This window comes from Trifolium pratense, linkage group LG4, assembly GCF_020283565.1.
Source record: "Trifolium pratense cultivar HEN17-A07 linkage group LG4, ARS_RC_1.1, whole genome shotgun sequence".
In the NCBI taxonomy this organism is placed as follows: Eukaryota; Viridiplantae; Streptophyta; class Magnoliopsida; order Fabales; family Fabaceae; genus Trifolium; species Trifolium pratense.
This window is the reverse complement of record NC_060062.1, coordinates 49190782-49332520: the sequence shown is the minus strand read 5'-3', so window position 1 is coordinate 49332520 and position 141739 is coordinate 49190782. Positions and strand designations below refer to the sequence as shown.

Genomic DNA, 141739 nt, shown 5'->3' with positions numbered 1-141739 from the left:
CTCTTGAGCAGCTCTTTGACGCTCTAGACCTTCTTGCTGTTCCCTCAGGGCTTCTTGAAATATTTGCAACTGATCCGCCATAACAGGAGCTTGATCTTCAATCACAGGTTCTGGTTCTTCAATCAAAGGTGCCTTGCCTTTATCAGAGGGTTCACCTTCCTCTGGATAGTCTATCATCAGCACATCCTCTTGATCCTGAGAAGCAAGCACATTCAGTACATCCTCTTCTGTGGTATCTTCATTATGTAGCTCATTTGCTAACTCAGCAACTCTAGCAGCAGCTTCTTCCAGACGTGCAGTCTCAATCCTTTGATCCTCAAGACGTTGCAGAAGAGTAGAATCAACCCAGCAATCTTTGAATTCAGATATACGCCTCACAGCAGCAGCTATAGCAACAAGCTTAGCACGCTCATGCTCTTCATGATTGAATGGCGTTAACCTTTTCAACTCAGCCCTAGCCAGACTGTCCCTCATGAAGCTTATACCTTCCAGATCCCGCTTACCAATAACAGCCTTAACCTTTGCAGCAGCAACATCCAAAGCATTGCAAATCCTTGCCTTAATGCTTGATACTTCGAGATCCACATCAGAAGGACAAACTAAGAACCTGTCCTTTATTGTAGATAATCTAAGCAAGTCTTCATGAAATTGAGTGGATAGATTTCTAAAAGTGTTGGATGATGATGGTGAAGTATTGGGAATGGTAGAGAGAGTAGGTATTTCAGGAGTAGGGTTGTCAATAGTCACAACTTCTACCTCTGAAGGCTTGGGAGCACAAGTGTGAATACGCTCAGGAGAAGCATGTTCAGCACTTGGGTTAGGATGGGGTTCAGGGGTTGGTTCAGATGATGAGATGTCAGAAGTGGATTCAGGGTGAACATGTTCAGGAGATGGTTCAGGAGATTTATGTTCAGGAGTTGGTTTAGGAGCAATTTGTTCAGTGGTTGGTTCAGGAGCAATTTGTTCAGGGGTTGGTTCAGGAGGTGGAGAGGATTGTTTTGTGGGAGAGGTTGGTTTAGTGACAGGAATATCTGGTTGAGGTTCAGATGGTGGAATGTCAGGTTGAGGTTCAGGTTGAGGTGATGTAGGTTTTGGTGGAGATGAAGGTTTCTGGGTGAAAGTTTGGTTATTTAGAGGGTCAGGGCTAAGATGTTTTTCTAGTTCAGATAGGGGGTTATCAGAGGTTGAAATATCAGAGGTTGGTAAGATGGTTCTGAGAGGTTTGGTGTAACCTAATCCAATCTCATTTTCATTAAAGACATACGTAGAAGATTTACCTTTATCTTTAGGAGTAGGACCAGGTCTTTTCCTCAAACTAGTAGCAATAGTCTCCTTATCAGAGTCAGTCTCATCTTCTGATGTAGATTCTTCAGATGAACTTTCAACTTCAACAACCATAGGCTTTTTGGAAGCTCCTTCAGTAGCCTTGTTTGTAGTTTCTTCATGCTTCCTCTTAGTTCTCTGTTCAGCCATAGATTGCTCAACTTTAACTTTCTTCTGAGCCAGAAGATCTGGCTTTGGAAGATCAACTTGAGCTTCAGCCTTTCTTTTTGGTTTCCTCTTAGGATTATACTGACTTACAGGAGCAGGAGGAACCATACTTCTATCAACAACAAATCCTTCTTGTCTGAGCACCTCCAAATAGTCCTGAATAATGTGCTCAGCATCAGCTTCAGATATAAGTGGATAGCCTGCGACATACAGACGATCCTCAAGCCTAACAGTGAACTCTTGTGGGGGAGCAACAGGCTTAGATGCAATCAAACGCATCTTGGACAGAAAGTTAGCGTTCAGAATTTCTGGATAGAACCTCTTCTCAACCAATTCAGGGTGGAATTTCCTCAAATTCTGAACAACATGACCTTGATGCAGAAGGTCAGACAACAGCCTAGGATAAACTATAGTAGTTTTCCTCTGAGATTTACTTGCAAAAATAGCTTCACAAATCCGTTCAAAGAAGTAATCTCCAAGATTAACCTTCTTTCCAGTCAGAAGGAAATACAGCAGATGACGATGCGTCCAGGAGATTGTATCAGTCCCACCAACCCTTGGACTGATAGCTGCTAGGATGATCTTGAAAAGAACTCTACATTCATCAGTCAGACCCTTTACTTTTCCTTTTAAAGAGAAATCTGTGCAAATGAGATGCAGAAGATCATCCCTGTATCTTGTATCCTTTTCAAACACATCTAACTCTATCCCAGAGTTAGGTAGACCAAGAAGAGCATTGAAATGAATAGGCGAGATTGCCATGTTCATCCCACAGATATTTGACCTAATCTGTACACCTGTATAATCCAGCAAACCCATTTCCTTCCTAGTTTTACCTTTCAGACTAGGATCTCTTTCTATTGCAGCAAGCTCTTCCTTCTTAGCTTCATGCTTATCAAACACTTTTGCTTTCATCCAGAATTTCTTCAACAAATCTGGGTAGATAGGACCGTTAAGCATGTCGAAATACTTATCCCAACCTTGAGTGGTAAAGTACTTTTTAACATCAAACCCATTAGCTTGTAGACCATCGAAATCAACCATCTTCTCTGAAAGAAAAGTAAGTTCAGATTCTGGAAACTCCATCTCGTTCCCAACGATCTGAAGATTTTTGAAAATAAACGGTGGAATCCTTTTTGACGACGAAGACGAAGCACCAGCCATTGATGGAGATTAGGGTAAGGTTTGGAAAACTAACGAGAGAGAAAGAAAGTTTGTTGGAGGTTTAGAGAGAATATGAAAGTGTAGGTTGTGAAAGTGAATAGTGTGCAAGTGTATTGTGTAAGTTTTATTTAAATGCACACAGTTAACACGAAAATAGCAAATTTGGGAAGTTACGCTAATTGACAAAAAGTTGAATACCAAAAATCATCATTAACCACCCACTACCTGACACACGTAGACCACGTGCAGAAATTTACTCGGTAACTGCTATTTTAATGGACAACTGTTCAGCAGTGAATACTAAACGTTTCCCACTAAAATAATTCAGAGCCTCTGAGTTATTTAAAATTCTCTATCAGAGTCAAGTACTTCAGAGCTTGTGTTTCAGATGTTCTGAATCATAAGTTCTGATATACATAACCTCTTACACTTTAATTGCCAAAAACAATTTTTCATTCAGAGATTGAAAACATGTTCAGATGTTTCTTTATAAAATCAAATCTTTCAACAGATAAGGCTTTAGTAAATATGTCAGCCCATTGATTTTCAGTATCAACAAACTTAATATCTATAATGCCTCTCTGAACATAATCTCTGATAAAATGGTGTTTAATTTCAATATGTTTGGCTCTAGAGTGTAGAATAGGATTTTTAGATAAATGAATGGCTGCAGTATTATCACAATATAAAGGAATATTGTTACTGCTTACCTGGTAATCTTCTAACTGATATTTTAACCAGAGTAGTTGTGTGCAACACTTAGCTGCTGAAATGTATTCTGCTTCTGCTGTAGACAAAGCTATAGTAGTTTGTCTCTTACTAGCCCAGGAGATAAGGTTTTCACCAACAAATTGACAATTGCCACTTGTGGATTTTCTTTCAATTTTATCTCCAGCATAGTCAGCATCACAGAATCCATTTAGCACATAATCATTGGATTTCTTATAGAGAAGTCCAAGATTAGTTGTTCCTTTCAGATACCTAAAGATTCTCTTTACAGCTGTAAGATGAGATTCTCTAGGATCTGACTGGAATCTTGCACATAAGCAAACACTGAATAAAATATCTGGTCTAGAGGCTGTCAGATAGAGTAAAGAACCAATCATACCTCTGTAGATCTTTTGATCTACCTTTCCTTCATCATCTGACTTGCCCATGTTGGTAGTTGGATGCATAGGAGTATTCATAATCTTGCAGTCATCTAGATTGAATTTCTTCAGAAGTTCTTTAGTGTATTTTGATTGATGAACATAAGTTCCTTCCTTCTTCTGATTGATTTGAATTCCAAGAAAGAACTTCAACTCTCCCATCATGCTCATTTCAAATTCATCCTGCATTATCTTAGAAAAATTCTTGCACAAAGCAGCATTAGTAGAACCAAAAATAATATCATCAACATAAATTTGAATAATTAAAATGTCTTCTTTGGTTGTTTTTCTAAAGAGTGTGCAGTCAACCTTTCCTTTTTCAAAACCCTTTTCAAGAAGGAAATTACTGAGTCTATCATACCAAGCTCTTGGAGCTTGTTTCAGACCATACAGTGATTTCTTCAGTTTAAAAACATGTTCAGGGTTTGAGATATCTTCAAAACCAGGAGGTTGCTTAACATACACTTCTTCAGAAATAAAACCATTTAAGAAGGCACTTTTAACATCCATCTGATATAAGGTTATTCCATGATTAACAGCATAAGATAGAAGTAACCTGATTGCTTCAAGTCTAGCAACTGGTGCAAAGGTTTCCGTATAGTCAATCCCCTCTTGTTGACTATAACCTTGTGCAACCAATCTAGCCTTGTTTCTTACCACTTCACCTTGTTCATTCAGCTTGTTTCTGAATACCCATTTTGTTCCAATAATGTTCTTGTGTGAAGGCTTAGGCACTAGAGTCCACACATCATTCCTTTGAAATTGATTCAGCTCTTCTTGCATTGCTACAATCCAAGCATCATCTTTCAGAGCTTCATCAATCTTTGATGGTTCCATCATTGAGATAAGACCAACTAATGATTCCTCATTTCTCAGTTGAGATCTTGTCTTCCTTGGACTATCCTTGTTGCCTAAGATCAGTTCCTCTGGATGTGATGATTTGTATTTGAAAGTATTTCTTGGGGGCTCATCATCTTCAGACTCATCAACATCAGGTTCAGCAGATGCTTCAGTACTTGGTTGTTCAGAGTCTGTAGGAACTATTGTGTTCAGAGGTTCTTCAGAGAATGGATGTTCTGAGTAGTTTGGAATATCTGAATATTGATCCTCTGATACCTGAAATCTAGACAAACCTTCCACAAGCTCTGACACTTGGTCAGGCTCTTTGTCATCAAATTTGACATGCATACTTTCTTCCACAGTATGTGTTTCAGAAATATACAGTCTGTATGCTTTTGAGCGTTCAGAGTATCCTATAAAGATACCCTTATAACCTCTAGCATCAAATTTCTTTAGATGGACTTTGTTATTTAAGATGTAACACGTACATCCAAACTGATGGAAATAAGAAATATCAGGTTTTCTTCCTTTGAACAATTCATAAGCAGTTTTGTTCAACTTAGATCTGATATAGATTCTATTTTGAACATAACATGCTGTGTTTACAGCTTCTGCCCATAAAAACTTTGCTACTTTAGTTTCATGCATCATGGTTCTGGCCATTTCTTGCAGAGTTCTATTCTTCCTTTCTACAACCCCATTTTGTTGAGGAGTTCTAGGAGAAGAGAATTCATGCAGAATGCCATATTTTTCACAAAAGTTTTCAAAAGGTTCATTTTCAAATTCACCACCATGATCACTTCTAACTTTTAAAATAGTGTAGCCTTTTTCATTTTGAATTTGTTTGCAGAAGATGCTAAACTCATCATAAGCTTCATCTTTTGTTCTTAGGAATTTTACCCAAGTCCATCTACTGTAATCATCAACAATCACTAATCCATACTTCTTTCCATTGATTGAAGCAGTGTTAACTGGTCCAAAAAGATCAATGTGAAGAAGTTCCAATGGTCTTGAGGTAGAGACAATGTTCTTAGGTTTAAAAGAAGATTTTGTAATCTTTCCTTTTTGACATGAGCCACAAAGTGTGTTTGAGTGATATTTAATTTTAGGTAAACCTCTGACAAGGTCAAGCTTACTAAGCTTAGAGATTAACCTCCAGTTAGCATGGCCTAACCTCTTATGCCAGATCCATTTTTCTTCACTCAAGGTCAAAAGACACATCACTTTTTGTTCATTCAAATCAGAAAGATTAATTTTATAAACATTGTTCTTTCTCAGACCTTTGAATATCATGGTGTTATCAGATTGTTTAGACACAGTACATGATTCCTTATTGAAGACAACTACATAACCATTGTCGCAAAATTGACTTATGCTCAATAGATTATGCTTAAGTCCATCAACTAACCAAACATCATTAATAGATAGGGAGGAATTACCTACTGTACCTGTACCTATTATCTTTCCTTTCTGATTTCCTCCAAAACCAACAGAACCTCCTTCTTTCATAGTCAGCTTAGAAAATAGTTGTTTATCACCAGTCATGTGCCTTGAACACCCACTATCCAGATACCATGAATGATTCATGATACTTCTTTGAGTGACAGGCTGTATGAGAAACAACTTTAATCACTACGGTGGAACTCTTTATCACAGTTAATGATAAGGTCATCCCAATATTCTTCCTCTTCATTTATCAAGTTCTGATTGTTATCTTGAGAACTTGTCAGCCATTGGTCAAGGACATAAGCCCTTCTTCCTTTGCATAGGACTTGTTTCCATACTTTAGGTAGGATATATCCTTTCCTAGTTGGTAAATCTGAATGATACATGATTTCAGCTTTTGGTACCCATCTTCTGGGTCCACGCTTGTTAGTCCACAAATGCTTATTATGTTGTCTAGTGTTGAGGAAAGACCTTGGTTTGGAATAATAACCTTTTTGAAATCTTTTCTTTGTTTGAAATCTGTTATTGTTCCAAGATTTGGATTGTTTATGATTCCAGGGTTTGTATCTATTATCAATCCCATTTTCTGATTGATTATATCTACTGACTCTAGAATCATAAATAATCTGAGTCTTGTACTTCATCTGAGATTTAGAATTTTTCTTTTTAAAAACTTCTGATGTTTTAGGTTGACTAGCTTCAGGTACTGAAGTTCCTTTGAATCCAGAATTTGAAGTCTCAGATGTTGAAGCTTTCAGAACTTCTGAACTAATGTTCTCAGGTTCTGAACAACTTCTATCTTCTGAACTTTTCTTTCCAGATCCTGAGGCACTTGGTTCCTCTGAGCTGTCAGCTTCTAAATCATTCAGATCATCATTGTCATTTTCAACACTACCAGGATTCTTTCCCTCTTCACTTGGAGGAACAACATAATAAACCCAAGATTTTCCAACCTTTTTGGCAAAGGTCTTCAGCTTTGAATATGTTCTACCATATTCATAGCCAAGTCCTTCTCCTCTATGTCTCAAGACATTATAAATTCTATTAGCAGCTTTGCTCTTCCCAAGGTTGAGATGCACAAACTGTTGAAGAGCTATTTCCTGCTCATCAATAGGTTTGTGACAAACAGCACAACCCTTTTCAAAGTCATCTACTCTATTCAGAGTTTCTTGATATAGACCTTGAAAATGTTCTGCTTGCTCAGTCAGAGTGTTAAGCTTTTCTTGAAAAACTTTTTGTTTACTTAACACTCTGAGATGTTTCTCAATGACCTTGTTAAGTGCAGTTATAAGTTGAGATTTAGAGCAGTCAGAAAATACCTCATCAGTTACTTCTGAATCTGATTCTGATTCATCGTCTGAGTCTACATCTGAGTCAGCTGAAGCCATCAGGGCTAGATTTGCCTCTTCTTCTTCCTCAACTTCTTCCTCAGATGATAGCTCTTCAAAAGTAGCCATCAGACTCTTTTTCAATTTGCTCTTGAATTGTTGCTTCTTTGAGCTGTATCTTTTGCTTTTGTCTTTAGCAGACATTTCTGGACAATCAGCAATAAAGTGTCCTGGCTTCTTACAGTTGAAGCAGTTCTTCTGATCATCCTTTTTGCTGACAAAATTTCTGGAGCTGTTACCTCCTCTTAAATTTCTTTTGTTAAATCTGTTCCATTGCTGAAACTTGGTGAATAAAGCAAACTCATCCTCATTCATTTCATCCTCTTGACCATCAGCAGAAGATTCTTCTTCAATATCAAGAAGCTGAGTCTTAAGAGCCTTAGAAGTAGTCTTAGTTGACTGTAAAGCCACTGACTTAGACTTCTTCTTAGTTTCTGAGTCAGCATCCAGAACCATCTCATGGCTTCTGAGATTGCTTATCAGAGCTTCAAGACTCAGAGTCTTGAGATTTTGAGCTTCCTCTATTGCAGTGACCTTAGGTCTCCAAGCAATAGGAAGACTTCTCAGAATCTTCTGAACATGGTCATAGGTTGAATAACTTCTCTTAAGAGCTTTCAGCCCAGATACAAGGATTTGAAACCTTGTAAACATAGTCTCAATGTTTTCATCTTGTTGCATAGTGAAAAGTTCATATTGTCTTATCAAAAGACTAGCTTTAGCCTCTTGAACCTTTTCATTACCATCATAGGTAGCACACATGGAATCAAAGATAGATTTAGCAGTGGACTTGTTCTCTATTCTGACATAGTCCTCATGTCTAATAGCACCAACAACAATGTCCTTTACTCTATGATGTTTTGTGTAGGTTTTTAGGTTAGCTGGTGTGAGTAGCTTTCTATTCTCCATGGACAACCTACCATGTTCATTCAAGTTTTCAAAAGTTACTCCCAACTCAACCAAATCCCACAACTCATGATCAATAGCAGTAATATTGCTATACAGTCTCTCTTTCCACCACTCAAATAATGAAGCATCACCATTGAATATAGGGGCTTTTCTATTGCCACTATGTTCATGTGATTCATTACTTAAGTAGTCATAACCAAAAGCATTTCTAGGACCACCACCAGCACCACTGGCCTCACCTTCACCAGTAGTTCTAGTACTACTATCATCTCCTCCAGACATAGTGTTCTCACAAGATCTTTACTGTCTCACTGTTAAGTGAAAGTAACAGACCAGGTGCTCTGATGCCAATTGAAGGTGTGAAAACACAAGAAGGGGGGGGTTGAATTGTGTTTTAGCTAAGTTAAAACTTTTTCAAGTTCTTAACTCAACTACGTTAGCAGCGGAAAAGTAACACAATAAATAACAAGTTAAGGAGATAGAGAGAGAGATCACACAAGCAATTTATACTGGTTCCTCTCACAAAACGAGAGTAGTCCAGTCCCCTTGCACTTCCAAGGGAGTTCACTATAATCACACAAGATTACACCTGCTCAAGCACACAAGCAAGAGACTTCACAACTATGCTCAAGCACACAAGCTTAAGACTTCACACTTAAACACACAAGTTTAAGTTACACACTTAAGCACACAAGCTTAAGTTCCTCAAGTAATGGTAAAGTATATAAAAATATACAAATGCTCTTAGATGAACCTAAAGAGAGCAAATACAAATAGTACAGAGTATTTGGCTAAAGTGCAAAAACACTTGACAGAGGTTCAGAGCTTGTATATCACAGAGTTCAGAGTTTGTTCAGCGCACGTTCAAATCTTGATTAATTGTATATATGTTGTAGCTGAATCTTCTAGTATATATACCACTAGAAAAGAGTCGTTGCAAAAAGAACCGTTGGAGTTGATAATCTTTTGTCTTCAAGCAGTCTGTCTTGATGCAGTTTGGTTGTATCCAAAACTAAGAAAGAGTTTCAGTTACTTTGACTACTGCAGAGTGGACTTTCCTTATTCAGCTAACAAAACTGAAGACCCACGTTCTCAAGATAGGACAGACAAAACAGAGGTAGCTGAGCTGATCAGACTTGAAAGGTCCTTTTCTCCATTGGTAGAAGAGTTGACTAGCAAAGGGAATCTTCACAGCTTTCAAAGAGATCTTCAGAGTTTGATGAAGCTTGTAGACAGACAGGAAGTACTGAAGTCTTCATCCTCTGAACGTAGTAACCTCTGAAGTCCAACATCTTCTGAGCGCTTGTGAACTTCTGAGTTCACATCCTCTGAACTTCACTCAGAGCTTATATGATGCTTATATCTGCGCACTTAAAATAAATTTTTAGTCCTTCCAATTGTTTATTAATACTTTGTTATCATCAAAACCTTTATAGATTTAGGGGCAAACATTTTTAAATCAATTTTGTTCCAACAACGGGCAGTCCACTACCAGGAATTTCACCTTGATTGTTTTTGCAGTTTCTTCGGAGCCAACGGTGACTAGCAAGTCTACGTAGCCCCATGGCTTGGTTGTTGCCCCATTGAATCCAGAAAGATCGGATCCAAAATAGGGAGTGAGGTAGGTTTCATCCAATTGCAGAGTTTTAAAAAGTTGGGAATACATGATATCACAGGAGCTTCCTTGGTCGACCAGTACCCTGCGGACGTCCATATTTGCCATGTCCACTCTGATGAGCAGGGGTATCTGGGAGTTTGCAGTTCCACCGGGCAGCTCTTCCATATAGAAGGCTAAGGGCTTTGATTGCCCTCTCGGTTTATCCAAAGTTGCACTTAGGTTGGATGAGCCATCTATCAAGTCTTCAAACTTTCTCTTGATGGATCCCACAGTCTGTTTGTCAAAACCTCCACAAGAGATAACCATAGCTTGGGCAAGTGCGTCCCATTTGTTCAGAGTAGGAGCAACATAGGTGTCGTCCAAGTAGTCAGGGACAAAGAAGTCTTCAGCTCTGGAGATGGCGAGGGCAACTGGCTTGTGCCCGGATTTTTCTGGTGCAGCTTCTTCAGTGTTGCTGGGCTCAGCAGCTTCTGCCCGGGGAGCATTGCCCCTCTTCACATATTGTTTGATTTGCCCATTTCTAATCAGAATTTCAATGGCGTCTTTAAGTTGTATGCAATCGTCAGTCAGATGGCCGTAACCTTTGTGATACTTGCAGTACCTGCTCTTGTCTTGGCCAGGCTTTGTGGGTTGTTGTCTTGGAAATTTGATTCCTGCTTTAGTGAACTCAGCTGAGTTGCACTCTTTCCAAATTTCTTCCTGGGATTTGCTAAGGGGAGTATAATTGCTGAACGTGCTAGGAGGTCCACGGGATTCTCTAGGCCTTTCGCCTCTTCGTCTTCCTCCTCCTCGGCTGAACTGTTCAGCATTTGATCGAGGAGGAGGTTGACTGTTTCCTGCTCGCCCATAACGGGCAGCATCTGCAGCTTGTTGCTCTTCATATTGGATGTAGGGTTGAGATTTGAGGAGGAGGTCGCTAAAGGTGCGCGGCTTTTCGATTCCAACGGCTTTTGCAAAGTCAGAGTTTGGTCTAAGGCCCCTTTGGAGCAGGTATTTCTTCATGTCATCAGTTGTTTCTACCTGGACGGCTTCTTTGTTGAACCTCTCTATGAAGCTGCGGAGAGATTCGTTATCAGCTTGGAAGATGGCGTCCAGGACTGCTTCGGTCTTTGGTTGCTTGCGGGAAGCAGTGAAGTGCCTGCGGAATTGGTCGGACAGATCCATCCATGAGGTTATGGAGCGAGGAGCTAGGCTGTGGTACCAAGCCATAGCTCCCTTTCTCAGAGTAGTTGGAAATATTCTGCATCTAATTGCTCCACTGACCCTCAAGAAGTTCAGGGTAGCATTAACTGATGCGATGTGTTCGTCTGGGTCAGAAAGTCCATCATAAGCTGGGAGAGGAGGTGGTCGCTCACATCCCTTTGGAACGGGTGCTTGAAGTATGTCGTGAGATAAAGGGCAGCGGGGATCATCCTCGTCACTCTCATGTGAGTTTAGGGGAGGTGAGCCCTCACGATCAGGAGTTGGGCTCCTGGAGAATTGGTCAGTGTGATGGCTGCGGCTTGCTGGCTGCCCTTGTTTGGTCATTAAGCTGAGTCCCTGGGGGGAATGACGACGAGGAGGTGTTCGGTCCACAATTTTTCCTTTCTTCACATTCGGAGAGGATATACCCTCGCGGGGAGGGGAGACATGGTCTCTTTTTCTGCCAGGTTGCTCGATCCTCTCAAGGGCAGGTCGTCGTTGTCTGACAGTTTCCTGACGAGGAGGGGATGGAGAAGTAGGAGCTCTCCTCGGGGGAGAGTTGTTCCTTGAGAATCGCTGGTTCCTTTCCAAGCGATCAAGTCTCATATTCTGCTCGTCCATTCGGCGATTCTGGCCCTGGAGAGCTTCGGTGGTTTGCTTTAGGGCAGCTATGAGTGCTGCTAGTTCAGCATTGGTAACTGAAGCAGTGGACAAGTCGGTTTCTGCTGATCTGCCCTGCTCGGACTGAGGGCGCTTCCCTGCCTGCTTCTCAGTCAAGACGACCAGGTCGCCGTCCTCAGAAGTCCAGGAAGTTTCCTGCCCGTCTCTAGGGTCAGACTCGGGGAGGGCCTGGAGGTCAGTGATGAGAACAGGAGGCAGACGGGGAGAAGAAGGAGGAGCAGCGTCCTCAACGTCATTATTGAAATGAGATGCACTGGCCATGATGAAAAAGTGATTGATTGGTTTTGTTCTTTGGTTTACTTGCTCGAAACAAAGAAGGGGAGAACTCAGATCCCCACAGTCGGCGCCACTGATCTTAACTGTTGATCAGAACAGGTAGGAGGCCAGCTGGAAGTCCGTTGAGCAGGTGGTAGGAAGCAATCCGAGCAGATGATCCACGGAGGGGGGGGTTGTACCTGCAGGTGCTCCGATGCCAAAGTCAGACAAGGAATATAGAGAGCAAAGAGGTACTTAGAGAGAGGTTAGAGAGAGAGAGTAATTGCAATAATGAATAGTGTCTACCTTGCTCTCCCAAGAGGGAGAGTATTTATAGCCCCCAGCTCTGGGCCAAAGGTCCTCTTAATGGGCTGGACTAGCCAAGGCCCATTAAGAGGGACTGCCAAGATATCACCCTTAGATAGTGGGTAGAGTAGTAATTTTACCCTATCTTGGTGGAGAGGTTGTGCCATGCTGACATGGAGGTGGTTGGGCAAGCCATGTGGACTTTGTGAGGGTCTAGGTGGACTAGCATTAGTCTAGTCCAGAACAGTAGCCAAATAGTATACAAAAGCAAAATTGAAATTAGAGTTTGGAAGAGAAAAAACAAAAAGAAATCAAGAATGTAAAGTAAGTATACCATACTTCTTTCACAAAGAAATCGAGAAAAGTACTACAATATATAGCAACGCAGAAAGTATAAAAATTAACCCTCTTTAAAACATGTCAAATTAAATAAAAGAATATCTTTTTATTAATAAACAAAATGTAAAGGAATTTGAAAACTCAACGTAAAATTAGATATTTCAATACTCATTCATGTTCAAGTAAGTACCTTCCTAATGTATATTATAAACCAAATTGTAATGGCTTCAGATAGGATTATGTCCTAGTTAACCAACAAAGACTAATAAGTAAATCTTTTTTTAGGTTTGAAATTGTGCCAAATATGACAAACATGCAAATGCAAATAATAATAAGACAAATTATAACATCAATATTAAACTTCTAATTATCTATGTTTTAGAAATATAATTCATTAATGAGAGAACACCACACATAATAGATTTCAATTCAAATCAACTTGAAGGTTCCATTCCTTCTTTTTTATTGCAAGCAGTAGTACTGAATCTTTCCAATAATAATAAATATGCAGCTAAAGAAAGCCTAACAATTTGGTAGTTTTGTTTTGTGTATATATCAAATTAACAATGAATTAAAGGGAGAGTTTCCTGATTGTTGGACTAATTTAAACTCCTTAGTCATTACGATATATTGACCTAAGTTATCGGGAAATATTCCATTCTCAATGGATGCCCTTGTTAACAAGCTGGCTTTTTTGGACCTCGGAGAAAATAAGTTTCAAGGTCCAATATATAATACCTTCATGGATTGGTGAGATCGAGTACACCAACTAACAATCTTAAGCCTACGGTTCGATAACTTCAATGGAAGTCTACCTTGAAATCTCTGTTCTATCACTAAATAGCTTATCAGAAGGAATTCCAACTTTTGTGTAAAGAATTTTACTTCCATGGCTCACAATTTCATGAACTCAATTACATCAATGGAGCACCAATAGAGATCCATTCTCGGAACACCGCTGCAGCAGATCACTGTTAGTTAATGTGCTGATTTTATGTTAGTGGAATATGATAAAGTAGTGGAAATTATCTAGTGTAAGTGAATTAGTTACATGAGTGAATTGTCATTGTTATTAGTGGAAGCATTTAATGCTTAGTGGAGTGTTTAATTATGGATTAAGCACCTAGTAGTGGTGACTCATTGATAGTTGTAACCATCACTACTCATGCTATATATATTCATTCATGTGTATGAGATGCATTTGATATAAGAGAAATACATGAATATTACACAGACAGAATTGAAGCATTTTCCTTCTTCCCTTATTGACACAATACATGAACAATTCCAAAGCCTTAAATAAAATTGTTCGCAATACACTACTCATCATGATTCTTTGCATCATCAACCCAATTCTTTCAAAAAGAATCTAGACAATACAAATTTAAAAATAAAGTCATCATTTCAAAATTTACAAGGACATTGTAGATCACGCGTGGCGCGTTAACTAATTACGTCGTTGATTTTTGCAATTTAGTATTAAATGAGTCCACAAAAGACCAATGAAACCCAACTATTCCAAAGTGCTGTCTCAATATGACAGGATGCATGCTTTCTCTATTTGAATATAAAAGGACCACTTCACAATATGACTTCAAATATGATGGAAATTATTCAAGCTATTACGACCTTTACGTATGCAATGATGCACCTTATTAGGAAAAAAATTGAATAGCAGGAAACAACTTGGAAACATCGCGCAAATGGTGTTGTACACATCGACCAAGTACTATATATTTGTGTATGTGTTTGTTCTTGAGAGTATACTTTTCATTGTTGAAACTCAATTTTATTGTGAGACAAATTACGATGAGAAACTTTAATATTTTTATATTTCATGCATTGTTGATGTTGTTCTCCATTGTTGGGTTCAACTCAGCCACGGAGAATGAAGAAATGAAGTGCAAAGATAGGGAGAGACGTGCGCTCCTCAAATTCAAACAAAGTCTTCAAGATAGGGAGAGACAGTTTACACCAGTTAGTAATCTTAAGTCTTCAGTTCAATAACTTCAATGGAAGTTTGCCTTCGAACCTTTGTTATTTGAGAAAACTTCATGTCTTGGATCTGTCACTAAACAACTTATCAGGAGGAATTAATTCCATCATGTGTTAAGAATTTTACTTCAATGGCTCAGAACATATATCAGTAGCTCAACTTCATTGGTGGGCCATTGGTATGAATTCAGCGTCACTATTAGTGGGATGGTTTCCATACCATATGATTTCGACATATCCTAGATGTGGAAAGGTGTGTACCACCTCTACAAAGATGCTGATGTGATTTTAAAAATCATTGATCTTTCAGGAAATCATCTTACGGGGGAAATACCAACTGAAATGGAATGTTTATTTGGATTGATTTCTTTAAATTTGTCGAGGAACAATCTCACTAAAGTTACTAGATGTTCTTGATCTGTCAAGAAATCAGTTGTCGGGCACAATTCCTTCCAGTATAACTCATATTGATCGTCTCACTATGTTGGATTTGTCAAATAATCAGCTCTATAGAAAAATTCCAATTGGAACGCAGCTGCAGACATTTAACGCTTCATGTTTTGAACCACTTGATATAAAATGTCCAGGAGTAGAGCCAGCAAAACATCAAGTTCCAGTAACTGAAGCAGGAGATGAGAATTCAATATTTTTGGAAGCATTATACATGAGCATGGGGCTAGGATTCTTCACTGGTTTTATTGGCATTATAGGCTCAATATTGTTACTACCGTCTTGGAGAGAAACCTACTCCAAATTCTTGAATGCTTTAATATTGAGAATCATCATGTGGTGGAAGCAGTGATCAATGTACCTAGCTAGTTGCTCTAAAGTGGATGAATGATGGGAAGGTACTTCTATTCTTTCTTACTCTGCTATTTTAAGTTTTACGCTTTATTAACTACTGAAATTCATTAACCATATGAAAATTTTAATACTACCACTGTTGATATGTGTGTAACTAATTAAAATGAGTGTAGTTTGTATGATAGTGTTCAATGTATTTTGTTATGCTTTCAAGTTTGGTAATTTTCAAAAGGAAATGTGGAACTTTTGCGGTCAAACATAACAGATTGTAGTTTAACCAAAAACATATATTGAATAAATGATGATGAAATGAGAGTTTGCATATTTGTAAGCTTATCTTAGACGGATTGAGAAAGACAAACAACATGAAAAAGAAGCGGTTGAGTTTGTTAAAGGATCAAGGAAACGAGCAAGTGTGAGGTGAAAAATGAAGTATAAAGGCTTATTTGAGATATCACATAGTACTCACTCTAGCTTAGACTGCAAACACACTAGCTTAGCCTTAGCACTAAGAAAGTTGTTCAACATGCCACTTGCCCGTCACTTGTCACGTCATAGTGTGCCGTGTGGACCTCTATTTGCCACATAAGCATTTTTTTTTGTAAACCAAAGATATCCCCCGCACGCAATTGCGGAGACTAATGCGCCTTCGGGGTAACTGAGATCACTTAAAGGGGTTAAGCTTACATGAACGAAGAACATATTTAAGGCAACAAATTATATGAAAAGAGTTGAGAGAAAACCTTGAAACCTAGTTTGGACAAGGTCGAGAGGATGCTTGTTGGTTACGGTAGCAAATCTGGAGGCTAAGCTGGCGGGCGACGCTGTACTCCCATGAAAGCAAGTTTGCTCAAATGAATGTACCATGCATATATATATATTCTGAGCACCATGTTAGTGAGGACTATGCTAATGATGAAGATTCCATCTACAACCTGACAGTGACGTTGATGATAGGGATTGTCATAGTGAAGAAGTGCATGCTAGGATTTTAAAAGACACATCAAAAAAGAATATGTTGATTCAATCATGTAGTGGAGATAGTGTCCAAACATCCTTTGAGGATAATGGGTATGCATCATATCATATAACAATTGAGGACTCCCGAACCTACCAGTGTTCAAAGCCTAAATTTCCTGAGCTTAACCCATTTGTTGCTTGGGAATGAGTTTGGTAATTTGGAGCTTTTCAAAAATGTTGTTAAAGACTTTAGTATTTTTCTTGAAACCGCCCTACAATTTCAAAGACCCGCTTGTATATTTCCGCAATCAAGGTTAAAATGGCATACAATATGTTTGCCATATATGATAAGGTAACTTCAATTCCTAAAACAAACGTGACGAAAAGAGGATATGGTTATCATGCTGTTGCACCTGATTTAAGAGGATATGGTGACTCTGATTCTCCTCTAAATCCTAATTCCTAAACTCTTCATCACATCGTTGGTGATCTTATTGGTCTTCTTGATCATTTTGGCAACAACAGGTATGTATTTCAAAACCAATTATTTTGTATGGATCTCTATGTTTCAAATTTTTAATTTCATAGTTTTTTTTTTTAGTTTAATAATTGTACACTTACAAATTTAAAAAAGGAAACTATATAGTTATAGAATAACAAATCCGTGTCTAAAGAAAATCGATAGGCAAACGCACACAAGAACACAAACCATTGAGTATGGCTCATAGTCACAGAAGAGGGGCGAGGGAAACATCCTTTTCACCGGAACTTGTATTTGGCCCAAACACGAGTTAGGCCCAACTTTTTGTTGTAGGGTGGTGACTAGGGTGGGGGCGATAGCCCCCTTAAAGTATGGGTCAAGGTATTCTTTCAAGTAATAATACAGAACTATATTTGTTTTGTAGTCGCAGACGTATGGACACTTTCCCAAATTATGTGAACAAACGATGCTTGCGATTTGCATTTCTTTATTTTATTTTTTTGTTACTGGTTGTTGTTTGTTATAACACAAATGAATGAATGATTGATCACGGAGTTTGACCAATTGTGTTTACATCTCTGATAGTAGAGTATAATGCAGTGTTTAGATACTATGGTCCAAATTACAATTTCACTCCTCTGCTGCTACATTTGTTGCGCTTTCAACTCCACTCGTTATTATCGAGTTTCACCTACTAATTTATTCTCTCTTTTGAGTAAGTTGGATATGATAGGGGAGCAAACATTGGATGGCACCTAAGTCTATTTAGGCCTGATAGAGTGAAGGGATTTGTTGCTCTAGGTGTTCCTTACTTTCCTAGGTCTCCAACAGATAAAACTGTTGAAACTATAAGAAAAATATATGGAGATGGAAATCATGTTTACCAATTCCAGGTAGAGTACCCTTTATGGCTTAACAAAGTTAAAGATCAAAGAACTATATTTTACACTAATTCTCATTGAAATTGTGTGCTTTGTGGTTGGCAGGAACCAGGTCGCGCAGAGAGAGCTTTTGCTAGATATGATTTCTCGACAGTAATGAAGAAGTTTTTACTCATTACTAGGACACATTTTATAGCAGCTCCTTCTGGCATGGAGATTATCGATTTCTTGCCAACTCCTTCGGTTTTGCCGTCATGGATAACTGAGGAAGAACTCGTGGTCTTTGCAGACAAATTCCAAGAATCTGGTTTCACAGGCGCATTCAATTACTACCGCGCAATGGACTTGTAAGTATCGTTTTTTTTTTTTTTTTTATATATGTTTTCTGTTTAATATTTTACAACAAATCATATTTTAGGTGATAATTTTAAAAGCAGAAAATGTTACAATCTACTAAAGTAATAGGCTTCTGGATGAGTCTATTTTGATTACTTATAATTGTTAAATGCATGACAATTATTGAATCCTTTGCTACACTCAATGGTTACAGAAACTGGGAGCTTCTGGCACCATGGCAAGGATCAAAGATAACAGTTCCAACTAAGTTTATTGCTGGAGACAAAGATGTTGGTTTTCAAAGTGGTACAAAAGATTTTGTGGAAGGTGATAGAGTCTTGTTCCTAACCTCGAAGTGGTTATACTAGATGGCCATCACTATATACATCAAGAGAAAGCTCAACAAGTTTCAGAGGAAATCCTTTCCTTCATCAGTAAATTATCTTTGGATTAGGCAATCTTCAACAGTTTGAGACATTCAATTTATAAGTATTGTTAATCCCTTTGTTTTAGTTTGTGGTACAGAAGCAGAACTATTTCTTATTAAGACAAGTTATATGCAATGTTTTATGTGTTGTTTTTACATATGTTAGACTGAAATTTCGCCCATCGTCAAAAAGTGACGTGAAAAGTCGGTAATTATTCAATGCTATAAATAAATACAGTATCAAATTAGGACACTGGATAAAAGTGAAAGAAAGAATAAATCATCATCATCATCATAAAGTAAAAGGAAAATAATCAGTCATTCCTTTTAGCCAGTTTAAGTAATTTTAGAACATTTTCATAAACAATAAATGTCATTGAAGCAACAGGAATGTTTATCAAAAGGTTCGGAGTGATTCCCTTGTAAAATCCTCGGACACCTTCAAATCTGCAAGAACCGAACGTAATCAACAATGCAAAAATGACTGGCACAATTTAAAATTATCAAGAGCATATCAATATGGATTATGGTCTATGGATGCACACAAAAGTAACAACAGTCTTTATAATTCATTGTCGACAGTGTTACATGAGAGTCAACATGTTGTGTTGCCACGGTCTAAAAAACGCGATTATCAATAACATTTATCTCATTCCTAACCCAGTTTCACATTTCCTTGTTTGTTAATGAAATGTTGCAAAATAGATGTTGGTGGGTTTAAATATGTACCGTGCAGTTTCTTTGACAACATGCCAACTGTTTCTATATCTTGGTATCCCATCACCATCAGGTCGTTGCTGCAGAGAGAAAGAAGTTTCAGTCTAGCTCTGAGATTCATAAAGATACACACAATTAAAAGATAAGCTAAATGAGTCCGCACTCTGGTACCTGCAAACGAGTCCGTATAACCTGAAAAAACAGCATGCCACATGAGTAAGCAACTTGTTCTTTGATTGATATATTATGTTTAAGGACACAAGAGTCCAAATTTTTCTCCTTCAAAAGACAAGGGGGAAAGAGAGTTGTACACGTACATTAAATGGATAGGTTGGGAGTTTTGCAGCAACTTTTGTTGTTGCTCCAAGAACAGCAAAATCAACAGAATTCTGGGGAATGGAATAAAATATCAAAACATGGCATATGTAAATCACGGAAAATACCTTGAGTACTTTAATATAACATTCAAATGAAAATATTTATTCGGTTAAATGCAATTTTGGCCCCCCAGGTTTACCAATTGCTCTATTTTGGCCCCCTTACTTTCAAATGCTCGGATTTAGCCCCCGAAGTTTACCCCCTTTTGCATTTTGTATTTTGCGTATGTGGAATATCTTTTACACGTGTCATAATGTTATTGGACAACCTAAACATTTATACACGACTCAAAATATGTCTTAAAAAGCCATGAGCTTGTCACAAATGATTTATATGATATGCATTTGTCTCATTTAAAATGTCCCAGAATTCCAAGGTCCAATAACTTACCAAGATTTGATCAGGGTTTTGATGTTGTATTTTACTTCCTTTGGTCTTCAAATCGACAATAGTTTTACGAAGCTTCTCGTATGCTGTCAAGTAAATAGCAGAATAAGAGACCTGCCAAACCCCACAAAGTCAAGCAACCTCTCTATGAACAACAAGTAGACAATAAAAATCATGATTTTGTCAATCCTTTAATATAGTCAGTGGCTATCAAGATTTAAAAACTAAAATGGTGTCATCAGATATAAATAATCCATAAAAAGCTTGACAAATAACAAAACCAAAACACTTCAACAACAAATTATCATATGGTATTGTTGTAAATAAATAGTAAATATTCTATTATTAGGAGTAATCTTCTATTAGTAATTTGTATTTGGCCCATGAGCCCATTAGGTTAGAATAGCCTATATAAACACATTAGTGATTGTAAATTATTCATAACTTGAAATATAATAATATATTCAGTTTTCACATGGCATCAGAGCTCTCGTTCTTTGAGGACCTTGCTTCCGCATAAACCCTAGCCGCCTTCATTGCGGTCATAAACCCTAACTGCCTTCATTGCAGGATTAGGATTTGTTACTACTGCCTTTATTGCAGTTTCCGCAAACAGTTGCGAAATCACTGTTCACGCGGTACTGTTCATCCACGACACTGTTCACGCGCGTACTGTTCATAGCAGTACTGTGCGTCACTGTTCATTCAAAAAAAACTTGGATTTTTTGCTATTTTGTTCTCCTTATTAAGACAATCACATGACATCGGTCAATATGTCAAAAAAAGGATTTGTTCCACTCAACCAAGATGAAATAAAGAGATTGAAATCTTTTCTTAGTGAATTGGAGACACCAACAACGGTTACAACTTCTCTGGCATATTCAGGTATGTTTCCGTTTCCACTTTCTCTTGGTAAGTCTCAATTTTCTGTTGGATTTAATGCTTCGGATAAACCCTATAACCAATATTGGATACTGGATTCTGGAGCCACTGACCACATGACACCCTTACCCACACAATTTTCCACTTATTCACCTTGTCCCAGTAACAAGAAAATATCCACAGCAGATCGTACCCTTTTAACTGTAGCAGGTCAAGGAGATATCCAAATAAGTCCATCTATAATCCTACGAAATGTCCTTCACATTCCCAAATTGTCTACTTAGCCTAATTTCCATACAAAAACTCACCAAAAACCTATCATGTAATGCTATTTTTTATGACAATGCTTGTGTTTTTCAAGATAAGCATTCGGGGAGGATAATTGGAAATGCGAAAGAATTGAATGGTCTTTATTACTTGGATAACCAAAATCTCCCCCCAAATCCACTCAACAACAACAACTCACTTTTTTCGGAATCAATTAAGACCAACAGGGAGAAAGTCTTTCTATACCACCGTCGCCTTGGTCATCCTTCATTTAGAGTCATGAAACAAATATTTCCTTCCTTTTTAAAAATTTAGATGTTGAGAGTCTTTGTTGTGAGGTATGTGAACTTGCTAAACACAAACGTGCCTCTTTCCCGGTCAGTAACAAAGTGAGTACTTCTCCATTTTATTTAATTCATACTGATGTGTGGGGTCCTTCTAATGTTCCAAATATATCAGGTGCTCGATGGTTTGTAACCTTCATCGATGATTGCACTCGGGTTACATGGGTCTACTTACTAAGACAAAAGTCTGAGGTTACCTCTGTGTTTCTACATTTTTTCTCATTGGTAAAAAACCAGTTTGGAGTGAGTATTAAGAGGGTCAGGTCTGATAATGCCAAAGATTACTTCAATCAAGGACTTAATTCCTTTTGTCAAAAAGAGGGTATTATTCATGAGTCCTCTTATGTCAAAACACCCCAACAAAATGGGATTGCTGAGAGAAAAAACAGGCATTTGTTAGATCAAACACGTGCTATATTATTCCAAAATAAGGTTCCCAAGAAGTATTGGGGAGAGGCGGTTTTAACCGCATCGTATCTCATAAATCGTTTACCTTCTAGTGTCCTTGCCTCTAAAACTCCTATGGAGGTTCTATCCTCATTTTATCCTGATGTGTCCACCTCTTGTAATCTCATTCCTAGAATATTTGGGTGTAAGTCGTTCGTCCATATCCATAGTGATGGTAGAGGGAAACTTGATCCTAGAGCCTTAAAGTGTGTCTTTATAGGGTATTCTTCCACCCAAAAGGGTTACAAATGTTATCATCCACCGTCTCATAAATTCTTTGTCTCCCGAGATGTCACCTTCCATGAACATGAAAGTTACTTCATTCAAACTCCTCTTCATTTTCAGACAATGTTGAGGCTCATTTTCATTTTCAGAGGGAAACTCATCTTCAGGGGGAGAGCACAAGTAAGGAAGATGAGTCTCTTATACTCCCTGACCTTAATTTCGGGCCAGAAGTTGAGGCTGAAACTAGAGGTGACAATGTTGAGACTGAAATTGATCTTGAAAATATTGAAACTAAAGTTGACAATATTGAGACTGAAATTGATTCTGAGAAAGATGAAAATGTTGGTGTTGATGTGAGATATGGGAAGAATTTAGTATACACAAGAAAAAAGACCATTCCTGAATCTACTCATATCCATGAGTCCGATCCAACATTACATGAGGTAACTTTCCTTGACCCTTCAAACTCTAGTGATTCAATTTCAGAATTTTCTCATACCCAGGAACCAGAATCTAGCTCAACCATACAAAGGGAACCAGAATCCATTCTGATAAAACATAAAAACCCAAAATCCAGAGAAATAACACCAGTAGACTCTAAAGATTTACATCTCCCAATTGCCCATAGGAAAAATACTAGAACCTGCACCAACAAGCCACTTTACCCTCTATCCAATTACTTATGCTTTGAACAATTATCAACTACCCATAAAGCCTTCCTCACAAGTCTAAACACTACCACAATACCTACTTCCTTGTCTGAGGCATTGTCTGACAGGAAATGGAAACAAGCCATGGATTTGGAAATGGAGGCACTTGATAAGAACAATACTTGGGAATTGGTCTCTCTACCAAATGGAAAGAAACCTGTAGGGTGCAAATGGGTATACACTGTAAAATACAAGGCTGATGGATCTATTGAGAGGTACAAGGCAAGATTGGTAGCCAAAGGGTTCACTCAGACTTATGGAATAGATTACTCTGAGACATTTGCTCCAGTTGCAAAAATGAACACTGTTAGGGTGATATTATCTTTAGCAGCTAATTACAATTGGAACTTGCAGCAATTTGATGTAAAAAATGATTTCCTTCATGGAGAACTTGAAGAAGAGATCTACATGGATGTACCCCCTGGATATCGTGAAGATATTGCTGCCAACACCGTGTGTAAGTTAAAAAAGGCTTTATATGGACTAAAGCAATCACCACGAGCTTGGTTTGGAAGATTCACCAAAGTTATGGTTGGTTTGGGCTTCAAACAAAGTCAAGGAGACCATACTTTATTTGTTAAACACTCTAAGTCAGGGGGAGTCACAGTGTTATTGGTGTATGTGGACGACATTATCGTAACAGGCGATAATGAAGAGGAGCAACAAATGTTAAGTCAACACTTAGCCAAGGAATTTGAGATTAAGACCTTGGGAAAATTGAAGTATTTTTTGGGAATAGAAGTGGCTCACTCTAAGAAAGGAATTTTCATATCCCAACAAAAATACATTACCGACCTTTTGCAAGAGACTGGCAAGACAGCATGCAAGCCTGCATGTACACCAATTGATCCAAATATAAAGTTGGGGAATGCAGAAGAAGATGTTGCGGTTAATAAGGAAAGGTATCAAAGATTGGTCGGCAAACTAATATATTTATCACATACTAGACCTGATGTTGCTTTTGCTGTAAGCTTGGTCAGCCAATTCATGCACCAACCAAAGGAGATTCATCTACAAGCTGCACTCCGAATTGTTCAATATTTGAAAGGAACTCCAGGTAGAGGAATTTTGTTCGAACGAAATGGAAGTGTGGGACTTGAAGCATATACTGATGCTGACTATGCAGGGTCAATTGTGGATAGGAGATCAACTACAGGATATTGCACTTTTTTAGGTGGAAATCTTGTGACTTGGAAGAGTAAAAAACAAAGTGTGGTATCCAGATCTAGTGCTGAAGCAGAGTTCAGGGCAATGGCACAAGGTATATGTGAATTACTATGGCTGAAAAGCATCTTGGAAGACTTGAGGATAAAGAGTGATGAACCAATGAAACTCTATTGTGATAATAAATCTGCTATTAGCATAGCTCATAATCCAGTGCAATATGATAGGACCAAACATATTGAAGTTGACCGACACTTCATCAAAGAAAAATTAGATAGTGGTCTAATTTGCACTCCATATGTTTCTTCCCAAGGCAACCTTGCAGATCTTCTAACTAAGGGGCTGAACGGCAATAACTTTGAAAGAATTGTTTCCAAGTTGGGAATGATAAATATTCATTCACCAGCTTGAGGGGGAGTGTTGTAAATAAATAGTAAATATTCTATTATTATGAGTAATCTTCTATTAGTAATTTGTATTTGGCTCATGAGCCCATTAGGTTAGAATAGCCTATATAAACACATTAGTGATTGTAAATTATTCATAACTTGAAATATAATAATATATTCAGTTTTCACAGGTATAGTCCACCCAATGAATGATATTAAATGACCAGCAGATTCTTCATTTACTTGGTATGGTCCTAATAGTATGGGATTATATTTGTTTTTCCTCTTGTATATACAGATAAATATTAGAAAAATATTTGAAAAGAAAGACCTTTATCTATGCACAATTTCACATATTACATTTAATCTTCCATTAAAATTTCAAGTGGCACGATCGACAGGCAAAATACAAGAGCAAGTAACATATTAGAAAAAGACCCTCAGTTAAGTGCACTAAATCCTTCTTCCCTCCAATGGTCCTAAATGCATGACTTTTTAATTTGAACAGATGAAATTTCGTGAATGGTTAGCAAGCCAAATAATCGCAGACAAAGTATGCTTACATGGCTAGTGGCGATGTGAAAATTACACAATAAACTAATTCTAATTGTAGCTTGGCAGTTATTGGTTGGAAGAATCTAATGTGAGGTTTCTGATAATTTATGAGGTTAATTAGCATATTGAATTGAAGTGTTCATAATTGATCTTGTATCTTTTTTGCCTTTTAAGACCTTTATCTTTATTTAAGCTCAATTCCACACATTATAATGTGCAATTATAATTTTAAGTGCCAAGATTAACAGGAACAATAACAAGAGCCAGCAACATACCACAAATAAACCAGGAACAATCCCTCTGAAAAGTGCACTGAATCCTTCTTCTCTCTTTATGGTCATAAATGCATCTGATATTTGATTATACAGATAAAAAATATACCATGGCATGTTAGCAATTGGTATAATGATGAATGTAACCACTATAAGCAAAGGATACATACTATAATGACTATCATGTTTTAGCTTTTAGGTAGTTGAAACTTTAGAGAAATGGGATGAATGTGTTATGTGTATGCTTAATACATTACCAAGTAATAATTAATGACTGAATATAGATACTATAGTCTATAACACATATAGTGGTGTTATATAATATAAAATTTCCCGTGAATTGTTTTGGGTGAGAAGGATAAAAGTCCCCCAAATATTATGACTCCAATTGAACCAGTCAGTGAAAATGAGCTATCTTTCAATGTATATATACTAATTTCTATTGTGTTGTGTACCACAGTTTGGTTAAAATGATTGAGGTTAAGAAAGTTTGTGTAAAAGATGATAATTAAGCTGATTTATAGGTAATTAACCTGTAGAGCCGGAGTAGAAAAGAGATGAACATAATCAAAATTAACCCGAAAGTGAACAGTTCGGAATATATAGTTAATGTAAGATGGAGAGCATACCATATAGCCCAGAATATGGCCGTGCCTGATGAAGAGGCGTCTGAAGCTGCAGTCTTGTCTTCACTACCAGAATAGGATTTGTGCACAAGCAAAGCTGACAACAGGTGAAGGAAACCATTCATGAATGTGCCACCATAAGATTGGTTGGTTTTGGAGCCCTAAACATCCAACTTTGAAAGCTAAACAATATCTCAAATATATGCAGAGATAAGACAGTAGTAAAGTTTGTTAGTTCCATCCTCACATAATATTCAAGCAACAATTTTCATAAAAAAATTCATCTAATACAATTTTACCAAAAGCATTTCATTGTATTTCTCACGACTCCTTGGGCCGAACAGAAACAAAAGTTCAAAATGCAAAACCTAAGGATATTATGAGACTTTACTCCAAGTTGCAACAACAAATAAATACAAAACGCTAGAAGGATTGAACAACATATAATCCATCCATATATCTTACTATGAATTATAAATGTGGCAAAACCTAAGGATATTATGAGACTTTACTCCAAGTTTCATTATATTGTATTTTTGAACACTCACCAAAGCTCCTGCAAAAAACATCTCCTCACTGCTCATATCATGTATTTGTTTAGCTTTGACGCTACCACTGTAAAATAATAAAAAGATAGGTGATGACTTTGTTCAAACATCAAACATATCTAGTCTCTCTCAAATTCTTTCTCTAGGATAGTTTACAATATCTAACATGGTATCAGAAATATAAGGACTCCAGTGAAGTTAAAATACGGGGGGAGGGGGGACAATCCTTCGACATGATAAAAAACAAGCAATGCAATATTCCAAAAAAATCAAATGAAACTATCAGGTTCTGTACAAGGTCAAATGATACAAACACTAATGCCGAAAAGTAGTCCATAGATAATTATGAATAGTGATGCATAGCAGTGTAGTCAAAATCGCGAGCCAACTCGTGAAATCATACGATTTTGCTATCCTAATATATCAGGATGCAAAGATAAAGAGTCTGCCATCCTAATATATCATTCTTTCCAAGTGAGCATCAAATGTAAAAATGAAAGGTTAAAATTTTAACTACTTACTATAAGACTACTAAACCCGTTGAAATAGTTATCCCAAGAGCCCATGAATGGAAGCCTGTATATAGCCCTTTCAATCCCTGCAAAATAAACCACAGCACCTAAGTAGCACATTCATAGTATGACATACACCAGAAGTTTCTCTCCTATATTAATTCACAAAAGATGTCAATTTACTAACACCAAACCTGTTAATTAATTATAAGTGAAAACAAAGGACACAAAGCCTATGATCCTAGCTACAGACATATTAACAACTATGCACTGACGGTGTATTTTACACAAGCATCCAACAAGAAATCATCAATTTGTCATTGCATGTCGGTGTAAATTTATTTATCTTTCTTTCTTATAAATTATAATAGTGACTAAAACTAGTATTGTGATAGCGAAAATCCATGAACATGATCGTTGAACCGAAGAAAGGTAAGAAAAAGAGACAGAAACCTCTAAGCGAGCAATGGTGAAAATGGCGTGAGCGGTGTTGTTGTATCTAGGAATTTGAGAGAAGAGTCGACCATCGTTAACTGCAAAATCAATCAAATAAAGGGTATGAGAAGAAGAAGAAACAAATGATTTATATGAATGAAAGAAAGAAAGAAAGAAAGAAAGAAAGAAAGAAAGAAAGAAAGAAAGAAAGAAAGAAAGAAAGAAAGAAAGAAAGAAAGAAAGAAAGAAAGAAAGAAAGAAAGAAAGAAAGAAAGAAAGAAAGAAAGAAAGAAAACCTTTAAGCCTAGTTTGGACAAGGTCGAGGGGATAACTGATGGTTATGAAGGTGAATTTGGAAGCTAAGCTGGCGACGGGGTACTCCCATTGCAACTTCTCACGGCGCTTGGTTGCTTCCATTGATTTGAGAACAGAAAAATGGAGAATGTGAATAATTGAAGCATGGTTTTGTACTTCTCTAACAATCTAACCAACTGTTCCTGTGACGAGAGAAACTTGGCAATTTGGTAGCTCAGACACACTCCAGTAACTGTCTAACAAACTCCAATCCACATCATGTTTTATTTATTTATTTATTTTAAAATACTTGGAAATTCTAGCCACTAAGATACTAGACCAAAAACACATTATTGTTAGAATTAGAGTTTGAATACTACATTTTTCATTTTTTTACACTTCAAGACTGTATTTGATGCATCCAAATTGTAGTAATTTTGGCATTTGTTTAAGGCCGCTTGATTTTGAGTAGTGAATTTAGTATATCTTGTGTGAAATTCACTCTTTAATACAAATTTTGCTTTTCCAAAAAAAAAAGTATTATGTGAAGTAGCCATGAAAGAAAGTAGCTCAAATGAATGTAACATGCACATATATTTTGAGCACCAGATTAGTAAGGGCAGATAGGGATTTGCTTTGTGAAACTGTGGGGATATCCCACAGCAGTAAATCCAAATCCCTAAGTGCACATTGAGATTTTTAAAAAAGACACCTAAAAAAAGAATGTGTTGATTCAATAATGTAGCGGAGATAGTGTCCAAAACATCCTTTGAGGATAATGGGTATGCATCATATCATATTCTAAACAATTAAGGACTCCCAAATCTACATATGATTTTTGTGTTTAATTCAGAAGAGCTAAATTGATTACTTGTATGAGAAGCAACATGGTAGTTAGAATTTTTAAATTCAGTTGAAGGTAGTTAAATGAGTGTTGTAAAATGGTTGAGTTGGTTTTGAGTTAGTTGCTATGAGTTAGTGCATTGCTATGCAAGTAACACTCATACAAGTACCCTTGTAATATGTGACAATTGTCACCAAGTGATAAGTGAATAATACTCCTTCCCTTTCAACGAATCTCTCTTTTTAATCCTTTCTTGCTCATATCAAGATTTGTGTGTGAATTCCATTCTTGAGATCAAACCGAGTCTATCCTCAATGACTGGAAATTTTCTCATCTCACTCACTTTCTCGCCTAATCCCCTAGCATGCAAAAAAATTCGGAAAATACGTTCCGAACTGTTTTTCTAGTGTAAAATTTACACTATAAAAAATTCGAAAAACGTTTTCCGAATTGCTAGGGGGTAGGGGAGAAAGTGAGTGGGTGGGATGAGAAAATTTCCAATGACTGTGCACTGAGCCTAGCTATCACTGAGTTGGGCCAAGCTAACCTAGAACTTGAGAATGAGTATTTTTCTTGAAAATGCTGTTAAAGACTTGAGTATTTTTCAAAGACCAGCTTGTATATTTCCGCAATACAAGGTTAAAATGGCATACGATATGTTGGCAATATATAGCTTCAGTTCCTAAAACAAATGTGAAGGAAATATCAGATAACAAAAAGGGTACAGTAATTTTGTTGATCAAATTATATCCGCAATCTAGGACATGAAATAGATGAAACGTGGAATTCTGGCAAGAATGCTTTCAATAATTGCATCCGCATTATTGGATCACATAGTGTGCATCCCATCGTTAAAAAGTGATGGGAAAAATGAGTGATTTTTCTATGCTTTAAATAACAAATCAGAGACTAAACACCTAAAAAGAAAAAGAGAAAAAATATGAAGAGAAAAATAATCAGTCATTCCTTCTAGCCAGTTTAAGTAGTTTTAGAACATTTTCATAAACAATAAATGTTATTGAAGAAGCAGGAACATTTTTCAAGAGGTTTGGCGTGATTCCCTTGTAAAAACCTCGGACACTTTCAAATCTGCAAGAACAGAACACAATCAATAATAACAAAAGATTGGTTCAATTTGAAATTATCAAGAGCATGTCAAATATGGATTATATGGATACACAAAAGTAACGTCAGTCTTTATAATTCATTGGCAGTGTTACACGAGAGTCAACCTATTGTGTAGTCAACGACGTTTATCATAATATTGTTCTTAACCCAATTTCACCTTTCCTGGTAATAAGTCCATGAAAATATACAGAATAAACCTGGATGGGTTTTAATATGTACCGTGCCGTTTGTTTCACAACATGCCAACTGTCCATATATCTTGGTATCCCATCACCACCAGGCCGTTGCTGCAGAAAAAAAAGAAGTTTCAGTCTAGCTTTGAGAAATATACACAATTAAAAGATAAGCACTGTGTATTATCCCTATCCTTGTAACCATACTCTAGTACCTGCAAACGAGACCGTATAACCTGAAAAAAGAGGAAGGAAAAATCAGTATGCCACACGAGAAAGCGACTTCTTATGATTGATATTATGTTTAAGGACACTAGAGTTGAAATCCTTCACATTTAAAAGACAGAGAGGCAGAGTTGTACCTGAAATGGATATGTTAGAAGTATTGCGGCAACTTTTGATGTTGCTCCAAGAACCGCATAATCAACAGAATTCTGGGGAAACGAATAAAATATCAAAACATTGAGTAATTGCATTTGCATATAACATTCAAATGAAATAATTTATAAGCATCAATAGCACTATAGCAGGTTCTAAGAGTACAAGACTCAAAATATGTCTTAAAAAGCCATGAGCTTATTATCACAAAGGAAATATAAAATATGCATAAAGCTACATTTCTCTCATTTAAAATATCCCAAAATTCCATGTAGCCATGTAAACAACTTAATAAGGCCTTGAAATCTGAAGGAATTCCATGTAGCCATGTAAACAACTTAATAAAGCCTTAAAATCTGAAGGAATTCCATGTAGCCATGTAAACAACTTAACAAGAAGTTTCGTGATAGAAATATAATTGAAGATGTGGGCCTTGAAGACTTTGGGCCTAAGCCAAGAGTATGGAAGTTTTATTCTAGAAAGAAAGCAAAAGGAATAATCAATGATGACGTGGCAAAGAATTAGGTTATATATAGTACTAGTAAAAAGAGAATAAGGATTCACGTATTCTGTGAGTTTTGAGAAGGTCGCTGTCATAGTGGCTTGGGAGCACTTGTGCTCTTGGGATTGGTATCTCTTACCAATTTGTTATTTCCAGCTTTTCTGTTATTGAGTATTTCCCTGTAATTGTGGATCTTTCTGTTTGCAATTACAATTCTATATCAATAAAATTACATCTATTTCCTTTCCTTTTACTATCTGTGTGTTTTAACCCATCAATTGGTCCGACCTACCGGATCTGCTACACCCTAATTAGGGTTTGTTGATGCCACCGAGAGTTACTAAGCCTAAGATGGGTGATCGTGTCGATGCTTTGGAGACTCAGATGGTTGCCGTTAATACCACACTCGATGAACTCGTTCGTCAAATGCAGCAACAGAGCGTGATTCTTGCTGAATTGAGCAAGCAAGCAGGCAAGAGAGCACCAAGCCCAGAAGGAGAAACATCTGTTGGAGATTCGTCACAAAGTGAATCTCGATTGGCTGGTAAGAAGGTGAAACTTCCTTTGTTTGAGGGAGAAGATCCAGTTGCGTGGATCACGCGTGCTGAGATCTACTTTGATGTACAAGGAACGTTGGATGATATGCGCGTTAAGCTTGCTCGGCTGAGCATGGAGGGATCAACCATTCATTGGTTTAATCTCTTGATGGAGACAGAGGATGATTTGTCATGGGAGAAGTTGAAGAAAGCGTTAATTGCACGATACGGAGGTAGAAGATTGGAAAATCCTTTTGAGGAATTAGCAACACTGAAACAGAGTGGGACTGTTGAAGAATTCGTTGAGTCTTTTGAGCTCTTGTCTTCTCAAGTGGGTCGCTTACCAGAAGAACAATATCTGGGTTATTTCATGAGTGGGTTAAAACCCCAGATTCGGAGAAGGGTGCAAACTCTCAATCCTCGCAGTCGCATGGAGATGATGCGTATTGCTAAAGATGTGGAAGGAGAACTGAAAGAAGAAGACCATGTTGAACGTCGTTATGTAAGGAAGGGAAGTTACGGTTTGGGCCAAAGAGATTGGGCCGGGTCATTAAATAACAAAAATGGGTCTCAACTCAAAGACTCTAACCGTCTGTTTCAAGCGGGTGGGTCAAACCCGAACTCAAAAACAGGGTCAACTGGATCAAACACCAATTCGAACGCGTCGTTGCTTTCTTCTGCGCGAAAAAAAGATGGTGGACAACGTTCTGGTGAGCGGTGGAGGGGTGTTCGAAGTTTCCACAGTGAAGAGATGGAGGAAAGGAGAGTCAAGGGTTTATGTTTCAAATGTGGTGGTAAGTATCATCCAACTTTGCATAAATGTCCTGAGAAATCTTTAAGGGTTTTGATTTTGGGAGATGGGGAAGTGATGAACGAAGAAGGTGAGATTGTCAATTTGGAGGAAATTTCTCTTGAAAGTGAAGGAGAAGAAGAGGTGGAGTGCAAACTTATGGGTGTGTTGGGTAGTATGGGTGAATCCCACACCATGAAGGTTGAAGGCATAATACATAATGTGGAATTGCTGGTGCTGATAGACAGTGGTGCAAGTCATAATTTTATCTCACCTAAAGTAACATCTGCTTTAGGTCTTGCCATTACCCCTACAAAAGCTAGGAACATCAAACTCGGTGATGGACACAAAGTGTGGACGGAAGGAGTATGTGAAGGGTTGAAGATGAAGATGGGGGAGTGTGAGATAGTGGTGGATGCGTTTGTACTGGAATTAGGAGGAATGGACATGGTGTTAGGAGTATCTTGGTTGAGCACTTTGGGGAAAGTTGTGATGGATTGGAAGGCCCTAACTATGCAATTTTCTTGTGACAATAGATTGGTGAAATTGCAAGGTTTGGGTAACAAAGTTATCAAACAAGGTTATCTTAACTCTTATTTGGATAACGATCAGAGAAGAGAAGGGCTAGGGTGGTTGTGGACTCAATTGCAATCAATGGAAACAAGTAAGGCAGAAATTCCCAAAGAGCTGAGTTCGATTTTGGAAGACTTTAAAGAGGTGTTCAGCAACAGTATTCAGTTACCTCCTGAAAGGAGTCAAGTGCATCAGATTAAACTGTACCATGATCATGGAGACATTAATGTCAGGCCCTACAGATACCCACATCATCAAAAAGGGGAAATTGAAAGACAAGTGGCTGAATTGCTGAAAGCAGGGGTTGTGAGACCAAGCATGAGTTCATTCTCAAGTCCTGTCATATTGGTGAAGAAAAAGGATAATAGTTGGAGGATGTGTGTGGATTATCGTGCCTTAAATAAAGCTACAATTCCAGATAAGTATCCTATTCCTATAGTTGAGGAGCTATTAGATGAGCTATATGGTTCTACTGTGTTTTCAAAAATTGACCTCAAATCTGGATACCACCAAATAAGAATGCATGAAAATGATATTTCCAAAACGGCCTTTAGAACACACAATGGCCATTATGAATATTTAGTCATGCCTTTTGGGTTAATGAATGCACCAGCCACATTTCAAGCTACTATGAATGACATGTTTAGGCCTTACTTAAGGAAATTTGTTTTGGTGTTTTTTGATGATATTCTAGTTTACAGCAAGAATATTAGTGAACATCAAACTCATTTACGGTTGGTGATGTCGGTTTTACTCGATAATTGTTTTATGGCTAATGAGGCCAAATGTAAATTTGGAAGTACCCAGGTTGACTATCTTGGTCATATCATCTCTGGAGCAGGTGTGGCAGTAGATCCTGAGAAGATTAAATGTGTTATTGACTGGCCTAAACCAAGAAATGTTAAGGGAGTTCGTGGTTTTTTGGGATTGACTGGATATTATAGAAAGTTTATCAAGAACTATGGAAAGATAGCCAAGCCCCTCACTGAGTTAACTAAGAAAGACAATTTCAAGTGGGGTTTGGAGGCTGATCAAGCCTTTGCTGAAATGAAGGAGATCATGACTTCTTCTCCTGTTTTAATTTTGCCTAACTTTGAGATACCACTTGAGGTCGAGTGTGATGCTGCAGGCAGAGGTATAGGGGCTGTGTTGATGCAGAAGAGACAACCTGTTGCTTTCTTTAGTAAAGCATTATCTGATGGTAATCTTGCAAAGTCTGTTTATGAGAAGGAATTGATGGCCCTTGTGTTGAGTATCCAACATTGGAGACATTATTTGCTGGGCAGAGAGTTTATTGTATACACAGATCACAAAAGCTTGAAGCATTTTTTGCAGCAAAGAGTTTCATCTCCTGATCAACAATGTTGGGTAGCAAAATTGTTAGGGTATCAATTTGAAGTGAAGTACAAACCAGGATCAGAAAATCGAGCAGCTGATGCACTGTCTAGGTGTTTTGATGAGGGAGAAATGAATACAATCATTTCATTTCCCTTATGGGCTGATAGACAGAAATTATTGGATGAATTAACCAATGATTCTTACATTAAAAAATTAATGCTGGAAGTTCAAGAGTCTCCAGAAACAAAGCCTGGTTTTGAGGTGAAACAGGGAGTGCTACTTTATCATGATAGACTGGTGTTATCTCCTCACTCACCTTCTATTCCTTGGTTATTGGAAGAATACCATAGCACCCCTAGTGGAGGGCACTCAGGGTTTCTGAGGACATACAGGAGAATGGCTGATTCTTTATATTGGGTGGGGATGCAGAAAAGTGTAAGGGATTATGTCAGATCTTGTGATGTTTGCCAGAGGCAAAAGTACAGTGCTACTACTCCTGGTGGTTTGTTACAGCCGTTACCAATTCCCAATAGGGTGTGGGAAGATTTATCCTTAGACTTTATTACTGGTTTGCCAAAGTCAAAAGGATATGAGGCTGTACTGGTGGTGGTGGACAGACTGTCCAAATACAGTCATTTCATTCTATTGAAACAAAACAATTGCTGAACTCTTTATGAAGGAAGTGGTGAGACTGCATGGCATTCCTAATTCTATAATTAGTGACAGGGATCCTTTGTTTGTGAGTCATTTTTGGATGGAGTTGTTTAAATTACAAGGGACAAAATTAAAAATGAGTTCAGCATACCACCCTGAAACAGATGGGCAGACGGAAGTGATAAATAGGTGTTTGGAAAGCTATCTTAGGTGCTTTGCATCTGATCATCCTAAGACTTGGTCTTTGTGGGTAGCATGGGCAGAGTTTTGGTATAATACGACCTTCCATGTATCTATAGGAACAACTCCTTTTGAGGTAGTGTATGGGAGGAAACCTCCTCCTTTATTGAGGTTTTTATCTAATGAAACTAAGGTAGCTGCAGTTGCAGTGGAATTGACTGACAGAGATGAGGCTCTAAAACAACTCAAAGATCACTTGTTGCGTGCTCAAGATCAGATGGCAAGATATGCCAACAAGAAAAGAAGGGATTTGTGTTTTGAAGTTGGAGAATGGGTCTTTCTCAAATTAAGACCTCATAGGCAACAGTCAGTTGTCAGAAGGATGCATCAGAAATTGGCTGCAAGGTTTTTTGGACCTTTTCAGATTATAGCAAGAGTTGGTGCAGTGGCTTACAAGTTACAATTGCCTCCTGATTCTAAGATTCACCCTGTTTTTCACATTTCTTTATTGAAGTGTGCTGTGGGCAATTATCAAGTGCAAGGAGAGTTGCCTAAGGATTTGGAAATTGCTGTGGAAAGTGATGTGTATCCAGAGAAAGTGTTAGGCTCCAGAGTTATTTTGCAAGGAAATACTGAAGTTCATCAAAGTCTAATCCAGTGGAAGAACAAAGCTGCAGATGATGTGACCTGGGAAGACACTGAGTTTTTGCGTGGCCAGTTCCCTGAATTCAACCTTGAGGACAAGGTTTTACTTAAGGAGGTGGGAGTTGATAGAAATATAATTGAAGATGTGGGCCTTGAAGACTTTGGGCCTAAGCCAAGAGTATGGAAGTTTTATTCTAGAAAGAAAGCAAAAGGAATAATCAATGATGACGTGGCAAAGAATTAGGTTATATATAGTACTAGTAAAAAGAGAATAAGGATTCACGTATTCTGTGAGTTTTGAGAAGGTCGCTGTCATAGTGGCTTGGGAGCACTTGTGCTCTTGGGATTGGTATCTCTTACCAATTTGTTATTTCCAGCTTTTCTGTTATTGAGTATTTCCCTGTAATTGTGGATCTTTCTGTTTGCAATTACAATTCTATATCAATAAAATTACATCTATTCCCTTTCCTTTTACTATCTGTGTGTTTTAACCCATCATTTCGCAAAAAGGTTTGAGGCACCGATGAAAGAGCCAATATGTATCACACAAGTGATATATTTCACAACAAATTCTTTCCCACAACGTGAACCCAAGCGCACAGTTCAAGTGACAAGATTATCCTATCACAAATCATGTCTAGTGACAAACTATTTAAATCTCAATCCTTCTTAACAGTCTAGCTTATAGTTTTTATTAGTTTTCCTCTATATCTAACAAATGGACTACCCTCCATTTGCTCCACATTCCTTATTGGGAATTCAATAACTCTTCTACAAACATGCTCTAATGAACATTCACGCAACAAAATAGTTATTAAGCTAACTGACACAACTAATATCAGCTTAGATAAATCATGACCAAGATAGCTTATGATCAAGTCAAAATTCTAGGTATCCACTATCACACATACAAGCAACAAACATTGGGGGTCATGATTCTGGAAATGTGTCACTTTGCTCTACCAAATTGGAGCAATGGTGTATGGGAACAAGAACTCGGCCATACAAGTAACTCAAAAGGCCAATCACCAACCAAACAATCATTTACAAAATTTAAATAGTCCAGTACGTACGACTTATCAGATTTAAATGGACCCAAAGGTCCATTAACTTACCAACAGTTGATCAGGGTTTTGATGTTGTGTTTCACTTCTCTTGCTCTTCAAATCAATAATAGTTTTACGAAGCTCTTCGTAAGCTGTGAACTGAATAGCACCATGAGAGACCTGCTGAAGCGCACAAATTCAAGCAAGCTCTCTATAAGCAACAAGAAGACAATATCATACATGATTTTTTCGATACTTAATATAGTCATCAAGATTTAAAAACTAATAATGCTGTCAAAAGATATAAAAATAAACTATAGAAAGCTTGACAATTGTAAAATAACAACACTAAAACACTTCAATAAAAAATCACCGTGAGCATGAGGTATAGATTTTATATAATTAAATTTCCATTTCTGAAACTGCTTTATAGAATTTCTCTTTTGATATTGTTTATTACACTGCTAAGACAAAATGTTCCTAAATTATAAATACTTTGGAATAGTGTGTGTGCAAACTGTCCATGATGTGTGTGTGTGCGCGCGTGTGTGTTCATTCATCATTTTTCATTATCTGCCTAAATAATTCTCAACACATTACCATGCAAGAAACAACCAAAAATTGAACAGAGAAAAAGGATAAAGAATGCACTCCCGTAGGCAGTAGCTATACTTCTCATTCTATGTACTCCCGTAGAAGAGTGAGAGCAACGTGGCTCATCAAACACTTGACTATATATCAAAGGCTCTAATTCCATGTCACGGACACTAAAATCTAAATCGTTAGGAGGGGTGATTCATGAATGATTTTATATCTCTAACAAGATGTTTGATCATGATAGAGGCCATGAGCTTGGTCACATGATTTTAATTTTTAGCATGGAATACAAGTGATTGCTGGAAACGATATGACCAAGTCATACGATGACATGTGTTAGTGATCGACAATCACATGACAAATAAATTCTGTAACATTTAATAGAAATTGAATGAAGGATCGACTGTGATGCTTCTAATAGTCTATGGATTTAATTGGTGTATTCAAGTTCCTAATGGCTAGTTGCAACTAGCGTTATGTTCATTGAAGTTTGGAAAAGAAAGACCCACAATTCCGCACATTATTTTTAATCTTTCATTAAATTTTAAGTGCCAAGATTGACTGGAATAACAAAATCAAGCTACATACCAGAAAAAGACCTGGAACAATCCCTCTGTAAAGTGCACTAAATCCTTCTTCCCAAATAATGGACGTAAATGCATGACTGTTTAATTTTAAAAGATGCAAATTTGTGAATTGTTAGCAAATCATATAATGATGAGTGTGTGTGTAATATAATATTATATAATATAAAATATATTTTTTGTTACAGTATATATAATAACCAGTTCATCACAATAGACAAATTATGCTAACTAACATGTGTTAGTGACCATGTGAAAATCACATGATAAACTAATTCCAATTCTAACTTGACATTAATTGAATCAAAGGATCTATTGTGAGGCTTCTGATAGTTTATGGGTTTAATTGGCGGGTAGAATTTAAGAGTTCGTAGTGGTTAGTTGCAACTGGCTCAACGTTAATTATCCACTTATCTTTTATATATTTTTTTCTTTAAAGACCTTTTATCTTTATTTAAGCTCAACTCGACACATTATCATGTTCAATTATAATTTTAAGTAAGATCGACAGGAAAGATAACAAGAGCCAGCAACATACCAGAAATAAACCTGGAACAATCCCCCTGTAAAGGGCACTAAATCCTTCTTCCCTCATTATGGTCCTAAATGCATCTGATATTTGATTTTACAGATAAAAAAATGTCATGGCTGGTTAGCAATTCATATAATAGTGAATATATAACCATAATAAGCAGAATATACTGTGACTATCATGGTTTAGCTTTTAGATAGTTGAAACTTGAAAGGAATGGGATGATTGAGTACCAGGTAGTAATTAGGGACTCAATATAGATGCTTTAACACATATAGTATTGATATAAATACCAAAATTTCCCATGGCCTTTTTTGGATAAGTATAAACATCCGACCAGATACTGTGACTCCAATTGAATCAGTCAGTAAAAATGAGCTATCTTTCAGCATATAAATACTAATTCCTAGCTCAGTTTGGGTAAGGTGATTGAGATTAAGAAAGTCTACATGTAAAAGATAGTAATTAAGCTATTAAACTATAGCTACCTCTAGAGACCGAGTATGAAAGACTTCAACATCACAAAAATTAACCCGAAAGTGAACAGTTCAGAATATAAAGCTAATGTAAGATTGAGAGTAGACCATATAGCCCAGAGTATGGCCGTGTCTGGTGAAGAGGAGTCTGAAGCTGCAATCTTGTCTTCACTACCCAAACAGGATTTGTGCACAAGCAAACCTGACAATAAGTGAAGGAAATCAAAATGACTGTAAGTTCATGTTTTGATCCCATTCAGGAATTTGCCAAATATGTTCTGTTGGTGTTGGAGCCCTAAACATTCAACTATGAAAGGTAAGCAATATCTCAAATATCTGCACACAGATAAGCAAGTAGTAAAGTTAAGCATGTTATTTCCATCCTCGCATACTATTCAAGCAACGATTATCATCGGAAATACATTTAGGGTACATTTGTTTTAGCTTTAAAAAAAGTGATTTTTTCTTTGTATTTTTAAAAATGATTTTTATGATAACTTAATTAAAAATAGTAAAAGTTATTTCAAATTCATCTTTTTATAAATTAAGAGTTATTTTGACATTCAATAACTTAAATATTTATGTTAGCAATTTTAACTTAATAAAAATCACAATTTTTAAAAAAAAACCTATCTCTAACAAAATGAATTTTATGAAAAGCTATTTGAAATAGCTTACTTTTTTAGAGACTTTTTTTGAAATTTTATGATCCAAAAAAATTTGTAAGAAAATGATGAAATACTTAAAACAACATTTTAAGAGAAGTTATTTAAACCAATTTTTCATTTGAAGCTTTTATAAAAAAAAAAATATTTGTTAAAAAACTTTTAACGCAAAAACAAAATACACTATAAAAATCATTTTTAAAAAAAGCTAAAACAAACACACCCTTAATACAGTTTTACGAAAAGCACTTCCATTACCAAAGTTTTAAAATATTTTAGATATGTCATAAGTTGTTTCCGTAAACTCTACTAAGCAGTCTTACAAACAAGTGATTATATCATTAGACAAGTTCAAATAAGTCAATCTAAACAGGCTCTATATACAATTTAATTTCCTCCTGTTTGATATTAAACTGAATTACAAGTGGCAGTAGGACTTCATTGGAAATAAACAAAGATATGCTAGGATCCTCTCTGTTTTTTATTATTTCAATTTCTTCCATTACCAAAGTTTTAAAATATTTTGGAGTGTATAAACTCATTTAATGTCACACTTTTGTATTTATGTTTCCAAAACCATACAATAATGGAGAAAATGGAAAGAATACAAAATGGAGAGGTTCCCAACTCCACTCTTGAGCTCAAAGCTGCAACAACAAAATGCTAGCATAATTGAAGAACAACATATTATCTTATCAAATATCGTATTATGAATTATAAGTGCGGATGTCCATTCATAATATTGTATTTTTGAACACTCACCAAAGCTCCTGCTTCCGCAGCTGAGGCAAGATGAAGACCTGGGCTCAACTTCTCCTCTCTGCTCCTAGCATATCTTTGTTTAGCTTTGTCATAGCTACAATTGTAAGAAAAAGGAGGGGATGGTGACTTTAGTCTTCTAGGAAAGCAACCAGTGAAGTGAAAAAACGGGAAGAGAGACAATCCTTTGACTTGATAAAAAAACAAGCAATGTAATTTTCCAAAAAAAATGGTGTTAGATGAAACTACCCGGTTTAATAAAGTGTCCCATCGTACAAACACATTGATACTGAAAAGTAGTCCTTAGCTACTAATGAATAGAGAGTGTCATGCATGTTTTAGACAGAGAACAAAATATTTAGTCCATCACCATGTACTGTAGATTACAATATATTGATTTGGCCCTGACTAAGAAAAATAAGCTACGTGCGTGAGAGAAGAGAGAATCACACATTCACACTCACTGAAACAAGTTAAAATTTAATCAGAGAAGATGCATACTACATGCACAAACATAAGATGTGAAAATAAAGAATCTGACATCCTTATATAATATCATTCTCTCAAAGCGAGCATAAAAATGAGAGATTGAAATTTTACTCAATAGTATACAATTATCTTCAATAATTGAAATTGGTACTTACAAAAAGAAATATAAACCCCATGATATAGTTGACCCAAGAACCCCAGGAAGAAAGCCAGCATATAGCCCTCTTAATCCCTGCAAGACAAATCATGGCACATAAGTAGCACGTTCTTGTATGACACACTGAAAAGGATTCTTAACTATAGATATAACTTCTGCAATCCTTACAGAAGAAGAATACAACACACTGAACTGTAAATTACAAAGGAAATTATGAAAAGGATAAGAATCCTCTAGGAATTTGAGAGCCTAGTCTCTCCCAACCAACCAGTCTCCAAATATTTGAATGCCCCTATTTTCCTTTGCAACTTTGTTTATTATTCTAACTTCCTATAGCAGTTACTAATAACTAAACAAACAGACTATAATATATTAAATAAACAAGTGACTAATATTATATAGTGTAAGCCCCAAGCATAATTGTATCTTTGGGCTTCTTTCTAACATAGGTCATCATGTTATGAGGCCTATTACTAACAATCTCCTATTGAAATTCGCAAAAGATGTCAAGTTACTAACACCAAACCGGTCAATTATAAGTGGAACAAAAGACATCAAAGCCTATGATCCAAACCTGTCAAGTTGCACATCTTACCTAGCTTGATACAACAATTTGTCACCAAAAACTCGGTTTGTATTGACATCACTATGAGTGACACCCTTAACTTAAAATCTCAATTCCCGAGATTTTATTCAATTTCTCTTAATGTTAACTAATAGTACCAGAAACCATAGTGAGTTTAACAGTGAAATATTCAATGTATATATTCATGAAAAATAGGCTATATTAACAAGTCTCAATGTATACCTAACAGTGAAATATTCACGAACCAAAACAAGTGATTGATGATTGTTGAATTACAGAACACAAACCTCGGTGCGAGTAATGGTGAAAATGGCATGAGCGGTGTTCTTGTAACTGGGAAGATGAGAGACTCGACCATCGTTAACTGCGAAATCAAGCAATGCTTTCAGAAAATTGAATAGAAGGTAGGGAAAATCTGAAGAAGAAAAAAAAGAGACGAAAAAGAGGGAAAACCTTGAAACCTAGTTCGGACAACGTCGAGGGGATGCATAACAGCGACTGTGGCGAATCCTGCGGCGGCTCCGGCGGTGGCGTTTTCCCATTGCCATTGTTGGCGCTTGGGCGATCCCGTTGACATATGGGAAGATTTGAATTTGAGAGTGGAATTGGTTTAAGAAGAGAATTTAGGACGCGTCGTACAGTGGGAAAATGGAGAACGGTAGAACGCGACGGTGAAGTGTGAATCGAAGATTGTCTTTTCTGGACTCTGTCTCATCAACTAACAAGTTGTATTGTAAGCTTGCGCGTGCGAAATTTAGATGCATCAAACCAAAAAAAAATGTTCATACTAACCGAATTTTTTATTGGCTAAATTGCAGTTTTGGCCCCACGTTTCATAATTGTGTGATTTTGGCCCCCACGTTTCATAATTGTGTGATTTTGGCCCCCACGTTTCATAATTGTGCGATTTTGACCACCCACGTTTCACATGTGCTATTTTGGCCCCCCATGTTTGCCCCCTTTTGCATTTCTTGGTCCCTTTGACTATTTTAACCAAAAATTGCTGACATGGAATATTTTTGACACGTGTCTTAATTGTTTAAAGAATACAAGATTTGGTTTTGATACTAAATGAGTCTCTTCATTGATACTAAATGTAATATTTACATATACTAATAATGCACAAAGTGCATATATAAACATTCCACGTTTCCTAATTGTCTTTAACACTTGTAATTCTTTACCAACACCAAATTAGGAATAATTGGTAGATACACGATGATAATTTAATACAATTAGAAATTAGGAAGCAGTTTCCTATGAAGTAGTTTCCTAGTGAGTCTCTCAAATTCAGTAGCAGCTTGTAGATACACATTATCAATCCCAACACCAACTCTACCAACAACTTTCAACTTTCCTTTTCCTGCGTCAAACATTTGCCTCGTAAATATGCTGACAACGGAGGTCAAGAAATCAAAGTTTCAGAGGCTATTTCACACAATCCAAACCGAAATTTATGGAAAGGAAATCGGATGGTAATTCTGGGTTTGTCGGTGAACGGAATAACGCACCGCCGATGAGTGATATGAGGCAATTCACGAGCAGTCATAAGGCTTTTTCGAATTTTGTTTGGAAAGCTGTGATATAACCTGAAGAAATTGATCAAAGAGATTGTTTTACTGATGGAGAAGAAGATGAGATCTTGGTTCCATTTTTTGCACCTATTTTGTCAAAAAAATAATAATTAACCCCCCAAAAACAAAAGTCACGTGACCTTTCTTAATTTTTTTTTTTTTAAAATAATAATAATAAATTTTGGTTGGCCAATACAATTAAGGCACGTGTCAAAAATATTTCATGTGAGCAATTTTTGGTCAAAATAGTTAACGGGGACCAAAAAATGCAAAATGGGGCAAACCTGGGGGCCAAAATCGCACATTTGAAACGTGAGGGGCCAAAATCGCACAATTATGAAACGTGGGGGGCCAAAATCGCACATGTGAAACGTGGAGGGCCAAAATCGCACAATTATGAAACGTGGGGGGCCAAAACTGCAATTTAGTCTTTTTTTTTTTTTTTTTTTTAGTCTTTCGCACCTTAGATGGAAGTTGATTACAAACTCTTCCTCTCTTTTTAATGAGTTCTCAAAATTAAATATTTTTTTAGAAATGATTTTTTGGAGGTAGTAAATATTAGGCACAATCCAAGTTATAAATGGAAAAGTATATATAGCACTATTCTTTTACTTTCACTTGGCTATGGATGGAAGATTGACGACGGAAGTAATATTAATGTTTGGACCGATTCTTGGATTCGTTCCCAAACTAATATGCGCCCTATAATTGCCCCCATGGGAACTATCGTCTCTATTTGAATCTTGTGTTAATGACAGTTCCCTCCGGGTGAATGGTGAATGGTGAATGGCGCATAATATGGGATATGCGACTTCCTCCAAAATTAAAACACTTTTGTTGGATATTGCTACGATGTTGTCTTCCCACTAGATTTAATCTTCATAGCAGTTGTGTTCAATGTCAAACTGTTTGCGCTCTCTACAATGGCGCACTTCAAGATGGATTGCACCTCTTTACGGATTGTGCCTATGATATATCCCGTATTTGAATGAGGCAAATCTTTAGCAAAGTCTTGAGCATCAATTCCATCAAAGCGGTAGCTTCTCCTCGATTATTTTCTCCATTATTTCAAGTATGCAAAAGACTAAACAACCGCTCTTTGTTGTCGTACTTTGGAGTATTTGGCGAGCGCATAATGAATGAATTTGGGAGAATAAACAAGTGAACCCGACGACCTCTTGTAGGCTTGCTTCAGACTTGATTCGGGACTTTAATTAGTACCGCAATATGCTTAATACGGATCATACGCCTGCTCACGTGCTAACTTGGGAGAAACCTTCTACAAATTGGCTAAAGTGTAATGTTGATGGAGTTATTTTAATGACAGGAGGGAAATTCGGTATCGGTATATGCTTTCGTGATAGCATGGATTCCTTTGTCCAAGCATGTACTATGATATTTCCCTTTTGTAGTTACTGCGAATGTGAAGCTACTGCAATGAAGCATGCTATCGCGCTCGCTTCGTCTAATGGTATCTTCGAAAGTGACTGTCAACAGGTTGTGAATGCTTTGCGTAATGATTGTCTGTATGCGAATGAGCTTGATACTTTGCTCTCAACTTGTAGTTCCCTTTTCATTTATAATGCTAGTTACAACATAGCTTATGTTAGGAGGCAGACCAATAGAGTCGCTCAGAATCTTGCTAGAGCGTCTTTACATCAGCCTAGACTCTAGCCCAGTGTTCATCATTTTTATCCACCTAGTTGTAACTCTTCTATTACATTGAATGAGATGCAATGAGTTCATTCTGCTTCAAAAAAGAAAAAGTCTTTCGCACCTTGCAAAAGTGGTGAATATTATTATAATGAATATAAAATTCACAAAATTTATTATTAGATTGAAAGTTTATATCATATATTATCCATGACCATAATTTTTTTTAATAAATTGAAAATTAATTGATATGTTAATGAGACCTATCAAATTTATAATTTTCGTTTATCAATCCTAACTTAGTAAAAAAACTTCCATTAAATTTGTTTTTTCCTTAAAAGAATAAGAGTGCGACCTTGAATCAAATAGAAAAGAAAAAGAATGAGAGGGTAACTTATCAATTCATCGTTATATCCGGATATTTGCAATAATAATTGTGTAACATTGAAAACATGTTATAGTCTTTTATGGCAAGATCAATACGAGTTTGAGAATCTTAATAGCACAAAATTCTCGCATATCTCATTTTTTTATCAATTTTTAACTCATGATAAATCGTCATAAACTCAACAAAAAGGAGTCACACTGATGCGATAATCATTATAATTTATTTATAAGGGTGATTAAGAATACACTTTTTTCCTTGACCAAAATAAAAATAATACACTTGTTTCCTTAACTAATTTATAATTACATTACACCTTATATATAAATACACATTTTTTTTGTCCCGCGAGCGTAACTCAGTTGATAGGGACATCACACTTTATGTGCAGGAGCCTGTGTTTGAACCCGAGATACTCCACTTATTCACTTTTAAGGTGAATTTTCTAGACACTAGGCAACTTGACAAAAAAAAAAAAAATTTGACTGCATATACCATATAAGTTAATAAACATAAATAATGACTTATTCGCATTGAAACAATTTATCTTAATAATTATATATTTTTTAATTTAAAATTCCCATTTAATAATTTATGTTTTTTTTCCTTTCATATTCTGAATTTAGAAAATTTATAATAATCCACCCAACCTTTTTATTTTTTAGGGTTAAATATGTTTTTGGTCACTATGGTTTTCCAAAATTTATGTTTTAGTCCCTGAAGTTTGTTTTCACACTTTTTAGTCATTGAAGTTTCATCAGTCAATGTTTTTAGTCACTACTTTTCATTCAATGCGTGTATACTTTCACATTTTTAAATAATTTTTTTGTATTCATGTTTATAATATTATAAGAACATCTCCGATAAAAATTTAGAATTTTTTAACATAAGATGAATTATTTATGAATTTTTATGTGCAAAAAACTAAAAAATTCATATTTAATTCATCTTCTATTAAAAAAATTTAAACTTTTGTAACAAATATTCATATAATGTGCTAATCATGACCGCAGAAAAAAATTAAAATTTTAAATGGTACGCACGATTTGAATGAAAAGTAGGGACTAAAAACATTGACCGATGAAACTTCAGGGACTAAAAAGTGTGAAAACAAACTTCAGGGACTAAAACAAAAATTCTGAGAAACTCTAGGAACCAAAACATATTTAACCCTATTTTTTATAACAATTGACTACCAAGTTAGTGAACACTATAAGATATTTTATAGTTTTTGTAAATAAATAGAAAAAAGAGAATATATTTGATATTTTTCTCTTTGAACAAGATATTTTATATCAAGAAAATAGAACATATACCGATAATGGAAAATAATCAATACTAACGATATATTCTGCCAAATCACCAATTATATGACGTGGAGCAATAACATATTTTTATTGGACGGTTTGTGTAATTTATTTATCACTTAATTACTACCGTGTACCTAGTATTTAACTACACCTCCGTTCCGTCCTCGTTTCATCATCTTACCATTCTCCTTTCTTTCAGGTTTTTAGTTTTTTCATTTTTTTTTATTTTATTTTTATTATTCTCTCTCTCTCTCTCTCTCTCTCTCTCTCGCAGTTGACATTATCACTTTGCTTCCACTTCATTGCTCTTTGCATGTGCAAATTAGGGTTTGAATTTTTTGCTTCTAAATCCATGAAACCAGATCTACCTATATTGCATGCGATTATATTGCTTAGCTTCATAGTTTATTTCTTAATTTAGGTTTAATATACTGATTAATAAATCTGTATTAGATTGGTTTGATTTGATTCAGTGCATGTAGCTATACTCTATTAGGACTTGAATGTTAAATCTGTGATAATTTGCATTGACTGTTTCAGTAAACTGATAATATAGGTTGCTGAGGAATTTTACAATCGAAATTGATATTTTTCAGTTCACTTTTTGTTTCAATTGTATGAATTTTGATTTTATTTGGAGCTTGTTATTCACTACTATGTCTGATTGAACTTGAATTATGTAAATTTTGACCAAATGGAATTTCGTGATTTTATAATGAAATGATTTATTATTTAGATATTTTATGTAAAATAAAACATAACCTAATTTTCATTTTATTACAATTAGAGAAATTGCTTATTATTATAATCAGAATCTGATTTTTTTTTTCTTCTTCAAATTCTATTGTGATAAATTATAGCTTTTGGGTTTTTCCCGTTTTATTTTGATAATCTTCTTATATGTATGCATGTTGATGTATGATGCAGGTGAAATCGACATAGTTTGATAAGATGGGAGGTGGATTTAGAGTGCTGCACTTAGTAAGACCGTTTCTCTCATTCCTTCCTGAAGTTCAGACCGCTGACAGGAAAGTTCCGTTTAGAGAGAAGGTCATATATACGGTGATCTCGCTTTTCATTTTCTTGGTCTGTAGTCAACTTCCTCTATATGGGATCCACTCGACAACAGGTGCAGATCCGTTCTATTGGATGCGTGTTATCCTTGCTTCAAACCGTGGAACTGTCATGGAGCTTGGAATCACTCCTATTGTGACTTCTGGGCTGGTCATGCAGCTTCTGGCTGGATCAAAGATCATTGAAGTGGACAACAATGTACGAGAGGACCGGGCCCTTTTGTAAGTGTCTTTATTTGTACAGCTTTTATTCTTTAATGAACATGTTTATATTTTCTCACTATATGTCATTAATTTCAGCTAGTTTTACATTTGTGTGATTATCAGAGTATATCCTACTCTAGGATTGCACCTGTTTATGGTTTATTTTATTGCTATTATATTTAGTTGATTCAGATGTAATTTAGCTGTTACTGCTGTCACATGATTGCTGAGCATGCTTTAGTCTATGAGATGAAATCATTATTAGTCTTCTGGTAGCAGCGGTTGTCCATTTGACATGCATTTCTTCATTTAGAGGTGTATGAAATATAATTTATTAGGCACATTCATGTTATATCTCCTGTTGTCTTTATGAGGTTTTCACTATTTAGGGCGGCATATTGTTATATACTGTTTATTGACTTAAATTCCTTTTCTATGGCAGGAACGGAGCACAGAAGCTACTTGGTATTTTGATAGCTGTCGGAGAGGCAGTTGCCTACGTTCTTTCAGGGATGTATGGCAGTGTAGGCCAACTTGGAGTGGGAAATGCCATCCTCATCATCGTTCAGCTCTTTTTTGCGGGTATTATTGTGATATGTTTGGATGAGCTTCTTCAAAAAGGATATGGTCTAGGTTCTGGAATTTCCCTATTCATAGCTACTAATATCTGGTATGTTTTTAGTCTCTGCTAATAAAATATATCCAGCTAGTCAATGAAATTTTGCTGTCCTATAGAAACTACTAATCACCAGGGCATCCCACCTTTGTCGAAAACTTAGAAGCATTTCTCTTGTTATTTTACAGTGAAAACATTATATGGAAGGCATTTAGTCCCACCACCATTAATAGTGGACGTGGAGCTGAATTTGAGGGTGCCGTTATTGCTCTGTTCCATTTGTTGATAACTAGAACAGACAAGGTCCGTGCTCTTCGTGAAGCATTTTACCGGCAGAATCTTCCCAATGTGACAAATCTTCTTGCTACAGTTTTGATCTTCTTAATTGTGATATACTTCCAAGGTTTCCGTGTGGTCTTGCCTGTAAGGTCAAAGAATGCTCGTGGACAGCAGGGTTCATATCCAATCAAACTGTTCTATACCTCCAACATGCCCATCATTCTTCAGTCTGCCCTTGTTTCCAATCTCTACTTCATCTCTCAGGTAATAATAATAGTTTTATGATAGGCTGGGTGTAGCATTTTTGGGTATTCTGTTGTAACAATCTAATCTTACTGGAATTCTTCAGCTTCTCCACCGCAAGTACAGTGGAAACTTCATTGTAAATCTGTTGGGGAAATGGAAGGAATCTGAATATGGAGGTGGTCATTCCATTCCTGTTGGTGGTATTGCATACTATATCACTGCACCATCCAGGTAAGAGACTTATTTCCAATTATACTTACGATGTCCACATGCCTTTTATGGTATACTAATATAATATAAAACTTCCACAATTTATATAAAGTGCATTCTTCTCTATGATTTGATAAATATTTTTTTTGCATATGTTTTGCAGTTTAGCTGATATGGCAGCCAATCCTTTCCACGCTTTGTTCTATCTCGTGTTTATGCTGTCAGCCTGTGCCTTGTTCTCTAAAACTTGGATTGAGGTCTCTGGCTCATCTGCTAGGGATGTTGCCAAACAGTTGAAGGTATACTAACTAACTATTATTTCTCTCCACCATACATACCTTTATTTTTTCCCATACTTATAACATTTTTGCAATATAATGGCTAATGAGCCTGCTGTGTCAAGATTTGTGCTTTTATTAGAAAAGTTTCACCTGGTAATTGTTAGCGGCCAACACTCGGTGGGATTTAGTCCCACATCGGATAGATAGGACTCTGGAAAAGAGTTTATAAAGAGGAGGCAATCCTCACCTTACAAGCCGGTTTTGTAAGGATGAGTTAGGCCTCGATATTCGTGACATGGTATCAGAGCCTATCGGGTTTATCGTTGGGCTTCCGACATCGTTCACGCTTCAGGCCCATTGGGCCGGGCTGAAGCGTGAGGGGGTGTGTTAGCGGCCAACACTCGGTGGGATTTAGTCCCACATCGGATAGATAAGACTCTTGAGAAGAGTTTATAGAGAGGAGGCAATCCTCACCTTACAAGCCGGTTTTGTAAGGATGAGTTAGGCCTCGATATTCGTGACAGTAATAAGCAGGGTAGTTAATGATGCTTTCAACCATTTGAATTTAGTTTCCTAGTTGACATGATATAATACTTATACGGAGCAAATATTAGTTGGTTAGTTTTGAACAGGCAGTAGTTACTAACTAGTTAGTGACTTTTGCTTTTACTGATTCAAGTTCTGTATCAAATTTTACTTGGAAATTGGAATCCTTAAAATAAAAAAACCAATATGTTTGTTTTTCCATAGTGTGTATGCAACAATGTCTTCTTCCTCTCTTTGTCATGTTTCTATGTTGTTTTATTAAGTTTTCAACAGTGATTCGGGGTTAGGTCAATAGTTTGAGCAACTTCAATTTTGAAACTGAGTTTGTTGCTGTTAACTCTGTTGTATCAGATGGGAATTTCACCTTTGTATTAAAGTTCATCTGAGTGAGTCATATCTGTAATGTTAGGTCTTTAAATTTCAACTATATTTTTGAACTTGCAGGAACAACAAATGGTTATGCCTGGACACCGTGAGTCAAACTTGCAGAAAGAGCTAAACCGATACATCCCCACCGCTGCAGCATTTGGAGGCATGTGTATTGGTGCCCTGACAGTGTTAGCAGATTTTATGGGAGCAATAGGTTCAGGGACAGGGATTTTGCTTGCCGTAACAATCATCTATCAGTACTTTGAAACATTTGAGAAGGAAAGAGCCAGTGAGCTTGGCTTCTTTGGTTTCTAAGTTTTGCATAGCAATTACTTCTGTTGTGACACTTACCCTTGTATCAAGTTATCAATGTACTTTAGATCGTTTAAGATGAAGAGTAGTTTTTTTTTTTTTTTGGTTGCATGTTTTTATCAAACTGAGGGAATAAACATATCATAGTGATTTTCTTTTACTTCTTTTGTTTTTGCATACATGTGATTTTCTTTGAATCCATTAAGTCTGATCCCAAAGATTAATTATGTAAGCAGCTTAAGTGGGTGATATATATACTTATCGATGAATAGCGCCATGGTGGTAGTTTTCACTTGAACCTTTGAAAGAGTTTTGTTATCTTGTGTATTGCCGGAGCAATAAAATAGGAGTCTGATGCAGATGAACCTCAACTCACCCAGCAATACTCAAATCTATAAATTGCCTTTTGAACTTGATACCAAAAAAGTTAGTATTTGATTGTTTTAGCTTTTTATTTTCAAAACTGTATAAAATGATTTTGAAAAAGTTTGTTTGGAGGAAAAAAGTTATTTTCTCTACTTGTAGAACTTTATTTTTGTTTAGGAATTTAATTCTATAAATAAATAAATTTGTAAATATCTACCCAGCGACAACTATGTTGCTTTGCTATGTGGAACTATCCCATGCAATGATCAAGTTTCTCTAAAGTAAGCAATTTATTTTAGTGATTTTAGCTAGTAAAGTGAGCAATATTTACTAATCAATTATTGATACAATGATATTATAAGTACATGCATAAATCATGGTCGATTGGTCCCTTAACTTAGTAAGGAGAACTACTGTTTGATCCCCGTCCCCGGCAACTGTGATAGGGATGATGCTATCACTTGATGCAAGAACTGCTCCTTAAACCAGATTAGGTGGTCAAGTGGGCCGAATATTGTTAGTAAAAAAAAATCATGATCGGTTACAATATGTTAACTCTTAATTTTTCCACTTTATTAACTAATCACTTTAAAAGAATAAAATCTCACATGCAAATTGGGGAATATTGCAAATGACGTGGTAATATCAATGAAAGTGTCATTATTTCTTTTAAATTGAGATTGATTTAACTCTTCACATAGGTTAGAAGTGAAACCAATTTAACCAAATGAATTTAAAAAAAATAAGTTGAATGAAAATGGAGTGATAACTAGAAAAAGGTAGGGTTGGTAGCCAAAGGACATGTCACCTAGGGTTGGTGAAGGTAGTGTAGGTAATCCCTCAACTACCACTATCTCAAATGTTTTTTTTTTCCTAGTTCAAGGACCTAAGCATAATTCCTAACATAAATCAATTATGAGACAAAGGATATAAAATCACTTTCACAAACCTTGGTTATATGATTGAGAACAATTATAAGAAGGATTTTATGTTTAAGGGCAAAGGTAAAGCTCCTCAAAAGAGGGGAGGTAAAGGTAGAATATAGCCTATATAGGATCTGTTTGTTTGAGATTTAAAAAAAAAATGATTTTTTTTGAAAAAAATCATTTTCAAGAAAATCATTTTTTGTAGAGATTTTGAAAAAACTTTAAAACTATTTGACGTTTGTTTACAACATTAAAATCTATTTTTTTAAGATGGTGAAGAATGATGAATGATAAAAAAAATGGATTTTGATAAAAGCTATTGAAAATAGATTATCATTTTGATGAAAAAAATGATTTTTTTTACTAAAATGATTTTTGAAAAAATCCGAAACAAACACAAGTAAGATAAAAAAATAGATTTTTTTTTGGGAAAAATAGATTTTTTTGGTGATAAATCTGAAACAAATAGACTCATAGCTTAGGGAAGCGAAAGCGACTCATCTACCACCAATAACTTATGTGAGGATGAAGAAGTGGCAAATCCATGCTTTGTGGCAAAACATCATAACAAATAATATAGTAAGGTAAATTCTTCGGTGGTGGTGGGTTATGGCGTGGTGATTGTTGATGATGAAGGTTCAGTCTGTTGTGGGTTGACGGGATGGGAATTGGGAACCAATATGTAATATAAAGATTTGAAAAATGTTAACAAATATCCTTAGGTATTGTTTAAGGAATCAAATGGTAATTTTCATATAAAAAATTATGCATTTATTACTTTGACAAGTATTTTATTTGTATTTCAAAGTCAAATTCTTTTTATGGATTCCTTAAGCAATATCTTTAGAATACCATGTTAGCATGACCCTTAGGAGGAAAATAGCAAGGCTTAGTTTAATGAAATGGTTTAACAAAATGGCACAACAGGGATTGGCAACACAAGACAAATACATGGTTTGCAAAAAAAAAAAGAAGACATGCTGTGCTGATATTACAAGAGGAGAATAGTAGTGAAGATAGATAAGTGTCGAGTCGAGATGGTTCTAAAAGTAGATGCTTCCAAGGTTTTCATGACATCTTCATATTTGATTACGTTAGAATGTTTCTAGGCTACGTGACTAACCGATATATGCTTAAGAATGCGAGGATCATTTGACATCACCAACACAAGAGGCTGCTTGGAGGATGTGGTCAATGATATTAATTGATGAATGAACGGTTGAGATTAACGCAAAATGAAATACATGAGAGATGGCTAGAGAGATCCAGATCCTTAAAAATACTCATGCCATGAAAAATTAAAATGTTATTTGTAAATTGCATATGCTTTATATTATGATATGATGTTGCATGCTTTAATGTAACTTGCATTTAGGCTCTCATAGCTTGCATCAACAATCATGAAAAGGATTAGATTAAACAGATATGAGGTGTAGCAAGCATAGGGAAAAATTCTAGTAATATCAGTTCTACAAATTGAACACAGCCAAAAGTTAAAGAAGGGATTGCATTTAAGTTGTAGGTTGCAACTCCAAATCCAGGTGCTCATGAACTCATGATTGATGTTATTGTAGTTCAGTGGACATCTAATTGGGTCTAACATTCCACCATCATAAGTCAATTCTACAACATTGGTTAAAAAATGATAAATAAATTTTCGGGAAAAAAGAGCCCGATACACTGGGAAAAATGAAAATGTAAAAAGGAGAGCGGTATGAGCATAATATGAGCTCAGCAAAGTTTTCAAATACAAGAAAATATAACAGCTTTGCATTATGAAAAGTCCTTCGGTGACCTCCATAACTTGCCAATGGAAACTTGGGCGTGAGGCACTAGCTGCTACAAAAACAAAACCTCTTCGCCATCTTTTGATGTTCATCCTGACATTTTCCTAGAGAATTCCAAATATTAAAATGCCAATTAGATATTGAACTTGCAAAAAACTTTAGCATTTAAAGAAATGTATATAGTATATACTAATATACTATAGCTCGATGACATGCATATAAACATAGAGAACATGTGAGGTTACATAAAAGATAGAGAACACGAGATGCTTATGTTCCCACATGACAGACTAATGTTTATTTTAAATTTGGCCAATTGGGTGGGCTAATTTAGCTTCTTCAAAAAAAAAAAAAAAAGTTTATTTTAAATTTGTGATGCATATTTTAATTTGAAATTTTACTTTATGCTGTCACAGTTTTTAGTGTACAGAACTATTGCCAGGCAATAATCATTATCGATCTACGATCATCCAACACTTCGCTCCTTCTGTTTAATGTAAATATCACACCATTTGCAGGAGTCGGTTTAACATTGAAATAATACAAATATAAAAAAAGGTAGACATTGGTTAGGATTTGCTCACCTACAGTAATTTTGTCTAAAGGAGGGATAATTTAATCTCTCCAAACCTAAGAGCTTCAAACTTTGGTCGTTGTTAGAACAGTGCTGCAATGCACCGAAAATTTCTTTCCCTTTCTTCCCCTACAAATAGTCATCGTATAACTAACTACATCAAACTTCAAAGAGCCTCAAACCTTAGTCAAGGAAAAAGGAGCACAGCTCATTATGTTACTTTCAAATTATTTATTTCTATTTGGATGCAAATAAGAGTATTCTATACATCAGACAATGTGTATATCTTGAGTAAGGTCTTCCTTCCCACCCTATGTTTATTCAAGCCTAAATAGACCAGCCGAGGCTACTAAGTGCAGATGACAAATACCTACGAAGATATCTCACCTCACATAAGCATGTTGATTTAATTTTCAGTAACTTATATAAAATAGTTTCTTCAGATAAGCCTTAAGCAATGATTTTAGTACCTAAAATCCATCTCTGATATTACAAGCTACCTAGATACTTACATTAGTGTTTGGATATCCTTGTAAAAATGACTTATAACATGCCTAAATCTCTCCAAAGTAGCTTATTGAATACTAGTATGGCTTATTGAAATTGTTCACCAAAGATACATCTTGAACAAAATTCTCAATGCCACAAATTTTTATTTGGTGGGCAGTTATGTAGCACAAACATTTCAAATTGAAAATGTGTTTGGTGTTCAACATGTGCCAATATCTAGCACATTACATTCAATCACCATCTTTTTTCTTAAACTATTACTGTGCCTACGTGTCATTATCATGTCCGGTATCAGTATCATTGTTTCATAGGCGCGCAATATAGCAACATAGCAAACAACAAAATACACTCACTCATTCTACACAAAACAACAAAATTAGTCTCTAATAATCCACATAAACACAAATTAGTACCTTATTATTATTCCATAGAAGCTTTTGCTCCAACCTCCTTCAATTTAGCAATAATACTCTCCGCCTCTTCCTTCGTCACACCTTTCTTCAAAAGAGTAGGAGCTTTCTCCACCAAATCCTTAGCTTCCTTCAAACCCAAACTAGTAAAAGTCCTAACTTCCTTAATAATCTTAATCTTCGCCGCCGCATCAAAACCATCAAGCTTAACATCAAACGCCGTTTTCTCAACCTTCTTCTCTTCCGCTCCTTTTTCACCACCACCCCCTTTCGCTCCACCCACACCCCTCGGTATTCCTCTGATTCCCATTCCAGGAACCATCAACATCATAATCGGAAGCTCATTGATTCCTTTTTTCTCTCGCATCAAATCAACAAGGTCCATTACTTCCAAAAGCGTTAATCCGGTAAGTTCATCCACGATCGCGGATACCTTTTCGGAATCTTGCGATGCGGTGTTGAAATTGCGTATTGAGGTGAATTTGCATTGGTGTTGATTTGGTGTGGTGATGTAGGGTTTTGAAATTTGAGGAGAAGGGAAATTAGGGTTTTGAATTAGGGTTTTTCGGAGACGTGAAAATTGTAGAAAGCGTGAATATTTCATCGTTAATAACGGTGACGGTGGTGGAAAAATGTTACTAGTGGTTTGTTCTGTTTTTCATTTTCGCATGTTGAACGGTGTAACGGTTTTGGTTATTTAGTTTGAGTGATGTCGGAGGTTAGATTCGTAAATGATGTTTTCGGGAATAAACCCTATACACGAAGACGATGGTGGTTTGTTTTACGATTTTACCCCTCACATTATGCTTAAACTTTTACTAATTTTTTAGTGATGATATTTTTTGGTCCCAAAAATATGGACCCAATGTATGACGTGGAAAAAAAAACTGAATAAATAAATTTTGTTTTTGGCTACAATGCTATTTATATGAAGTTTCGACGGTTGTTATCGGTGATTAATCTCTGTCGAAAAATCTATGAGACATAAAAGGTGTGTTCTTCCCTTCCAGCTGAATTTTCTCCATGCGTATGAGTTAGAAATCGAACATGAATCAAAATTTTTATTGCATGAACTAATTCATTGTTGGTGAATAAATTATTTTTATAAAATTAATTTGAGTTAAAACGAGTTAATGGTAAATGAATTTATGTTTAGATAAATTTTTGTAATTTTTTTTTTAAACAATAAAACTTAAGTGTAGAAAAAGTTTAGAAGCTATAATTTGTCATCAAAATTAACTTTGGATTCAAAATCAATTTTACTCTGGAAAGATCAAATATGTCAAAACAATTTCTTCACATGCTACTTTAAAGTTTCTCTTCATCTAATAATTTGTTCACTTTAGTGATAACGTAATCCCTCAAGACAAGATCTACCGAAGGAAATTATGGAAAATTACACCAGAGTTATAGAGAGAGTCCAAAAGTAAATCATATCAGACTCAAACAAAACAAAAGACTAGACACTCAGCTGAGCCTAGTTGTCGTTGTTGTTTCACTTGTCGTTTTTCAATTTACAATATCTTACTAACGGTTGTTCCAATTGCAGATAATGATATTGATATCCTGCTTTGTGAAAACTTCACATTTCGAGGAGTACCTCTGTGTTAAGGTAAAAGTAAAACGATACATATCCAAGACAATTTCTAATTACTTAGATCCTGATTTTTTCCGTAGATGCTAGATAATCATTAAACTATAATAATATCAATAGAGTAACTTTTTTAACGTGTTCATATGATTCTTTTTTTCCCAATAGAGTTGAAAAATATGCATCAATTTGCACTAGTTTATATGAGCAGTGTATTGCCTCATGAGAGAAATAAATGAAAAATATAATCAAAACCACAACCACAATATTACAGATCAAAACCACCCGGTCTTCTTTCCCGCCCGCCTTCATTATTTTGAAAAGGGCCAAACTGCAAATGTCTAAACTGCTTTCATTCATTTCGTGCACAATCGATCTCCACTGCAAAAGTTTCAACCCAACATTCATCTCAGAAGGTCAGTTGAGTGCAATTGTTCCTAAAGTCCAACATCGCTCTCTGCCGTATGATCACCAACGATTTTGCTCAAAATAATCTCGGAGCCATTAAAAGAAAGCACATTGGGTGTCAAAAGCTAGAACTCAAGTTGCACAAAGTTTGTTCAAAGATGTTTCTGCTTGAGAGTATATTCTTGGTGGTGTTTTCTATAGTACTTGCATCAAGGTTGTTTGATTTTACCTTTTTTTTTTTTTGTTTTGAAAACTCGGTATCCAGCCCAAGGACCGACTAATCTGAGGGGACTAATCCCACCATCCACTTGCGGTTTGATTTTACTTTTTAAGGAATCTTTGAGTTACTATAAAGTCGACAGTTATTGCATGTTTGTGAGTCGTCAGATTAAAATCAGACGATTTGATCATTTGACATCGAAGATCATCAAATATAGAATTCTAAATTCGAAATTTATTTAGCAGAAATCAATTTCCTCAAGTTGTGGATTATGGACTATGGAAGAACAATAACTTCTTCATAAAAGATATGGAATTCAGTACAATAATTTCATAAGATACACACACGATTTTATCCAAAGCCAAAATGGCCCATGTAGGACACTCTAGCAATGGCTTCAAGATAATCAACTCAACAAGGAAAAAAAAAGAAACATAAAAATATAATTCAACTTCAAATTTTCATGTATGTATGATTTTTATCTAGCAATGATGTATTGCTTGATCAACAAGTATTAATTAACCACCCTGCAATTTGTTCTAATATGTCCCCTTGAACCTGTCAAAGGAGATATATTTCCCATCTTGATCATAGACTTAGCAAATTGCTCAAAGAAAAGATCATTTCTCTCAGCATACAGCTTCACCAACTCAGCTGATTCTTGATTCTTTGTCAACAAAACTTCATCAGAACTCAATAATCCCTTGTAAGCCAATAGATTCTTGAAGTAATTGTTATCAAATTTTGTTGGTGTGACATAGTCTAGGAAGAACAGATTTTGGTCACCGCCTGATCTTGGACAATTAGCGCGCAATTCAGCAGCATAGTATGGATCAAGAGTGAAATCTTGCTTGCCATTTCCAGTTTGGTTGTAGAGTCTTTGCCTAAAGCTTGTGCACCTTGAGTTTCCTATAGTATGACTCCCTATAACAATTGCACAATATTTGTTTTAGTATGTAGCTATGTATAGTACAATATATTTAAAGACTAATAGTGACAGTGTCACACACATTTAGAGACTAAAATGATTATTTACTCGGTCAAATGTTGAAGGAGCCTACCAGAAAGAGCAACAAGATCAACAATGTCAAGTCCTTGAAGTTTGAATTTAGTTAGGATGGTTTGGAATGTGTTATTTGGAGCTGGAATGTTATTGTTGGAACCACTTAAGCTTGCACCTAGTGAGTCCCTTCTGCCTAAAGGCACTTCCCAGTTTGGTCCACCAGCCTACAAATAAAAGGGAAGAATAATGTAAGAATACAAGTCTTGTGTTTCGATAAACAACTTAATTAAATGCTTATAGCATAAGTGCTTATTATATACTCCTTCTGGTCTCATATATAAGCAAAGATTCTTTTTTCAGCTTCATTGAATAACTGATGTATTTGTATTTGGTCCATATTGTGCACCAGATACATCAGTTATTCAATGAATCTGAAAAATGAATTTTTGCTTATATATGAAACCGGAGGGATATAAGCTATTTCTTTAACAAATATAAAATCAATCCAAAATATTTTCAAAAGCTATTTTAGAGAGTTTATGGAAATAAGCAGTTTATGGACATGTCATGAGACATATATACTTACAAGAACAGTTGAATCTCTGGCAGCTATAGCCAAAATATCAGCACAAGATACTGTATGAGGACATTGTTTCTCTAGTGCAGATTTAATTTCATCAATGACTTCAAATCCTCTTGCTGAATTACGGTTAGGATTTGACACCTTCTCACTAATAATACCTCCACTGCCATCTAATAAAATTGAAGCATCACAACCCTACAACATGATCAACTTCTTGTTATAATGCATTTGAAAAAGCTTAAACAATGTAATGATATAATACTTTTCATTCTTTAAAAATGTTCTTAGTCTCTATAAAATTGCAATTTTTAATTTTAGTCTCGACATAAGTTTTATTTAATTTTAGCCCTTATTTTGAAAACTTCTGACGAAAATGAGTGTTTTTAGTCTTCGTGTTTAGTTCCTAGAAAAGAAAAATAGGGACTAAAACGCGATTGAGGCTGCGTCAACTATATTTTGACTGCGATACTTTGCCATTTTAAGGACTTTGATGCGACTGTGACTTAAAACATCGGCAACCAATATAATTAATCGTTAATATTATATGGTTGTGATAATTATGATAATATTATACATACCTTGACAAAACAGTCATGAAAATGAAGTCTCAAAAGTGAAGCAGCTATTCGAGGTTCCTTTGCGACAGCATTGGCAAGGATGGACTTAACAATCTCATGAGCTTGTGGACATGAATAGTCATAAAATTGTGGATAAAGGTAAGACCCCAATTTCTTGTGACAGAAGCAAGAAGGAGCAAAGGCTAGTAAAGAAAGAATCATGAGGAAGCTCATAGAATTGGCCATTGTTGTTTTTTTTCTTCCTTTCAATATCACTTCAAAGAACAAGAGATATATAAAAGAGTAGTTGAAGAAGAGAAGTTCTGAAAGTTGATTGCATGAGTTATGTGATTGGAAATGGTATTTATAGAGGAAACTTGGGAGAAAGTCATTACATGATAGAAAAAGAATGAAGAAAGTTGGAGTTGGTAACTATCTATTTTTAAAATCCATGTTAAAGTGGAAGAAAAGAATGGAGTTAGTAGCTTTTTATAAAAAACATTCACATAGTCTTAATGGTTCAGATATAATCAAAATTTATTATATGATATTATAATTTTATAAATGAAAACAGAATGGTATATACATTATAAGCAGAAACATACATTTTCATTTTCTTTTTTTATTTTTCATATATATTAAAGATGGTACTAGTAGTTAAATACATTTAATTTTCTTTATTAATTTCGTGTAAAAAATAAAATACATTTATAAATTAAATAAAGCATATTTTTAAATAATATTAAGTATTGATAGATTAATTGACAATGACATTTGCTTATATTTAAATATAAAAGTTTTGTACAAAAAAAACAAAATATAATAAAGTTAGACACACTTTTAGCTTATAATTAATTAAGTGTTGAGGGAGTAATAAACATGTAATGTAAGGTGTTTGAAAACTTCTGTATGAGGAATAGGGCATTGAAGCCAAATAAGTTTAAAGCTTAATGTACCAAAAAAAAAAAAGTTTAAAGCTTAATTCGAAGCCAAGTAATAGAAATTTTTAAGTGTAGCTTAAAGCAATGCATAATGCATTAGTCCTGACTCATTCAACAGATTATGATATTCTTTTCCTTCTTGTTTCTTAATTCTTATACTCTGTTTTACTTCGTTTCTGTATTTTATAAATAAAAAATTGAGGGTGTGTTTGTATTGGTGGTATAGATTAGAATAAAGTGAAATGAAATATGACACACACCGCAAAAAGATGACATGTATCGCAAATACTCTGAGTTTACAATACAATTTGCATATGGTCCTTGTTCAAAAAAAAAAATTGCTTATGGTCTAAATACTGAGTAATTGTCAGGGCTAGATTCCCGGACTTCCAACTCCTTCAACTGGTTAATGTTAGCATAAGGTCCGATCATTTGTGTTGTGTCAACTGTTGATGGTCAAATTCGTATTTTAGTTTTTGGTTTTCATTGGACAAGAAAATATTAAACCTAATTTACATTTTCTACAACACATTCTTTCATTAGACCCCAAGTATTTTGCTTGCTAATCAATTAGTACATACAAGATACAACCTTAATTGCTTGTTGATTAATTATTAGCTGAGTCTTGAATCCAAAGTGCTTCCAGATAATCATGACAATATCAAATGCAAACTCAGTCAATCTGCAGGTTAATTGTGTTCTGTGTGTCTTATTAGAGGGGTGGCCTACAAAAGTTAATGTGAACTCACCTGCTCAGTTGACTTTGTATAATAAGTTATTGTAAAAAAAGCAATTCTTCCATAATTTTCCTTGATTGATATTCCCTTTGCTTCTTTTATTTTCACTCGGCCATATAAAGACATAATCACTTTTTGACTTCAAGGCCTTATAACTTAATGAGAATATGTATCTGATTTTGCATCTATTTTAATGTGCTGGAGTATAAGAATAATTCAAAAATAATAATAAAGGAGATTGAATAGTAGAAAATTTTGTGAAAAAATATGGTGAAGGATTAGGTATGTATTCCTCTAGGTATGTTTAGTGACCTACTTGTTTTAAGCATAATAGTAGACTCTTCAACTAAAGCTGTCTTCTTTTGGTTTAGCATTTTATATTCTTGCTAGACTTTGACTGTTGAGAGACAATAATGCCTTGATTGAATTTATAATAAAAATCTCACAGGAATTCTCAAATTGTGTCCAAGAAAACTTTTTGGATTATCGCACCTTCATTATCACATAATCTTAATCACTTTGATGGGAACTTTAGCCTTAACCGGTTGTGACCAAGAAACTACCGGTTTTGCTTGGTGAGTCGGGAATGCCCGAATTGGAGCTTATTGACAAAAAAGAATCAATAGTCCTTTTTGGCTCCGAGATGATGAACAGATCAAAATTCATTGTGTCCGATATAAATAGGACTCAACAAAACAAATCCACAAAGGACACAGCTAAAATAAGAATTTTTTTTTTTGATAGAAAAGGGCAATTCAATAATGGATCCGCTCCCACACTCTTGCTTATGGAAAGAATTGCAGAACTCTACAACCTCCAAAAGGTTCTAACTATGTTACTATACCAAATGTTAAGCTACCATTTGAATCTCCTTTTATTCATAGGTAAACCTTTATTATTGCTATAATTTACCCAATAATTAAACCATTAAAATAACTGACCCCCTCAGGTCCTCAACCAACATATGTATGTATTGGTGATGAAGTAAACCTAACAGAAATTACAGCAGCAGCAGAGGGGAAGAAAGTAAACCAACATTGCTGAATAGAGGTGTATAATGTAGAAAAAGCAACATAGTGAAATTATGCAGGACTTTAACTTTTCTTTCTCTGCCATGGTAGTTGTGAAAGTTGAATATAAGCACTGTCATAGAAAAGAAAAGAAACCTATATAGATAAGAAACCTTTCTCTTGCCTTCTAATTTCGAGTTTGTAAACTGATATCAATGTTGGATCACATCTGCTTTTGTCTCAGATTTACTAGACATTGCTTTATATAAATAAGTGAGAAAATTTCTTTCACAGGCCAAAATTCAAAATAATTGCAACTAGTATTTTAATAACCATAATAACATCATGTCTGAGAAAAAACCATAATAACGAAAAATCTTATCCGATCACAGTACATAACTTTAAAAGCAAACCAAAACTGATCAGAACTTCACCATACAGAAATCAGAATTACTTTCGGCACAGATGATAAGATCTCTATACTATGAAAGTCGACCAAATCTCATATTCCAGTAAAAGCCTTCTTTCCTGCACCACTAGATGATCCAGCTGGGATCACTTTCAACACGTTGAACCTCACCGTCTTGGAGAGTGGCCTAAAGAAAAATGGCGCAAATAAAGGCAATTTAATCGGACATGGATATCAATATCTATATAATATACTAAAATAACAGTATTGTTGGGTTAGTAGAGAAAGGAAAGAACAAAAAAAGGATTCTCCTATATAGTCTCACCTGCATTGGCCGATAATAACATGGTCTCCTTCCTTAACACGGAAGCAAGGTGATACATGAGCAGGAATGTTTGAATGTCTCTTCTCATACCTAAATAGAGCAAGTAAATAAAAGGGGAATTACAAATTGTGATTCTACAAATGTGCAAATAAAAAATGGGGACCATAAGTATGAAAGGAGAATGAATACCTCTGGTACTTCTTAATAAAGTGAAGGTAATTCCTCCTAACAACAATAGTCCTATTCATTTTAGCACTGTGACAAGTTCCAGATAAGATACGACCCCTGATGGAAACATTGCCAGTGAATGGGCACTTCTTGTCAATATAGGTTCCTGTATTAGAAAACAAAGGGACATTTCTGTATCAGAAGCAGAAATAAAATAACCATAATCATAGGCATCAAAATATTAAGAATACTCTCCCTCGGGCTAATCATAATCTGGATCTCAAAGTAACTAGACTCGAGAACATAATCATTTCTGCAATTTACAAGTATTTTGCAACTACACTTGCATGAGACAAAGTATGAGGATTACCTTACTTTAGTCCCAATACAAAGCTAGTCACCTCATGAGTATCAGAATACAAACAAATATACAATGTCAATAGTAATTAAGCATCCACTATGCAAAACAAATATAGTGTCCCAAAGTTTATATTCATCTCTAATTGTGCTTTGCATAGTACTATTTAATTTACTTTAGCTTTTTTTTTTTTAAGTAAAATGTATTGTTCATCTGTCAATTCCTTCAGAAGACTACATTATTGGGTAAACAACCATTTTGCTCACTTAATGTTTGAGGCAATGTGTAAAACACTATCACTATAGTTTCTGATTGTATCAAAATTACAAATGCATCCCCTGTCTCTTTCGATAGCAACCTTATCAACTCGACCAACAAAAAATACAACTAAAATGGCTAACCAACGACACATTGGACGACCAAAATGACTAACAAGAGTAAAAAAAAAAAATCATATTTTCGTAATTTTGATACCTACATTTTTACATTAAAAACTAAGATTTAAGATTTAACAACACAATAACATATACAAAACGAGTTTAGAACTTAATTTACAAAACACCTCAAGATAATGTTGTGATTATACCTTCAATTGCATCTCTGGGAGTCTTGAATCCAAGACCAATAGCTTTCCAAAAGCGATTTCCACCTTTTCCAGGCCTCTTACCCTTACCAGATTTCTTCGAACTGCAACAACAACCAAATCAAAATATGCATCAATAATCATCACAACATTGAACTGTAATTACGAGTATTGAATTGAATATTCACCTTAAAAACACATTACGTTGCTTGAGATAAGCTTTCTCAGTCTGTAAAATAAACAAATTGAAAGGAAAAAAAAAACAAATGAATCGAAAATCCAAACAAATGAATCGAAAACGAAGTAGTAAAATGAGATATTGTAAAAAAAAAAGAAAGAGTTACTTGTTCAGCCATGGTTGTGGAGTTAGTTGCAGAGGATGAGAGTGTAGCCGCAAGCAGTCGAAACCTACCTTCTCTAACTCGGATGGATATTCAGAACAAACAAACCCTGAGTACGAGCGAGTCTCATTCTTATTATTTATTTACTACCCGATTAGATGGGCTTTTCTATATGGGCTTATTAGCTTTGGCCCAAACTATTCATACCCCTTTCTCTTGGTTTCTCTTCCTCCTCCCATCATTCTATTATCATCTGAAATTCCATTTTTGCCCTTGGGAATAAAGTTCGGAATGTTGATTTCGATTTTTTTTTTTAGTATGTTTTAATGTTATTCACTTGTATGGACTCCGCTTGTGGGTTTGACTACTTCAAAGATTCATAATATGGCGTCTCTCAGGTCTCTAGTTGTTATATTTAAATATTTAATATGATTAATTTTGTCATCCAATAGGGACGGATCCAGAAATCAATCCACAGGGGGCCAAATAATAAATAATAGAGTTAAATATATTTTTTGTCCTTATAAAATAACGAGTTTTTATGTTTAGTTCTATTAAATTTTAACTGAAAATATCCTCTAAAATCTTGTAATTTGGTATGAATATTCTCTATTTTCAAATATTTTTACAAAAAATTGATACTTTTAGTCCTCAAAATAATTGCTATAAAATACAAATATGGACTAAAAGTAAATTTTTTGAAGGACAAAACTTAAAAACTCTTAATTTTATAAAGACAAAAAATATATTTAACAAGAGTGAGTAAATTAAGAGGTGTCATTAGCAACTCATATACATTAAAAGTTATACATATTAAACATATATGCATGGGGGAGGCGGGGGTTGGAGCCCCTGCTTGCCCCCCCCCCCCTTGGGTCCGTCCCTGCATCCAAAAAGGATTGGCGCGCAGCTTATTGTTTGTTTGCCTTCCATTCAAATTCCATTCAAATAGAAAGAGTAATTTCCATAATATAAAGAAGAAAAAAAAAGAGTAATTTCGTTATTGTTACTTAAATATTTATGTTCGAGATAAAAATCACATTTTTTTAAACAATATCTCTCAAAAATGATGTTTATTTTAATTTATTTTTTTATAATTTTATTATAAAAAAAGTGTAATAAAATGATGAAATACTCAAAATATTTTTTTTATGAGAAATAATTTAAACCAATTTTTCTCATTTGAAGCTTTTTTAAAAAGTTGTTAGTTTGCTAAAAAAAATTGTTAGTTAAAAAAAATTAACAAAAAAATTATGCAATATAAAAATCACTTTTAAAATAAAAGCTAAAACAAAAAGGATACATCTTGTGAAAATAAGAAAAAAGATTCCAGCTATAACCATCTCTTCTTTACTTTTTACCTGTGAATTTTGTTTACAAAGAAATACAACAAGACCGAGCCTTCAAAATCCCATTTGTATGAGTCAATCCAAATAACATTTGGCAGAACAAACTCCCAAAAATTGAATAAAATGATGGTACAATGCAAAAACAAATGAGTGGCAGTAAACGATCAAATGGCGCCATATTTTCTCTCCGCTGGTCTCCATGCAGCTTGAGATTGTGAAGGACCAGGAGGGCGCTCCCAAGAGGCTTCGCCACTTGCGTACGGGTCTTCTGGCTGTGAGTAACCTTGCCCGACACCACTCACCTATTTTCATGATACATTCAACAAATGTTAGTTTCGTATGCAAGATGAGGCAATAACGATGAATCCTATTACACTTTTGAAAGAAGAAAATAAAAACTAAGTACAAAAACTTTGGAACTAACCCATGATGCATCTAAGTTATATCAATACAGTTCAGACTGTTATGTCCAATGTTTATAACATATTTTCTCATACTTAGCGCATGCTTAAGATTTCTCATATCCTTCGCAAGAAGTTTAGCACTGTTATGTCCAATGTTTAGTTTAATCAAAGCTCAGACCTAATAAGACTAATTTTCTGATGATTAACATTGACAACATGCATTAAAAAGTTCAGAATTAACCCATTATTAAGTAATTTCCATGTCAAAGTTCTAATAAAACAATAAACACTAATAGGAGCTATGAACTTACTGTCTCTAAGCAGGCAGATAGGTATGTCATCCCAGGCAATGCGTCAAGTCCATGCTGCAAAAGGTTAAAAGACAGTTAAAAAGTGTTTTCAAGAAATAAAAGAACTGATAGTTAGCAACCATCTAATGACTGTAACATGGAAGGGAAAGAGACAAGCCCTGACCTGGCGTTCCACTTTTGTCTTGTAAATGAACCCTCCACAACAAAAAATTGTCGACGAGACAAAGAATCTGTTGAATAACAAGTTTCCTTATATTAAATATGTATAGAAAAAGAATATGATCAGGAGGTGTATGCAACTATGTTTGACAGGACAACAAGAAGTCATAGTTTTATGAACTACATTTAGTATTGAGCCCTTAATTCTAGATTTTAGTTCTTTTACTAGGCATAACTAAAACACAAGCAAAATATAAGAGAAAGTTCCTATACATGCAAGATAGCACTCCAAATATTGCCCATCCTCTTGTGGCACCACCTCCTTGACCTTGTTTGTAGTCTGCAATAATGAATAAACAACATGACCCATTCATTCATTCAACTAAAACATAAGAATTTTTAGATACAATTTATATCCTTGGCAAAAGCCCTATACTCTGTCCTGTTTCCTCTTTACAATTTTCAATGTACGTTAGAAGTACTCACCGCACATTTTTGTAAGCACAAATTGAATTGCCTCGTATCCTTCAACTGGGATTGTGATGTTAACTTCATATGGGGTGTTGCGGGCTATCTCACCTGGAAAAGAGTTGAAACACGAAAGTTCTACAAAGACAATTCCACAATGCATGACATTAATGCTTCTTAAATAAGTGGTACCGTACATCTCCAATCAACAATCAACATTGTAGGTGACAAAGTTGTAGGAGCCTTCCCGCTAGCAGCGGATCCAGACAAACTAACTCCCAGGCCTTTATGTGGATGAACCTAATTAGCATCAAACAGCAGTCAATGGTCATGTCTAAGCACCTAGAATATGAGAAATGTCAATAACAATTAACCCGAGGTTTATTTGGGAGGGGGTTTAAGGTGTGGAGACGAGAGAAGGGAAAGAGTTACGAATGATCAACTCTTCCCTTGTTTCAAATGGTTTTCAAACAATAGGAAGGGTTTGCGGCAAAACTCATCATTGCTTTCTTCTTTGAATTCCCCCCAAATTGGCGGGCGGTTGACATTCAAACATAACGGGAGTATTCCTCCTCCCTTTCCGCCCAAACCCCTTCCATCCCATTCCCTCCCAATCAAAGCTTTAGACTAAACTAATTACAAAAGTACCTTCAAAATAGGCTTTTGTACTAAGGATGAGAGTGAAGCAACTGCACTTGTAAACAGGACTACCTGAGTTTGTGATGTCTGAAAGCTGCAAAGCAAACACATCTCACATTTATTCGTAAAAACTGTATGCGAAGCACACATACATACTATAACCAATAGAAAAATAAAATGTCAATGATTAACAACACAATGCAGCAGCAACCCTGACCTAAACTCATGATGGGGTTTCTCAAAACCGAATTGAGTCATGCCATTGTAAACCTACAATTTCATAAAAAAAAAAAAAAAAAGTAGATTAAAATATTGTTGAATAAACATTCATTTTGGTCCTTGAAAATTTTTCTAAACATAACTTTGGGCCTCAAATGATTATATACATCAAATTGGATTATGAACATCAAAATAGTCTTAAAGTTCTTGCAAAAAAAAATAGTCTAGAAGTTATTATTTGCTGGGGGCTAAGTTGAAAATATCCACCAACCAAAAAATATCATTTCAAGACCAATTTGATGTCAATATGTCACGAGCAGGTCCCCAATTAAGTCAAGTGGGTCAGCTCCTCTCAGTTAAGCATTGTTAATTAGCATGCCTTGATTTTATGAAAATCCTACAAGAACTGAATTGGGAACTTAAATACTTAATATAAATTCTTTTATTTGGAACAGCTAAAAAATTATTAGATTAAAAACTCAGTTCCGGAACTTAATATAATTTAATTCCTGGAATTATGTATACTCCTATCAAGAAAAAAATCAATAAAAAAAGTGAGAATGGTAGAGCTGCTCACAAGTTCCCATGATCGAGGATGAAAACCAACAGTGAAGCCTTGGAACACTTGTGGGCCCGGTTTATCACATGAAATTGCAAGTTCAATTAAGGCTCTGAGAGACATCAAAATGGAAATGGTTTTTACATATTCAAAGGTCACACTTCAACTGTAAACATTGTAAATCAAGAACAGCAAAAAGCACCAGGCATATGTCAAGGAAGTAGGATAATAGGCATACAGTTCAACCAAAAATCAAGAGTAGCTAAAAAAACAGTTATATATGCTAGTTCATAACACTCGGCTACAAGTCAATTACATTACAGCTATGTGGTGACTGAAGTTGCATTTGACTAATTTTAATGTTGCTCCTCAATATGGAATACATAATGTTGCCCCTTAAAATTAACCCAAGGTCCTAAAGACTTGATAAATATATTGGCTGAATGTTTGTGGAGTTAGACAAAAACTAATTGAAAGAAGCTTTTCTCGGATAAAATGGCCATCAACATCGATATCACGGTGTTTGGTCCTTTCATGAAATATTGGAATAGAAACATGCAATATATAATGCAACTTGGTTCTAACAATATTCATTTAACCACATAGCAAGGCGTTTCATCAATATGAGTAGTTTAAGACATAGAGCAGCAGAAAAATATTAAAGCAATGCCCTTGTTGTTTTATATTTCACGATAAAGGGCAGGTTTAACAGTATTTGTGCCCCTAATTCCCAATGGTTTTTATATTTATGTGTTGGTCCCTATATGTCTCCGCGTGTGTGTACTCTTTTGTTTCCAGTCATTTGGATTTTAGTCTAACAAGGATCAATATCTTAATGGCTTTGTCTAGTATGCACAAGTGACACATGTCTTCATGCACAAACTTGTTTTCACCATTGGATCACATCTCATTTGATCCAATGGTGAGACTTATTGATCCAATGGTGAAAAGAGGTTTGTGCATGGTGAAAGACTTGTCTCACTTGTGCACCATAGACTTGGCCTATCTTAATGGATGAAAACTATATGAATCAATCCTTTATGGAAAATAGGGATCAATAGCTTAATGGATTATAAGCAATACACACCCAAACACATATATCAAGGGATCATTATCCAAAGAAAAAATGTAAGCACCAAAGGAGGGTAAAAACTGCAAGATTTTAATTCATATCTAAACCTAAAAGTTACATTCATAAGGGAGAATGGAGCCTTCAAATCTACAGTATTATAGACCCCCAAAATTTCAACTTGATGTAAAGATCACTCTTATGTTTCACTCGCAAACAAACATAGTGAGGGTTCAGACGTATGCATTTTTGGTTTAAAAAGGATGGCTGAGAATAGAGCAAAGTATAAAAGACCTGCACTTCGATTCATATTCGACATGACATATGCATCCAGGACGACCTGCAAGTCAAAAAAAGCCAAAAAGAATGTGATATGCTACTTTGAAACGGTAATTAAATAGCAAAAGCCATTTCAATGTGGCACTAAGACAAGTAATGTCTAATGAGAAAATCCATAGTGAAATTTTGCTTTGCATACATCATTCAGTGATTTATTTTATTATAAGCCTCTCAAAACTTTTTCCCTCTAATTTCAGCATTTTTTATTGAGCACATTCCAATAAACTTTGCTTCTAAACAACCCAATGTCTCAAATATAGTCATACCTTTACATTGTCCATTAGGACAACTCCCACATATGATATTTACCTGAAAGACATGAATGTTAACATGAGAAAGGTACAGGTATCACATAATGACACAATAACTATGATATAGAAAAACATTCATATATTAGACTAAATATTTAGCCTAATGGGAATTTAATGCGTCTCTGTGCTTCGAAGTTAAATAAGTCGTGTGGTTCATCATAGTTATACAGTTCCCAGTTCCAACCCAGGAACTTGTACCTTTTAATGCCTCTCTTCATCATATTTACACTATTCCCATTTCCCCCATCTATGTTCTGGAGTTTCGAGAACTGTTAATAAAATAATGGAAATTTCAGAGTAGCACCAACCTGAGATGTTCGTCCCATTTTGTCATAAGTTTGTTCACAACCCATTAGGTCACCATTATAAAACTCCTATACATTGAGAAAATGGCATGGAAAGCAGGAGAAAAAGTGTCAAGAAAGATAATGAGAATTGAAAGAAAAATGTATATTCAAGTTTGAAACATAATGTTTATTTTTTTAGTTCACGTGTTAGGAAACTTTGCGTGTGCACTTACGCAATACCTATTTACTCTCTCCAGATGCCAATGCAGTCTCACAATGACAAAGGAGATTACAACATCTTTGAAACATGGAATTTTTTTTTAAGTTACAATACTAATTATGTGACTAGTAAAATGAGTAAGCTACTTTCACAGTTGCATCCTTTCTGCATTCAATCTTTGATTACTAATTCCAAATATATAACATTTTTCTGCGTTTGAGACGGCTAGTTTTTCTCACTAGCAACAGCTCAGATAGAAAGTTTAAAAAAAGAAACAAAACAAATTATAATAATTTTCTTTCCTTCCGAAATAAATTTACACTTATGATGCAGTGTCCTTACTCATTTTTTTATTTAAAAAAAATATAGAACAGAGAACTTACTTGTACAAAATCAGATTGGCCAGAACCAGCAACAAAGTAGTTGAAGTTGTCAAATCGACCAAAATCAACATATCCCTAAATAGGTTTGGGCATCAGCTGATGAAGTGAAGAATATATTACAATAATTACATCAAATGAAAATGGAAACACCTTCTTAGTAAAAGTTCAAAATAACAAGAAACAAAATAACCCAAGCATCCAACAATAGTTATTTACCACATAAACTTGACATCTATGTCCTGATTAGATTTCAAATTTAAGTAAATCTCTACCAGATATATGATCCACAATTGCTGCAGCTTAACATGATTTAAGTTTTTGAAAGTCACTACATATTCGATTGTTCATTGGTGCAAAACAACTCCAGAAAACACTTTTGTACATTAACCTTTTATTAAATATTGAAAGACACAAACAAATAACCAATAATCTTCTTAAAACCTTCTTTTTCAATAGGGTGTGGAAGAGAAGGCACAAGAAACAAAAATAAATCAGCTCAAAAGTGTCCTTATCCTTTTGCAAATATACAAAAAAAAAATCTCCCTAAAATAACCAGAAGCAGAAACCCAAATAGAAGTAACAAAAATTAAGCTATTCAGTAGTATATATTTTCAATTTGTGAGTTATCCATTTAACATATGAACCGATATCGGTTGCAATTAGCAACCATTTAAAGATCTATACTGTTACTATTACTATCCAGATGGAGTGAAATACGGTTTGCATATATAGGCATAGTACTTAGGCCGTAGGAGCTTGAAGTAGAAAATACTAAGATGATCAACAAATGCAAAACTAAGAAAGCTCTTCGCCAGACTACACAATTAGAGCAAATAATAAACAAGTGCTTAGAAGAATGGTAACATAAACTACCGTTTGCGATCTACTTTCTACGTCCTTGCAGAATCGAACCACCAAATCAGAACCTTGCTGCATCAATACAAAGTGAAAAACTTAGCACTATTCCTAGTAACTCAGATCAAAATTGAGCACTCCAACAAAATCATTCATATATTACAACAAGCATTACCTTCTCATCATCATACTCAAAAGGGTAACCAATCCAGCTACTCTAATTAATAACAGTCAAGTAAAAACAAACTTATGAAAGAAACAAAAAAAGCATAAAAATAATTGATATTAACCATATCAATGATATCATCAACTAATTACCATTAATAAATTAAAATTAAAATCAATAAATGACCCATTTGAGATTAGTAATAATTAAATACAATGGCCAATAAAAGTTGATAACTTGAAGCGTGTGGAAATGAAGGATACAAAATCAACAATTCGACTTGAATTATTGAAAGCGTAACAATTGGAACTCGGCATCGAAATTGAAGCGACCCATGATATCTGGAAGAGAAAACCTGCAAAACAATATAGAGAATTGAAGAAATTAGATGAATCTTTTGAAGTAACTAAAACGAAAGAGAAGAAGATGTGAAAACGAGAAAGCACATACCTAGGAGTAAAATGGTTAACGTTGTGGAGTGAAACATTTTGGGAGCGAGGTTAGGTTGAGAATAATGATTACAGTGAAATTCTAGCAGGAAGAAAGAGTAGAGAGGAAACAAACATGCAAAGCGACGAACAAAACGGGATTTTGGTTTACAATTTTAAATTTTATTCAAGAAGCACCAGTGGTCTAGTGGTAGAATAGTACCCTGCCACGGTACAGACCCGGGTTCGATTCCCGGCTGGTGCATTTCTATTTTGATGAATTTTGCTTTTTTTTTTTTCCAAAAAAAGTTACAAGTTTAAATTTAAGGACGGGTTGCTTTTTTATTATAGGGAGAATATTGTATAGTGCAAAATTAATCTCATTACAAAATTACTTGCCATTTGTAAGATTGTTGTCCGGTTTATGATAATTATTATAATTATAATATTTATAAACGACAACTTGTACGATTATGAATAGTATTGAACTTGTTGGGAGTGGCTGATGAGAGAGTTAAGGAGATACATAATTTTTCAATGAGTATACTATAAACCTTATGTTAAAACTTTAAAGCAATACTCTTAAACATAAACACATATACACGCTTTCAAACTTAAACTTGACAGATTGATGATAAAAACAAAACAAAACAGATTGATTCAATTGTTTCTTAAGAAACGTGTCTTCAGTCTAAGACAGATTGATTCATAAAAACAAAACACATTTTGTTGGTTTAATATTGTTCAGTTACATATTCAACTCTAAAGAATCTCCATCCACATGACCATTGTGCATTCCTTAGGTGAGAAATATTAAGAGTGATGGTTGGAGAAAATAATTTAACACCATTCACTCTATCTCTTCAATATGACAAACATCTTTCTGGCTCCTATTCTGTCAAGTTAATTCCAGCTATCTAACTTTTTTTCTTTCAAAAAAACAGAAAAATAATCCTTCATCCTTTACTGAGCCAGATTGGTCACACTTTTGGTTACCAAATGAGTTGTTGGGTCGTAGTTACTACCGTTGCAAAGATGACAAAATTAAACCATGAAGAGAAGCACATGATGGTGGATACATATCTTTTGCTGACATCAATGCATCCACCAGGTCTTGTATTTGATAAGTTAGCATAAAAATGTCTTCAGCTGAATTCTTTGCTGCCCATTCCTCAATCATCCTGCACAAATGGATTAAATTCATAGGCAGATAAGAATAAATATGAACTTATTGATTATTCAAGGTTAAGGGGTATCAACTATCATGTCATAATCCATTAATCCCTACCCTTTCCTATTCAAAAGGAAACAAAATTGCTCATTTTTTGTCTATTATTTTAAGGTTGTAAGATTATTCTCAAGGTAGCAGACAAACTGCATTCAAGTTTCAAGAGGGTAACAAACAAAATAAAGGAGTCAGAACATTTGGTAAATTTTTTGGTCTGCCATGAAAAACATCAAGAGAAACGTGCAGAGAGAATAAGTGCTTCAAATAAAGGAAAAGTAAAGAAAACTTCAATTATTATAGCTCGATTATCCAATTAATAGAGTAGGTATAATAAAAGAGAGAACTTGTTAACTCACCTTAATTGAGATTCTGTTGTAGCTTCAGAATCAGAAAAAAGGACCTTGATGACCGGCCGTAACTGTAATTTAGGATCTGGGTCTTTGTCCTCTGTACCAGAACAATTACCAGAACAGGACCAAGTATCTGGATTTAGGAGAATGATTTGCAGGACAGGAGATTTGGTTTGCAGATCTCTAACGACAAACCGAAATGTTGACTCATCATTTGCACACTCCATCAACCGATTTGCAAACATTTTGTCTACCGTGTACTTGCTGGTGACAAATATAAAGCATTAGATTTATTCAGTGCATCTGTGAATCCGTATTTTGCAATCAGACAAAAAATGTTTTTAACAAATCACAATCATGAAATAGCCTAAAATGGACAATGTGGATGCAGCCATATACACAGGGTAAAGAAGAAACAGCATGCCCCATATAAATTACTTAATCATTATTTGCCTATATACATTTGCCAACCACAAGTATTCAAAGTTAAATCATGTCTTCAACTATTTACTCTTCTGTATAAAAATGCACGAAATTGGTTGGTAAAATCTTTGGACACACTATAATTATAGAAGAACAAAAGATATTGTTACTAGGAATAGAGACATAACTGTGGCCCATCTTTATTTGTGAAATATTTATTTCGCTTCCCTAAAAGCATTCAGACCGCACACACACACACACACACAAAGAGACCTTAAGTTGACGACTCACAATCACTGCCACTTCTTTTCCACCAAGTTTTGTAAGAAACAGAGAATAAATATATTTTGCCCATATGTTATATTTCTACAACCCAATCGTTATTCATCATAATTTTTATTATTCCCAAATTTAGCAAACAACTGAATCAAATTATCTATTGAGACATTAATTTCACTTATTCGGGTCCTACAAGCATAAATATTTTACTGCATCTACTTCTTCACAGACAGCTGCAATCGAGTTATAAGGGTATAAAACTAAGTCGCCATTTCTCTTCTTTGATAAAAATTTTTTAACAGAAAATATAAGTGAATTTAGTCATTCTTTGCTAACCTGAAAATGTCGCCTGATCCTAAAACTGGCACACAGGTTGAAATATAACATTTGAACAATCGTACTCCTCCGTCTACAGGCGCACAACCCTCACAGCATGGGTAGGCTCCAAGGAGCGCTGTGCATAGCGGGCATGTAAATTCATGCCAATAAATATCCTTCGACAGATTTGATGATCTAGCCATGAAAACATCTTCAAGAAAACCATTAAGCAAAGTCTTCTGAATCCCCACAATTTCCACAGTTTCAATCTTCCTAGCATTTGTAGATAAATGATGTTCACCATCTTCATCTACTAGAGTGCTTGTCTGAGTACAGCAACTAGGAATGTTGGTCACATCTTTAGCGTCATTCAAATCTAGACATATACGAGAATAACCACTGCAATCAGATTCATTCTTAGCAACTTCGTTAAAATTCACAGAAAGCTGTCCATTCTCAGGATGGGCAACCCTTGCATTTTCATCAAAAACACCATTCGCTTCACCAGCATCACTGCAGGTTGAAGTTCTTTCCTCATCCAGCCCAAAGTTTCCAGCGCCCTCACTAACAGCATCGCCTCCAAAATCATCTGCTACATAACTACACTCATGCAGCCGTCCACACCGTTCAGGAAAGTTACTTTCCACAAGATCATCCTTGCAAAAAGTGACAGATGTAGAGCTCAACAGGCACATCCCCTGCGCGCACGTGTGAGAATTCACATACCTCATCACCAGCTTCTCGCTTATACCTCCAAACGAACAACAACAAGTCCCAAACCAATTGTCAGCTATTTCCCTCCAATTCGCTGATGGCTTTTCAACAAAATTCCTAAATAATTGGTGTAAACCAAATAATAATAATGAGAACTTTTATCTGCTTTGCTTTCAAGCTAAACCTCATATACTGTATATGCTGTCACAGTGCAGTATTGAATAACAAAAAAAATCTCAATAATACTAAGAAACATTTCAGCATGAAAACAAGATTATTTGTTTAAAAAACTTCCAATAACTATAATTTTAAAATAACAATTCTCACAATTGAAATCAATTCCAGCATCTAAATTCTTCTTGTTAGCTCTCTCTTTAACTTCTACCTAAACTCAACATTTATAAAAAAATAACATTTTTCTTAAATGAAGCAACCTAAACTTATTTTAATTGATATAAATTAGTTAAAAAAATAGGAAATGAGACATGCACTCTTAGTGTAAACTAATTTTACACCTACATCCATCCAATGAGATATCAGTATTTTGGATTCATTTTTAAAATACAGTGACAAAATGGTCTTACGTGACAATACAAGTACAATATACCTAGTTCTCATAAGCCGTCGGTGTCGGTGCAAAACTAATTTACACTAAATACATCTACATTAAACTTAAATTATTATTAATCTATAACAATAGCCCTACCTGATAGGCTTTTTGGTCAAACCGAGTCCGCAACTTCTACAAACAAAATCAACTTTTTCAGCTGAAGACAATTTATCCACATCTGAACCAAACAAAAAAAAAAATTCAGACAAAAAAATAATCGAAAGCTAGCTTAATCGAATAAAAAACAGCATTTGGAGGTTAATTTAATTACCATATTCCATTAGGAGAGGTTGAGGTAACGGCGAGGATTGATGGAGTGCGGAAAGCGCAGGGTGATCGACGGGGAGTAAGAGAAGGAGTTTGACTTCGATGTGGTCGGAGAATGATCGGACGGTGGGAGGGAAATCGGCGTCGAGTAAGACATTGGGAATCGGAACCCTAAGGGAGAGAGGAGCGGTGGCGGAGGAGGAAGAAGTGAGAGTGAGGAATGAAGGTGGTGAATGAAGATGAACGGTGAGATTGAGTGAAGGGTTTAGGGTTTTGGAGAATGGGAAAAGGAGTAAACGGAGTGTTGGTGTGTGGGATTGTGATTCCCATGTGTATCGCCATTTTTGTTCTGAAACTTTAGCTTCAATTACCATTTTTCTACTACAACAGATTTGTTGCTGCGTAAAATGAATTATATGGATGGAGGTGTTCAAAATAAGTGATTATGGCCATTACCCGCGTTGTAGTGAAAAGAGATTAAAATAATTTGTTTTTGAAAAAACAAATTTGTGGCTGCTGGGATTCGAGCCCAGGTCTCCACGGCCACAACGTGGAATTCTTACCACTAAACTACAGCCACATTGGTGATAGATTTTCACTATTACAGATATTTATAACGTACTAATATTAAATAAAAATTTAATTTTTAGTTGTTGCATACTTTTTTTTTGGTATTATTTTATAGAAGAAATGCGTGCCGGTAATTCATAGTTTGTCTATGAGGTAAGTAAAATTAAGTCAAAAATTGTTTCTGCTAGTAATTAAAATCGGGTTCAAACAATTTTTTTTAAAGTAAGTTCATCAGCTACTTGAGTATAGACTTAATTATAAGCCATTTGTTTTTTTTTTTTTTGGATATAAGGCCTTTGTTTTTCTTGTAAAGTTTGAACTTTGAGTTCAATAAAAACATGTTTGTTGGATCTGAATAACATATTAAATAAATTTTATAGAATTTGTATTTGTTAAAACGCTATTAAACTATGCTACATTAATCAAATGTTACAATGATATAAGTTAAATCATCTCTTATACAACTTTTTGTCCACAATACAACTATAAAAAATACGAAAATACACATTTTATTTTCCAATATAAAAATATTATCGTCCTATATCTCCCTGGTACAGTTTTGTCATGTCGTATTATCTTGTTCTGTCATGTACTGTTTTGTCGAGTTCTTGCTGTTTTACGAATCAAACGCACACGGGTTTTAGTAATATTTTATTTAAATAAAATAAGTTTTTAATAAAGTTTATAAGAATATTTTATTTGACTTTGTTTCTTTTACTAGTAGGAATAAATCCTTGTTTCTTTTTGCATCTTACCGCTATTTGATTAGATTCGTGTGAGTGCTTTTCTCTCTTTTCGGTTTTAGAATTCCTTAATAAATAGGGGATTGGCCTGAGTCATTTCTCACACCATGACTCAAAGCAATTTTGAGTTTTCTCTCTTCTCTCTATTCTCTTCATCTCAAATTTTTCTTTCGGCCACTTGCCATATTTGAGTGGCCATCAATCATCATACCATAGAGGGTGTGATTCTTGACCGATTTTCTACAATGCGGTAGTAAATCATGACAGTTTGAACTAGGCTGCTTTATCTTATGGATGTCGTGGTCGATCGTCTGCCTTGCACAAATTTGGACAGTGTCGCGAAACACCTTAAAGAGAGTGACCTAGTCCGCAATTTGACCCGATAATTTCTATGGTGTTATGTTTTTCAAAACCGATTTTTAAAATAAAAAACAACAAAGTGGTATGATTCCACATTTTGCTGAATGCATAACAATGCTTTAAATCTTTCTTCATTGCTTCCTTGAATGTTGCTCTTTGTGCATCGGTTGGGTTAACACCTAGCTCATCATAAACATTATGCACCAATCCAAAGACTTCTTAAGCTCCAAACAATGCCTTCATCAACACACTCCATCGTTTCCGATTGTTTATATCAAGAACCAAAAGATTCGCTAAAAAATTACAATTAACATTCGTGATTACTCTGCAATAAACCTTATGAATTCATTTGTGTTTTCCAGAGTTTGAGCCTCACAATTCTCTTGTTTTTTGCATGCATTTCAACCCAAGACTCTCAATACCAATTATTAGCCGCAACTTTGGTTTCTTGTGATGCAAGTAACCGTGAGAAAGAATGTTTAATGGCTAGAGGAAGAAGAAAAGATTCTTGCAATTGAATCTCATTAAGCAATAAGAGTAAAATCACAACCTTTTATAGGCAGTGCCTTATTTGCTAGTTAGTTAACCAACTTGCAACTTACTTAACTAATCACACAACTACTTTTAACTAACTTTTGGATTAGTTATTACAATTCTTACATTGCAATCCTTAATCCGAATCTAATAACATGTTAAATTAATAAGCATAGCTCTTTGTCCTCTCCAAAGATCAATTTGCTATAATATTATTCATATTATTGAAACTCTAGCATCTTTCTCCTTCTCGTATTATGTAATCTATTGTTAACATGGTATCAGTGGTAAAATAATTGTGGCATGGGATCAGAATCAGTTAAACTCAACTTCCAGTCATTTTGCATTTTTGTTAATAAGAGTAAAATCAATGTTGTGTTGTCGGAGCGGAGGTCAAACAGGCGAGACTTCGGAATCATGGTTTAATTAGTTTAATCACGGTTTGAATCAGATGACTAATAAATAACCGTAATTCAATCCGATTCTAATGAACTATGAATCAGACGTGGCTGATTTATTGATTTTCTATTCAACCGATTGTACTAGTTGATATCCGGGTTCTAACGAATGTATTGAAATACTCTGTACTATTCTTTTATAGATGTTTCTTTTTTCTGCTTAAAGAATTAACAAAGCAGAATAATTTTTCACTATCCATAGAATAAAAATGCTATCTAACTTTATACAAATAACATATTCATTCGTATAGTGTACTGTAGGTCCAAAATAGGATTGGCTTTTGCATACAATGTGCATCAAGCTTTTTATATACAAGGAGAGCAAGTCCTATCCCAGACGATAGTACTTTACGATGATAGTTAATTTCTGGTACATCTATTAATAGTTTGAATTTCGAACATTATATATAGGAGCGAGGGCATTTTGGGAAGTCTTCGAAAATCCGAGAGTATAGTTGATCTCCAAATTTATTGTGTGTTCATGCTGGCCATGCAAACTGCATTGTAAAACTTAAAAAAATAAACTTTAATTCATATATCCACTATCAGATGTTTTATATTGTCAATCAATTATAATCGTAAGATCACAAGATTGCTATAAGTCAAAGTATATGTACTTACCAACGACTTCTTCTTCTTATTTTTCTTTTTCTCGATGTAAGCCGAAAGCTCGTCTTGCTTGGCAAGTGAATCCTCCAAAGCCTATCAAAGCCCAATTACTATATTATTATACCATCACTAACAAATGGGAAACTCATATTTGAACATTATTTGGTGTCACACAATTGTCAATATTAATCATCCGATCTCAAGTCAACATTTGAGGTCGTTTAAAACTGACTTTTATATTGTGTAATGAGCCGCTCAATCTCAGATTAATGGTTGAGATCATTTACGCCAGACAATCTGGATTAAAGGATTTTGAAGTCTTTGTCTAAATATTTTTTGGCAAAAACATGGATTCAGTACTAGAGCGAGCGCAACAATTTTAAACCAATTATGCATATATAGGTTATTAGTTGGTTAATTACCTTCTTGGTTGCCATAAGTTCTTGCTCAAGAGCATCAGCGCGAGTTATCGCAGCATTAAGCATTTCCTCCTTCTCAGGTGGCATGCAAGTAGTTGGTGCGTTCATGTTACCCATTTTAGCTTCCAACTCAGCCATGCGTTTCATCACAGTCATAAACTCTTGAGCAGAAATGGTAGGGCTAGTCATTTGTTCAGAAGGGACTTCGGCTTTATAGTCCTCACCAGCGTAAGCAGAATTTGAGTAGAAGTTGGCATCAGTGAGCACCTTCGGCATGTTTCTTGTCATCCTCACCATTGTTACAATTCCCATCACAAAGGCCATCACACCGGTGAAAATCTGTGAGTTCACCTTTTCGTGAATCTTACACGAATCAGGCATCGTGAAAGCTTCCACTACAGCTGTCATATGGATCACAAAAACACAATTCAGTTCACAATGTCCAACTTTTAAGTGTATATATAATGCTTAGCGACAGAGTCGAACACCAATTTTAACAATGAAAGACATTCATATCTACCATGCACGTACCTTTTGATACTGCATATGTCTCATTTGGTTCCACCTTCTTCCAAACAGTTTTATCAGCCACAGGGACAACAAATTCGTCGTAGTTGGTAGGTTTTGCAGGGACAACAAATTCCTCGTAGTTGCTAGGTTTTGCAGAAGGGACCTGTTATGTTTATCCACATAAAAGGGAAGGGTGTATCAAAATAAAACTTCCAAAACATGTTGTCTTCTTTATAATCCAATGGCCATATTAAACATAAGCTGTCAAAATAAATTCCAAACAACATCGTACTTGATGGTGACACAATGCCAAAAGAAGGAGGCTCGCATAATTATTCATCACAACAAGTACATGTATTTGGTCTAAATTTCGGCCAAATACATATATTTTTTTGTTGCTTTATATTTTGTTACGAGTGAGAATATACTAACATACCTTGGCAAGGACAGGATTCCTTTGTGCAACTGACAATTGTGCAGTGAAAACTGCCTCGATTTTGGCAGCCTCGCTTACCTAAATACACAAAAAATAAGCAAATGATTTTGAGAAGTGAAAAGTATTAAGAAAAAAGAAAAACAAATAAAAGACCAAAAATTTGAACAAAGAGCTCCAGATAAGATGTCGCACCCTAGGTGTTTCTACCACGATTGGAACCTCACATTTCGTTGAGCATTTGTGTTCGCCATTCTGAACCATCTGTAAGTTCATATAAACACAAATTGTCAGCTGAAATCATAGAAAAGCAAGGGGGTAACTTTTCCCACAAGAAACATGGATTCAGATGTACACATCCGAAAATACACTAATTTTGTGTCGTTAAGTACACTTCCGGATATTTTATGCTGTTCGAACGTAAACTTTTGAATTTTTTTAGTATCTAAGCGAGGTGAAAAGTAGCACAAAGAAAAAAAAGATGGTTTGCAAGCTCACCCTATAAATTTCTTGATCCTTCCATGGACCCTTATCAGAACGCATGCAGCCTCCTTGATCAGCGCAGGTACAAGTACCTCCTAAAAACTCTGGCAATTCACTGGCAAAGAAAAACTAACGAATATGAACATTGTGCGGAGTAGGAAAATAATTGAAAATACTCAAGACATAAAGAAAATAAGGTACTATATGATGTTATAAGTTATAATCACCTTGCATCAATTATTTCAAGCAATTTGCTTTGGTACTTGTTGCCAAGAACCTGATAAATTAAAAGTTCGATTAAATAAATAAAAGAAAGATTTATCGAATCAAACTAGTTAAGATATGGTTTATATGTATGTTCTCACATGGATTTTTGCTGTGGTCTTTGGATCAAGGAAGGATTTAACAGTGTTCCACAACATTCTGAATCCAGAACCTGCATTGATGATGAACATGCGGTTCAAGGTCTGCATTGAATCAACCAATTTTATGATATTATAACCTCAATAAAAAAAATCCTATTTAGTTTTCTCGAAAGCTTAACAAAGTAGAACAAATACATACTTCAGGATAATTGTCACCGTCAATCTTCTGAAGGCTCGTGATAAGGTCCCTTGCTTGTTTGTTGAAGTTCTTAAGACCCTGTGATATTAGAACAATATTATAAGTTTTAATTTGTGATGTTGTTTTTAATCTATTAATAATCAGTACAAACATGGTTTGGCTTCTGTGTTGTCAATGACAGATAGCAAAAGATAGCATTTTGTTCAAATTTCGCTATACGACAGTATTATAGCACCGCTATAGCCAGTATTTGATAACATTTTGTACTAAATAACATATCGCTGAACAATAAAAATATGTTTAAATTCTGCTACGCAATAATACCGCTATTTAACAACATTTGGCTTATAGAAATAAATAATATCATATGCATACCACTCCTTGGACATCCAAAATGGTGGTACTTTGATCAATGTGCTTCTTTGCAGCAATGGAACAAGCTGCAAATTTGAGATCAAAAGTCCTCTCGAACTCCTTGACATGGTATTTGATGTAACGATCCATGGTCGTGACTTGCATCAACTTGGTGGCATCAACTTGTCCCAGCCTCTCAATGTAAATTGGTCTTCCTTCCTTATCAACTCCATGATGTCCATGAGGATAATATTGCATTACTTCCTCAAGTTCCTTGAATTCAAAGTCCTATAAAAAAAAGGCACAAAAATAAGTAAAGAAAAAGAAGGAATGCAACCAGTTAGCACAAGTATGAATGGTATATGAAAACAGCTAGTCGGTGGCGGAGCCAGTATTATAACAGAGCCTGAGCAAAATTTCGCATGTGACTTAATATATAAATAGTCCAACAAAAATTCTCATTTTTGCCCTAAACTAACCCCTAAAAATACCAAATTTGTTGGCCGGAGCCCGAACAACTGCCTAGGCTTGCTGGCCTTTAGAAAATTAGAACTGCCCCTGCAGCTAGTCAATGAATCCCTTAAAAGTCTTCTGAAAAATATTGTTTATTCTTAGAATTTCGGGTTGCACATTACAAAACCACCACTTATAAACACATTTTCAGACCATATCTAATAGTTCAATAGCAGATGGCCCGACAAATCTTAGATAACTTTTGATACTATCTTATAATTTTGGACCGAGTTTAACTCAATTCTTGCAAAACCGGCTTGTAAGTGAGGACCGACCACCACTTTATAAACACATTTTTAGGCCATATCTTATCAAATGTGTGATTTATCAACATTTATTAACAGATACCTCAATAATAGTGTCAGCACCAAATTCCTTCCTCCACTTAAGCATGTCAGACCACATTTGCTTTGATTTCTCAATGTCAAATTTCCTTGCCCTAAGGAATCTGTTCAAGAAAAAAACAATGCAACCATGAGTGCAAGTTATCCTTATTACTCAAGCAAAAAATACTAACCTTTCTGAACACATTATGGATTATTGAGCAATATCTACATAAGTTTCATTAAATTATGTGATCTTGCTACTTGTTAAGAGAGTCCGAAAGATCTTATTTAGGCTCATCTCTTGAGATAAACTGATAAAAATTTATTTACATTAATGTTTGCAGACACTGGACATGACATGAAACTGACACATAAACACAAATAATAATTTTGGAAAATAGAAGTAATTACAAGTGTCATGTTGATGTCGGACGCTGAGACGCGCCTTCAACATGAAGTGTTGGTGCTACATAGATTATTTCAATATCTTATACTATAAAATTCTCAATTAAGTTGTTTAACCAAACACATCTTAAATAGTGTTCAAACTTATTTCAAGAGTGCAAGATAACAAGTGAAATTACCTGAGCAGCATATGATAGTCATCATGCTTCTCAGGGAGCAATTCCTCCAACACGAGAGCCTGACGGAATTCATCAACGGCTTTCAAATCATCAGCATTGCGGATATCTTCAATTTCACCCGACATAACCTTGCTACTGCTTCGCCTATTCCTCCTAGTGAAGGAATTTCTTAGCTTCTTCTTAAAAGATTCAACGCGGTCAATCTTTTCAAGAGCTGCAATATATTAAAACATGTAAGAGCCAATATTTTGAGATTTTTGAAATGGAATGAAAAAGGGATATGGATTGAGATGAAACCTGGCCTGGGAGATTCGGGTCCAGCCACTGACATTTATGTTTTTTTTAGTTTTTTCGATTGTTTCTTCTCCTTCGTATTCAGGAGAATCAACGTCTCATCCTACAATTGCAGAGGGAAAAAATGTACTCCCAAATGCCCTGCATGAAATGCAACCCCAACAACTCATATTCAATTAAACACAATACCATTACAGAAAGGTTTAGCGGAGCAACTTGTTGACCGTCTACCTTTCGTTCATATGTAATTATTTTAAATATATAATATTTATCTTATAAAAAAAGTCCATACAAACAAATATGAGATTTATAAACATAAACAATGTTTTAAATACAGATCTCCAACCACAATCTTGGTCGCGACATTTAGGTTTTTGATGTCTCTGCGATCACAACACGACCGCGATTGAGACTATATCACCCACATTTGACTATAATTATTATCCACAATATTAAATCTTGTGATTCAATTGCTACCGCAATTGATCACCTGCGTTTGACTGCAATTCTCTACAATATCAATGACCGCGACTCAACCAACCACAATAATGATTTAAAACAAATAAAGGATCAATTTCTTTTAAAATTTCATAGAATCAATAACATTAACATTAACATGAAAAGAGAGAAAGAAGAGAAAGGAACATTACCTCTTGAAAAGAGAAGGGGACGGTGGAAAGAGAAAAAGAAACTAGTTATAAGAAGAGAATGTGATTCTGAAAATAGGGTAATATGAGAGGCTTCCACGAGGCAACAATGACACCGTTAATTAATTCATTCATTCACAAAGTTTTTTCTAATTCTAGAACATAGATATTACAATGACAGAGATATGCATGCATGCATCAAACTTTTTGCGAAACATAAGGTTGTTCCATTCATTTATACATATTTTGTCTTCCCAATTTTCACGTTCTTTTCATAATATTTATCAATATATATTCTTTTATATAAATAAATGTAGATTATAGAGTATAGACTTACCCAACGATGCATGTATGATACAAGTTTCTTTCAGCTTAACTTTAGTTAAGAATCTAGCAGCAATGTTGAATGTTTAGGAGAGATTTTGCACCAATTCATTGTAATAATTACTATGGTTAATTAGAAAAAAAATCTGAATAATTTAATTTCATTCTCTGTTTTTTTGGTTCTGTAATTAAATTTCATTCTTAATAAATGTACAGCAGATATTTTTTCATATAAATGAGTTTGGGGGGATTATTTTATACTGTAAAAAGAAAAAATAAATTATAGACTTCTTAAAAAACAGTCTAATATAGTAACAAAATCTTCTTGTGCATCATCATAGAATAGAATTAATCAAAATTCAGTGTGCAAGAATCTTCACTTTACTTTGAATTTGCATTTGTATTTAATGTATACTGATTGCATTTTGTTTGTCATTGAAAAGTGGCTAAAATATACATACTCAATTATAAGTTTTCAATACTTAACTTAGCTCATTGCATATATTGACCCATGACACTCTGGATTTTTTTTTTTTAACAAACCCAAAAGACTAAATATTCCCCATCTTATAGATTTGATAAATTTAAAAATTTGAGTTGCTACAATTTGAACTGAAGGAGGCATACTAAAATTTACTTATAGTTGAATCGAATTATTTTTGAACAAAAAATGTCACTTTCTTTCGATACAAATTAAGTTCCAACATTTAACACCATTAGATGGGAGAAATTTTAGCAACTTTTTTGAGAGTTAGTGCTTAAATAAAATGTTCATACAGAAGTGGTGTTACACTTTACCTAGGAATGTAATACATTAAAAACCCAGCTTATAAGTTACAAGCAAACAAAAAGAAAATGTAACAATGATTATACAAGCCAGAAATCCAAAAGGATATGAACAAGATAAACTCCACTCTATCTTTTTTCATGATGCCGCAGGATGATTAATTTTAGTCAGAATCAGAATCAGCAGCCGCTGAGGATCTAACGGTTCTACGTTTACTTTCATCGTATTCTTGATCTTCCTCATCCACGTCTTTTTTCTCGGCAATAATACCTGTCAAATGACAGTTAAATAAACTTTCCAGATGCGAACAAATGAAAAGGAATAGAGAACAACATACAGAAACAGTACCTTTCTTTATCAGCAGAACCTCCAGCGCTCTTGTGGTAAAATCATCTTTGGCTCCCAGATCTTGAAACCCTACCAATCTATCTACTGCAACTCCTTGTCTGAAAAAAGAAACACTCTAGCTAATAAGATTATAAATCGATTTTATCGGTATTTAGTAAGTAGCATTTAATTTTAGCCAGGCTAATCACTACCATGAAGCAACAATCAGCTTCAGTGCACATGATAAGATGTCATTTTTATTTAAGAGGGATGATGGAATATGAAGATTAAAGATTGTCTTTAGGATTCTTAAATTCACTCTAATTTAGACCTAACAGAGAAAGCACTTAATCAACTGAGAAATTCAAAAAGTAAAAGTTTTAGTCCTCACCTGAACAGTATGACACAAGGCAAAGTCTTGATCGCCAATTTTGTAACAAAGAACGGTGCATTCTGCATTTCATTTTCAATAGTTAACATTTTTACCAAATTACCAAGACAAACATTTGCATTAATATAATATGTCAAATGTTGTTATAGTTACATTGACTCAACTATGAGCAAACACTACGTATATATAAGTATTCATGCTGACCTCTGCATCAAGCCTGATGAACTTCGTATCAATATGCTTAGTTGAAAGGGACTTTAAGTGCTTATCCATTATCCTGAAAGCATTTGTTTATGCAACAAAAAGATGCACATGAAATTGTTACTTCAGAGTTCAGATATCAAGAGATGGAATAAGATGTTAGATTCAATGAGCAATAGTAAAACGGCATACTTGCAACGGTAGAACTCCTTATGATAAAAATGACATATCACTTTTTCACTTCCAGTGACTTCACCCAAGAAATCCCCTTCAGTTACCTCCCTAAATTCCCCATGACCTTTCTTCTTCCATGCCTCCCGTTTCTCGGCTTCTTTCTATTAAAAACAAATCTAATCGTGAATAATGAGGTACTCTATAAATAACAGGTAAAAACAAAAAAGTGAATATCATAATGCATCCTAGTATGAATGGAGATCACTACTACCTTAAAAGCTGCAATCCTGTCCGCATGCAATTTTTCCAATTCAGGATCCTGACATCACAATTGTGCATAAACCTTAATTAGAATAATGGTTTAGCCATATCTACTTAACTATCTATAGTAATCTCTATATCTATGTATATATTGAATAAGGCCTTATTGAGTTAATTTTTTACAAGTAACATTTTCTGTTGGGCATGGGGGATCATACAAGGGCAATTGATTCTTGAGGGTCTATTATAGGAGAAAAAGGGATACTGCAGGGGATAAAAATAGACCCTAGTTGGTTAGTTTTCTGTTATTAGTTAGTTAGATAGTAGCAAATATATATAGCAGGGCCCTAATATCAACAAATGGAGGGAAAATTCATTGTTTTGACAAGTGAATTATCTAGTGTGAAAGGAGCATGCTCCTTTGGGATATCCTTGTGTATTGAGTTGCTTTTTGTTCATTACTATTGTTTTTCCGGTGTAAATAGCAGAAAGTTCTCTAGAAAGCTCTTCTTTTTCTCTATTCCTAACAAGCTTACATTCACTAGCTTTCACAAGTCACAACACACTTCTATAACTGCCAAACCTTTTCTAGAAAGTAACACCCACACACAAAGCCCAATGTTATCAAAGACCCATAAATAGTGGATTTTTGGCGTTCGGCTATTTTTCGCAATCTTTCCACAATGGTGAGTTCAAAACCTACATGTATGTAGAAATGCATGCTGACATATGGATCCTTCCAATTTTTAGCATGTAGCAACATCTTCATGTCATCAGGCCCGTTCTGTCCACACAAAGGCAATGCACGGGCTCTCTTGCAGAAAGGTCAAGCATGCTGCAAATTCTCATACAGGACTATAATCAATAGCCCAATCATTTCCTTTCCATTCTATTTTATTTTTGTTTGTGAGGATTTCATCACCTAAGCCTAACCTCAAACTGTTTTTTCATACATAAATGGCAACCATACTGTGAAGCCGAGGGTCATTCAGTTGTTGCAAGTTGCTTTCAATAGGCAAATCATACCCTTCACTATGGAGTTGGTGCTCAACTGTTCATGGATTATGAAGATGTTTTTTAATATTTCATTGCTCATTTGAATATTATTATTATTATAATTGAAATTGAGAAGTGTTTTGACCAGCTTACATTCCTTGCAGGGAAGTAGGGTTCCATGCAAGGAAGACAATCATTAACAAGTGTCAAACACATTTATGTGAGGATTTTGTTTATTCCTTTCAACTTTTGTCTGCTGCTGCTAATCAGGGTACCTACATGACTAGCAACAGGGGCGGAGCTAGACCTTTTGAGGGGATTCAACTGAACCCCCTGAAAATGCAAATATGCCCCTATATATTTTGCATTTTGAACCCACTGAATGGGTCCTAAATACTAGCTGATATAACAATCTTATATATAACCCATTCAAATGAAACGGGTCTTAAATACTAGCACACATACATATATTATGAGATTGAGAAGTTTACGAAACATACATCCATCAAATCATCAAGGTCAACCTCCTCATTTATAGAACTAGATTGTGCTGCCTTCTCTTCGCTAAGCAATTCCTACAGGGATCATATAACAGGTGTCACATCACAAATATACAGCATAGCATAAGAATTCTACATAACAGTAACTTCTAAAAAAATCATATTATAATGTTGTCAATCACAGATTGCAGAATTCTACATAACAGTAACTTTCATTTGAGTAAAAAGTAACAAAATTCATGAATTAGTTAAATATAGAGTGCTAATGACTTCCAATCAATGTTGTCAATCACAAATTGCAGAAAATAGTCTGCTAAAATGCTATTGTGCTGCTATATCCGCGATATGACAACACTTTGTAATAAATCACTTATCGTGGAACAATAGCATTTTGTCCAAATTCTGCTACGCTGTAGAGCTGCTATAGACACTACCTGGCAGCACTACTTCCAACAAAATATTTTTTTTATATAGGATATGAATATGATACAATACACTATAACCAACAAAGCAAGCAAAGATAATATTTTGCCACATAAAATAATAAACAAGGAAAATTTAACCTAATTATAAGTGATTATCAAAAAGTAGTTATTCTGTAATGAATATGTGAAGCGGAGAATTGAAAACTACCTTTTGATAATTACGAGCAGCTGCTGCTATTACGTTTCCAAATGCTAGATTGGTGAGAGTAGATTTTACAGCATCTGGATTCATCTTTATCTACAGAAAGGAAGAAAAAAAAAAATCAATATCATAATCAGAATCAGAATCAAGATTTGAAAATAATTAAATCGAAAAAAATTAAATTAGTTGCACCTTCGAGATCTGAATGACGGTGAAAATGTCGTTTTACTACTAGTACGTCGGTGACCGGAGCGGTGCGGCGGAGGCGATGAAGATATTGTGCAATCGGTCGTGATTTGATACTCTTACTCTGTCGGGGTTCCAACATTTTCTGTGTTTTAAGCTTCGCTTTTTTCCACCAAAAAAAAAAAAAACTTCGGTTTTTTAAATAAAAATGCCATGTGGCGCTTTTTCGAACGTCAGATTGGTTGGATGGTGTGCAAATAGTACAAGGTACTATGTGTCCGTTTGGTATGAAGAAAAGAAAGTAGGAGGAAAAAAATTACGCAAACTAATAAATGAACCTAGACTAACCTTAGTCCAAATTCATTCATTGATTTGCGTAATTTTCTTTTTTTCCACTTTCTTTTCATCAAATCAAACGCTAGAGGATCGACTTCTATTGGGCGGGTGTATATGGATAGGTTTTGGACTAAATTGAGAATCGAACCAAGTATTGAACCCGGCCTGGTTGAGTTGGATTTGACAAATGAACCGATAATTTGAACTCAAAAATTTCTCTTCCAACACCCCACGTTTCTTTTATACCCTCTAACTGATGTTTTGCCCTTGCAAGGTATTTCGATTTTTACGAACCGATTTTTTTCCATCGTTTAAAAATTTTGGTTAATAGAAACCGATTTTTTTTTTTATTTTTTTTTTTGCTTAAATGGGTCCCACTTTTTGCTACATCTATGGGTTTAGCAGTCTCTCTTTCTCTTACATGTTTCTTTCGCGTTTTCATGAGATTCACCCCATTTGGTTTTCTTTTGTTCTTCCAGTTTTTTCATAGGCAACAATTGCATGGTTAGAAATCTCAAATTTTGTCTTCTAATTTTTGTTAAAGCAGTGACTTATTTTCCATTTCCCCCAATAGGCATCACCACCAATGTTGTTCAAAGGACTACGGTGGTTCTATGTGGGTTCTCCTCTATAATGAATGAAAATTAAATAATCAAGATTTAAAGTTAATTGGAAAGGGAGAAGGGACATGATCGATACACAGAAAATGAAAGGAGGAGGATTACATCAGAATTTCCTCCATTGCAACCTTTCAATTCCATGGCAGTAGCAACAGCTAACGAGAAATTGATGCATGTCTCAACAAATAGAAAACTTAATTGGAAATTTTTAGTGAGTAAACTCTTATAAGAGATGGATTGGAAGAATGGAGAAAGGAAACTAGGGAGAGTGGTGAGAGAACAACAAATATAAGTGTAAAGATAATAATGAAGAGACTTAATGCAACAATAATGAATATAATAATTTTGGTTAGCATAAACCGAAAAATTTTATGTTCCAATTTTTTCGGTTTGTAAAAATCGAAATTTTGTGTTCTAATTTTTTCGAATTTTGAAGGGCAAAATGAGATTTTAGGGGGTATAAAAGAATCGTTAGAGGTCGGAAGAAAATTTTTCTTTGAACTCTGAGTCAGATTGGGTCAAACCGTTCAAATTAGAGCTGGAATGGATATCGTTTCGGGTTATTAGGGGTGTTGGATTGAACAAAATAATAAAATAAAATTGAGTAAGAGTTTGCGAACAAAATTGAATGGTTCAATTAGTAAATTATCGGTGCGGTTTGATTCAGTTTAGCGGTTTGGATTATATTTTGAAAAATAATAATAATATTCAATTTGGTGTAGCTTTTGTCATTTTTCTTAAGGTTCAGTTTATTTCTAATACAATTTGATTTGGATTGAGATGCAATCATTAATAAATCGATTTGATTTTTTAAGTAGGTTGACAGTTTAGTTCAATTTTTGCTATGAACTGAATTAGGTATGACAATAAAACTCATATCCTTGAATATCCGCTCAAACCCTACCCACTTTGATGGTAAAAATCCGAGTTGACTGGGTTTGAGTTACCGTACCATGAACACCCTACCCTATAGGATTAAGCACTTCTTTTTTTCAAATTTGCTTGCAAAATAAAACTCATAACAAAGAAAAAACATCAACAAATGAACGAAATGCTATTGAAGATGAACTCAAAATGAATATCAGCATCAACAAATGACCAAAAACAACTATTGAAGATGAACTCGAGAAAAAATAAATGATGGTGGCGCACGCAACTGGATGAGTTAGAGGTCGACATAAACTCAATATGGTCGTTTAGCCATGTACAACCTTAGTTGGGCATAATATGTTTATTTGCTTTTAGCTGGTATATGTCATTCTTGTTTGGAGAAATCGTTATAATTAAACATGAGAATAATAATTAACTCATTAATAGTAAGGATCTTAGACAAGCTAACAGCCTAATAATATTGGCTAAATGTGTCTGGAAGAGAGTTGGGTTGAACTTAATTGAGATGGCATTGCCGATTTTGGTGAAAATTTCTCAACGCATCTCAACATTTCTCCCCCACTCCCTAGCGCACCTAAAAAAATTCGGAAAATACGTTCCGAACTGTTTTTTAGTGTAAAATTTACACTATAAAAAATTCGGAAAACGTTTTCCGAATTTTTTGGGGAGTGGGGGAGTAAGTGGGTGGGTGCGTTGAGAAATTTTCGATTTTGGTAGTAGGTAAGCTTATGGTGGCCCAATTCATAACACAGAAGGTAACTTTTTGATAGGATTCTCTTAGACTACATACAATGGTGTTTAATCCTGGGTGTTGAATCTGCAAAACACAGTTGAAACCATTGCAAGGCAGTGTTGAATCCTAACTGGCAGAGAGAGGTGATGAAAATATTAAACACAGTTAAAACCTGCTAGGATGGCCACGTGGCGCGTTTCAATTTGGTCTCCCTGGCGCGTGTTGCGCACGCGCGGACACTGCGGCTGGTGGAGACAATCACGCGGAGAGAGAAGGTCCTTTGAATAAAAGGCAGCCACGTGGCTGCTGCTGATTGGTCCGGTGGATTTTTATGATTTTTATCCTTTGAACTCAATTATCTCATTGCAAATTAATTTTTTATTTTTTTATTTTTTTACCAAAATTCGTGATTTTTTTTTCTCTACAAATAGAGATTTGGTTCATTTCATTTGGACACAGAAAAAAAAACCAAATTTTTCACTATCTTAATCTATTATTATCTTTCTAATTAGTCTTTCTTTTGAAGTTTTAATCTTTTTGTAGTGAAATGGATCCCAACAATTTTTCTAATTATCCCAACAATTCTCAAAATCCCAACAATTATCAAAACTCCAACAATTATCAAAACCCCAACAATTATCAAAATCCCAACAATTATCAAAATTCAAATCAATTTTTCAATCAACATCCTCAAAACACACCTAATTTTGGTTTAACACCAAATTTCAACCAATCATCCTTTGTTCCAAACTTTCATCCATATTATGGAACTATGCTGAGAAATCCATCTCAAACACCCCCGTTTAATGGTTACATGCCGATGGTTAATGAAAATTTTTCGAGTGGTGGTACAACTAACTTTCCCGAATTTTCAACACAATTAACTATTGTTAATGAAGATTCAACTCCTATGAGCAAGAAAAACCATCAACCATCATGGAACACTGAACAAAATTTGGTGTTAATTAGTGGGTGGATCAAATTTGGAACAAGCAGTGTTGTCGGGAAAAACCAGAAAGGTGAAACATATTGGGGTCAAATTGCTGACTATTGTAATGAGCATTGCTCATTCGATCCTCCGCGTGATGGAGTTGCATGCCGAAACCGTTTTAATTATATGAACAAAATACTGGGTAAATGGATTGGCGCTTATGATGGCGCTAAGCGTCTCCAAGGAAGTGGTTGGTCCGAGAATGATGTTTTGGCAAAAGCGCAGGAAATATATGCATGTGGGAAGAATGTTCGGTTCACTTTAATGGAAGAATGGAATGCTCTCCGTGATCAACCACGTTATAGTAGTCAAGTAGGATCTGGAAGTAGTGGATCTAAGAGATCTCACGAGAGTGATGCATGTGGCTCAAACTCTTTAGGATCTAGTGCTCGTCCTATAGGTAGGGATGCAGCCAAAAAGAAGGGAAAAAAGAAAGCTTCCACATCCACAGAGGTGGTGGACAAAGAATGGGATACTTACATGAAAATGAGGGAGAAAGAGGTGGAACATTTGGCAATGGTAGTTTCCAATCAACAAGAGAAAAACAGACTTAAGAAAATGAAAATGTATCTGAAGTTAAGTTCTGATGAGAATCTCGATGACCGAAAGAAAGCCATGTTGGACACATTGAACCAAGAACTGTTTCCATAATTAATTTCAATCAATGTAGTGTTTGCTTTAAATATTTGTCTGTAGTGTTTGCTTCAATTATTGTGATTGAATAAGTCAGTGTAGTCTTTGCTTTAATTATTGTGATATGTCAGTGTAAGGTTTGTTTTAAGTATTTGTACTACGTGTTTGCTTTAATTATTGTATCCACCACCCAACTTGCTTTAATTATTGTGTCCACCACTCAATCCTTATCTGATAATTAACTCTATACAATAATTATTTGAAATCCGTCAGTGGACCAAATTGATGGACAATAATTATTTTACAATAATTATTAACTCTATATATAGGGACTTATCCATTTATGTATCAATATCACAAATATCACAATCTACTTCCAATATCACAAACAATGGATCCATCAAGCGATGATTTTGATGTCGCAGCCTACTTGCAAAATCGTGAAGTTGAAGAAACTTATGTACTCAACCGATTTAGAGAGCGTCGGAAAAAAATATTGGAAGATGGTGCACCTCGTAGTAGAAAATATGTCAATAGAGATCATCGAGCTGCAAACCAAAGACTAATTGACGACTACTTTGCCAATGAGCCTACATATGACGATACAATGTTTCGTCGTCGGTACCGCATGCAAAAACATCTTTTCCTTCGAATCGTTGGGGACCTTTCAAGTAGTGATAACTACTTCACCCAGCGAGCTGATGCTGCCAAGAAAGAAGGTATATCACCTTTAGCAAAATGTACCACAGCAATGCGAATGTTAGCATACGGTATGGCAGCAGATGCGGTCGATGAGTACATCAAAATAGGAGGTACTACTGCATTAGAGTGCTTACGTAGATTTTGTAAAGGAATCATACGATTGTATGAGCAAGAGTATCTCAGAGCACCAACCCAAGATGACCTGCAAAAAATACTACATGTAAGTGAACTACGGGGGTTCCCAGGGATGATTGGGAGTATTGACTGCATGCACTGGGAGTGGAAAAATTGTCCTAAAGCATGGGAAGGTCAATTTACTAGGGGGGATAAGGGAACCACCACAGTTATTCTTGAAGCAGTTGCATCTCATGATCTATGGATCTGGCATGCCTTTTTTGGATGTCCGGGAACGTTGAACGACATAAACGTTCTAGACCGTTCACCTGTTTTTGATGACGTGGAACAGGGAAAGACTCCAAGTGTGAATTTCTATGTGAATCAACGTCCCTATGATATGACATACTATCTAGCCGATGGTATCTACCCTTCTTATCCAACTTTCGTCAAATCTATTAGACTTCCTCAAAGTGAACCCGATAAGTTATTTGCAAAATATCAGGAGGGATGTCGGAAGGACATCGAACGTGCATTTGGAGTGCTTCAAGCTCGATTTAAAATCATCCGTGAACCAGCTCGCTTGTGGGACATAGCCGATCTGAGTATCATCATGAGGTCTTGCATCATATTACATAATATGATTGTTGAGGATGAGCGAGATTCATATGCTCAACGTTGGACCGATTTTGAGCAGTCTGAGGAAAGTGGATCTAGTGCACCGCGACCATATTCAACCGAGGTATTACCCGCTTTTGCAAATCATGTGCGTGCTAGATCTGAGTTCCGTGATCAAAAAACTCATCACGAATTGCAAGCAGATCTAGTGAAGCACATATGGACAAAATTTGGAATGTTTCAGGATTAAAGATGATTTGTTTCGTATTTGTGTGTTGTTTCGTATTTTAAGTTAGTTTGCATCGTATTAATTACGTAACTTGTGTGTTGTATTGCATTTTAAGTTAATTTGTATCGTACTAATTACGTTATTTGTGTGATGTATTGTATTTTAAATTAAGAAAATAAAAAAAATATTTAAATAAATTTTGTTAAGTGTCTTATTTTAATTTAATTTTAATCGATAATTATAATGTTATTTAATCATAAAAACAAAAATTAAAATTTAAATAAGAATATGAAATAGAAAGTGGTGGGGTAGAGAAAGTGGTGGGGTATGGTGTTGAATATAAAAACCATTGGAGAGGGTAAAAGTTGAATGTGTGTTGAATGATTAGGTGGAAGAAAGAGAAAATGATGTGGAATGAAAAAGTGGGTGTTGAATATTTTTTGGTGTTGAAACTATTGTAGATGGTCTTATAATAAAATCTAGGTGTATTCAGTTACCAAGATTGATATTATCATAATGGTGGTTAAATATGATTCATTGGTAGCAATATAGTTGATATTAAATAGATGTGCTACTGGTAGGAATCATCCTGACCAATAAATTATTTCTCTGAATTATGAGTTGCTCTCAAAGTTCGGTGATTATAAGATTCAACATGTCTATTGTGTGGCCAACCAAGTTGGGGGATGCATTCACAAAATTAAATTTAGATTAAGGACTGGTCTTGGGACTTTTCATGTTGTCTTCTTGTTTTGCCTCTTTAGCTTTGTTAGTTGATAAGAGTGTTGTCTATAATCTATATATTTAGTTGATAACAGTGTTGTCTATATATCTAAGAGCTTTTAGTCATTAGGGTTGCCTCTTACAAGTGCATGACCAAATTATGATACTAAATTTAGTTTTTCATAATAAAATCAAGAGTGAAGACACAATTTAATCTCCAACCAAAAAATAATACCCACATATAGTCACTGATAGTTTTATATGGAGGATAAATTAGTCCCTAGTTTATTACAAACGATGGACTAATTTGTCTTCAATATAAAAATGAGAAAAAATAATTTGAATATTATTTTTTGTCAGGAACTAGATTGAACTGAGAGAAAATTGGGAGGGACTAAATTGAATTTTCACTCTAAAATAAAAGCAACTAACTAGGCCCAAAACCTCATAACCAACATAGTTAGTTAGATTACTTGACAAGCAAGTAACCTATCGATCATTATACCTCGGCATAAACAGAAAGCAACTAACTCTAACTAATCTTTGTTTAACAATACTAACTTCAATTAAATTAGATCATTATTAACATATCTACTAGCCTATTTGAATTATACCTCAGCATAAACAGAAGGCAAATAAAATGACTCCTTCGAGGGGCTTATCGCTCCCTTTGATACCAAAAATTGACAAACATTCATTCATTTAATGAACTAATTTACTATTTTGTAAATTTGAAAGATTAAACTGCTCCACCATTATTACAATTTTGAGGAGGGAAATGTTGAATTACTTTGTCAGATCTGTTGTTGATATTTTCTTCTTCATTAACACGTTCATCTACCAACTGCTGCTCCTCTTGTTCTCTCTTTTTAGCCTCAAGTTCCTGAATTTCTTTCTTCTTTCTAAGAAAATTTGATAGATCTTTAAGAGTAGTATCGGTCTCGCTGCCCTTGAGAAGCTGCTCCGCCACTTCAGCTGGAGTTACCAGCGCTTGCTGAATTGTTTCCTCAATCTCTCCAAATAGGGTGTGTTCTTTAATTCCAAGGTAACGGAAAGCTAACTGTCTAAAACCATAGGGAGTACAATAGGACATGTAAATATGAACATCCATGCGGCCGGGGCGCAACAAAGCTGGATCAAGCTTTTCCTTGTGGTTCGTTGTGAACACTATAATCCTTTCATCTCCACAACTTGACCATAGTCCATCAATAAAATTCAGCAACCCTGATAGTGTAACCTGTGGACAAAATGGACCTTAATTATATTTAGGGTGAAAATAATGTACTGTAAATAGTAAAACAAATCTTACAAATGAACATGAGTATCAAACTGATTTATGTATCACAAAAAAAAAAAAAGGACTTGACCACAGTTCATTATAAACATGACTCTGTTTCTTTGTTTGTTGCAAACTTGCAATTCAACGTGTGTGTGTGTGTGTGTGTGTGTGTGTGTGTGTGTGTGTGTGTGTGTGTGTGTGTGTGAGATCCTGATTTAAGGTGCCTCAGTGTTGCTTTCAAGTTCCATGTGGCAGCTATATACATAGGATCTTAATCCCTCTAGGTTATCAGTTTTTCACAAGATAATAAACGACATAGCAAAATACAATATGCAATGGCCATCTACTTAAGTCTTTACCTCACTCACAAACATTCCTCTACCCTTTTCATACCAAATTGGGCTCTGCAAGGGCAGTTAAGCTAATAAGTGGACCGCATTATTCCATAATCATCCACACAAGAGTACACTTCACTTTAGAATTGAATGGAGTCTAATTCCCTTTGGTCAAGGTTAATGTGAACAAAATTATCATATCTTTTTGTGTTATCCTCCTCTTCACAACATGAGCGTCTGGTAATCCAGAGTTCAGCATAAAGTTTGACGATAAATTATTCCTATTGGACTAGGCAAGTTCCTTTATCCAGATGGGCCTGTCCCGCTCCATAGGGCGAGAGGCCCAATAAGGCTAGCAAATAATATCTAGACGGCGAAATACTCGCCTGAACGAGATATGGATGGACTAAGTCGCAACCTAAGTGATAAATCCTACAATATAGGCCACATATGGGCCGGATATGGAGGGAAGCAGGCTTAACCACTCCTCCTGTTATGGAGGAACACTCGCCACCTCCACTAGGCGAGGGGACATATATATACATGCCCATGATCATTAAGTAAGGGACATTCTGCATACCTACTATACTAAATCCTAGCTCAGCATTTCTATTGACTAGACATTCACATAAATAACCTTAGCAAGAACACCTTCTAACAATCGAATTCGGATTCTCACGAACAATTACAATTCATAGTAAGGGGAAATTCATTATGCACCTTAAGCCTTTATTTCCAAATGTGAGTGACCACCATATACCACATCTATCATATCAACTTATATAATACCTTTATCTAATATATCTTATAAAACAGGATACAAGTAACATAAATATCAAAATGGTATCAAGCATGAAAAAATACTTGGTTAGACAACCGACATTTAACCATTTCATTTCAGAGCGCGCAGGCGCACACACATTTGAGGCAAAAAATAGAAACAAACCTGTTTATCATTTCTGCAAGACCTAGATTGCGCAACTCGATCCTGAAACTCAACAGTACAATCAATATCCTCAACAACAACAATAGACCTATTAGGCATAGCAATCAACAATCTCCTCAACTCAGCATTATTACTCAACTCAGTCAATTCCAAATCATAAATATCAAAATGCAAATAATTAGCCATAGCAGCAATCAAACTACTTTTCCCAGTTCCAGGTGGACCATACAATAAATAACCTCTCTTCCAAGCTTTCCCAACTTCTCTATAATATTCTTTCCTCATAACAAACTTTTCCAAATCACCTATAACAAACTCCCGTAAATCACGGTCAAGTGCCAGCGTGTCAAAAGTTGAAGGATGATTTAGCGTCGTCCCCATCCACGCATCATTCAAATTCCCGTACAGATTCTGATAATCAACGGTGAAGATTCGTAAAGCTTTTAATTCTTGTTTCTTTGATTTTGATTCTCGGAGAATAAACGGAATGTAATCGTTGAGAATCATGGCTTTGTGTTTTCTATTGAATGTTAATTCTAACGAACGGATTTCTGATTTTAACGTGGCGGTTAGATCGCGGTTGTTGCTGAAATTCTCGACGCGGCGGCATAAGAGGATCCAGTTGATTTTAACGCCGTTGAAGAAATCTGTTACTGATTGGTTATGTTCCATTGCGAGAGTGAAGTTTTGTTGGTGATCGAATTTGCTTAAACGGAGTCGTTTTGTTGAAGGTGGAACTACGGTGCCGAGATAGGTTTCAGCGGCGGAGTAGATTTGGTTATTATCGAGACCTTCGAATTCTTCGATTACCATTGTTAGGTCGGAGGAGAAATGAGAGTAAAGGGATTGGATTCCGGTGAATACGTATTCACGGAGGTCCATTGGGAGAAATTCATTGGCGACTGTACGGATTAGTACTGCGGTGGCGGCTACGGTGGCGGCGGTTGAGAGGATTGTTTTTGCGGTGGTTAGGTTTGTCTCTGATGAGGTAGAAGAGAAGGAAGAAAAAAATGAAGACATTTTTTTGGCTTGGGGTTTAGCTGAGGTTTTTGTGTGATGTAAATATTTATAGTCGGTGATGATTTGATGTGCCTAACGTGTCCAACAAGTCAATAATCCAAGTCAATAACTCAATTTTGACTATCTTTTCAAGGAAGCTAAACAAAAGAAAAAAATTAAAATAAAATAAAAAAACCCCAACAATTCGAAGCCTTACTCAATGGGTACCCATAGAAAAAAAAAAAAAATATATATATATATATATAGAGGATGTATATTATGAGAATGATAAAGATATATGAGAATATGAGAATGAATTTCAGCCTTTGGATTGAAAATACATAGATTAGATTAAAATGATGAGTCAGATGCCATTTTCTCTCTTTTTCTATTTTTTTATTTTTCTTTCTTTCTTCTCCGTACTATCTCTTCTTCTTCCTTGTTTCAAAAAAAAAATACTCATATTCTTCCTCTCCCGCTCCCACCGTGCAATTCTCCGGTGACTAGAACTGGATCATCGTCCTTATTCCTTCGCTGCATCTTTCTACCCTTCTCTCGTCGTTCTTCGTCGTTGTTTGCCGCCGTTGTTTGGTTGCCGTTTTCGTTGCATCTCGATCTCTACCTCTCTCTCTGTGATCGAAATCAATTTTTGATTTCATGAATTGAAGTTTGTTTGTTGTGTTTTGCAATCAATCAACAAGTAAATTAATAAAAATGAATTAAATAGAGAAGCCATGGATTTTGAAATTTAAGATCTGGACCTTCATATTATTACTAGTTCTGCAGAGCGAGAGAGAGAGAGAGAGAGAGAGAGAGAGAGAGAGAGAGAGAGAGAGAGCAAGACGAATATGGTGGGCGGTGGCGAGCGGAGGTGGTTCGAAGGTGTGAACACTTTGCTTGGTCGGTGTGGGTGAAACCGTGTGAAGTGATTTTTTGTTGTATTTGCATGCCGGAAGAAGAAGTGGAAGGAGAAGAGATGTGGTACATAGGAAAAAGAGAAGCACACTTTAATCTAAGCCATTAATTTTTAATCCAAAGGCTAAAATTCATTCTCACATTCTCATATATTTTTATCATTCTCATAATATACATCCTATATATATATATATATATATATATATATATATATATATATATATATATATATATATATATATATATATATATAGGGGGCTGCTAATTTAGACCCAGTTGGGTCTAAATTAGCAAAGTGCACCTTTTCAGTTGGACCAAAATACCCATTCTTTTTAATTAATTAACCAAATTACCATCAATGGACGCGGATCCAGTGTCGCGCGCGTACCGCAGGACCATGGTTACAGACCGTTGATTTCCATCAGACAGCCAAGATCTGATCTCATCAAGACTGTCTGATCAATCAGACAGCCCAGATCATCCGAATCCATCAGATTCCAGCGCGTGCACCACACTGGATTACACCCTGGAGAGAGAAGAATCTACTTTTTAAAAGCAGGACACGTGTCGCTGTCTGATTGGCTGGGCGTGATTTTTTTCCATTTAATACTTTGAACTCAATTATTTCGTTGTAAATTAATTTTTTATTTTTTTATTTTATACCAAAATTCATAATTTTTTTTTCTCTACAAAGAGAGACTTGGTTCGTTTGATTTGGACACAGAAAAAAAAACCCAATTTTTCACTACCTTAATCTCATTTTTCACTACCTTACATCAACTCACTGAAACCATTCTACCAGCTAAATGGTTTCAGAAGCAAACACAATTAATAAATTACTCACTGAAACCATTCTACCAGTAAAATAGTTTCAGAGTACAACTATGTGCAACCATTCTACAAGCTAAATGGTTTCAGAAGCAAATAACTAATAATCAACTTACTGAAACCATTCTACCAGCAAAATGGTTTCAGATTACAACTCTCTGAAACCATTGTACCAGATAAATGGTTTCAGAAGCAAACACAATTAATAAATTACTCATTGAAACCATTCTACCAGTAAAATGGTTTCAGAATACAACTATGTGCAACCATTCTACCAGTAAAATGGTTTCAGAAGCAAACATTAGTTTTTAATTACCGTTTTATCTCATTTAATTAACTAAAAATAGTTTCAGGTCTCCAAAAATTTCATAAAATATACCAAAAGTTCCAGAATATTATCTACTATTTTCCTGGTATAATGGTTTCAGTGAGTTGGTTGAGTGGTGCGTGTTAAATTACAACACACAAGTAACGTATTTAGTAGACAAAAAATGAGATTAAGGTAGTGAAAAATTGCATTTTTTTTTCGGTGTCCAAATCAAACGAACCAAGTCTCTATTTGTAGAAAAAAAAATTATGAATTTTGGTATAAAAAAAAAAAAAAAAAATTAATTTACAACGAAATAATTGAGTTCAAAGTATTAAATGAACAAAAATCACGTCCAGCCAACCATTGTGTGACACGTGTCCTACTTTTAAAAAGCAAATTTTTCTCTCTCCAGGGTGTAATCCAGTGTGGCGCACGCGCTGGAATCTGATGAATCAGGATGATCTGGGCTGTCGGATTGATCAGACAGTCTTGATGAGATCAGATCTTGTCTGTCTGATGGAAATCAACGGTCTGTAACCATGGTCCTTCGGTACGTGCGCGACACTGGATCTGCGTCTATTAATAGGTATTTTGGTTAATTAATTAAAAAGAATGGGTATTTTGGTACAATTGAAAAGGTGCACCTTGCTAACTTAGACCTAACTAGGGTCTAAGTTAGAAAACCCCATATATATATATATATATATATATATATATATATATATATATATATAATATTAATTATTGTCATTAGACTCGCAATAATGTCTTAATTTTTGCATTTGCTTTATGATTAAACTCTTATTATTTCTTTTGGCAAAATATGTTTTTCGTCCTTGTAATATAGACAAATCTGAGTTGTTGTCTGTGAGAAAAATCCTTGCAATTTACCACTGTAATATCAAACTACTATCATTTTAGTCCCTGATTTCAACATACCACACAAAAAACTAATGTGGCAATGGATCGGCGGATTAGCCACCGGCCCGTAAGATTTTGACGCTAACTTGACATTTTTTTTTGTGAATTATTATTTTTTATGTTCTTTAATTATTTTTTTAGAGGGACCGAAACAAAAGATAAAAATATGTATTTTCTTGTGATTCATATTATTTTTTGTTCTGCAACTTTCTACTAAAAGTTGAACTGGGATAGTGAAAAATAGAGGCTTAAAGGTGTGCGTTGGAGGGAGAGGGCAGTGGTTGCATGACAAGGAGAATTGATGACAAAATTAGCAAGTGTAATAACTTATCGTTAAGTAATAAAATTTATAAAGTTCGTATTCGTAGGGATTGTTTCAATCTTGACAAAACAATTGAATCGTATTTAGGTCGTAAATATAAGGGGCATGCTTGGCATATATTTGGTTTATAAGATAATTAAAATAAAAATTGCAATAAATTGACGAAGACTTTTTAATGGAGCGAAACAATTAAGGATTGTTTCGAATCCTCTCTCTATATCCCTATTTGGTACTCTAGGTTCTAATTCTCAACAACCAAACTCTAATAGTTATGATAATTTAACAAAATAGATTAAGTCCAATTCCTTGGCTCATGATCCATTTTATCTAATAAAATACCCTAATTCCAGTGGCGATTTCACCACCAGGCATGCCAGGCACGTGCCTGGGCTGCCAATTTTTAATTTATTTTTTTTTTATAATAAAACAAAAGAACTACCAAAAAAAAAGCAATAGATTATTAAGATTATTAAGTTGGCTTTGATATTATCGGTGTCGACAACATCCGTTGAAAGAACTTTTTCCGCAATGAAGATTATTAAGACTAAATTGCGCAACAAGATCAACGATGAGTGGTTCAATGACTTGATGATATGTTACACCGAGCGGGAGATATTCAAGTCACTTGATGATGTTGATATTATCAGAACCTTCACCGCAAAGAAGTCTCGGAAAGGGAATTTGCCTCCTAGTTTTATGTAGTACACTATTGGTATGTTATATTTCATCCCCTTATTTGACTCATATTTTGCTGGTTTAAATATTATTGTATCCAGAAATTTAGTTGATAAAATTCCCTCCAAAATTTTGCCTAGGCTCTCTAACATTCCTGGAATCGCCACTGCCTAATTCCTTAGGCGAAACTAATATTATCAAAAGCGTTATTGAACGTTAAATTCTCAATCATACCAACTAATTCTTTATTCCTAAAGCAATTACGATTGGCAAACAGTTAATTTAGTTCTAGTAATAAAACCTAGGATCAGTAGTGAATTATTTCTTGAAATCAATTCGATATTGGCCAAATAAAGAAAAGCATTAAACACGAAATTAACTGAATAACTATTAGTTTTGATTACATAAATAAAAACACGTAGTTACATGATTCAAATAGTTTTACAGAGAATCATCTAAAATCCTTAATTTGATGAAATTAATTACTCATAATAATAATTGACATAACAATTAAATAATAGTATGAGATTTGAAATAATACTTCTATGGAGGAATTCGTCACAACCGTACTCCTATTCTCCAAAAATCTGAATCTTGCGTGAATAGTCCCTTTGTTTGGTTAAAACTCATATATTTATATGTAGCATTCCATAGAGTCACGTGCAACTAAAAATAAGGACTAGCTTTCCTATCCAATGTTGACAGCTCATCAAATTAAAAACAAAAAGTAGTACGCATTACTGTAGCACGCGTTTTGATCCATACGTAGTGGCAAAATCGCGCTGTGAACTTTGGTCTTCAAGCTTCTTGCTATGTCGATTTCTTTAAATATTCTTCTTTTTGACCATAAATTCTTCCTAAAAACTTATTAAACTACTATGAGATTGCAATTAAATTAACAAATAAGTGACTGTCATCACGCAAAGATCCTATGAGAGAAGATTGCATTGTGACTTGTGAGAGAGACGGAGGAAGAATAGGTATGAGAATGAAGGATGTATGCGGTGGTGGTGGTGGGGTTTGAGAAATTTCAATAATGGGAGACGAGGGAGAAATTCTTCGGTGATGGAAAATAATTTGAAGGAAAGATTGTGAAGCATAGTTGATTTTGTTTTCTTTAAAGATTTTTAGGTTGAAAGATTAATTATGCGTTGAACTTATTTGGTTTGGAATGAATGCTTATTTGTTGGGTTTGAACTTTGAATGCTTTTTTTCCTTTCTAAGATTTGTTTCTTTCTTGAAGATAATGAAAGGTTTTTGAGATTTATGTGTTTTAAAATTAGTGCCTGAATATTTATGTCTTTCCCTATCATTTTTAATTTTTTTTTACGAGTCAGACAAAAAAATGCCAAATCACCGTCCCTTACACGAGTCCAAATCCACTCCATTACTTTATCTTCCATTTCCCTCCAGTTTTCATATTTTAATGGATGAGATTAAAAGCTCAAAGTTACAGAGACAACAACAACAACGTGAACTAACAAACCACCCGTTTCTGTTTCTTCACCATCGATCTCTTTGACTTCTCGCCGCCGTCGTTCATCTCCCGCCGTCTATCCCTATTCTATTGTTCTTGGTTATGCTATTATTGATTCCAATTTTAGGTTTCAAACATGGAATATGGGTTGATTGAATTGAAGATTGTCATTGGAGATGGAAGATTGTTTGATAGAAATTGAAGATTGTTTTATGATGTCTCTCTGTTTCATCTTCTCCCTTTGTGTCTCTCTATTTCTCTTCATCATCTCACTTACAGATCCGTTAGTCATGCTTTCTCTTCATCGTCTCACTTTCATCTATGGTGAAGTTGTGTGCCGTCGGCAGCGGTGGTGATTCTTCTATCTTCTCTTTTTTTATTTTGGCTGGAAACCTTTTAAATAGATTAGATTTGAGTAAATAATGAGGTTGAGAGTGAAAATGGTGGAACAAAGGGTGATCTTTCACATAAAAGAAAATTAAAGGTTGGGTTATGGATGATGAAAATAAAATGGAAATGAAAACTCCCCAAAATTTGTTAGATTAAAAATGTTAAAACTTGGAAGATAATGGAACAATAGGATTGAAAATCAACAATAGCGGCAACGTTGGGGTTGTTTGTGACGGCGGCAGAGTTCCGACGACGGCAAGAAGGTAAAGAGAGATGGTGAAGTAAGATGGAAACTGGGTTGTTGTTGGTTCAGGAGTCAGGACTGTTTATGTGTGGCTTGCAGAAGTTGAGAGTTTTAATCTCATCCATTAAAATGTTTATTTGCCACGTGTCACTCATCCAGATGAAAACCGGAGGGAAATGGAGGATAAAGCAATGGAGTGGATTTGGACTCCCTTACACATGTGTCAATTATCTAGTTAGCAAATTCTGACCACAAAAGTATTTTTGAGTGATGAAAATAAATAAGAAAATGGTAAAGTACTTTCGCTCATTATTATATAGTTTTGAGAATATAAATGCAAAAATATGATATTAAGTGGGTCCAAATATCATTTATACACCCAAAAATATTTAAAAACTTTGATAATTAAAGAAATGAAAAGAATAGGAAATGGGGAGGATCCTAACTCATCGATCTCATCCTCGTTTTGTTGATATCCCTATGAAAAATTGCAGATAGAGAAGTCATGAAGAATGGTTCTGATAGAAGATGTCTTATTCTTTTGTGGCTCTCAACAGGTACACATAATAAGTTTTTCTTTCCCACGGCACCTGCCATTGATTTTAGTTAAGCCTTGTTGAATAGATCAATCTCATTATTGTTCTTGCACCTTCATGATTAGAAATAAATATGTGGACCTTGCCGAATAGCCTTGTCTTCAACCATCTCATCTCCCATGCCTACTTGCATCCAAAATGGAGTATTATGTCTCTATGAAAATAAAAATAAAAATTACGTCTCTGTTTTAGGGTTTAGATTTCAACCTCATAACTTATAAACGTATATGATAAATAGATTTTTTCTTCAAAAAAAAAAAGATTTGTTTAATACCATTTTTTTTCACAAATTTAAAACTTATTTCTGCTAATTTATAAATTAATTTGATAAGCTAATTTAATTACTTTATAGTTAAAGCCATTAAGTTTGGTCTAGTGGTGAGTGATTTGGGTAGTATGTTGTATGTCTTAGGTTCGATTCACAGCTCATTATAAACCTATAAAAAAAATTACTTTATATATAGTTTAAAATTTATAACTTTCATTTTCTCTCTTAATTTTATCCATGTTATTGATAAAACTAATATAGCGATATAAAAGTATATAAATTACTTTATCCATATAAACGTAATAGTTAACCCGTTCAGGATTTTCTAGTTGTTTTAAGTTTGTTCAAAGAATTTTTTTGTTTGTTTACATATAAGGATTGACGACAGTGAATATATCAGATTAAAAATAAGGCTTTTTGTTTTGGGCAAAACACATTAAGACGTCCTTTAAATTTCGCCTAAGTAATGGTTAAATCTTTTATGTTTTTTAGGTGATAATAAGGTCTTTAAGTTTTTTAGGTAACAAATAGGTCATTTATGTTTCTAACTTGTTGCACTGTGACCTTTAACATTGATTTCCATAAGGATATTTTGATGAAAAAAACACTATGTTTGAGGAGATTAATTGTAAAAGCAACAGTTCGACAAGCTTTTATAACGGATGATAACTAGAAAGGTAACCGCGCAACAAATTTTTATAATGGATGATAACTGAAATAGTAACAGTGCAACAAGTTATAAACATAAAAACTTTATATTACACTCTTAACTCTATCATTTTACACAAAAGGCCTCCCATTAAAATCAGAAATACTTGATTGGGCACAATCTAAAATATAAATTATTTAGACACATACACATAAAATCATATATCCTCTGATTATTTTAAAAATATATATTATTTAGTTTTTATTCTATTTATTCTTTTTTTATGGTTAGCGCCTAAACTTTGTACCTCAAAAAAGAAAACCGTTCAATCTTCTTGCTTAGTTTTCGCTCCGCTCGTGCGTGGCATTCCTTGCTGGCGGAGCGGCATATCGAAAAAAAAAACCTTTTTCTAAAATTTTGTTTTAGGTATTAAAGATAGAGTTTTTCTAACGAGTGTCTTGGGGGTACTCTTTAAGCATTCAATTTAAAAAAAACTATTTAATTAAAAAGTGAAACATTTCAATTCTCAATATATTGACTTTACACATTTATATAAAAATTTCACAAAAACTTATTATTTAAGGTGCTTAAAGAGTGTTCTAAGAACACTTGTTAGCATTTCTCTTGAGTTGGACTTGGTGCCAATAAAAGTGAAAGCCATGGTAACATCACAATCATCATCCTTTTTGGATAAAAAGAGGATAGGACAAGGTGTACAACGTTTGTGGAACTGATGAAAACTCTCCCATCCTAGATACTCGGAGTACACCACAAAGATACAAATAATTAAAGTGGATGATTAAAGTTCGAGGGAAAAATAAGAGGGTGTGGGGGTCATAACATAACCTTCTCCAGCTCTCCTGCTTTAATGGTGATTTTGGAGCATTGCAAGTGCATAATATTATTGGTGGTGCTATGACCCCTCTCACCATCCTAGTTGTCATTTTCACTCTATAATATTCAACCAAACATCATATATCATAATGTGAACTTGGAGTTTTTTTTACGTCCCAAACATGTCTCATGAACTTAGCTCAGTTGGTAGGACATTGCACTATTTATGCAGGGAGCCGATGTTCGAACCCCGATCATCTCACTTTTCGATTCAAGGGTGAAATTTCTAACCCATTAAGCTATATGACAAAAAAAAAAAACAAATTGAATGGACTATAAATAATCTGACAGCTCTTTTTATATGCTTAAATTAAATCTGCCAAAATAAATTACCGAAATCAGAAATTAATTTGCTATAAAATGCAATGCCGCATTTTAGACGATTTTATGAGCAATCACTTAATTCATTTGAAGAAAATTTGAAACTAGCTAAAGCGGGCCACATCGTAATATTGTTGCTTATGTTAGAATCTAAGCTAAAACACTATTGCATGTGAACAATTGGGTTCCATCTAAATATCATCGAGATATATTTGACATTTTAGGTTTAAATATGGAGTTTAATTGTTGTGGACTGTCAGTGTAAAGATTTTTTACACATGCATCCAATAATGTGTTGCCACATCATTTAATGAACGTGTCACATCATGTGTTTTTTAATACCATACATGATGTGTTGGTATATTACTGTACGCATGTGTAAAATAACTTTACACTGACAGTGCATATAAATTAAATTCTTAAATATGATGTTTAGTCTCTAAAATTATAGTGCTTTTTGGTTTAGTCTCGACAGTATACATTTTTTGTGGTAATCCCTGCAAATTAAAAAATTATTACTTTTAATCCTTAACGTTATATGTGGTCCAACATAATCGTAACATGTGGCCCAATAAGTTGATTTTAAAGACTTAAAACAACAAATTTTAAATTTACAAGGACTAAACCCAAACAAAAAATTTACATGGACTAAAATCAAAAAACACTATAATTGTAAAGCTATAATTGTAGAGACTAACATCATATTTAAACCTAATGTCAAAGCACATGAGCTAACTACACAACTCCATTTAACTATAATGGCAAGCGAACTTGTATTATTTCATGTAATGTAGCTTTCAAACAACTGTAACATGGTGGAAGGCATTTCAATCAGCATCAAAGTTTGCTAAATCACAGCCTGAGTTAGTCCACTATTTTGCTAAGAATTATCGACTCCATATATTTTCATGATAATCTTGATGTGAAGTTGTTTTGAGTAATAAAATATCTCCTTTTTTAATTACAAATATAAAATCAAGCCACTAAGTTTGGTCTAGTGATTAAGAGTTTGGGTAGTATGTTATAGGTCTCGAGTTTGATCCTCAACTCCATTGTAAAAAAAAAAATCGCTTTTTTATTTGGACTTTATTTAATGTGCACAAGCAAAATTATTTTTCACCATCAGATCAATAAATCATATCATATTTCATTTTTTTCAATTGTGTGATTTATTGATCCAACGGTAAAAATCAACTTGTACTTGTACATGATAAAATATATATGTCTCACTTATGCACCATATAATTGGCCTCTTATTTGACGCTTTTTTACATTAAGTTTGTCTTCTAGTAATAAGAATCTCCCAACTTTTTATACTAGCAATATTTCCAAAGATGCTTCTAATATTTTATAAAACAAGCATCTCAACTTCTTTTATTTATATAATGACACCGTCTTCATACCATTTTTTTTTATATATATAGCATTATTATAAGTGATATCTAGTTGAACCATAACTTAAGACCTTGCTACTTTGTTTTTCTTCATCAACATTGTTTAGAGAAAGAACAACAACAAAACAAGAGATATGTGGAATCTTTTGAGGGAAGAACTAGCATTCGTAGGGCAAAACTATTATGACATAACCATAGTCTTATTTATCTCTATAGGATTAACATATTTTGCTTCAAGAGCATGGAAAAGAGCTAAAACAAATAGAGAAGATATCCCTGGTCGACTTGGATTACCTCTTATTGGGGAGACTTTTTCTTTTCTTTCAGCCACTAATAGTACAAGAGGATGCTATGATTTTGTTAGACTTAGACGATTATGGTAAGTGAATTCCATCTTGATATATGTACATATTCAAGAATCCTCTAAAGTATATTGTGATTGATTATTGTTTTATCATTCAAGACTAAACTTTATTTTCATGTGATTCTAATCCTCAAGGCTTTAACAAGTAGGAAAAGTAAGAGTGATCATAACTGGCAAATTAGTATATTACATGTGCAAATTAGCTGTACAGTTGATTTTTTATAGTTGAATTTTTATACTAGCTTATAATGGAGTCAATTAGAAAATAATCATTCTGTCAAAAAAAAATCATTAATAGGTGTGTTATCATCTGAAAACACAAATCTAGATCATGCCTTTGTTAAGGGTCGGTGGAGTCTTCATTTAAAAGATAATCTAGTACTACTACCTCTGGTCCTTAATATAAGAGAAAACTTATATTAAGTATAAGAGGGTGTAGTATTTTGGGAATCTTATTATCTTGTATCGTCTGACCTCCCCTAGGATTTGGATCTCCTCCCTTCGCAAGACTCAACCCTCTTTTGGGTGTGTAGTTCCCATACAATATTTTTCCATGATTAGCGATCATTAGGTAAGCTACAAGGTGTCATGTTATGCAAGAGGGTTTCAGAGGGTGTTCGAGAGGAGCGACCGCACAGTGCACCAATATTTTAGGGGCACCATTTGTTTTTTACTTAGTGTGTAATGTGCGTGCGTGTGTTAAAATAATTAAAAATAATTATTATTATAACTAAATTTTAAAATAGACTTACACTCTTGTGATCTTGATAGTAAAATCCATTTGAAGAATTAAAAGTTATTAGAGAGATTCTAACAATTGAAAGTATAATCTTTATCTTTTCTTTCGCATTATATAACTTTATAGGACTTATAAAAAAATGTGACACCAAAATTATAACTTGCGCACCCAAAAAAACACCACTATAAATTCACCCCTCACCCCTTCACTTCTTACGCACAAAAGAAACACATCTTTCATTCCGTCTCTATCTCTAATCGACCATGGTTGCACAAACACATCTTGAATCTATCAAAACTCATTGGAATTTCCTTGATCTCTTTCAAACGAAGCTACTAAGAAAGTGAAGACTCAGATTTTTCCACCACCTTTGACAACGACAAGAGGATCAGAGTCTCTCATTGTTAGACCCCACCGTGAAAATGGAACGTTAGTGATTGAAGTCACAAAAGTATCTTGCTTTCAAGCTGATCGAAGCAATGGCCGTCCCCGCCTATGTTTTTTGACAAATCAAGAAGATGTTGATGATGATGATATGAAATACAAGCTGTTGAAGAAGAAACCTGCTTCAAAAAAAAAAAAAAGAAGAAAAAGAAACATAGGAGGAAGAACTAGGGTTGTTGGTGTAGTTTTTAGAGTTTTGGCTGATACGTGTGTTTTGTTTTGGCTCATAACGGAAACGGAGGAAAAACCAAACTCACATGACCCTCTCGAGTCTCGATGCAACCTATCTCTAACTACATCAACACAAGGAGTAGTAACCCAAACATAGTTATACCAACAGTAGGCTTATCAACAACTTTAAAAGAATTACTCAAACTTTGAATCCTTCCAATAACCATTCCAGCGAAAGCAGCAGCAACATTGGAAAACACCACCCTACTAACACTATTAACGCTGTCAACATCAACAATAGACGGAAACAACACCAAATCAGAAGTTCCAATGTAAGGTACTATTTGGCCACTAGCAACGGTTGACACAATGAGCTTAGGGATCCCAATCGGAAGAGACATGAACGGAGATGACAAAAGCGATGTACCTCCACTACCACTGACTCCGATAACGCCGGCACCCGGCGACACTCCCATCAGAACTAGATTTGTGCAAGAATTGTTTAAGCGGTTGGTAACCATTTGTCCCGGTCAGGATATTTTAAAATGGATTTGGTTCTGTTTTCGGATTTGGGTTTCTTAACTGGATATTTTGCACAGCCCTACTAAACACTATGAGGGTTCCGGATGGTGTTTGAGAGGAGCGACCGCATAGGACACCAATATTTTAGCGGCACCATTTTTTTTTACTTAGTGTGTGTAATGTGCGTGTGTGCACTCGCGTGTGCGTGCTTGTGTTAAAATAAATAAAATAATTATTATAACTAAATTTTAAAATAGATTTACATTCTTATGATCTTGATAGTGAAATCCATTTGAAGAATTAAAATAATCAGATGAATTCTAACAATTGAAAGTATAATCGTTAACTTTTCTTTCACATTATATAATTTTATATGACTTATACGAAAATATGACACAAAAATTATAGTAACTTGCATAATCTTAGGAACGACCCTTACGTAGCCGTTGAAAGTCATATCTACACTAACCGAATGATGTAATTAAAAAAATATTTGAAGGTGTGGGAGTTCCCTTCTCGCTCAGTCAAGCTCCGAATTTATCTCCAACTTGTATGTCAGTCAAGGTTGTCCTCCTTGTTTATGCTCACTAGATTCTTCATCTAGTAGAGCTTCTATTGATTAAGTGACTACTCTCCCATATGTTGTGGACTCAATCGTCTAGACCAACAATTTAGTACTGAACATAAGACCCTAGGCATTAAGCCAAAAAGATGAAGACATTTTATTTGACCGAGTGTCCAAACCATGGATTTGAATTCTCTCATTCACTTTCTCTCGTTCCTTTTCCTAACTCTCTACCACTCTCTTGATTTCATTCTCTCTCCTCATTAAAAAAATAATAATATAATCAAGAGAGTAGGATTAAGAAAGAGATAGAGACTTAGGAGAGAGGAGAGAAAAGATAAGGAGAGGATCCAATTTGCCTAACCATTGGGTACCAAACATAGCCCTCGAGCATTATGCCCCAAAAGACAAAGACCCTTTAGTTAACAAACACTTTAGAGGTTTACATTTCTCACCCTACCAGTTACTCGCGCGCCCTACGAATTTCTCATTTTATCCTTCCGCTACTTAAGTAGCGGACATGTAAAAAATGAGTAATTTTTGAGTTAAAAGCACCCTACCAAAATTTTTATAACGTCCGCTACTGAAGTAGCGGATGTTATAAAAATTTTGGTATGATGGTTTTAACTCAAAAAAATCTCATTTTTATAACGTCCAAGTATCGGACAAAATCCTGAAAGTCTCACATTTGAAGTACGAAATCTCACATTTGAAATACAACTTTCATATATAAACCAAAAAGTCTCAGTACAACTTTCATAAAAAGTCTCACATTTGAAGTACAACTTTCATATATAAAATAAAAATTCTCACAATACAACTTTCATAAAAAGTCTCACATTTAAAATATAACTTTCATATATATAAAGAAAAAAGTCTCACATTTGAAGTACAACCTTTATAAAAAGTCTCACAACTTTCATATTTGAAGTACAACTTTCATATAGTTAAAATATTACAAAAGTTACTAAAATGATAAATTTTTATAACATCCGCTACTTAAGTAGCGGACGTTATAAAAATCTTGGTAGGGTGTGAGATTTTAACTGTTTCAAAAACTAAAGAATTTTAACACATTCGTCACTTAAATGCCGGACAGTATTCCGAGCAAACAGGGGGAGTATGATAATTTCGTAGGGCGCGCCCCAGAATCAGCAGGATGGCAAAAGTAAAACTCAACATTTTAGCCCCCGTGCCTTATGCCCCAAAAGTATCTTAAGCTGAATAACCTTGATTATTTTCTGTAGAGTTTTAAAGCTGAACAGTCCTAAGCTGAATATTAGACCAAAGTATCTTTTAGACCACAATCATAATTAATTAATTAATTTTGGTTAAAACAATCATACTTATTATAAAGTTTTGTCAAAATTCCAATAATAAACTGGAAAAATGAGCACGGTTGATTTGATGTAAGTAGGCATGGGAGATGGTTCAAGACAAGGCTATTTGGCAAGGTCCACATATTTATTCCTAATCCTGAAGGTGCAAGGACAATATTTGCTAATGACTTTGGTCTATTCAACAAGGGTTATGTAAAATCAATGGCAGATGCCGTGGGAAAGAAAAGCTTATTATGTGTACCTGTTGAGAGCCACAAAAGAATAAGGCGTCTTCTATCTGAACCATTCTCCATGACTTCCCTATCTGCATTTATCACAAAATTTGACAAATTGTTGTGTGGAAGACTTCAAATACTAGAAGACAGCGGGAAGAGTTTCAAGGTGTTGGACTTCAGTATGAAGGTAAAAACAGTTTGCTTCAAATGCTATAAATGATGATGAAAAAGTATATTTTGAATTTTTTTCTGAAAGCACTCAAATGCAACAACATTAATTTAGATGGTAACTCAATCTATAAACATAAAACTCCAACATAATTGCTATGTAGGTTTTTATGTCGTCATGTTCGCATTGCAACCTCAATTGCAGATACATGAACCGTAATTGACTGCAATTTTTTACAACATCCAAGGATCACAATGCAGCTACAACTGTTATTTAAAACCCTAAAAAACCAATTTTAAGTTGACGTATATTGATATATGATATGACTCCTAACTCCTGTGAAATGTTTGACATATAAAGATGACATTTGATGCAATGTGTGGTATGCTGATGAGCATCACGGAGGATTCATTACTACGACAGATCGAGAAAGACTGCACTGATGTCTCTAATGCCATGTTGTCTTTCCCAGTCATGATTCCTGGAACCAGATACTATAAAGGCATCATGGTTAGTGATGTTAAACAATGTGATCTACTAGTTCTTTATTGTATGTAAATTAAAATGTACTACTAGTATTATGATTGAATTTCAGTGATTGAATCAGTTATTCACTTTCTATGAATACCGAATAATTTAAGGGAAAAAACAAACATCAGTTTTCTTTTTCTTTTATAAGTTTGAACTAAAGATGATAGCTGAAGCAGGCTCGTAAAAGGCTCATGGAAACCTTCAGAGAGATCATTGCTAGACGTAGGAGGGGAGAAGAGTCTACAGCGGACTTCCTGCAGTCCATGTTGCAGAGAGACTCATTACCAGCTGATCAAAAGCTTGATGACTCAGAGATTATGGATAATCTTTTGACATTGATAATTGCTGGACAGACTACTACAGCAGCAGCAATGATGTGGAGTGTAAAATTTCTACATGACAACAGAGATGCACAGGATATACTCAGGGTGAGGTGCTGCATAGTTATTATTATTATTATTGCAATATTATGAACCAAACAGATCTAGATTTAAAAAACATAATTTCAAATTTTCCATCCCTTTCATGTTTTCCCTTGCACGTTAGGAAGAACAATTGTCTTTAACCAAAATGAAGCCAGAAGGAGCTTCACTTAATCAGGAAGATATCAACAACATGCGTTATGGTTTGAAGGTTGGAATTTCGACTTAAAGAAACATTACATAACCTATAAATTGATTACCTGTTTTGTCTCCAAACTGATAGCACCTATGACAGAATTACTTAACTGTCAAGAATCTGTGTTCTCTACAGGTAGTTAAGGAAACGCTGAGAATGTCTAATGTCCTATTATGGTTTCCTCGCGTTGCACTTAACGACTGTACAATTGAAGGTAAACTACTCAACTCCTTTGGAAGATAATAAAATCAAGTTTACATTAAACTTAGCCTCAACCATTGGAAGGCTTTTATCATCAGTCTCTCTGGTGTTCATGGTTATGTTATTAACTATACAAATGGAAACAACAGGGCATGAAATAAAGAAAGGTTGGCATGTTAACATCGATGCAACTTGTATACATTACGACTCAGATCTTTTCATTGATCCATTGAAATTTAACCCACAAAGATTTGATGTAACTAGCTCCCTCTTCCTCTTTATTTTTCTTGATTGTTTTCTGCCATTGTTAGAAAATTATTTTACTTATTTATTATTTACATTTGCAGGAAATGCAAAAGCCCTACAGTTTCATACCTTTTGGATCAGGACCTAGGACTTGCCTTGGGATGAATATGGCAAAAGTGACAATGTTGGTCTTTTTACACAGATTAACTAGTGGTTACACGTGAGTTTTTTCTGCCATGCCAAAAATTTTATCCTTTTTTCTTGAACAAATGGAAGGGAATTAAAAGATACTGCTGTGTAGGTGGACCCTTGATGATTTAGATACTTGCTTAGAAAAGAAGGCACACATACCTAGACTAAGAAGTGGCTGTCCAATAACGTTGAAGTCCATAAGCAGGAGCATGCCAGAGGCATAAACAGGTGTCATGGAGATTTACAAGATAGCTAGTTCACCATGGGAAGACTTAAGAACGATGCAGAAGACAGCTGTGTATATGAATATCTGCAGACTTGTGAGATTTGAGGCAAACAGCATAACGTGAAATAAATCTGCTCAAGAATTATTAATGCATTCATTCATCAAATTTCTCCGCTACTTTCAAGAATTGATATTCCTAATCTACATAATTTGTATACTATAAATTAAATATACTATATATAATATTAATCGAGTATTTGATTCAAAAAATTATTAATAGAGTATAACTTAAGTTGCAAGTTAATCTGGTGGTGAAGGATCATGAGACCTGTTAAAACTTGGGGGTAAATCAACACAGAGAATAACCAGCAGCTCATTAGAATAGTACATGTGAGGAGAGAACTGCATTTTGTACTGTTTGAATAAATCAATCACATAACACATAACATAGATGGAGGATAAGGACTTCTTGTGTTTGAATATACGGAGTATGTATTAATCTGCACATTAAAACTCAAACGATGTCCACTACAATATTCCACAGAACAGAAAAGTACTCGAGTCATACCAAGCTGAATAGCGTAACTATGTGACACATTGGGATAAACTACTATAATCCAAATATTTGGACATCTAACAAACCTGAGCTTTTAAGTGACTTTTCTACTTCACAACTAATAGTCTATCAATTTGCATAGCGTGTTATATGTTTGCCGCAGGTGGACCCAACACCCAAGGAGTAAAGTGGATCAACACCCCTGCCTATTAGTTATGAGTAGGCCTTGTTAGGAAAGCTGTCAGAAATAGTTAATTAAGTAGCCTTCTATAAAAAGAGAAAGAAAATGTAAAGGAAGGCAGTTATGGTGACAATGGACCAACCAGGCTCCAAATTCCTGGAGTTTTCTTACCTAGGCATTATTGCATTTGTGCATTTTATATTGTCCTTATCCAGAGTATGAGTCTAATAAATAGAATTGTTTTTCTTTCTTCTGTTACTTCCAACTCTGTTAACACAATATATCCAGCATCGTCACTTCTGATGCAAGACGTGTCTGGTGACTGGCACAACACCGACACATGTGAAATTAATTCATTTTTTCAAATTTTTATTGGTGTCAGTGTCATTTGTTGTGCCCGGTGGTGTTTCATAGAACATGAACAATCCACGCTCCTTCATAGCTATATTCCTATATGTATTAGGGATCAAGATACTTTGAAGTTCAAGGTACACTATCAACAGCAAAAAGCATTGTTGATAACTGTGTTAGGCATAGATGACAAACTACAATCTGTTACATAACCCATCACTTGCACTTTATTCTTTAAACTGCACCCTTACATTTGCTTCATTATTTCCAAAATTTGTATCATTTAATACTAGATATCAAACAGTGACAAGCAGCCATTATTAGCAATGTAGTGTACAGAACACTGACATGATTAAAGTACATACACACATACATATTGAACCTCAATGAAGTGAAATTGACTTGTATTGTTTGACTGTACTTGTGATAGCCTGTTCCACTGGTAGTCTTTCCATGCTTGATGCCCCATAAAAACCATGGACTCCTTTGGTTCTCTTCAATATAAATTCTGCTTCTTGTGGACCAGAAATCGGGCCTGCACATTCCAGTACATTATTCTCAACTGGGACTAAATGTTGACAGACACAGACCGCTACTTTTAGACATTGAGAACAATGAGAAGTACGGTTAAATAACTATATCCTGATTCAGCCTTTCTAGTGGCCAAAAGTGATTAGGAAAAGAACTGGATGTTAAGCACACCAAGTAAGAACAAACACAATAACTTAACTTGTTCAAAAAAACAAAAACTTAACGAGGTTAGCACAATTTTGGTCACAACCATGGCAAAAAAGTAATTTGCCATTAACAATTACTACTCTCAATGGATCTCTCACCCAAAACACATTCAAGTAATAATTCTCACTGAAAAATCTTCCAAGAGAATTCCATAAAACTCCCCACTGCGTTTGGCATTTTTCACCGAAATCTTCCTGTGTACCATCCTCCTCAAACTCTGAACACACAATACAGCCTCCTATCCTATCTCCTTTCACTTTTTGGCTCAAAGCCTTCTCATTCCTTTTTACCGATACCCTTCTATTATAGCTCTATTTTAGAGCCAATATTCCCAACGATACATCATGTGTTCAGTTCTCATTTCCTCACCTTAGGCCAACTTCACATCCTATAATCAAGCCTTCTTTTTCTTTTCACCTGTTTTTCAACTTCCTCATAATATTTAATTATGTTCCATCTACAATTTAAGCCAAAACTCAATAGAAATATTGCAGCATGGATGAAATTATGATGATTCAGTACACGCACACAGCTTAAACTTCAGTTATTTGATGAAAAACATTCTAAACTGTCACTAGACCAATAATTTAACAACAGACAGGAGAACACTAAATTTACCTATCAAAATACATTAATACACAAACAAAAGGCTTCCAGGATATGTGCATACCTCCATGGCACAGCACAATAGTATTAGGATTGATCCTATGTGCTGCATCTGCAATAGCTTGTACAAGAACTACACTTTCGTCAAGTGAAACAGCTGTTTTTGCACCTATGGAGCCTGTTGTGGTTAGACCCATGTGGGCTACAATAATATCGGCGCCAACTTTAGCCATTTCAATAGCTTCGTGTTGATTGAATGCATACGGAGTTGTCAAGAGACCCATTTTATGAGCTTTTTCGATCATCTCAACTTCCAAGCTGTTGATTTAATATGAAAATGAATCATATTACAAGAGGTGTAACGGTCCAACTTAAGCGCTGTATTGAGAAATTTTCACATAACACCTACCTGTAACCCATTCCTGTTTCTTCAAGATTTTGCCTAAAATTACCATCATACAACCCAACAGTTGGAAAATTTTGTACCCCAGAGAATCCAGTAGACTCCACCTGTTTAAGGAAGTGATCCATTTGTCGGAAGGGATCAGTTGCACATACACCGGCAAGAACAGGCACCTTCTTTACCACCTGAACACGAAAGATCAGTATGTTAGACAGAGTGGGTAGCTCAACTGGTTAAACTAGTTGAGCTAACGGTTAAGGAGTTGAAGGTCCAGGGTTCAAGTCCTGACAAGGAGAAAAAACTAACATAACATTGTAAATATACATACTAACAATTTGCCATTCAAAAAAAAAAAAGTATGTTAGACAGAGTGAGAGATAAAGAGATTAATTGCTACCTTGACAAGGGAATTTATTATCACATTGGTTAATACTTTATTATAGCTAGCTGTGCCTGACCAAGAATTAGAAGACAACACTTTCTAAATTGTCACAAACCAACTCACCCAAAAGTTTAGGCTACAAGATTAGCCTTACAGCAGATTTCTAACCTTAACTTTCATGTCCCCCCTATCCATCGTCCTTCTTCAATTCCCTAAAACATCATCCGCATGTTCCAATCAAATTTGGCAACATTTAAATTTGTTTGTCTGTCCCACTTCTCACCTTTATTTAACAATGATCTTGAACATGTGTACGTTCAAAATTCAAATTACGAAGCATCTGAATCAACCACTCAAAGTGAAAAATACTTGAACAGAAGTTAGCAGTTGGACAAAATTTTATGTCTAAGAACAAAAGTATAGAAGAAAAAAAGAAGGCGTACTGGCAAAACTTCATTGGCCATGTCAAGGACAACAGCATTAGCATCAGCAAATGGTAACAACCCTGCTAATGAACCTCTCCCAGCCATCCGGAAGCGCCCTGAGTTGTACAATATTATTAAATCAACTCCTCCAGCTTCTTCAAACTTGGCAGATATCCCAGTCCCAGCACCAGCTCCTATTATAGGAATTCCTTTATCTATTTGATATTTAAATTGCTGTAATATTAGCTGTGTTTTCTCCAAAGTTTCTGCCAGTAGAAATGAAAACAGTACTTACAATGTTAGGCATAAAACTAATAATAATTTATTCTGGATTCAACAGAAGTTTAACACATAACGAAGCTATTGGCATTGAATTAGTACTTTTTCAGGCCAACATCCCAGCACTAATTAAATTTCATGGAAAAATTAACACGTATAGTGTGGAAAAAAGCAGAAAATACAATTCTTTATTGCATAATGGTAGCCATTGTTGGAAACCTGACAAGAGAATATGCATATAATTTGAAACGTGAACCACTAGAAAGTAAGAATTTAGTCACATCTAGAACTGTCATTAACAAAATATTTGTGAACAAGAAAAATATAGTGCAAATTAACCTGGTTTTGCATCTGGGAATTCACTAGGTGCATAGATAATGGTCCCGAAGCTTGATTTATTTGAAACAGAATCCTCACGGAAGTGTTCAACAGATTCAGGAATGACTACTGGTGGATGAGTAGAATCTTGACCAGTTTTCTCATTAACTTCTAAAAATGCATCAACTAGTGCATTTGCAAATTCAAGGTCATTAATATGATGGGGATACACCTTCACCTGCACAATACACAACTTTGTTCCTTAAAAATCCTCCTGCAAAAAGTAAAAAAATATCCTACCAAAATTAAAACTTTACAGTTCACAATGTGTTAAATAACACCGTTGAGAAATTATATACCTTTCGAATATCATCAGTCTTGATAAGCCTCTGTAATTCATGAAGAAGTGTACCAGTTGCCTCGGGATCATAAAAAGGCTTACCCAGTGCATCTAAAGCAGATATACCCTTTTCTGGAAGGCAAACACAAATCTTAGACGATGACCTGTTCAGTTTATTTGCTATGAAATCAGCAATTTTTCTGTTCTCATCCACTGTTGTTCGCATAAGTGAAACCTGGAAAGGGAATCAATTGATTTATTATATTAGAATGAAGACAAAACCAGCCATTTGAACACGTCAAACATCTTTAACTCCAGTGAATTATAAAATGCATTTTGAATAGTCCAATATAAGATTAATGATATGTCCTGCTTTAGTCAACATAGCAGGACAGCAGGGAAATGTGTCACCGATATCAAATATGCATAATAAAAGTGAGAGAGCAATCATGGCATGCATGAGTAGTTTTCAAGCAAAAACAAAACAGAACACCTATTCATGTAGAGTAATTGTAATTGTCACCTAAGTCACCTGCTTATTGTGTTCATATATATTCCTCTGCTGAAAATTCTGCGGTATGGTATCTTTTGCTCCAAAGTTCACCATATCTAATGCTCCCACACTAAGGACCAGGGGGATTTTCTTCTCTATTATGACATCAAAGCGAGAACTGTCGCAAGCCATTACGCCTCCAACTATATAGTCTGCTACCTCTGTTGTTGTAATGTCCAAAACTCCCTAAGCAAAATAAAAGAAAGGAATACCCATAAAAAAAATACAAATAGAGGAAGAATTGCATAAAGAAGACTCTGAAACAAAACAAACAGAATACAAGTGACTCCACAAAGCTCATTACAGTTTATTTTGTGTCCCATACAATTATGTCAATGAAAGTTAAGTGTCTGCTTATTCAAAACAGCCTATTTATACACACAAATTTAAAATAACCTGAATAAGTGTTTGGTAACCATGAGGGGAAAAATGAAATTTGCAATCTCTATCCCTATAAATCTATGATATCATAATAAGCAAGCTGTTCAAGCAATCGTATCGATGTATGTATAATATAATAGGTTTTGACCATGCTACTCAAATTTGTGATAAGTTTCAAAACAAAACACATTACTAAGAAGTGAGTTTCTAAATTCAGAAAAGACAAACCAACTTATTACCCTAATCATCCAAAGCAGCTACAAAGTTCCAATACTTTAAAACAAAACAAAAAAACATATCACTATCATCAACTAACTAAAATTACATTATTGAATGAATGCATATAAACTTAGCTATACTCTAAAGTCTAAACTACCTGTATAAATCCCTCTCTAATCAAATTCTCCATAGCTCTACCACCAACCCCAGTTGCATGAAAAACCAAACTTTCGTAACCCTCTTGATGCAACCTATCTCTAAGAGCATCAACACAAGGAGTAGTAACCCCAAACATAGTTATACCAACAGTAGTCTTATCGACAACTTTAGAAGAATCACTCAAACTCTGAATCCTTCCAACAACCATTCCGGAGAAAGCAGCAGCAGCATTGGAAAATACCACCCTACTAACGCTATTAATGCCGGCAACATCAACGATAGACGGAAACAACACCAAATCAGAAGTTCCAATGTAAGGTTCCGTTTGGCCACTGGCGACAGTTGACACAATGAGCTTAGGAATCCCGATCGGAAGAGACGTGAACGGAGATGACAAAAGCGATGTACCTCCACTACCGCCAACGCCGATTACGCCGGCAACACTCCCATCGGAGTTAGATTTCTGCAAGAATTGTTTAAGCGCTTGGCTCATAACGGAAACGGCTTTTCCTCTATCTTGTGGAAGAAGCGTGGATTCATAGGATGAGATAACATCGTTTCTTGAAACGAATGTGAAATCTGGTAGTGGTTTTGGTTCGTTTGGACCGGTGGAAACATCAACGACGATGATGTCTAGTTTGGGGGAAGTGTGATTGGAGAAGCGGTGGAGATTGGAGCGAAGTGAATCGGAGAGGAAACGGAGTTCGTTGAGCTTGGTGTCTAGGGTTCCGACGCAGAAAATGCGAAGAGTGGTGGTGCTTGTGGTGTGGTGTGCCATCGAAATTTAGTCGATCGAGAGTGAATGGAAATGGATGAAACCGTTACTACTGCTACCTTACTTAGAGTCGGTAGGTAGGTAGGTAGGTAGGTGTGTAGATAAAGTAATAATGGTGAGTAATTCAGTTCGTTCTGATGTGGTGTTTGGTTTTGGTGGGAGTATCACACGCCACTGTGGCACTCGCCGGAGTTTCAAACTGTCAAGTAAAAGGAAGACAATAATTAGCGGTGGCAAAATAAGTTACTACTCCTTCTCCTGTGTTGAAATTGAAATTGATATATGTGTTGAGAAATTTAAATATTTAATTATTTATTAGGTACTAATAGGATGATAAAATTACTAATCTAGTTATAAGCTGCAAATATTAAATTAAAACTTAAGGAAATTATGAGAGTAGAAGAGTTAGATGTATTCATATCATTCATGAAAGGTGCATTTTACATTGAACATAAAGTGGCTTTTTATACTAGTAAAGCCATGAATAAAAACAAATTAAATTTACTATTCTAAGTTGACAAAGATAGATAATAATCTATATTACTATTTTAAGTTGACATTATCCATGAATATTTCAACATTAATAGTGAAACATCTCTTTCACCTTAATTTGATGATTTATTTAATTACTTATAACACTCCCCCTTTGAAATATTCATCATAGTGCTCCATTTAATTTTGTTGAGAAGAATGTGATGGGAACATACGTTGCCTCGTTAAAAACCTTATTAGGAAAAACTCATTGGGATAAAAACCTCAATAAGGGAAAAAGAGTACAACATTATGCTCCCCCTTAACCAAGCCTAGGTAATTCTTCTTCAAATGTCTCGAAGGTGACGCATTCCAATACTTCGTACGTGTTTCTTGAAGACTGATGTGGAAAGTGCCTTTGTAAAGAGATCGGCCACATTTTCACTCGAACGAATGTATTGAATATCAACCTCTTTGTTTCTTTCTAGCTCTTGTGTGAATGAGAAGAATTTTGGAGGGATGTGTTTGGTTCTATCACTTTTGACGTAACCTTCTTTCATCTGAGTAACACATGAAGCATTGTCTTCATACAAAATTGTTGGATTCTTATCAGTTGGTAAACCAGACGTTCCTTGGATATGTTGAGTTACTGATCTCAACCATCTACATTCTTTGCTAGCTTCATGGAGGGCAATTACTTCAGCATGATTTGAAGAAGTTGCTACAAGTGTTTGCTTTTGAGATCTCCATGATATTGCGGTGTCACCATATGTAAACACATATTCAGTCTGTGATTTAGCATTATGTGGATCTGACAAATATCCTGCATCTGCATAACCAAGTAAAACTGGTTTTGTATTGTTAGAATAAAACAAACCAAAATCAGAAGTACCTCGGAGATATCGAAAAATATGTTTTATTCCTTTCCAATGTCTCTTTGTAGGACATGAACTGAATCTTGCTAGTAAATTCACTGCAAAGGCTATATCAGGCCTTGTACAGTTGGCAAGGTACATGAGTGCCCCAATGGCACTGAGGTATGGTACTTCAGAGCCAAGATCTGTTTCATTTTCTTCCTTAGGTCTAAACGGATCCTTTTCAACATTTAATGTTCTGCCCATCATTGGGGTACTCAAAGGGTTGGCTTTGTCCATGTTGAATCTTTTCAATACCCTTTCTGTATAGTTTGATTGATGTACCAATATACCATTTTTAGTATATTCAATTTGCAAACCAAGGCAGAATTTGGTTTTCCCCAAATCTTTCATTTCAAATTCTTTCTTTAAGTAATCTCTTGCTTCTTTAATTTCTTTATTGGTACCAATGATATTTAAATCATCAACATAGACAGCGATTATTACAAAACCAGATATTGTTTTTCTTATAAAAACACAAGGGCAAATAGGATTATTTACATAGCCTTCTTTAAATAAATATTCACTCAGTCTGTTATACCACATGCGTCCTGACTGCTTTAACCCGTATAATGACCTCTGCAACTTTATTGCATACGTCTCTCTGGGTTTTGAGTTTTCAGGCATCTTAAATCCTTCCGGGATTTTCATATATATGTTACTATCAAGTGATCCATACAAGTAAGCAGTAACAACATCCATGAGATACATGTCCAATTTGTTAAACACTGATAAACCAATTAAATAACGAAAAGTAATGGCATCCATAACAGGAGAATATGTTACCTCATAATCAATTCCTGGTCTTTGGGAAAAACCTTGTGCAACAAGACGAGCCTTGTATCTTACAATCTCATTTTTCTCATTTCGTTTTCTTACAAAGACCCACTTATACCCAACAGGTTTCACACCTTCAGGTATATCCACAATGGGTCCAAATACTTTTCGATTTTTAAGAGAGTTTAACTCAGTATTTATCACATCTTTCCAATTTTTCCAATCATGTCTATTTTGACATTCATTCACAGTTTTGGGTTCAGGATCATCATTTTCGTTTATGATTTCACATGCAATTGAGAACGAAAATATTTCATCAATGTTCATACCTTTTCGGCTCCACAGATTTCCTGTATTAACATAATTTATTGAAATCTCGAGATCATTCTTGTTATCAACTTCATTATTAATGATCTCATTGTCATCATTTTGTGCTTCTTCGAGATCACAATTTTCAATCATGGATTTGTTGTTATCTAGTGTCTTTTCAGGATCACTTTCAATCATATTCACCTTTTCTGTTTCTTTTCTTTTTCGGGGATTTTTGTCTTTGGATCCCATAGGTCGGCCACGCTTCAAGCGTGCCTTGGATGTACTTGCTACATCATTTGTTTTTGAAATATCAATTCTAGCTGGGACATTTATAGCTGGTACATGTGACTTTGTCACTCTTTTCAAATCAGTGAATGAATCTGGCAGTTGGTTTGCTAAATCTTGTAAGTGTACTATTTTCTTTACATTTTCTTCCCATGATTTATTATATGGGTCCAAATGTAATAAAGATGGTACATACCATGTTATTTCATTTTCTATGTGTTTATTTTCTCCCCCTAGTGTTGGAAATTTTGTTTCATCAAAATGACAATCAGCAAATCTTGCCTGAAAAACATCACCTGTTAAAGGTTCAAGGTATCTAATAATAGACGGTGATTCATACCCTACATATATTCCCAATCTCCTTTGAGGTCCCATTTTTGTTCTTTGTGGTGGAGCTATTGGGACATATACTGCACAACCAAAAATTTTTAAATGAGAAATATTTGGTTCCTTACCAATTGCAAGCTGATAAGGGGTGTGTTTATGATCAGCACTCGGCCTTAGACGGATGAGTGTTGCAGCATGTAAAATTGCATGACCCCAAACAGTAACTGGTAGCTTAGTTCTCATTATTAATGGTCTAGCTATATATTGAAGACGTTTTATTAATGACTCAGCTAAGCCATTTTGTGTATGCACATGAGGAACAGGGTGTTCAACAGTGATTCCTACTGACATGCAATAATTATTGAATGATTCTGATGTAAATTCACCAGCATTGTCAAGTCTAATTTTCTTTATAGTATAATCAGGAAATTGTGCTCTTAATTTAATTATTTGTGCAAGAAATTTTGCAAATGCCATATCACGACTTGACAATAAACAAACATACGACCATCTACTAGATGCATCAATTAATACCATAAAATATCTGAATGGTCCAGACGGTGGATGGATAGGTCCACATATATCACCTTGAATCCTTTCAAGAAATGCAGGTGATTCTGTATGAATTTTGCCTGGTGAATGTTTTGTTATTAGTTTTCCAAGAGAACAGGCTTCACATGGTTTATCCTCTTTTGTAAACTTTAAACCTTTCAAAGGATGACCATGAGTACTTTCAATTATTTTTCGCATCATTGTTGAGCCAGGGTGACCTAAACGGTCATGCCATAAAATCATAGTTTTGGGGTCTTCTTTTACTACCAAATTACATTCAATTTTATGTATATATGTATAATGTAATCCCGAAGGCAATTTTGGTAGCTTTTCTAAGGTTTTCTTCTTTCCAGAAACATTAGTAGTAATATTAATATATTTCATATTGCCTTCAGTTACAGTTTCAGTGTCAAACCCTTGACGATATATGTCATTAAAACTCAACAAATTTCTCTTTGATTTAGGAGAATATAAAGCATCATTAATGACAAATTTTGTTCCATTTGGTAACATGAACATAGCATTACCTGTCCCTTCTATTAAATCAGCAGGTCCTGAGATAGTATTTATCACACCTTTAGTAGAATTTAAATCATTGAAATATTTCTTACTTTTGAGGATCGTGTGGGTAGTTCCACTGTCCGGGATGCAAATGTCTTTGACATGTTCCATGTCTGACCTTCTTAAAATAAAATCAAGATTACAGATAGGAAAACAATAATATAATACATTCAACATTATTATTCAATAACCAAATATTACACAATGCCCACCACATAAGTCATACATATTATTAAGTAATTCAAGCACAGCACACAAGTCACACATATTATTAAGTAATACAAGCACACCACACAAGTCACACATATTATTAAGTAATACAAGCACACCACACATTATTCAAATACTTATTTAATTAGTTACTTAATTCATATTCATTTCATTTTCTTCTTCAACAAAATCAGCAGCCTCAAGGTAGGTAGTATCATTATTGGGTTCAACTTCATTAAAATTTACTTCCTTTCCCTTTTCTTCAACAGATGCCCTGTATTTTTTACACAGGTGTTCTGGTGTCCTACACGTCTTAGACCAATGTCCATTCTTTCCGCATCTAAAACAGATATCATCACGGTTCCTTGAGGGACCTTCTTGGATATATTTACCTTTACCTTGATGATTCTTATTATTTTGGTCATATTTAGGAGGCCTATAATTATTCACATATCCTCGTCCACGACCTCTACCACGAAAGTGGTTTCGACCGTGATTTCTGCCTCGACCATCAAAATGAGCTTTACCCCCTCGTCCTTTATGACGATTATGGCCACCACGCCCACGATTAAATGTTGTTGCATTTATTTCGGGGTATGCTATTGTTCCTGTGGGACGTGTCTGGTGGTTTTTTATCAAGAGCTCATTGTTTTGTTCTGCCACCAAAAGAGCTGCGACCAAATCAGAGTACTCAGTAAATCCCCTCATTCTATATTGTTGTTGCAACAATACTTGGGATGCATGGAAAGTTGAAAATGTTTTTTCCAATTTCTGTTCTTCAGTTATAGCCACACCGCAAAATTCTAATTGTGCAATAATTTGGTGCATGGCAGAGTTATATGCAACAACACTTTTATAATCTTGGAACCTTAATTTGTTCCACTGATCCATTAATGAAGGTAACAGGACTTTCCTCTGATGTCCAAATCTTGCCTTAAGTTTGTCCTATAGTATTTTGGGATCCTTGGCATTTGAATATTCTGTTTGTAAACCATCATCAAGGTGGTGTTTAATTATCCGATTTACTTTCGATTTTTTCATTGCTAATTCCTGTGAGTCAGCTGTTTGCACCTCTGCATTATCTCCTTCTAGAATTTTATCGAGCCCCTCACATGCAAGGTACTCAGTTAAGTTGTTGTTCCATGTTATGTAATTATCTCCGGTTATGTTTAGAATTTTGAAATGATGCTTAACGTTTGACATGTTTATATCTAAAATACAAAAGAACAGAATCAATTTCTAATGTATAAACTATGACAAAAAAAATAAATTATTTTATTCAATAGCTATGATTACAAAAACCATGATTCTATCAGCTAATAAATCAGGCTAATACTAGTAATGGTAAAACAACAAATATTGTTACTATTATAAAAGGTTCTCCTAATTCTTCATATTTGGTGATCCAGAAGATGAAAAACATAAAGACAAGTAGAGTGATAAGCATAAGAAAAAATTTAAACATTTTGGAATATGAGTAAAAGTTTGAGAATGGTATGAAAACTTATGAGTGAAGGTGAAGTATTTATAGGTGAATTTTATGAAGTGTCCGTTACGTTACCGTTGGGTTTGTGGCCGTTGGGAGATAGTGGGAAAATGTAAGCTTTTACTGTTCATGGCCGTTATGTGGCCGTTAGGGGATATGAGAAAAGTGTTAAATTTTATTGTTTGTTACCGTTGGGAATGAGTAAAAATATTCTAAGTGTGTTAAAAATCATCTAGCTCTTAAGATGCACAAATGGAGAGAACAACATGTAAAGTTATATGATAATAACTTTAAATAATATCAAATTTCAAAATCTTAATTATGAGTCTCTCGTGAAATAATATTGTTGACTGAGATTTTAGTCTTCCATTAAGAATTAAAGTTAGCAATATTATAGATGTGGATTTTAGTCTTCCATTTAATATGAAGATTAGTATTATAGATGGGGTTTTTGGACACCTCCATTAAGTATAAAAGTTAGTCATACATATGGGGTTTTAATCCTCCATTAAGTATGAAAGTTAGTAATATAGATGGGGTTTTGAATACCTCCATTAAGTATAAAGGTTAGTCATAGATATGAGGTTTTAATCCTCCATTAAGTATGAAAATTAGTAATATAGATGGGGTTTTGAATACCTCCATTAAGTATAAAAGTTAGTCATACATATGGGGTTTTAATCCTCCATTAAGTATGAAAGTTAGTAATATACACTACAAGAAAATAAGCATTTTGCGACACTTCCATTGCGACAACTTGAAAAAAACTGTCGCAATGTGATTTTGTAAAGACATTTGCAACGGTTTATGTGACGGTTTCTACAACCGTCGCAGTGTTTTTGTTCCCATGACCGAAAATTTCATCTTGGCGCCTTGTTAAAATTGAATCCCTCTTTTTCCAAAAAAAAAAACAATTGAAAATAGAATCCTCACACTCACACGAAAACACTTCTTATTGTTACAAAAAAAACACAAAACACTCTCCTTCGTTGTCTTCACCGCCGTTTCCTTCACCACCGATTCTTCACCGCCGTTTCCATCACCACCGCTTCTTCACCTCTGTTTCCTTCTCCGATCATTACCGTAACTGATTTCTTCATCACAGTTTCCTATCACGCCTAATCTACTCATTTTCTTCATCAACCCTAATCCCTAAATCGTTTTCTTCATTCCTTAAATAGCAAAATCGCAAACTGGTTCGTTGCTCTCATTTCAAAACAAGATAATGAATGGGGTATTTCGTTTTCTCTTCAATTTTAGTTTTTTTATTCAGAGTCAATTGAAAATTGAAGAAAATAGGGATCTTTTGGTGGTTTTTGGTGTTTTTGAGATGGTAACCGGTATGAATTGTTCACTAATTGATTCATTGATAGGTATTTAGCTTATTGGAGTTTTTGGGTTTTATTGATTTATTGCATTTAGATGGAACTCTTGTGAATCACAATACCAAATATTTTCCAATTGGACCAGTTTATTTGTTATCTGTTTTAGTTTGATGATTTATCAATTATCATGTTGTATAGGTTGTTTTCTTTGCTTCTGCTTCTGCTGTTAGTATTTCTTTCCCTATGATATATGGAGCCTTTGTAAGGTTGACCACAACCAGTATTCCAACTGATGGGTGAGTACATCATGCGTATTTATTGAAAATCAGGCATAGTTGGTGCAATTGTGTTCACTTGTTTTGAGTAAAATAAATGTCTTGTTTAATATATGGCTTCATTCTTGCTTGAGTACTAGATTTTGGGGGTTGGGGCATTGCTAATAGTTACTGAGCATGAGTGCAAGTTCCTAACTATGCTTGATTGTAAACTTTTGATTACTTTCTATAGGTGTTGTGCAAAAAGGTATTTAATGCTATTTTTAGAGACTGTAATGGTGTTGATTGAAATTCTATGGTGATTGAATTTGCTTCATCGCCGTTTTCTATCACAAGCACTAAATCCCTAGTCATCGACCTAAATCCTTAAATTGTTGTTTCCTTCATTTCAATACCTAATCCCTAAATTTTCGACGAAGCTTCTCAATTTCTGGCTAGTGACAAAGCTTCTATTTCTTTCTCTCGTTGAACATAGTTCATTGTTTTCATATCAGGTTCCTTGTTCTCTCTTTGAGCAAGTCATCCTTTGAAAAAACAACTATCAGCTGATTGTATGATAGCTTGCTTTGGATCTGTTTTTGTTGGTTGTGAAGATTAGTAGAATGGCATGTTAGGTTGAGAATTGAAATTTAAGATTTTGTATGATTTTTATGATGTTTTTTTTTTTTGAGAATTGATTGTTTGTTTTGTTTTGTGAGGTTTGGATGAGTAGATCTGCTTCATACATTTAGCTACTTGCCTTGTGATCTTAATTTCATCGATCATACTAGTGACATTGGATGGAAAGAGTAAGTTTTTCTATCATTTGTTATTGATTCTTGTTTTGTTTCAGGAATGGAGATTGATCAGTTGATGTGTGTTTGTTTATTAGACACCAGTGTGCGAGGCCGACAATTGTTGATCCGGGGTAGTAAATGAATAAGAAGTAAGATGTGTTTTGTGTTACATAGACGAGAAGTAAACCAACTGCTTTCAAACTTTTCACAGGTGAAGATTCTTTTTCTTGTCTTCTGGGTTTTTTTTCCTTTATATATATGTTGCTCTATGTTTGCATAGTGGTTTTATACTTTTTTCAACATTGCCAGCTTTTTAGTGTTAATTTTGGTTTAGCTTCTATCTTGTGGAGCTTTTCACTTGAATTAAGTTTGCAGTTCACCACTTGTTGAAAAGTCTTTATTGGTGTTCATGAAGAAGTTAAATGAGAGAGCTTTTGAGAAAATTGAGATAAAAAACTAATGTCAACTTATACAAGAAGCTATTGGATTTTAACATAGTTAATTGGATTTTATTCTATTGACTTTGTATCGTAATTTCATACAACAATGATGAATTTTGATTCTAATAGCACCTAATAAGATTAATCATGAAAATGTCAAAAATTCACATAAGAACTTTGAAACACCAAATAAAGGTAATATACAGAGGTTGATTTGTTAATATATGTTTCTTGTTGCTTACATATTTTCATTTTCCTCTTCTGGTTTTTGAGCTACTTGTAGAGTCGGCTTTAGAGATTTGTTACAATATTGGAAGTCATGGTGCACATTGAAGCAAAATTGTATGGATGGAACTAGTAGCATATAAAAGGATTTCCAACTTTTGTAGAAAATGTGGTGTTCATTTTTATTCTAGAGTTGATACATTCAGTGGTGGATGCTTTCTTTGTTAACTTAAATTTTGTTAACGAATAGTAAATGTTACTAGTAACTAAAACTTAAATATGAGAAACTTGACTAAAATGTTGAGTTTCCCTTCTTAGAGCAGAATCTGATTTAGTGTGTCTCCCTTTTGTTAGTCTGAAATACTGAGTTTCCCCAAGTTTCTTAATAGTTTTTTTTTTTTTGTCTCTTGTTTGAGGGGTTTGGTCATTCATGCAATTCATTACTTTACTCACACATATAGTGATTGAATTCAACTAAAGATAGAAGCATTTCTCATTTTGCGCAGCCAATTTCTTAAGTCTGCTGCCAAATTTTAACCCTGCTGCTGATTTTGTAACTCTGCTACCGTTTTCGTAAGTCCTTTCCTCCTTTTGTCTCTTTTCTTTGTTTTATGTTGCTTTTAGTTTGGGGATTAGTAGATAAACTTTAATCAAGTAATAAATGCATTAAGGGACTTACTATCATGGTGTAGGTACTGAACGCATTGTAGGATTTTGGTATGGCTTTGGTTGCTTTATATGCTAAATGAAGATAATGTATGAGTGCACTCCTATTGTATTGCTGTCTAGTTTTTAGGATTGGTATTGCTGACTTTTTTTTTTTTTGTTATGAGACACTACTTATGTCTACAAAACATATTTGCTCTTTGAAAATCCCTGGGGTTGACCATGATTTGGTTTGAAATCAAGATATTTATAACATTGTAATTTACCGAGTTCTATTTTTGTGAGTTAGAGAGTTTTTGTTTGGATAAGATATCATATTACTATGGTATTCTTGTTCTCAGTTCATTTATTTGATATGTTTAGAAAAGAGACACCATTATGTATATTTGAAGCTATGAACCATTTATCTTGTGGAATTATGCCATGGACTAAGTCAATTTGTTCAATTCTGTTCGTTTTTTTAAGTATCCTAATATATAGTTATGTTTTTTCAGGTAATTGAATAAGAAGAATCGAGAAATGATTAAGGATCATGAAGCAACATAACATACTAGGGATTGCTTTTTTTCCTTTTAGAGTTTCAAGTTATTTAATTAAATTTTTTATGTATGAATGTTGTCACTATTAAATTAATTATATGAATGAAATTAAATTATTTATATACTTGTGCATTTTAATTCTCCTAATCTTGTATGGTTATTATAATTGTTATTTAATAAGCCACCAAAAGGAATTAAAAAAATTAAAATCATATTTTAAAAAAAATATGCTTGCGACGGTTTTGTAACCGTCGCAAACTCTGCTATTAAATATGTGGGAAAAAATATAGGGACAGTTAGGAACCGTTGCAAGAACAATTGCGACAGTTGTAACGACGGTTTTCAAAACCGTTGCAATGTTCTCTTGCGACACACAAATCAGCAACGGTTAGACAACCGTCGCAGATGTGCAATTGCGACACTTGAAACCGTTGCAAACTGCAATTTTAACTGTCGCAAAGTGTTTATTTTCTTGTAGTGATAGATGGGGTTTTGAACACCTCCATGGAAATTAGTATTATTAATCAAAAATTATCTTTTGTGATATTATGGGGATTTTAGACCTCCACACAAAACTTAAATAATATTCACACTTATTATAAAGTTCTTGACAAGTTGTGAGTTTTCTATAATAAGTGGGTAAAGTAGTAGTAATAATAATAATAATAATAATAGCCACTCTAGTTATAAATCACTTGACAAATTGCCAGTTCTCTATAACGGGGCGAATAATAATTATAATTATCATAAGATTAAAGTAATAAGGATAGATGATATATACCTAGTGGTGGTAAATCACTTCCGATAGAAACGATCGTGCTGATAACGTGTTGAGAAATTTAAATATTTAATTATTTATTAGGTACTAATAGGATGATAAAATTACTAATCTAGTTATAAGCTGCAAATATTAAATTAAAACTTAAGGAAATTATGAGAGTAGAAGAGTTAGATGTATTCATATCATTCATGAAAGGTGCATTTTACATTGAACATAAAGTGGCTTTTTATACTAGTAAAGCCATGAATAAAAACAAATTAAATTTACTATTCTAAGTTGACAAAGATAGATAATAATCTATATTACTATTTTAAGTTGACATTATCCATGAATATTTCAACATTAATAGTGAAACATCTCTTTCACCTTAATTTGATGATTTATTTAATTACTTATAACAATATGTTATTTTATTTTATTTTTAAAAAAAAAACTAACTTAGCTCCAAATTGACACTAAAGATAGGCTTGGGCTAACATGGAAGATTTGGCAAATTCTTATCTACCCATCACTATAAAATGGGTAAAGCAGCCCATCTGAGTTGGCACTCATCAAAACCATTCATTTATCATCTATTATTTATGTGATAAAAATTATAAAATTTACAATACTAGTAACTCAAAATAGTTTAATTCTAAAAACACCCCCAAAATTTTAACACAAAATTTTCATTAATCATCTTCTTCATGTTTGCAGCAAATGAACTTCATCATTTAACTAAACTGATTGTTTCTTCTTTTTTTCCTTAACTCTCGGTTCTTTTTCCTTAACTTCTATCAAATTTTGGATTCTTGATATGCAATAAACTGAAGTGAAAATCAATAGGGCCTTTGTAGAGCATGATTTTAAGAATCTAATGTCACAAATTTCATGTTTTTTCGACGATCAAAGAAGGATAAATCTAAGAAAAACACATTCATTTATGGGTTCACATATTTGCAATTTTATTTGTAAATCTCACGTTTTTTATGTTTATTACTTGATTATTTTGTGTTGAGATCATTAGAAATTGCATTCTGATCGAAACCCACAAAAAATCGTAAAAAATGGTGCTCAAAAACGGATTTTACAAGTGTTGGAGCGCGACCCGCGTTTTGACCCGTTTCTGGTCGTGGGTCGACCCGCTAAAGGTTGAAGATGACACTGTTCATAGGTGTATAAAGCCCAGTCGCGGATTAGAGAGAGTGTGATTGCTACGAACGCCCGTTTTTCATGCCGTTTTTTGCGTTGCGCTCCATTTAAGGAGTTTTGTTTTACTAACATTTTTTTGAAATTTTTTAAAGTGTTTCAGATTTTTTTTATAAAATATAACACCTTATATAAGTTAATTAAATATATTTTAAATAAAAATATTATGAAAAAAATATTTTAATAATATAATTATGATATTGAAAAAATAAAATATATTATATGGGTAATTATTTGAAAGGATTCAACAATTTCATGTGTAAATTTAATATTATGTTATGTTTTATTAATATATATTTTCATAAAAAAAATAAAGTATAGTATTACTGAATAATTTACCTAATAAATTATGGTTATAAAGTATTTGTTATCTTATACTTTAATTCTATTATGAAAATATATTTTCATAAAAAAAATTATTTTAATGTGTATATATGCAAATGTTTCACAATAGACAAAAAAAACATAATCGCGCTGTTGTTGTTCATCCTCATAGTCATATTGATTGCATTGTTTCTTCTCTCATAACAAGGAGGGAGATATGTGTGAAGAAAACCTAACTCACAAATGTCACCCTAACTCGCATCACTTATTCTACCGCGTCGTCACCCTATCTTGCATCTTCAGCCCCTGCTCCATCTCGCATCGTCACTCTCATCCATTTCTCTGCTCACGTCGTAGCATCACTGGCGACATGTAGCCGCGACAGTGGGTGGTGCGACGATCAGTGCTTGTCACCTATATTACTTCTTAAACAGTTCTTCCGCTCTGATTGTATCATATCATTATTGAAGTCCACAATTGCCTATTTTGTTTGGCGCGGTCTGTTGGAACAAATTTGAGATTTATATGTTTCCCTTGTGATTATTAAAGTTTTGATGATAACAAAGTATTAAATGTACAGTTAGAGATACTAAAATTTATTTGTAAGTATGCAGAATTATTTTGAAGATAAGTTTTGAAAATATGCCAGAAGATGACCATTCAGAAGTTCTCAAAGCTCAGAGGATATCAACGTTAGAAGATGTAAGCCTCAGAGGTTGGAAGCCTCAGCAGTTGACAGGTCATAAGATGATAAACCTCTGGATTGATCTTGATTTTTGTGAAGACTGGGTTATGAAGTTTGAATCACTGCATCAACACTTTTATCAATGAAGAAAGCGACTTCACAAATGCTTCAGGATAGCCTTCTTACATAATCCCTAGTCTTAAGGAAGGAACGTGGTTTGTCTGTCTTCTTAGCTAAGAATGGAAAGTCTTCTCTGCATCAAGGCAAAGTAGCTGAAACTCTTGTTCAGATTTGGATGCTATTCAAATTCATGTCAAGACAAGTTCAAGCTGACAATCTTATCTTCATCAACGGTCATTTGCAACGTCTATAATTTCATTGGCATATAAATACAAGACGAATTGCATTGCTGCATACAACAATCCTACGCGCACAATCGAATTGAAAGAATCTCTGCACAAAAGACTTAAAGTTCTGAGTAACTTGAGCATTTGAGTAGGAAGTCTCTTGTTAGTTTAACTTGAGCAAGTGGTTGTAATCTTGTTGATTATTTTTAGTGAAACTCTCTTGGAAGTGCAAGAGGACTGGACTACTCTCGATTATTTTTTTCCTACCAAATTGACACTAAGTCAATAAAATTTGATGTATTTGGTTAAGAATTTGGACTAGATACATTCACTTTTGTTGGTCAATATTTGCTTATATTTTGGGACGGAGGGTTCAATACTACATACTTTTCCAAAAAAAAATTGTGTAACTCTCTAATTTTTAGGGGAATGGGGTTTAATTGTTTCGATAACCTAGAGTTCGACCGCGAGTTAAGTACAATATGATAAAAAATTATTCCCACCAAAAATTAAATTCGGATTCTTCTAAATATTTCGTTCCAGTAAAAAGTCATTAAGACATTAACCACTTGAATCAAGACACTTTTGAATTTTTATTTTTGTAAAAAAAACACATTTTTTCCTGTCTTATTCAATCCGTTCGGTTCCCAAAAGTTTCAGTCACCTTAGATTCCCAAAGCTTGTTTTAAAAAAGGAAGTGATCCTTTGTAGTCAATTCTTTAATCTTTAATAAAGCTATGCTTCATGTCATTTCACTAGGAGTACTGGATATTGGAGTGTGATTGTTTTTTTATTTACTAGGACTCCCAATATTGGATAAAAAATTTAGTATAGCTATTTAAAAATACTAGTACTAGATTATAGAAAATGATGACCAATCGCAAATTTTGGATGGGTAATTTTAGTCTCTGACATTTTCATACTATAGAAAGTTTAGTAAATAAAAAAATAATTATAGAAAAAAAGAGATTAATATGCAAAAAAAAATAAAGTTAATTACTATCAAATTTATTAAATTAAACTAAATATTCCTAATTAAATTTTTAATCTTTGATTAAAATTATCCACGAGACCATTATTTGTCAATGATATATAATAAATTAGATAAATATTTGTCATTGATAATTACTCCCTCCGTTCCTTTTTAATTGTCCTTTTTTGAATAGTAACACTTAATTAAGGAAGTGTAATTTTGCATATTATCTTCCTATTATACACTCATTTTAATCCACCAAACTAATCCTATTTTTTTGCACTCTTTCCAATATTCAGAGTATTTAATATATTATGTAAAAAAATGTTATCTTTGTTTTAATCTATTATATATATATATATAATATATTAAAATCGATTACCACCAAAATTCCTAATTTATCCTTATTACTTTTAACCACGTTGCAAATTTTATATTCTTTATTGTAATTTCACAAAAAAAAATATACAAAGATGATATGTTTTACAATAGAAACAAAACAGAATATAGATAAAAACAAAACATAACAATCTATATATAAAAATAAAAAGAAAAAAATAAAAAAACTATAGAAAGTTTATATCGTTCATTGTAATTTTACCAGAAAAAAATAAAAAAATAAAAATATAGAAAGAACATAAGATAGATACAAAAAAGAAGAAGATGATGATAGGCTTAAAAATAGAAACAAAACAAATTATAGATTGGAACAAAACAGAACAATATATACTCATAAAAATAGCAACAAAACAGATCAATATGATTAACTCAATAATCTATTAAGGGCTCGATTGGTTCGAGGTAGATGGAGGGGAGGAGAGGTGATGGGGGTAATCTTTTCAAAAAAATATTTGTTTTTATTAAAAAAAATTATAAAAAAAACGTTTTTTTATTCTTGAAATAAAATTAAAATTAAAAACAAAAAATATCAATTATTAGAGAGATTTGATTGGTTAAAAAAAATGTTTTTTTTTATAAAAATGATTTAATAAAAACAAATCTTTTTTTGTCAAGATTACCCACATCACCTCCCCTCCCCTCCATCTACTTCGAACCAATTGCGCCCTAAAAGAAAAAGAGAATAAAATAGTCAATTAAATAAATTATAGAAAAAAAATGAATATGCATAAAATTTGGAATATAGAAATAGAAACATAAACAATATATATATAAAAAAAGAAACAAAAACAATATCTATTACTAATTACTAATATATTAAAATCGATTATCACCAAAGTTACTAATTTATCCTTATTATTTTTAACCACGTTGCAAGTTTTATACCCTTCATAGTAATTTCACTAAAAAAAAAATTAAAAAAATATAAGATAAATACAAAAAAAATATATATAAAAAGAATATAAGATAAATACAAAAAAAATATAGAAAGGATAAATACAAAAAAAAAAATATACAAAGAATATAAGATAAATACAAAAAAAAATAAAATAATATTCTTAAAAATAGAAACAAAACAAATTATAGATTGGATTAAAACAGAACAATCTTACTCATAAAAATAGCAACAAAAGAGATAAATACGATGAACTCAACAATATCACTAAGATAAATATGATGAATATGCATAAAATTAGGAATATAGAAATAGAAACATAAACAATATTTATATAAAAAAAGAAATATAAACAATATTTTTCATAAAGAAAAAATATACTATTAACTATTAGTAATAATAATATAATAATACGAATTTATAATTAATTGTTAATCCAAGTTAGTTTATTTTTTTTTATAGATAGACGAAATGGTAAACGATCGGAAACTCGCACACATAAAGTGGAGAGGGGACCGAAGTTCAAACCCCGATCATAGCGTCCGACATTAGAGATCAAATGAGACGATCTAGACCGTTTAATATATTACCTAACCGGAAAAGCAATTGATTAAACATTTGAATTTCGACAATCAGACATTTCAATCTCGGTAATTTAAAATTCAAATATATAATTAATTGTTGGTCCAAATTAGTTAATTTTTTTTTGTAGATAGACGAAATGGTAAACCATCGAAAACTCACACACATAAAGTGGGGGGTCCGAAATTCAAACCCCGATCATAGCATCCGACACTAGAGATCTCGATATTTCTTCCAATTGAACTAAGATTTATGGCAAGTCCAAATTAGCTTTTTTGGTAAAAAAAAAAAAGAACAAATCTAATTAGTTTTTTTAAAAAAAAAAATTAATAAAATTGAACAAAAGAAAAAGTTTAACCAAAGGATTGAACTCAAAGCCAATAGTTTCAAAAATAAAATAATGTTACCATAAAAAAATTGGCTGAAGGAAAACTTGAACCCATATCCTATTACTTGAGTAAGGAAATTAGTAACCACTACGCCAGCCATTCATCTTCAACCTCTAGCCGCCGCAGATTTAGATCCAGTAGTTGCAGGCCAATTTTATCATAAAAAAATCACAATTAATAACCCATAAACATCATACAAATCATTTATAATATATTTCTGATTTTAATTTCAATTAAAAATGTGTTAAATCAAATCCTAAAATCAAAATTTTACAAAATATGAAGAACAAATAACTCATATTTGCTAAAGAACTACTCAAATTTGTTGAAGAAAATACCCAAATTTGATACCTAAATCATACTACCCATTATGCAAGAGAAAAATTTTGGTAAGAAGAAAGAGATGCATTTAGAGAAGAAGAAGTAAAAAGAGATTTTTGAGAATACTTAAGTTGCATGTCAAGAGGAAGAAGATGGAAGAGAATATGAATAATACGCAAAAAAAAAATGGAAGAGAAGGATACAAAACATGAATTGAAAGATGGGTGTATTTGCAATTGTTAAAAGTTATGTGGTAACAATTGAAAATTAATTATATTTTAATAATATTATAAATCACATTTTAGTAGACCAATATACTTAAGACACTTAGGATGGGCTACCTGACCCAATCTTATAGAATGGGTAGCCAAGTTCCCACCGGAAGATTTTACCAAATCTTTCATGTCTACAAGTTGCTGATATTATTATAATAAATAAATATGAATTTTAAAAAACCGACCGTTGGATTGAAATTCTATATCGTTTAGATCTTTCATAATTTTTTAAAAAAAAATCGGAAATCATTTGATAGGTTATTGAGACCAATCAAGATTAACGATATTAAATAAAAAACATAAACCGTTAATTTTGATGGGTCACAATAACATATCAAATGATTTTCAATTTTTTTTTTTAAAAAAAATATATGGATGATCTATACGATATAAACTTTCAATCCAACGATCGGTTTTATAAAATTCGTACGTTACAATAATATCGGTAACTTGTGCACGATGGAAGACTTAACTAACTTGTGCATAATAGCACTCGCCAAAGATAATCAAACTTGTCCTTTCGTCAAGAAATAAAAAATAATCAAACCTGAAACATTAAGGAGGAGAATATATATGTGAAAATTGATAATACATGGAAGCATTCGGCCGAATACAGGTCTGTCTTGGGTCAACATATATGAAAATTGGTCATGAACGGTTGCATACAGACGTGATCTCTACAAAATTATATCTTGCTTATCGGAATTGACCGAACAATGATTAAGATGCAAATTAATTTTTCTTCGATTCCGAGTGTCACTTCTTCTCTCTTATACTCTTCGATTAGTTGTTTTTATCCGTCTTTAATAGATGAGAGAAATGTTATATTTTATAACCTTGTAATTTTTTTTGACGCAACCTTTTTTTTTTGACAAAATCAAAACTAAATTAATTAATTCATAAGATTCGTAATACAATTCGGAACTTCATCACACTTTTGGAGAATCTTTTACTAGTAAAAGGAAGGTTGAATTGCTCAAAAGCAAGCATTGTGATGATGTGGCATGCTTTAGAGAGCTTCTCATATCTATTTAAAATTTGTCCCACAAT

At 34.6% G+C, this 141739-nt stretch overlaps 14 protein-coding genes, 1 long non-coding RNA gene, 2 other non-coding genes and 2 pseudogenes across 23 annotated transcripts; 7 read left to right on the top strand and 12 right to left on the bottom strand.

Annotated features, from left to right (window-relative positions):
• The first annotated feature begins 16842 nt into the window (after nucleotides 1-16842).
• LOC123922820 lies at nucleotides 16843-18806 on the top strand (annotated as a pseudogene).
• Nucleotides 18807-18908: 102 nt separating this feature from the next.
• On the bottom strand, nucleotides 18909-28032 carry LOC123921091 (folate transporter 1, chloroplastic-like). Its single transcript, XM_045973487.1, has 11 exons — nucleotides 27803-28032; nucleotides 27525-27604; nucleotides 27081-27157; nucleotides 26560-26626; nucleotides 26015-26193; nucleotides 25389-25462; nucleotides 20134-20244; nucleotides 19683-19754; nucleotides 19537-19557; nucleotides 19378-19445; nucleotides 18909-19095 (listed from the first exon to the last, which is right to left on the bottom strand). The coding sequence occupies exons 5-11, from the start codon at nucleotides 26130-26132 to the stop codon at nucleotides 18963-18965; spliced, it is 597 nt and encodes a 198-aa protein (XP_045829443.1). The 5' UTR covers nucleotides 26133-26193; nucleotides 26560-26626; nucleotides 27081-27157; nucleotides 27525-27604; nucleotides 27803-28032; the 3' UTR covers nucleotides 18909-18962.
• A 1386-nt stretch (nucleotides 28033-29418) lies between these two features.
• LOC123921090 (folate transporter 1, chloroplastic-like) lies at nucleotides 29419-42185 on the bottom strand. Of its 2 annotated transcripts, none has more exons than XM_045973485.1 (11): nucleotides 41886-42185; nucleotides 41720-41796; nucleotides 40845-40921; nucleotides 40204-40297; nucleotides 38885-38978; nucleotides 38307-38380; nucleotides 36657-36770; nucleotides 30308-30379; nucleotides 30161-30181; nucleotides 29992-30059; nucleotides 29419-29733 (listed from the first exon to the last, which is right to left on the bottom strand). In XM_045973485.1, exons 1-11 carry the CDS (start codon nucleotides 42007-42009, stop codon nucleotides 29601-29603), a joined length of 948 nt encoding a protein of 315 aa, XP_045829441.1. In that variant the 5' UTR covers nucleotides 42010-42185; the 3' UTR covers nucleotides 29419-29600. The 2 variants fall into 2 exon arrangements, with proteins under 2 accessions (XP_045829441.1, XP_045829442.1); XM_045973486.1 differs by having other exon boundaries at nucleotides 36657-36767.
• A 4250-nt stretch (nucleotides 42186-46435) lies between these two features.
• LOC123921255 (protein transport protein Sec61 subunit alpha-like) lies at nucleotides 46436-50650 on the top strand. 2 transcript variants are annotated; one of them, XM_045973722.1, is made up of 7 exons: nucleotides 46436-46553; nucleotides 47282-47649; nucleotides 48074-48301; nucleotides 48436-48790; nucleotides 48876-49003; nucleotides 49146-49281; nucleotides 50254-50650. In XM_045973722.1, the coding sequence occupies exons 2-7, from the start codon at nucleotides 47306-47308 to the stop codon at nucleotides 50491-50493; spliced, it is 1431 nt and encodes a 476-aa protein (XP_045829678.1). In that variant the 5' UTR covers nucleotides 46436-46553; nucleotides 47282-47305; the 3' UTR covers nucleotides 50494-50650. The 2 variants fall into 2 exon arrangements, with proteins under 2 accessions (XP_045829678.1, XP_045829679.1); XM_045973723.1 differs by having other exon boundaries at nucleotides 46552-46681.
• A 2625-nt stretch (nucleotides 50651-53275) lies between these two features.
• Nucleotides 53276-55828, bottom strand: LOC123881576 (50S ribosomal protein L7/L12). 4 transcript variants are annotated; one of them, XM_045930293.1, is made up of 2 exons: nucleotides 55064-55827; nucleotides 53276-53675 (listed from the first exon to the last, which is right to left on the bottom strand). In XM_045930293.1, exon 1 carries the CDS (start codon nucleotides 55665-55667, stop codon nucleotides 55074-55076), a length of 594 nt encoding a protein of 197 aa, XP_045786249.1. In that variant the 5' UTR covers nucleotides 55668-55827; the 3' UTR covers nucleotides 53276-53675; nucleotides 55064-55073. The 4 variants fall into 4 exon arrangements, with proteins under 4 accessions (XP_045786249.1, XP_045786248.1, XP_045786250.1 ...); XM_045930292.1 differs by having other exon boundaries at nucleotides 53276-53673; nucleotides 55067-55826; XM_045930294.1 differs by lacking the exon at nucleotides 53276-53675 and adding an exon at nucleotides 54138-54272 and having other exon boundaries at nucleotides 55067-55828.
• Nucleotides 55829-57559: 1731 nt separating this feature from the next.
• LOC123921757 (peroxidase 72-like) lies at nucleotides 57560-59775 on the bottom strand. The gene is made up of 4 exons (XM_045974420.1): nucleotides 59447-59775; nucleotides 58872-59063; nucleotides 58344-58509; nucleotides 57560-58206 (listed from the first exon to the last, which is right to left on the bottom strand). The coding sequence occupies exons 1-4, from the start codon at nucleotides 59669-59671 to the stop codon at nucleotides 57797-57799; spliced, it is 993 nt and encodes a 330-aa protein (XP_045830376.1). The 5' UTR covers nucleotides 59672-59775; the 3' UTR covers nucleotides 57560-57796.
• Nucleotides 59776-62414: 2639 nt separating this feature from the next.
• Nucleotides 62415-64456, bottom strand: LOC123921441 (40S ribosomal protein S11-like). Its single transcript, XM_045973984.1, has 6 exons — nucleotides 64301-64456; nucleotides 64145-64185; nucleotides 63960-64060; nucleotides 63037-63181; nucleotides 62848-62937; nucleotides 62415-62709 (listed from the first exon to the last, which is right to left on the bottom strand). Exons 1-6 carry the CDS (start codon nucleotides 64310-64312, stop codon nucleotides 62616-62618), a joined length of 483 nt encoding a protein of 160 aa, XP_045829940.1. The 5' UTR covers nucleotides 64313-64456; the 3' UTR covers nucleotides 62415-62615.
• Nucleotides 64457-65624: 1168 nt separating this feature from the next.
• LOC123921440 lies at nucleotides 65625-72624 on the bottom strand. Its single transcript, XM_045973983.1, has 17 exons — nucleotides 72486-72624; nucleotides 72299-72390; nucleotides 72045-72086; nucleotides 71888-71944; nucleotides 71015-71089; nucleotides 70433-70498; nucleotides 70080-70122; nucleotides 69769-69814; nucleotides 68424-68517; nucleotides 67845-67897; nucleotides 67637-67721; nucleotides 67186-67288; nucleotides 67007-67099; nucleotides 66794-66860; nucleotides 66525-66591; nucleotides 66362-66415; nucleotides 65625-65948 (listed from the first exon to the last, which is right to left on the bottom strand). Exons 1-17 carry the CDS (start codon nucleotides 72520-72522, stop codon nucleotides 65811-65813), a joined length of 1212 nt encoding a protein of 403 aa, XP_045829939.1. The 5' UTR covers nucleotides 72523-72624; the 3' UTR covers nucleotides 65625-65810.
• A 33-nt stretch (nucleotides 72625-72657) lies between these two features.
• Nucleotides 72658-72728, top strand: TRNAG-GCC. The gene has a single exon. It is a non-coding gene; the product is annotated as a tRNA-Gly (tRNA).
• A 436-nt stretch (nucleotides 72729-73164) lies between these two features.
• LOC123924608 lies at nucleotides 73165-77126 on the bottom strand. Of its 2 annotated transcripts, XM_045977556.1 has the most exons (6): nucleotides 76657-77113; nucleotides 76482-76563; nucleotides 75498-75892; nucleotides 75080-75437; nucleotides 74048-74305; nucleotides 73165-73644 (listed from the first exon to the last, which is right to left on the bottom strand). In XM_045977556.1, the coding sequence occupies exons 1-6, from the start codon at nucleotides 77024-77026 to the stop codon at nucleotides 73485-73487; spliced, it is 1623 nt and encodes a 540-aa protein (XP_045833512.1). In that variant the 5' UTR covers nucleotides 77027-77113; the 3' UTR covers nucleotides 73165-73484. The 2 variants fall into 2 exon arrangements, with proteins under 2 accessions (XP_045833512.1, XP_045833511.1); XM_045977555.1 differs by having other exon boundaries at nucleotides 75080-75892; nucleotides 76657-77126.
• A 34-nt stretch (nucleotides 77127-77160) lies between these two features.
• TRNAH-GUG lies at nucleotides 77161-77232 on the bottom strand. The gene has a single exon. It is a non-coding gene; the product is annotated as a tRNA-His (tRNA).
• A 2564-nt stretch (nucleotides 77233-79796) lies between these two features.
• Nucleotides 79797-84536, bottom strand: LOC123922819 (phosphatidylinositol/phosphatidylcholine transfer protein SFH12). The gene is made up of 14 exons (XM_045975505.1): nucleotides 84410-84536; nucleotides 84113-84326; nucleotides 83551-83650; nucleotides 82711-82977; nucleotides 82336-82413; nucleotides 82137-82238; nucleotides 81999-82048; nucleotides 81787-81886; nucleotides 81484-81552; nucleotides 81292-81369; nucleotides 80877-81018; nucleotides 80349-80746; nucleotides 79939-80019; nucleotides 79797-79814 (listed from the first exon to the last, which is right to left on the bottom strand). Exons 1-14 carry the CDS (start codon nucleotides 84441-84443, stop codon nucleotides 79797-79799), a joined length of 1731 nt encoding a protein of 576 aa, XP_045831461.1. The 5' UTR covers nucleotides 84444-84536.
• Nucleotides 84537-86098: 1562 nt separating this feature from the next.
• On the bottom strand, nucleotides 86099-90003 carry LOC123881546 (thioredoxin domain-containing protein PLP3B). Its single transcript, XM_045930257.1, has 9 exons — nucleotides 89834-90003; nucleotides 89648-89737; nucleotides 89015-89089; nucleotides 87529-87576; nucleotides 87276-87418; nucleotides 87087-87159; nucleotides 86883-86944; nucleotides 86513-86610; nucleotides 86099-86434 (listed from the first exon to the last, which is right to left on the bottom strand). Exons 2-9 carry the CDS (start codon nucleotides 89729-89731, stop codon nucleotides 86328-86330), a joined length of 690 nt encoding a protein of 229 aa, XP_045786213.1. The 5' UTR covers nucleotides 89732-89737; nucleotides 89834-90003; the 3' UTR covers nucleotides 86099-86327.
• A 2951-nt stretch (nucleotides 90004-92954) lies between these two features.
• LOC123922818 lies at nucleotides 92955-94049 on the top strand. The gene has a single exon (XM_045975504.1). It carries the CDS (start codon nucleotides 92955-92957, stop codon nucleotides 94047-94049), a length of 1095 nt encoding a protein of 364 aa, XP_045831460.1.
• Nucleotides 94050-94415: 366 nt separating this feature from the next.
• Nucleotides 94416-95674, top strand: LOC123923334 (annotated as a pseudogene).
• A 1285-nt stretch (nucleotides 95675-96959) lies between these two features.
• Nucleotides 96960-100013, bottom strand: LOC123882141 (AAA-ATPase At3g50940-like). The gene is made up of 2 exons (XM_045930947.1): nucleotides 98978-100013; nucleotides 96960-97654 (listed from the first exon to the last, which is right to left on the bottom strand). The coding sequence occupies exons 1-2, from the start codon at nucleotides 99995-99997 to the stop codon at nucleotides 97157-97159; spliced, it is 1518 nt and encodes a 505-aa protein (XP_045786903.1). The 5' UTR covers nucleotides 99998-100013; the 3' UTR covers nucleotides 96960-97156.
• Nucleotides 100014-110061: 10048 nt separating this feature from the next.
• Nucleotides 110062-117000, top strand: LOC123921364 (cytochrome P450 90A1-like). The gene is made up of 9 exons (XM_045973871.1): nucleotides 110062-110559; nucleotides 114403-114727; nucleotides 115070-115219; nucleotides 115417-115668; nucleotides 115787-115873; nucleotides 115994-116072; nucleotides 116209-116315; nucleotides 116407-116525; nucleotides 116607-117000. Exons 1-9 carry the CDS (start codon nucleotides 110315-110317, stop codon nucleotides 116719-116721), a joined length of 1479 nt encoding a protein of 492 aa, XP_045829827.1. The 5' UTR covers nucleotides 110062-110314; the 3' UTR covers nucleotides 116722-117000.
• Nucleotides 117001-117935: 935 nt separating this feature from the next.
• Nucleotides 117936-123668, bottom strand: LOC123921363 (toMV susceptible protein tm-1(GCR26)). The gene is made up of 8 exons (XM_045973870.1): nucleotides 122613-123668; nucleotides 121835-122041; nucleotides 121322-121537; nucleotides 120984-121200; nucleotides 120384-120631; nucleotides 119565-119743; nucleotides 119220-119473; nucleotides 117936-118346 (listed from the first exon to the last, which is right to left on the bottom strand). Exons 1-8 carry the CDS (start codon nucleotides 123390-123392, stop codon nucleotides 118195-118197), a joined length of 2253 nt encoding a protein of 750 aa, XP_045829826.1. The 5' UTR covers nucleotides 123393-123668; the 3' UTR covers nucleotides 117936-118194.
• Nucleotides 123669-130211: 6543 nt separating this feature from the next.
• On the top strand, nucleotides 130212-133639 carry LOC123921362. The gene is made up of 5 exons (XR_006814049.1): nucleotides 130212-130518; nucleotides 131583-131672; nucleotides 131756-131871; nucleotides 132832-132898; nucleotides 133486-133639. It is a non-coding gene; the product is annotated as an uncharacterized LOC123921362 (long non-coding RNA).
• The last annotated feature ends 8100 nt before the right edge of the window (nucleotides 133640-141739 follow it).

Bases quoted from the DNA above. Each gene is read 5' to 3' on its own strand.
- LOC123921091 (XM_045973487.1), bottom strand. From the start codon at position 26,132: ATGGTTTCCTTCACCTGTTGTCAGCTTTGCTTGTGCACAAATCCTATT. The intron at 25,463-26,014 runs GTATGCTCTCCA...ATCAAATATCAG, and splicing joins GCCATATTCTGGGCTATATG to ATGCATTTATGACCATAAAG. The intron at 19,096-19,377 runs GTACATATTTAA...CGGTTCTTGCAG, and splicing joins GTTGTCAAAGAAACTGCACG to ATTTGAAGGTGTCCGAGGAT.
- LOC123921090 (XM_045973485.1), bottom strand. From the start codon at position 42,009: ATGTCAACGGGATCGCCCAAGCGCCAACAATGGCAATGGGAAAACGCC. The intron at 41,797-41,885 runs GTTTTCCCTCTT...TTGATTTCGCAG, and splicing joins TGTCCGAACTAGGTTTCAAG to TTAACGATGGTCGAGTCTCT. The intron at 38,381-38,884 runs GTCTACTCTCAA...ATCAAATATCAG, and splicing joins GCCATACTCTGGGCTATATG to ATGCATTTAGGACCATAATG.
- LOC123921255 (XM_045973722.1), top strand. From the start codon at position 47,306: ATGGGAGGTGGATTTAGAGTGCTGCACTTAGTAAGACCGTTTCTCTCA. The intron at 48,302-48,435 runs GTATGTTTTTAG...GTTATTTTACAG, and splicing joins TTCATAGCTACTAATATCTG to TGAAAACATTATATGGAAGG. The intron at 49,004-49,145 runs GTAAGAGACTTA...TATGTTTTGCAG, and splicing joins TATATCACTGCACCATCCAG to TTTAGCTGATATGGCAGCCA.
- LOC123881576 (XM_045930294.1), bottom strand. From the start codon at position 55,667: ATGAAATATTCACGCTTTCTACAATTTTCACGTCTCCGAAAAACCCTA.
- LOC123921757 (XM_045974420.1), bottom strand. From the start codon at position 59,671: ATGGCCAATTCTATGAGCTTCCTCATGATTCTTTCTTTACTAGCCTTT. The intron at 58,510-58,871 runs GTAAGTATATAT...TTTTATTTGTAG, and splicing joins CCAGAGATTCAACTGTTCTT to GCTGGTGGACCAAACTGGGA. The intron at 58,207-58,343 runs GTAGGCTCCTTC...CAATTGTTATAG, and splicing joins TGATCTTGTTGCTCTTTCTG to GGAGTCATACTATAGGAAAC.
- LOC123921441 (XM_045973984.1), bottom strand. The intron at 64,061-64,144 runs GTGAATATTCAA...TTGTTGTTGCAG, and splicing joins CAACGTAATGTGTTTTTAAG to TTCGAAGAAATCTGGTAAGG. The intron at 63,182-63,959 runs GTATAATCACAA...TTTCTAATACAG, and splicing joins TCCCAGAGATGCAATTGAAG to GAACCTATATTGACAAGAAG.
- LOC123921440 (XM_045973983.1), bottom strand. From the start codon at position 72,522: ATGTTTCACTCCACAACGTTAACCATTTTACTCCTAG. The intron at 70,123-70,432 runs GTTGGTGCTACT...CATGTCTTTCAG, and splicing joins AAATGGGACGAACATCTCAG to GTAAATATCATATGTGGGAG. The intron at 69,815-70,079 runs GTATGACTATAT...TTTGACTTGCAG, and splicing joins TCCTAATGGACAATGTAAAG to GTCGTCCTGGATGCATATGT.
- LOC123924608 (XM_045977555.1), bottom strand. From the start codon at position 77,026: ATGGTAATTGAAGCTAAAGTTTCAGAACAAAAATGGCGATACACATGG. The intron at 76,564-76,656 runs GTAATTAAATTA...TGTTTGGTTCAG, and splicing joins ACCTCTCCTAATGGAATATG to ATGTGGATAAATTGTCTTCA. The intron at 73,645-74,047 runs GTGAGTTAACAA...CCATTTGTGCAG, and splicing joins ACAACAGAATCTCAATTAAG to GATGATTGAGGAATGGGCAG.
- LOC123922819 (XM_045975505.1), bottom strand. From the start codon at position 84,443: ATGTCAGTGGCTGGACCCGAATCTCCCAGGCCAG. The intron at 81,887-81,998 runs GTGATTATAACT...TTTCTTTGCCAG, and splicing joins CTTGAAATAATTGATGCAAG to TGAATTGCCAGAGTTTTTAG. The intron at 80,747-80,876 runs GTACGTGCATGG...TCCATATGACAG, and splicing joins GACATATGCAGTATCAAAAG to CTGTAGTGGAAGCTTTCACG.
- LOC123881546 (XM_045930257.1), bottom strand. From the start codon at position 89,731: ATGAATCCAGATGCTGTAAAATCTACTCTCACCAATCTAGCATTTGGA. The intron at 89,090-89,647 runs GTAGTTTTCAAT...TGATCCCTGTAG, and splicing joins CTGCTCGTAATTATCAAAAG to GAATTGCTTAGCGAAGAGAA. The intron at 87,160-87,275 runs GTATGCCGTTTT...AAATGCTTTCAG, and splicing joins AAGGAGTTCTACCGTTGCAA to GATAATGGATAAGCACTTAA.
- LOC123922818 (XM_045975504.1), top strand. From the start codon at position 92,955: ATGGATCCCAACAATTTTTCTAATTATCCCAACAATTCTCAAAATCCC.
- LOC123882141 (XM_045930947.1), bottom strand. From the start codon at position 99,997: ATGTCTTCATTTTTTTCTTCCTTCTCTTCTACCTCATCAGAGACAAAC. The intron at 97,655-98,977 runs GTTTGTTTCTAT...TTTTGTCCACAG, and splicing joins CTTGCAGAAATGATAAACAG to GTTACACTATCAGGGTTGCT.
- LOC123921364 (XM_045973871.1), top strand. From the start codon at position 110,315: ATGTGGAATCTTTTGAGGGAAGAACTAGCATTCGTAGGGCAAAACTAT. The intron at 114,728-115,069 runs GTAAAAACAGTT...TGACATATAAAG, and splicing joins TGTTGGACTTCAGTATGAAG to ATGACATTTGATGCAATGTG. The intron at 115,220-115,416 runs GTTAGTGATGTT...TAGCTGAAGCAG, and splicing joins GATACTATAAAGGCATCATG to GCTCGTAAAAGGCTCATGGA.
- LOC123921363 (XM_045973870.1), bottom strand. From the start codon at position 123,392: ATGGCACACCACACCACAAGCACCACCACTCTTCGCATTTTCTGCGTC. The intron at 121,201-121,321 runs GTATATAATTTC...TGTATTGTGCAG, and splicing joins AGACTGATGATATTCGAAAG to GTGAAGGTGTATCCCCATCA. The intron at 120,632-120,983 runs GTTAATTTGCAC...TTCTACTGGCAG, and splicing joins ATTCCCAGATGCAAAACCAG to AAACTTTGGAGAAAACACAG.